The following is a 144,179-nucleotide window of genomic DNA, read 5'->3' as shown; positions in this document are numbered from 1 at the left end:
AGATACAAGATTATTCAGCTTTTTAAGTTTTCAAACAAACCCCGAGGACAGGAAAACTGCTCGTCATGGTGTTTCTGTAAATAAATGGAATTAAGTTTAAAAAATAGTTTTGATTGAATAAATGTGTTTCCTGAAGGCAGGCAGAGTCATAATCCTGGACTCTGATTGGCCAGGAGGCTCCTCCATTTCAAATTAGGTAAACATCTGTGAGGAGACTTCTCTCTTTAAAAAGCTTCCAGCTGGACTGATTGGAGGGATTAAAGATTCAAAGTTTCTGAAACTACCCTTAAAATTTGACTTGACGCTAACATTTTCTTCACTGAGTTCAGACTTGGACATGCAACCAACTCGCCAGAATAAAATCACCAGAATAAATGATTCTGGATTCAAGATTGATTATTGATTGCATGAATAGAAAAGGGGACACTATTTCCAGTCTTTTGCTCCAGTTTACTGTGTGCTGAACCATTAATTGGGCTCCTTAACCTGCTGAAATACAGGTAAAACAGCAATAATTAATGAATTAATGAATCTGAAAGCATGCATGTGTGTATGAGGATCAACAAAGGGGGTGTGCTCTGCTGTGTTATTAATGCTGCAAGTCCAGCAGCGAGAGTTATTTTCTTCACCACAGTTTGTTAACGTGTTGAATGCTGCGGTGTGTGTTTGTTATCATGTTAGTGGTTGTCGGCTGGACTCGTTTGTTACTGCTGACCGCTGCTCTGCTCCATTATCGTTGCATCGTAACGTCTTGTGACGGAATAAAAAGTCCGCAAAAATGGGCCTTCTCAAATGACTTGAGATTTCCATTGACTTGATTTGGTAACTTTCTCAAATGATTCAGGAATTGACAAGACAAATTTATAATTACTTGATACTTGACTTGGACCTTAAGACTTGATTCTGAATATGGTTTGAGACGTATCTTACACATTTCTCAATAAACTTAAGGCTCAACTTCAATTTGTTTTAATGTCTTCAGACTTTACACTTGAGTTTTTTCTCTGACGCGTCTCGAATGACTGAATGGCCCAAAGCATATTTGACGACTTGGGAATGAGAAGAATCACCTTCCCTACCTTTAAATTACCTCAGATTTGATATGGACTTGCTGACATGAAAGTTGACTTGTGCCTGTCTTGAGAGACTTTCTTAAAATGACTTAAGACTTGACTCACCCCAAATTACTTAACTCGCTCTGCTATTAACCTCGTTCTTGCCGTAAAAGAGAAGACAGAGTGCCGCTGAACATATAGCTGAACACAATGACCTGAAAACTGGACGTTAAGTTATTCGTGTACTGCTGAAGGTCTTCGAGTTACATAATTTATGTGAACGTTTGCCTTAAAACTGATTATACTTCACTGAGTTGAATGTCACATTATCTGAACGCTCGCTGAGGCCTTTGAAGGACTGCAGATGGTGCTTCAGGCTCCCACATTCTAATTTATTTTCTTCATAACTTGCAAATTAAATTAAGTTTAATAAGTAGGTTAAAACATTATTATTTCCCAGCTTGCTTCATCATTGTGACTTGATATACTGTATATGGTTTTCTCGGAGAGGGGGAGGAAATTGCCACTAAACTGGTTAGAGAGGCGAGGGAGCATCGAGAACGACTCCGTGGTCAGAGCAGCGGCAAGCTTTTATAAATGTTACAGGGGTTCAGAATAAAAGTCAATATTTCCATCTTCCCTCCAGTTCTATGGGAATATGAGTCCAACAGTGAGTCCACACTGTTTTATTCATCCTACTTTTGTTTTATAACACAAGTGCTGCTGGCAAAACTCGGCAAAATTATATTCTCCTCGTGTCCTTTTAAGGAAAAATGGCAGTAAAAATCATATCTTGCTTTACTTTGTAGCAACATCTCAAGTTTTTATCGGAATTTTGAAGCTTTTTTACGCATCTTAAAACGACGGTTGCTAATAAGTGTCGTAATGAGACTACTGAGGTCGTCGAGGACATTAAATCTGAGCACACCGAATACAGAGACTCGTCGACATTAGTTCGCCATCGTCCTTGTTGTGTTTACACTCACTCACTCACGGTAAACTATTATATTCCTATATGTAGAGTTCAAGTGTAGTAAGAAGCTTAGTGGTGGTGATGTTGAAGTCATGCAACCACATTGTAGTTCCTTTATAGCCTAACGTTAGCTTGTGACTTCTGGCGAAAAAATCCTTAAAGTGGTAATGACACGATTGTACTGTGAAAATACAGCATTTTGATGTAAAAATACAATATGATGGGGTAATCGGCTTTAATTATTGTAAATTCACAACAATTTACAGTAACATTACAGTAATTGACTGTTTCCACAGTAACCCACCCACAACATTATTATTATTATTATTTTATTAATACATTATTGTAGGATGCTTTCCCCTAATCACAGTATTAATTTTTTTTTACTGTATAATACAAATATACAGAATGTACACTACATTAAAATACTGTCATCTTACATATATACTAGTTTTACTGCAACTCATTGGTCAATATTTTTCTATTGGTCTATTCCTAATGTGAATTCACATTAATTACATACATTTGAAGACATTATCTTTAAAACTGTATATAGAAATTAAAAAATGCAATGGAAGACATGCCATGTTTCATATTGTGATATATTTTGAACATGTTATGTTTTGTTGCGTTACATTACAATATGTTCAGAACTGAAAATACATAAGTAACGTAGTAATGGGAATAGTTCCTTTATAGCCTAACATTAGCTTTTGACTTCTGCCGATAGCGTATAAAAAATCATAAAAAGTGGTAATATATAGTGTTTCTGAAGTAACCAGACACACTGTGAAAATACAGTATTATGATTTAAAAATACAATATGATATGGGATAATTATTCTCACAACAACTTACAGTAATATTACAGCAATTCACTGTGCTTTCACAGTCACCCAACCAAACCATTACTGTAACACTACAATATTTTATTGCTAAATTACTGTATGGTGCTGTCCCCTAATCACAGTATTAACATTTTTTTTTACTGTATACTGCAAATTTACTATGTAAAATACTGTCATTTTACATATAAACTAGTGTTACAGCAACACATTTGTCAATATTTCAGTAACAAATCAAATCGAGCATCAGTACATTATTTCATTTCACATTCACAAGTGATTTCAGGCTTTAAATCAGAAACACTGTAAAATGCTAATCAAATTGTGTTTTAAATCTGTTCCAGGGATTTAGACCGACAGCCCTCAGGTTAGTTGAGTCGCTGAGCCATCTTCACATTGTATTTACTCAATATTGTCAAATACAAGGAATTTAGAACAAGCAATTAATTAAATTTACTGACTGAAAAGGAGACGAAGAGAAAATGGATCGGAGATATTGTAAAGACCAAGGAGCGGGAGGAAACGAGAAAGAAGGAAAGGAAGCATTTTTAATCCTGATGTCAGCAACAAATCACACACACACACACACACACCTTTCCCACCTCTGTCTTTTTTTCTTTTTTTTTTTAAAACAATCTGCAAACACCAGCAAAACACACAATAGCCTATTAAATGACCTGGTTTTCCATCCATCCTCCCTTCAGCTTCCTCTACATCCATCGATCTATGCAACATTTTAACTAAGAGGATATTTGCAGTGAAACAATATTTTCCTCCCGTCTGCCACAACAGTAATCAATCATTAATAATAGCTCCTATAGAGTCGTATCCATTCTGTGTAAGTGAAGTTATTGTTGCTGTTGACGCAGTGATCCCTTTTGTCCGGCGGTGAATGGCGTCCTGACGACTTATATTTGTCATCCAATAAACCTCTGAAAGTCGCCGACAGGAAGCGCCTCCACCCCTCCTCCTCCTCCTCAGGCAGCTCATACAATGCTCTTTCTCCTACACACCTCCTTGTGTGTAATTAGATTAGGCTGCACATACTCCATGTGGCCCACATAACGTCTCCAGCGGCTCGGTTTTAATTTTCATTCCTCGCAGCTTTCTGCGGCTCATTAAAGTGGCAATCGTCATGGTTTTAGTTTCACTTTGATTTCTAAGTGCTGCTTTTTACTCGACCACTGGACTCATGTACACACATGAAGCAGTTTCACTTCACCTGAGGATTACAGTTTTACATATTGTTACTTTTACTCCACTACATTTATCCAACAGCTGGAGTAACTAGTTACTTAATTGATGCTCACTCATTACTGTGAATATTGCTGATGATGTGGTCGATATTTTGTACATTACATCGTCTTTGCTTTAAACACTGTGCAGCTCTTTTTCCCCCTCACAGATTTACTCTACAGATAATTTATTGTTAATTTCTTTTTTCCAGTAGTTGTTTATTGTCAGCGTTTTGCACCAAAATACAGACGTATGTTATGCGCTTTGTAGACATTTTTATCAACCAGTACTTTTAATTTTGCTGCTAATACTTTTGGACTTTCACTTGAATTAAATCTTTGACTTTTATTATAGTAGAGTATTTTAACAAAACAGTATGTCCACTTTTACTTAAAGGGATAGTTCGGATTTTTTGACATGAAGTTGTATGACATCCTCACCATCAGTGTCGTGCATCAGCAGTGACTTTTCCCCCACTGCGTCCTGTGAGCCGAGGTCTGTCCCGCTGTTGTTGCTGAAGAAAGTAGTTACGGCTAGTTTGCGGGGTCACTAAGATAAAGCCTTTTGCTTCAAAAAACAATATCTGTTCAAAAGAGTAAAACATTTGCATCACAAAATCGTTTACGACAAAAAAGTCAGACCTCACGATCACCTGGCACTATTTCCCCTCCCTTCGTATCACTGCGCGCTTCCGCCTGTTGACACACGGCACCGCTCCGTCAGCTGTTTCACGGTGTTTGACTTTTTTGTCGTAAACGATTTTGTGATGCAAATGTTTTACTCTTTTGAACGGATATTGTTTTTTGAAGCAAAACGCTTTATCTTCGTGGCCCCGCAAACTAGCCGTAACTACTTTCTTCAGCAACAACAGCGGGACAGACCTCGGCTCACAGGACGCAGTGGGGGAAAAGTCACTGCTGATGCACGACACTGATGGTGAGGATGTCATACAACTTCATGTCAAAAAATCCGAACTATCCCTTTAAGTAACAGATATGAGTACTTCTTTCACCACTGTTGATTTACAGCCCTGTCTATGATGCTGGACGTTCATCAGTGTGGTCTTTTCTGCACCAGAACCCTCACAAGTTTTCGTCTGTGTGCAGGACTGTGGCACATTTTTACTTCAATTTACTGTAAGAGTTTGAGTTTCTTCTATGTGTCCCGAAATGCTACAGCAAATAACAAGTCAACAAAGCTGAAGCTTTCAAAAGAACTCAGAAATGTGGCTTTTCTTTTTTCCCCATTTTGGCAGTCGCACCACCACCAACACTTGGACGTCTCTCTGGACTACACGGTGATCGTGCCAACATGGCAGGACAAAGTCGCACCAGCAGCACTTCATAAAAAATTAAAGCAACTGAAACTTCTTGGGTAAAGTCAGGAAAAGATTGTCTTCTGGGTTAAAAAGAAACTGTAACAAGAAGAGGAACCTAAAACTACTCGCAGCATCAGTGTGAATATAAATAATTTTGGTTGAACAAACAGCTTCTATAGTCGGTGGACCATCTCCTTGATGATGGACACCATCTATCTATCATCCAGCCACATTCACAGCGAGTCAGAGTGGAGCCGACCCGATGTCAGGTTTCTATTTAAAGTCCTGGGTGTCGGACCTTCCCACCGGCACATGAACGCAGCATAACGGCTGCAGAGGAGACTGTGCTGCAAAAATGTTTTTTTGAAGAGGAACATCTGGAAACCGGATTAAAAGTCTTGTGATCATCCGCTGGAGGTGCTGTGGTGCTGTCAGCTGGTAGTTGTTGGATATTTAGCTCTCAAAGTAAATGAACAGATAAAAAAATAAAAAAATTTGCCATCTGGAGCCAGTCCCAGCTGCCAGTGGGCGAGAGGCGGAGTGCTCCCCGGACGGGTCGCCAGTCAGTCTACAGGTAATTGGGCATGTTTTTGGGGAGAGTGGGTGGAAAATTTACTGTCACACAGAAATACTGAAAACATTTAAATCAAGGTTTTCAGGAGCTTTCTTATCGTCAACATTAGCCACTTAAAAAAACATTTAATCTTCGGAGAACGTGAAGAACGTGACGGTCAGCGTGGCTCCTTCACACACCTGCAGGCTTCAGATCAGCTCAGTCAGCTCTGGAGGGGAAAGTGAGATTACAGCGATCGCGATCTCTCTCTCTCTCTCGCTCCCTGCAGGTCACAGAAAGTGTCGAGGTGGGAGGAAAAAAAAAAACTTGGGATATCTATACACCGAAGGGGAGGTGTAACCATGGCAACAGGCATCAAAGATGACGATGGCAGGAGGCGACACACACACACACATATACACACATCAGGGGTATTCAGTTAAAATTCAAAGAGGTCCAGTTGGAGAAAAATGTCCTCAAGTACAATCCTATATTTTCTTCTAGATTTGAAATATTTCAGCAATGTTTTTTCACATTGAACTGGAGGGACTGTAAATAAGTACTGACATAATAAATAAATGTTATTTTCTCATTGCAGGTACAATAAGGGTTGCATTTTTAAGAGAGCTTTTGAAAAACGTGCTTTTTTGTTAACTCCATTTCACATCTTTACGTTCTCAACCAACTGTATCAAAACAATCTCAGCACCTCTTAACAACTGAACAGTCTTTGTTTCCCTCTTGTGCCCTCACTCCCCCACTTTCTCTCGTTCAGTGAGAGAGGTGAGCTTCAGCTTTTTTCCTGCCAGGATTTTAAAAATCTGGGCTGTAAAGGTGTCCGGCCGTGTCCTCATACATGTGCGTAGGCGCTCAATGCGAGCCTGGAACGATATTTTGTTTAAATAATGTTCACAGTGGAGAAAGCTGCCTTTGTTTTTGGCGCCCTTTATTCGGATTTGAGTGGGTATGTTTGCTCAAAGACTTGTGCTTCGTCTCGCCGTGGCTGCTTTTAATAATCGCCACGGTGTCAGATCACATGAGACGAACTGCTCGTGGGAAGAATCAACATGTTAGAGTCCGTTCTCGATTAAAAGCTCTGTTTTCGTTGTCTACTTTTCCCTTTAAGAGTAATGATTTACAGCGCATGCACTTGGGTTCTGTGGGTTTCCGTGGGTCGCTAAACCAGAACTGTAAAGGCTGGAAAAGTGGCACCAGTTAATATCGAAACGCTCCATTAAAATGTAATAATTCTCAATAATTTATCTGTTATACTGCAGGTGCGGGTCTGTTCTCTCGGCAGACTGGAGTACATCTTCCACTTTTCCTCTCGTCTCATCATAAAGAGCTGAAAAAGCTTTTTCGGTGAAATATTTTCTGCTCGGTAGTTCATAACCTTGGTTCCTGTACATTTTTCATATTGCTGCACCGCATCTTCGCATCCCACTGACGGGAAATGACTTCAAACTACGTTGAGTTATGGAGGAATTTATGGGAAGTAAGTGTTTTTAATCAACTACTGTTCTTCAGTACAGTTTTGAGGTACTTGTACTCTATTTTGAAGCCAAATATTGTAGAGATATAAGTCACTAGTTTCTTTACAATTCAGGAAGCAAAAGTAATCAACATTATTGATTATTCATCATTAATGCATCAGTAACAAATAATATAATATATATCATTCTGAAAAGGGCCATACAGCATATTGACTACATTTACCTTTGCTCATACGTTGTTATTAGACAGGAAGTGACGTCAGGACTTCACCTCTCTGACGAGGCCACAGCGTCATCTGTGGACCAATCAGAGGTCTGATATTCTGCAATGAGCACGATGTGACTCGTGTTTTTGTGTGTGTGTGTGTGTGTGTGTGTCTGTGTGTGTGTGTGTCTGTGTGTGTGTGTGTGTGTGTGTGTGTGTTCACTACTTGCTACACAGTGAGGATCGCAGGTTTTTTTTATACCATCAATGTGAGGATATTTTTGGAAAGGGAAGACATTTTGGCATTTCCTCGGCGTGGTTAGCATTCGGATTAGGTTAGGGGTTAGGCATTTAGTTGTCATGGTTACGGTCGTTACATGGGGCTATGGTATGCATTGTGTAGATGAAGGTCCTCAGAAAGATACACAAGTACAAGTGTGTGTGTGTGTGTGTCAGTGTGTTGCAGGCTGTGTATAATTATCTGTAGTTGTGAGTTGTCTCCAGTATAGTCATCTGTCTCCAGCTGTCTGCAGAGGCTTCCTCTTTCTTCTCTCTCACACACACACACACACACACTCTCTCTCTCTCTCTCTCTCTCTCTCTCTCTCTCTCTCTCTCTCCCTCTCTCCCTCTCTCTCTCTCCCTCTCCCTCTCCCTCCTCCGCTCAGTTTCTTGGCAGGAAACTTTTTTTCTTCAGCCAGTTTTCTCTTAAAAGCCCGGCAGAGACACTCAGACCATCAGATCGTCGTTCACACCTGCAGTCACATTTAAAACAGTGAATTTTAGCTCGTTAGCAGTTTTATTATTTAAACTTCTGAGGGGAGAGACGAACAAGAGAAAGAGAAAGGAGGACGGGAACAGTGAAAAAGGTGTGGAAAGAAAAAGAAATCATATACATACATATTATGTTTTATTATATTATGTTTTTTATGTATATATCCTTTTTTCTTTCTATTATTATTGATATTATTATAATTGATATTATTATTCTATATTTATGTATGTATTTATTGTTATATAATATACTATAATGTATGATTTGTTTGTGAGGAGGGTTCACTCTGGACAGATTTGAGGAACTGAACTTTGTAACAAACTAAATTTTTCTATCTTTTGTTATTGGTGAATCACTGAGCGCTGGTATTTGTTGTTTTATGTTTGGTGAATATGTGTTCACCTGCGAAAAACATAGCAGGATAAAATAAAGTCCCCCTGACAATGTAAATAACAGCTTCCAGGACATAAAACCGAAGAGTGTTGATCTTTATAAATCCAGGTGTTGTACTAAACTAAAAGTTTAAATCGAATCGAATCGATCTCGTAATGACGCAGCTAAAACACAAACAGTGCGGTGATTCATCAACGTTTACAGGAAAGCCCTTTAAATGCGTCTCCTCCACTTCACACGAAAAGAAGAAGAAGAGGCGAGAAGTTAATTGAGATGTTGATTTTTTTTTTCTTCCTCGCGGCTCGTCGGTGTAATCAAATCCTCACAGCTGTCAATACATCACTGCTGACAGTAAACACGCACACATCCTGCGCCCCTAATGATCACAGTGACACTGCCAACACACACCTAATGTACACTGACGGCTTCATCTCACACACACACACACACACACACACACACAGGGTGACAGCAGTGTCCTCAGGCTGAGCTTTTATTTTCATTTCCATCTGACGGAGTGATGCAGCAGTGTCTCTCTCCCATCACACAACAGATGAAACTCAACAAGAAAACCTGCCGACACCTACATGAGTCCCTCGTGGTAACCATGACCACCGCTCTGTTCACCTGTTTACCACAGTGAGGTGCGTTCACTGACCTGCTGCTTTACTTCACCCTTTCCGTTTATTCAGGTTTGTTTTAAGCAGGTGAGAATAAAAACACAACAACGGCACTGATGACGTTTTTCAATCACATCTGCCGGCATGGCTCTACTCGGTTTGACTTGGCGAAACGTCTTTTTCTCAGGTTTCCTGCATAGACATGAGTTCATTATCGATTTGAGGGGGAGACGGGTGTTTGTTACGAGTTGGCATAAGTTGCGAGACGTCACCACGGCTTGCTTGGAGGCGGGGCGGCACAGCTTGGCCCTACTCAGGAGCAGGTCCACCGCCGGCTTGGCTCGGCTTGGTAAAACTAGTGCTGGAGGAGTCATCAGCTTTTGAGGACCATGAATGTCGGTTGACCAAGCAGGCTGCCATCCAAATGGTCCGGCTGCTAACAGGGTTTAAAATGCACACGACAGTTACAGCATCACCACAACGTCCATGTAGTCACAACAAAAACACAAATACTGGCCCCCTTTCAGCCCCCACGGAGAGAAATGTTTTCCTAATGCAGGCTGGCAGATTCCTCCTGATAGAAAAAAATAAATAAAAGTAAGCTTTGCTGTTTTCTGCTGTGTGAGGTGAGAAGAAAAAGGTCAGCTCGCGAGGTCTGTATTAAAATATAATTCATTCATTATTCATTCATTAAGTAAGAATGTTCCCCACTACTTCTGCCAGACAGCTGCGGGATAAATGCACGACAGAGCACTTAAAACACGGGTGAATACATGAAGCAGGACCTCAAAGCAAGTGGTTTTCTGAGTGCTGTTTAGTCTGTTAACCACAGCTCCTCTGCCGTCAAACCAGTTTCACAAACTGCTCTGCAAACCACAGCGAAGGAGTCCTCTCTCGTACTGATACACCATGCGGTTTACATGAAAATCCACTTCCTGCCGAACTTATGTCGGCTCGACGTCGGCGCTCTCGCTGCAGAAAACCTCCCCTCTCCGCCCGAGGAGCAGCACTTAGACCATATGACTGTTAATTTCTCCTGAGCTTTAAGTCTCATGTTGCCTGAGGGGATTGTTTCAGTGAGACAGCAGGGATCATGTTGGCTTCATGACACGCAACAGGCTCCGTCAGGCTGGATCCCTGCTGAGAATCAGAGATAATTACTGAGGTTTTGTCGTTAATTGCAAAATTACCCTTTTCTTTCTTCCAAGCAGTGATTTCTTGGATGGATCTTTCCATCCAGGGTTTATTTTAAGTTGATTAAAAATGTTAACGGGCATCGTTTTCAAAATTCTTAGTCATGTTTTATCTCATAAAACAGTAATCCCAATTCAGGAGAGAAATTAACCAAACTTGGTTAAGAAATCTTGCAATTTAAAGTCGGCATACTAGGAGCAGAGACGACATGTTATATGAAACCTTGTTTACAACTTCTTTTTAATTTTTTTTTGTCTTCCGTTAAATTCGGCACTGAAAGTAACGCACAAAGATTTTCATTGATGCATTTCAATGACTTTATCGTCCGTGATGCCTCCTTTTGTAATGGTTACGTGTTTTGGGCTTTTTTTAAAATATATAATATATAAATAAATGTCCACTTAGTTGATTAAAAGGGTAAACAGGCATCACTCTTTAAAAATATTACTCCTCTTTGATGTCATAAAACATTCACAGTTCTTATAAACAGTAATCCTGATTCATTTCTTCCTCGTAGAAGAGAGATGCACCAAACTTAGTTCAAAAATCTTGCATTTTAAAGATCTCATACCAGAAGAAAAGACTACATATCTAATGAAACCTTGTTAACAGCTAATTTTTTATTTGCCTGTGTCTTCTGGGACATTCGGCGCTAAAAGTAACACAAAAATCTTGCTTCCTCCAAAGACACTGATCTTTAAACTTCTGACGTGTCACCCACTGTTGTGTAAAGTGTACCCTAAAACACTTCTGTATTATCTAAGAAGTATAAACACCAGTTGCTGACAACTATGGCTAATTAGCCCTAAAGTACAGTGTGATCTGACATCAATTCCTAAAAGACTCGTTAAGACTCTTTAAGGGTGATTAGGCAGCTGACAGCCGGGAACAACGACTTCAGACTTTAAAGGACTGTTGAGGTTTAATTCTGAATATTTGTACGAACATGTATTAACTATAAATGAAACATATTTTCATTTCTGCGCGTACATATTTACCAAAGTGTGTCTTTCAGGTGCTTATGAGTGTGTGAGAGTGTGTGTGTGTGTTAAACGTCTTTTCCATTGCTCCTTAATGTTTGATAGGTGGGGAGTGGCGGGCGCTGCCTCATGTATTTTTAAAGGAAAAGTTACCCAGGCGTTCTGCGTGCTTTGTTCTGCCTTTTAGCTGGCCTACTTTAAACTTTGCTACAACAGCAGCAGCAGCAGAGAATCAGAAGTCGACGCCAACGACTGAAGTAAACAACATTTTCACACCTTTGAAGCACAAAAGCAGCTTCTTCTATCACACGGTAACAAAAGGTTACGTACAATTACTCCAGTAAACAAAAGGAAAATCTGTGGACTTCTCAGAGAGGCTCAAATGTTCCTCACACACCAGAAAATTCAATTATCAGCGACAGCTTCACCTTCGTTCAATCTTTACCACCGCTGGGGCAACAAATGTGATGTTGGATGAAGATGTCGGAAAGGTCATGTTGTTACGTTGTTGTTTGGAAGACATTTTAAGGACATCTTCACACTGCATTTAGCCCAAAGCTAAGGGAGCGGTTAGCCCAAAGCTAAGGGTGCTGTTAGCCCAAAGCTAAGGGAGCTGTTAGCCCAAAGCTAAGGGAGGTTTAAGCCCAAATCTAAGGGAGCTGTTAGCCCAAATCTAAGGGAGCTGTTAGGCCAAATCTAAGGGAGCTGTTAGCCCAAATCTAAGGGAGCTATTAGCCCAAAGCTAAGGGTGCTGTTAGGCCAAAGCTAAGGGAGTTGTTAGGCCAAAGCTAAGGGAGATATTAGCCCAAAGCTAAGGGAGCTGTTAGCCCAAATCTAAGGGAGCTGTTAGCCCAAATCTAAGGGAGCTGTTAGCCCAAATCTAAGGGAGCTATTAGCCCAAAGCTAAGGGAGTTGTTAGGCCAAAGCTAAGGGAGATATTAGCCCAAAGCTAAGGGAGCTGTTAGCCCAAATCTAAGGGAGATGTTAGCCCAAAGCTCAGGGAGGTTTTAGCCTAAAGCTAAGGGAGCTGTTAGCCCAAATCTAAGGGAGCTGTTAGCCCAAAGCTAAGGGAGATGTTAGGCCAAATCTAAGGGAGCTGTTAGCCCAAAGCTCTGTAGAAAATGATGAGCAATGTTTTTACAGGACTGGAGATGAAAAAATCACACCTTAAAAGTCACAACCTTACCTCCAAGAGCTCAATATTTCAGGATTTAGAGTACAAAACCATGCGGGAGTCTTCCTGAGACGTAACCGAAGGGGTTGTGAGCATGTTTTTTCGCGGTGGAAGAGGAAACGCGGGAATCAGCAGGAATTTCGAGTGTTGAGGTTCAGATATGATACGTGCGCTGTGTCAGTCATCTATAATGCAGGAAGAAACACAGCAGCTTAAACACACACACAAAACATCACAGACACTGCTGGGAGTGTGTGTGTGTGTGTGTGTGTGTGTGTGTGTGTTTGTTTTGACCTGTGTGTGTACTGGCACACCGGTACAGTATGTGAGATTTATTTATGAGTGTTTTTGTAAAGTGTGTGTGTTCACTTTCTCGTGATTAATGTGGATTAAAATCATCCAACCGCACACATGTATATGCATTAATATTTGTGTGTGTGTGTGTGCGTGCGTGCGTGCGTGCGTGCGTGTGTGCATCTGAATGTGTTTGTAACTTTACTGCTATTAACATTGTGCCAGTTTTTTCCACCGCCTATAAACTATTCAAGCACAAACACACATCTATGCTATTGTGTGATTCTGTACAAGTCAGCTTATTTGCATGTATGTGTGTGTGTTCGTGTGTGTGTTCATATGTGTGTGTGTGTGTGTGGTCAGCCGCCCCTCCTATCACTCCTGATTTCCCGCCTCTGCTGTGAATAAACGGCCGATTTGATCCATATAAAACCGTTATGGTTTATTGATCAGCGGTATGAATTATGAACGTCGTGTTTAAAGATTCACAGAGCCGCTGGGACTTCCTCTGACGATGAAATATTAACTCGCAGTACACAATAGAAAAATATGAATGTTTTTGTGTGGTAAAGCCGGTTTTAAATCTACAGTGTGTTTTATTGTCGTGTCAGTAGAAGAGAATAACGTTGCTGAAGGACTTTGGTTGCTCCCTCCTCACCCTCTCTGACTTTAAATGCAAAAATTGAGGTCAAGAAAATGACTTGAATCCTTAAATTCATTCATCAATCTATGTATTTTCTGTCGTTTATCCAGAGGTGGTGTCATGGTGGCAGCAGGTTTCACAAAGTAGTCCTGATATCTCTCTCCTCAGCAACGTTTTCCAGCACCAATCCCGGGCCAGATGAGTAATATAATCCCTCCAGGGTGTTCTGCATCTACCCGGGGGTCTTCTACCAGTTCAACGAAGCCCAGAAAGCCTCCGAAGCAAGATGGTGGGTTGAATAAACCCAATGAGCAAATTGTACGTAATGAGCGTTTGTACAGCATTTCACAACACAGAAAAAACAGCTGGAGACATAAGAACAAAGATCTTCAGATGAAGGTTTCTGTGTAGCCGAACGCCGCTGACATGTGAGCTGCTAACAAACAGCGTTCGGGGCTTTGGATCGGATACTGGGGGGTTCGGATGTGGTCCGAGGGCCGAGTGCAGACGGCAAACTGTGAGTTAGAGTTTCAGCGTCTGTTCAATTTTTAACGATGGCTTCAAGCGCAGCTGGAGGAAAGAAAATCCTCGCAGAGTGTTGTCTTCACTTCTCACTCGAACGTGCGAACGATAATCAAAATCGTCTTTAAAATACAGTTTGAAAATGTTGGTTATCGAGTCTAAGAAAATGAGTTTCAACTGTGGAAAGCGGAGGCATTTTGTTTTCGCTGTTCTTGTAAAGTTCACGTGTTATAAATGACCCGTTTATTTGTAGAGTTTGGGGGAGTTTTGAGCACGACTAATGACGCCAGCTGCTTTCAGAGCACTGTTATTAAGAGCGTAATTAAACCGTTAAATCAGTGAGACATACATGTACAGTAAGCAGTACAGCTGGTTTGATCTTAAACAGGGTTGCATCAGGAAATAAGATGCCCCTACATCCCTGTGAAACTGGTTTTATTATTGCAGCTGAATATTGGACTCACAGGAGCAATATGAGCAGACTGTTTTATTAGCACACAGATCAATGTCTTTCAGGCTATTAAAAACCTTTCAGGATGTGTCGAGCTTCATTATGCACTTCCTGTGTCCGCAAGTGTCGTCTGATCTGTTTTCGGGCCTCAGAGGAGCTGACGAGCGCTGAAAGACGGATCATGTCAGTGACTGCCTTCAGAAATCACCGTAACATTTTGTTTGTATGATGAAGTTTGTCACAGCACAGATGAAGAAAATGAGGCATTTTTAAAGGGTTAAAAAAAATGGTATTTTTAATTGATCCTGTTTTCCTCATCAGGACCCGATCTCTTTGATTTTGGAAGGAAGGAATTTGAGGAAATCAGCTCCAGACTCCCTTAAAAAATCACTGAAGTTTGTGAGTTGTTGACTTCAGGGAACATTTATAAACTTTGTCAAACAATGCCTGCGACAAATCCTTATTTATTTTCCCCCTCTTGTAAATTCGGCATATGTAATACATTAAGTTATTCCTTTCTTTGTATAGAAATATTTAGAAAGACAATTAAAGCAGATTATTATGACTTATATTTATGTTAGTTGTCAGGTGGCGACCTCGTAGCGATTGGAGGAGGTATTACAGCTGTAGAGGAGGAAGTGAAGAGAAGTTGTGTAAAAAAGCGACAAATAACAAGGACGGGACTTTAATTCAGGGGCCAGCTGTTCAGCTGAACAGTACAATACATCGTTAGAAAGCTTAGATTGTTGTGATTTGGTTCATGCAAACCATTTCAAGATAAAACTACATTACCAAGGTACAATCAGCAAACAAACAAAGCTAGCCGAGAAAAAGTGTTTACAAAGTTTTGCCAACTCACCGATGAAGAGACTTTCGTTTCCCAATCTGCAGGATAAATGTTAGTAAGTTACATTTCTGCAAAACCACAGATACGTTGAAACTGAACGTTTCTTTGTGTTGCAACTTTATGTTTGTTTAGTTTGTGCTTATGGTTTGATTAAGTTCAGGCACAAAAACTACTGGTTAGGGTTCGGAAAACATCACGGTTTGGCTTAAAATACCTTTTTAAGCTGTGACGATCACGGATGGAAATATCTCCAAATCTCCTTAAAAAAAACACCTGCTTTTGTTGCAACACAAATGGCTGGTTATGGCCCCTGCTGTCCCTAAAAATTGAACTGCGGTTGGCCGTCAGGCAGCCTTGTTGTCTTGTAACAACCGACACTTCAGTTTGACCAAATATCTGCAAAACTCAAGACGTCCCATCAGCCTTGAATGTATATTGTAGTTAAAACTGGCTCATGCTAAGATGCTAAGCTAAGATGGTGATCGTTACAAATGTTACACACACAACATCAGCATGTTAACATTGCCAATGTGAGCATGTTAGCATGCTGATGTCAGCATCGAGCTCAAATCACCGCTGTGCTTTGGGAAACGCTCAAACACAGACTGGACCCCACATCCCACCACCAATAAATTCTCGAGGTCACTTCCTAAAACTCGTGAGGGTTGAAACAAAGACGGTTTTACAAACCGCCTCTTGTTATTGAGCCGAAATGCAGCGTGGCTGAATATTTCATCACCTTCACCCCCTCCAGAGTCTCAATCCAGCTCCGAGTGTTTGACTCTGCTGCTTAAACAGGCTCGCCCCATCATCATGACAGCTTTGTTTACCTGTCACCTGTGTGTGTGTGTGTGTGTGTGTGTGTGTCAGCAGGTGAAGCAAACCAATTACAGCCTCCCCGCTCTCGCCTGCGTCCATCTCAGCTGTTTCAGAGGGAATGTGCAGTGAAAGCAGCCGTAAATGGGAGCAAAACTCTTCTGATGCAAAGTGTTTTCGCTGATTTCAGCATCTCGGCTCGAAGCACAACAAATTGTGTATTCCCCCCTCCTCCAACCGGTTTCCCTGACACACACTCTTTCTGACTTTCACCTCGATAGAAATGTGTTTATGCGTAATGTAAAGATCTCGGCTGTATGTTCTGGTTTTCATTCACTGTTCAACATCCACAGAAATCAGCAGCAGCTTTGTCTGTTTTTTGAATATTCTGTCGATGCGACGACGACAGTGATCCTCAGCCGGTTTCCCTGAAAGCTTCAACAGTCAGCGATGCGTTTTGAGTTTAGTTTATTTATTATTTCTTAATTTTAGGTTATTTTTAATTGATTAATTTAGCTCAGCCTTTTAGCACGATGTAGCCAAGGACGTTAAATTAAAAACCTGGACACAACTGAGACTTTATCGACTTGAAAAGTGATCTTTTAAATTGGCAAACGTCATATGTGTGATTCATGACACTATTTAAATAGGATCAATAAATTATTTGTAATAAGGTCCCATGGGGCAAACGGGAAGGGGCGTGACTTCGGCTCTGTATTGCGTAAGTATTGACTTCATTGGACTTAAGACAATTTAAGCTAAAGTTTCAAATAAGTGTAAAAATGGTGTAATATACCTTTATAAAACAGCTCTGTGCGACAAAGGTACTCTCTTGATTTTTACCACACTAGTGTTTTAAAAGTCTCATATTATAGTTAAAGCTTTTCCTTTGTTTACTTACTCGTAGTACGACATTTTTTTATTTTAATTGCTACATCCTTAATTATTTTCATTGTCTGTTAAATTGTTTTTCAGACGTCTGTGCTTGTGTTTTTTGTTGTTAACGTGTGGCTGCATGGTTTGTTTACCGTTTTAAAAAATCTGATGTGACTCAGACAGAAATGTTCAAAGATGAGTTAATGTTTAAAGTTTATTCACGTTTTAGTTTTAGTCTCGTACGCAGACTTCCTTCCTCACTCTCTGACTCTCTGATTAAATGAAACACATCGTTACCTTGAATAAAACTGCAGATTTCTCTGGTTTGAACATTGGAAATACTCGGGATAATGTCAGTACGCAACTCTATAAAATACAGAACAAAGGTGTTGTTGTTTTAAGACGTTTTAACGCTGATATCTTTCTTATCATCACTTTAATTTCGAAGTGAAAGAAACTGAGTGAAATTAGTTGTGAGGTGAAGATGAGACACCAGACTTCCTCTGATGTCACGTCTCTTATTCCTTCTTCTGCCTCTTTGTCTGGTTTTTTTAATCCACCCCTCTCTCTCCCTCTTTCTCTCCCCCTCGCCGCCTCTGAGAGACGGTGAGAGGTAAAAAACAAGAAGAGCAGAGGGGGAGGAAGGAGAGGGTAAAAAGAGGAAGAGAGGGGGCGGGAGGAAGAGAAGCCATTTTATAACTGACTGACCTGGAAATGTCAGAGATGAGGAGCGAGTTTCCACACACACACACACACTTACTGTCTCTAACTCACACTAATATGAATTTATACACTCTCACGCACACACAGTTTTCGTGGTGAGACAGCCCTGCAGGTGGTTTCTCCTTCTCTCTTGTAAAAAAGGACTTTGAAGTAAGTGAAGCAAAATCAAAAGGAAGCTACGCAGGAGAAGGTTGTACGACGTCAGCTGTGGGAAATGTTTTGCACGCCGGCGACACCCACACGGCGACGACGGGTAACTGCAGGACAGTTTCATCCGGACATCGCGTCAGTGTCCACGTTGTCGCAGTACTGCCCGTCAAAGAATAATGTAACATGGTACGAAAACATATGATTGACTGTCTGTGGACACATTTCATATGTTCATAGTTTAATTGTCTCCATTTTCTCCATTAGGAATAAAGTTTTGAAAAAGATGTCTCCACCCATGCTAGCGGCTCTGTACTGAGGCAGTGGTGCTTTGAGCTAAATGCTAACATGCTCACAGTGACAATCATAAAGTATAAATGCGAGGCAAGTACTATGTTCACCGTCTGAGTTCAGCATGATAACCAGGGTTATGTTTTTTTCCTGCAGCACTGGGGGAAGCATTTCTAACAACAACACTGTCCAGAACCACGTTTATATATCCAGAATATTTATGAACAGTCCTGTCAAAGGCTTCGTGTTATTATGCCGCCGGCTTGTTGGCTTAATGTGTTAAAAAAAAAAAAATACAAACCCCATCAGGCTGTTCTGGCAAACAAGAACGGAGAGTTTGCCAGCAGAACCTCACAAACAGAATAAACCATGAATCATTTGAAAGCTTTGGCCTGAAAAATAACCACAACTGAACCAACATTTCCTGCCTCGATCAGTCTGTTATGAGCCGCTGGAAGCTTTTGGTGACAGCAGGGATGTTATTCAGAGAACAGCTTGACGACCTGAAGGAACACAAAGACGGCAGCAGAGACAAACAGGTGAAGTCATTTTGGGTTTGATGAGTGTAAACTGCTTAAAAGTTGTATCCCCAGGTGAAACTGAACAGTCTTTCGAGAGTGTCGCAGTAATGAGTCCTAAAACCAAGAAATCAGTTTGCTTTATTGCACATCCGGTTCCCTCGTCTGAGTTTTTACATTTTTTTTTCAGTTAAATGTCTGAAATAAGGTGTGTTGTTACCGCAGGCTGAAGATATTTACACGTTTACTTAAAATACATCATTAAATGTCCTGGAATTGAATTATAAAACGCTTACGTGTGTTAAAAACGGTTAGCGGTTGCTAACAGGTGTCTAAATGAGACCACAGAAGTTGTCGGGGACGTTAAACGTCATCACAGCGAACACGGAGACTCGTCTACTCACTAGTCTGTCTTTACTTTACAACTTGTACATTGATCAGTTTATAGAAAACCTGCATAGTAGTTGTGTAGTAAGACGCTTAGTGGTGGTGACATTTAAGTCATGTGACCGTGACATCGTCTGTTTGTAGCCTAACATTAGCTTTTTACTGCTAGAGATTTAATTCACGCTTCGATAATCATAAACGTGTTGTTCATCTGTGGAGATTATCGTTTAAGTACAGTACTTGAGTAAATGTACTTACACTGAAAAAAATTAAGTGAAATTTACTTTCATTTTCCACAGAAATTAAAGTATAACGAGGGTTATACTCAAGTAAACTCTACTTGCAGTTGTTTCGATCAAAAGTACTGAAGTCACCTTTACGTGCAATTTTCTGTCTTTATCTTAAATTTCACTCACTAATCCAAAGTCTTTTTTACTTTGGATTACTCACTGACTTTCATGAGATCCTTACTCACTTTTCTTAATACTTACTGAACATTTCATCTACTTTTAACACCAGTTACATTCGATCACTGCCCGTAAAAGGTTCTGGTCTCAGTCGAGGACTCGCTGGACCCTGGTCGTAAAATCGAGGAACAATTTAAATACGGTACTCAGAGGAAACAGATGAATAGATGCAGAGTGACGCCTTTAATCAACAGAATTTATCTCTTTTGGCCTCTGTTTGAAAAATAATATCTCAGAGCGATTAAGACCCCCTGAAGGCAGAATGAATAATCACAACACAACGTTCACTCCTTCTGAATAAACACACTCTCACACATGCTTGTGACAGCGTGCCGACTTCAGTTAGACTCCTGTACTTTTTATTTATTCATTCGTGTTTTCCCACATTTCTCCTCAGAATCGAGTCCGGAATAATTTGAGTTTTTTTGTTTCACTCTGGGTCAAATATTTTTGGAAACCCCTCAGGGTATGTGTTTCCCCTCTACGCAAGGGAAGTTACGCCTCAGAGTGACTAATCCATCCATCTATCCGCTCGTTGTTTGTTCGTCCATCCCCGCTATCTGTTAATCTAAGCAGTCTTTCATCCATCCGTCATTTATCCATCCCTCGATTACAGGACGGATAAAGACGGAGAATCAGTTTTTCAAAAAATGGTCTCAGACGTTGCATCAAATCATATCATCACGCCAAATTACCCACGAGTCCCTGCTCATTTGTCTCCCGTTGTGTCCAATCTGTCCGTCTGGCTCCAACGCTCCACTGGGCAGCGCTGTTAGGCCCGACCAGCTTCTCGATCCTCCTCTGATAATTGGGGGGGGGGAAGAAAAAGGGAAATAGATCTGCAGGGGACAGGAAGGAAGTGACACACCGAAAACCGTCTGCTGCTAAATCCCCGTTTGAATCTGTGGCAGTTTACAAACATGGATGAGGAACGCTAAGTATAGCTGGGAGGAGGGAGGAGGAAGTGTGAAGGAACGGGCTGGATAAACTGAATCTAAACACTCTAACTGGGTCACATGGCCGGATGTCCTGAGTTTCTGTTTTGCTAAACAACGTTGATGAAAAACACATTTTTCTGAGTCCTCCCCTCGTAATGGCCCCCTGCAGTGTCCCGACACATCAACTCCAACACCAGTCATGCAGCTGTCACCTCAGAGAAAACTTTACATTACTGTCATCGTGTTCACAAAACTGATGCTTTCAGGCCCCTGACGATGTTATTTTTACATATTTATTTCCATTTTGGCCACTTGGGGGCAGCACAACAAGATGTGAACAATCAAACATCATCAACGTATTATTGACTTTTATCATATATCAGTCATTTGGAGTTGTGTGTATGTCCATCTGATGAATGTCAATCCAATATTCTCCTTCTTTTAGCTCTGTTTTTGGTCTCTGCCACCTCCTGAGGGAAACGTCTGAGTCTTTAGCTGCTGTACGCTCCATCTTACTATGTTCAGCAGCTAATCTTTGAGGGCCCGTGGCAACACAGTGTTTTTTTCAATGGGTAGTGATTTAATACAGCCTCTTTTTCTGAAAATGAAACCATAAGTGTGGTGAAAGTGAACCAAACCTGTAAAGCTGTAATTCAGAGAACCAAAACAATGATTTGATGATTTTAGGAAATACACTCATTTGCTTTTTTCACCACTTTTATGTCTGTAAGCTAAGTGTGAAGCAACAGCCAGAAGCCAGTTTGCTTCTGTCACCGGGTTATTATGTTAGCAGTAAACGTTATAAACATAATAAACGTTAAGTTTGAACTTGTCTGTGGTTTTGCAGAAACGTACTTAGCTAACATTTATTCTTGTGATTGGGTTGTAAGCTTACAACCAGACACAGCACATCTTTTTTTGATCTTTATATTTTATACCTTGTACCTTTTCGAGTATTGTTTGTTTAATCCAACAAGAACAACAATGTGAAAATGAATTATTTGTGACTTGATAGTGGATAGCACACCTTCAGTACTTAAAAAACTAAAGCTGTTATCATTGAAGCACAGTTGTTTGTTTTCCGGGGAATTATTTTGCCTTTATTTGATGGTTGACAAAGTCACAGCCCAGTCGCCAGGATAAAATGTTGGCATGACTTTCATGTCTGGAGGTGAAGGGGATGCTGGTGATGTTACAGTAAGGCCGTCAAGCCAGTGACTACTGTTTGAGACTGTGTTTAAACATTAGGGTTTTTTATAACGAGAAGATGGGACACTTTCCAGCCGTGTTTGTGGCGCCAAAACCAGGTAATTAAAACCAAAACGTGATGTTTTCCAAAACCCTGAGCGAGTGTTTTTTGTGCCTGAACCTAAGCAGAGCATAAGCGCAGTGTGGTCGTAATATAAAGTAGAAAAATTAACCTAAAGAGACTTAAAGGTGAAACATAAATCATATCCTTTGCCAACATTTATTATGATAATTGTGTTGGAAAAACAATTAGTTTGTACAAGCACAAAAATGATACAGATGATTCCTCGAACAACATAAATCACAATAACACACACACAGACACACACACACACACACACACACACACACACACACACACTGCTCTGTATGTCCTCAGGTGGTGCATTTAGATCATCTGGATTAATGAAGCGAGTGCAGCTGGACTCCAACTCTGCTCCTCTTTCATCTTCCTTCGTCTCCACTTCTTTTATTCCTCCGCTCTCTCCTCCTGTCTTTCATCCTCTGCTCCTCCGTCCATCTTTTTCATTTAATCCGTTCCTCCTCTCTCCCCTGAGGTCACATGTGTTCTGCAGTTATTCCAGCCATCGCTTTCTGTTTTACGAACCCTCCACATCTTCATCCTCCTCGTCGCTCCTCGCTGCCCGGGGGCCACGCAGCTGTGAATTAATAAGCTCGCTGACCTCCAGACTCTGATCATTACGAGGGAAACTACCACCAAATACACAAAAAAAACAACAAGCATATATTCAGGAAAGACAAATGGTATCAGTCTAAACAAAGGCACTCAGTGGATTTGAAGTTTAAAAAAAAAAACATTTGTTTTTATGTCCCTCAAATTCAGGAAAACAAACAGAGTGGACCATGTTGAGCTGTCAGGACGAAGTCAGCTCTGAAAGCTGACATGGATATGAGCTTCTACACTGGATCCTCCCACTGGAAATCAGAAAAGTGGGCTGCGTGACGCAAATCTGTACATTTGTTATTTCGGGAAATTCTTAGTTAATGTGACCTTTAGCCTTCTGAAACAAATGTACAGTTATAACGGCCCTATTAAAGGAAACAAACAAGATCGCTCAAGTTCAACGTGATTATTATTATTCGGCTCAAAAATTAAATGTAGGTATGTATTTTTGCTGATCTTTAGTTTGGCATTCATTCATAGTTTCTGTGTTCTGGTCATGTATTTATAGGATATAACCGAATCCTTGTAGAGCTGCTCACTGAGCGCGTCAACACAAAACTAGATGATATTTTACTATATTTACGACAAATTTCTTGACTTGCAAAAATAAATCCAAAATAAGGTATAAAGGCACACCAGACCAGATGTCCCTCTCTATAGCATGCTGTAGAAATTATTCCTAAAACCCAGAAATACGTATACGCATTTTTAAACTTCTGGCTCATCTTGAAGTCAATGGTTTTCAGTTAAAATGTCTGAAACAACATCTGTTGTTATTATAGGCTTAAGGTATTTGCATGTTTTGTTCTAGCAAAATAAAATACATCATTAAATGTCTCATAATTTAATTATAAAATGCTTATGTGTGTTAAAAACGACGGTCGCCAACAAGTGTCTAAAGTGTCTAGACATTAAACGTCATCACAGCAAACTCGGAGACTCATCTACTCACTAGTCCGTCTTTACAGGCCGATTTTAGTCACAAACTAACTTTACAACGTGTACATTGATCAGTTTAGAGAAAACCTGTATAGTAATTGTGTAGTAAGACGCTCAGTGGTGGTGACGTTTAAGTCATGTGACCGTGATGTCGTCTGTTTGTAGCCTAACGTTAGCTTTTTACTGCTAGAGATTTAATTTACGCTTCGGAAATCACAAAAGTGGAGTTCATCTGTGGAGATTATCTTGATGAGCAAAACGTGTCAGTGTCATAAACTTAATATTATTTTACTCGATAATTAAAAATCCAGTTCAGAACTCTGATAGGCTTTTTGTGGAGGGAACCAGCGCGATGCTAACTTCTGGGTTAGCCTACAAAAATACGTCAACGCTACATCGCTGTATACAAAATACTTCAAAATGAACTCAACCAACTACAACAGCAGTAAAATCCTGCTTTTACATTCATGACTGAGTCATAATAATCTAATGATGTTATATATAATAGTCTAGTATTTTTACTTTTAATATTTAAGGTACATTTTCCTTAAATAACACTTTCAATGCAGGATTTTGCTTGAATTAAAGTATTTTTACAGTGTGGTGGTGAATATTTTCTCCACTATCATCTATCTGGTAACAAGGTGGCTAAAAGAAATCTCTCTCTCTCTCTCTCTCTCTCTCCCCGGCAGTCAGTTTGAATTTACTGATTAGCCTTCAGCTAACCTGTGGACGACAGGATCCACCGGCTCACGTCTGTCTGGATTAGAGTCGCCTGTTAATTCACACTGTTGCTTTTGGCAAAATAGCGACTCTGAGGAGAGACGGAGGAAAAACTGCATCCGCATGAAAAATGGCAGCGAGGAAGCGAAGAGAAACGCTGATGTGTGTTTTTGAAACTTTGATCCTGATCTTCAGTCATGTTTGACACTGACGGTGAGGTCAACGTGTGAGACTCACAGCAGTTAAATCTGACTCTGCTGTACACAGACACATAAATGTGTTTTTGAATCAGAATTAACTTTATTGACAACGTTTGTTGACACATACGAGGACTTTCACAGTTTCGCAGTTCTCAGCAGCTTTCAGGACATTAACACACACAGAAACCAGAATAAAACCTGATCCACGGAGGACTAATTTTACCAGGTGACGTCATGTGATTTAAAAATGACCACCTCACGTTTTTGCTTCGTGTTCACGAGATAAACAAAGTCTGTATTTAACCATTTAACCGGACGAATATCATCGCAGCACCTCTTACATTTTTACAAATTACAAACATGGCGGATTCACAGAGGATTAAGATCACAGATGTCCTCCGCAATTATTACAAATTACCAGAGGACAACAGGTAAAGCTAGACTGTGTGAATGGGGCCGCGGTCATGGTTTGGCTTTTCTTCTTTCCTTTTCGGTTACTTTTCCTTGATTTTCCTTAATGTCTTTCCTTCCCTCCCCTTCTTATTTCCTTCTCATTGTTCTCAGTCTTTCTTTCTCTCTACTATCCATTGTTTTACCTTACTTTTTTATTTCATCATTTGTTTCCTTTCCTTTCCTTTCCTGTGTCTTCCCTCTCTTACCCTCTCTAATTATTACCTTTTGTTCCTGTGTTTCCTCTTCCTTCCCTTTGACTTGATTTTTTCCCCCTTTATCATTACTTTCCTTCCTCTTTGTTTACCTGTCCATCCTTTTCCTCTCCTTTCCTTACTTTCCTTCATGTATATCCTTTCCTTCTCTTCTTTTTCCCCCAATCCATTCATCCCTTTCCTTTCCAGCATTTTTTTCTTTTATTTCCTTTCCCTTCTTTTATCCATCCTTTATTTCCTTTCCTATTACCTTTTCTGTCCACTCCCTGCACTTCCTTTCCTCTGCTGTCTTTTACTTTCCCTGAGTATCTCCCGTTCTATCATAACCTTCCTTTTTCATTTCCTTTCCTTTTGTTTCATTTCCCTCTGTCACACATAAAGCCCTCCCTGTTGCTCCTCTCTGTGTTTGCATGATGAGTGACTGTGTTTGAATCTGTTTATATGTTTGTTTATGTGTTAACGTATAGAGTCGGTACACTAAATGTGTGTGTGTTTGGCAGGTAGTGGGCCAGTTATCAGGTCTGTCCAGCTGCTTCATGCTCACTAAGCTCTTTACCAGCCAACGCAACGCACACACACACACATACACACACACACGTCCATCCAGTTAGATAACACATACACACCTGCACCTTGACTTTCCCTCCATTCCTGTTCCTGCTCTCTAAATCTTTTCCTCTAAATCACAGTTTGGAGTTTTGCTTCTCATAAAAACATGACTCGCAGGTAGAGATGTTCTCGATTTAAATCAAAATATTTTTTCTTGTGCTGAAATGCTTAATAAACGAAAGAAGAAATAACTGTGACGTTCGATCATCATCGGGTGACCCAGACGTGGTGTTGGTGGGCATCCACAGTGACTCACTACCTGTGATGAAACGAGCGACTGTGTGACACCAGCTTTTCTTCCAGTCTTTTAATCGCAGAACGTGACATAATAATAGATAATTGTAATGAACTGATGGTCATCAGTTATCAGTGTGTCGAACCGCGTGAACTTGATGAGATGACGGGCCATTTTATTGGAATATAAACAATAAAAAATATTTTCATTGGCTAAAAACAGTCAAAGTAGCTAAAATTATCACAACCCATCCAAAACAAATCTTACCTGCCAAATACCGTAAAAAGTAGTGCCAAAAAATTCCCAGTCGAGCAACACGGCTACAGACTCACAACAAACGCAAACCGCTTACTGCTAACTAAAGCTGCCATTAACTAGCTAGCTCAGTTAGCTGTGCAGCTAGTGATCTGGACTGGAAGTTCAGGGACCAGAGGAGTGTTGGCGTTTACACCAAGGAGCAGGAGCTTTGGACCAACTTCATCCATCCATCCATCCGTCCATCCGTCCATTCATTCATTCATTCATTCATTCATCCATCCAACCATCCATCCATCCATCCAACCAACCAACTGACCAACATCCATCCATCCATCCATCCAACCAACCATCCATTTAACCAACAATCCATCCAACCATCCATTCATCCATCCATCCAACCATCCATTCATTCATTCATCCATCCATCCAACCAATAATCCATCATCCAACTATTCATCCATCCATCAATTTAACCATCCATCCATCCATCCATCCAACTGTTCATTCATTCATTCATTCATTCATTCATCCATCCATTTAACCAAACTGGAACTAATCCAATCTAACACACACACACACACTGAACCCTGTAGGAGGTTAAGCTGTGACTCCAGATGACTTGGGCAGATTTAGGAAATACGAGACAGGTGGTGTGTGTGTGTGTGTGTGTGTGTGTGTGTGTGTGTGTGTGTGTGTGTGTGTGTGTGTGTGTGTGTGTCGAAGCCTCAGAGAAGGTCGGGCTGAATGTGGAGCAGATCGGCGCTGACCAGTGAAACATGTGCATGCTTATCAAACGAACAATATGTCGAGCCTGAAACTGAGCGACGTCTGTCTGTCAGCGTTTTCACCATCGACGCATTTTCAGCCTGAAACAGACCGAAAGCTCGAAAACACCAGCAACTAAAAACAGTAAAAATGTGACTGTGAAATCAGCTAATTAAATCGAAATTTACTGAACTTTGAACTTGCAAATGTATACTGGTGACAGATACGTGTCATCGTGTCATCGATCTGAGCTGACACTTTTATTCAAGTGTCAAACAAGCGTAAACGAGGAGGACAAAAGAGACAAAAGAGGTCGACATGGGTCAAATTGGTGACTATATGACACGTAGCTGCTTCTGTACGATCGTATGCGTCGAGATCTCTGGAGCTTTTCCTTTTCCTTCTCCTTCTTCAATCCAAAGTCAGGTCTGTCAACAAGACGACTCAAGAACAAGCACTGCAACAACCTTCTGCAGCTTCTGTAAGAGGTCACGGGAACGTCGACACTTCACAAAACTTCAAACTAGACGACCCGTCGTTACGACACAAACACAAATGTTTTCTTGGATGTTTTGTTGTCGTGACTGAAGTCCTGGATTTTTTTGCACGAAGCGCCAGGATTCATCGAAAGTGTTGGAGAAGCAGAACGACATCGCCAACCTCAGACTCACCCATGTGGAAAAAAGGTTATTTTTCTTTATTCTGAGTGTGTGTGTGAGTGTGTGAGTGTGTGTGTGTGTGTGTGACCTTCCACAGGGAAATCTTTCAACTTTCCAACACACTGGGTTCCCCTGCCTCACACACACACACACACACACACACTATCCTCCAGTGTGTGTGTTGTGGTGTGTTTTTGGTTCCCAGAGCACATTTGCTTTCCGCATCATTCAACACCCCTCCAACCATCTAACACACACACACACTCACACTCTCTCTCACACGCACACACACACACACAAAGAGGAATATGGGAACAACCTGGTAACTCCATTCATACACAGACACACACACACAAACACACACACACTCATTCAAAGACTTTCTGTCTCTGCTTAAAAAACACCATCATGGTTTATTTCTCAGCGTGGCTCTCAGCTGACCTGAGGTAAACTGGGTCAGTAAGCAGGTGAGTTACAACGCAGAGTTAAGCACAAAGTTTAAATTCACACACTTTCCTCGCAGGTGTGACGGCGAACGTCCACGGGATCTGACTGCCGTACGCTCCGGTTGAAGCGCGGCTCGAACCTCGACAGGAAACGGTTCACGTGCGAGTCGTTCAGGCGCAGATTAAGACGGCGACTGATGCTTTGTGGCTGTTCTCGGTTAAATTAAATTAAAGTTTTAACCCACGGCATCTTTTATCCGTCCTGGAGAGTGTATAAAATGTAATAAATGCATGTTTTTCTCCCTCGGCTGGTGTTCTTCTCACCTCAGTTGGTTTCACCATCTTCCCCCTGCACCTATCAATCATCTCAGTGAGCTGTCATCTCACCTGAGGCTGTGAAACCTGCACAGGTGCAGGAGAAGTTAACTGTAACTTAAAAGGAGGGACGTGTAATTATTTTAATTTCAGGTGTACTCACATATTTAGCTTAAATTGGTTGAATTTCTTTGGGCTGATTCGACTAAATTCTGTGCAGCTGAACGAAGAAGTAATTATCGCCAGGAGAGTTCAGTTAGGTTATACTTAGAGGACGGTGGTGGAGTTAATACAGCCTACACAAGGCTGTCAAACAGACGAGCACACTTTGAGTGACACCGCTGGATATTTTTAAGGACACCTGGAGACATTTCTCTCCTTTTTTTGTGATGTATGGGTGTGATTTAAGGAGAACTGCCGACATTTCCAGCTGTTTTTTTGGGCACGAAACCAAGGAAGTTGGACCGTCTCCATCTGTGTTTGCGGTGACCAAAACAAGCATTTTAAGCCAAACCACGATGATTTCCTAACCCCTAATCAAGTGGTTTTATTCGGGCTAAACCTAAAAAGAAAAAAAAAAGAAAGAAAGAAAATTCAGTTGCAACATAGGGAAAGTTTCAGTTTCAGAGTTATCTGTGGTTTTGCATAAACGTACTTAGCTTACATTTATTCTGGTAGTTGGGTTGGGACAAGGAAGGAGAAGAAGAAAGGAGGCGAAGAGACTAAACGTGAGGTGAGCAGAGAGGATGAGACGAAGGACGACAAGATAAGGATAGAGAGAAAAAAGAGGCGTGAAAGTTAATTTCGAAGGAAGGAAGGGAGGGAGAGAGGGAGGGAAGGAAGGAGGTAGGAGGGAGGGGAGCAGGGAAGGACAGAAAGGAAGGAAGATAGAAATTAAATGAAAGGAAGTAGGAAACAGGTGAGTTTACACACACACACTGCACTATACTGTTGTCCGCGGTCTCAATAGAGACAAATTAAACCTCTGTGCTTATATAAGACGCCTCCACAAGACAAGACGATTTATATAACAGGAGGAGACAAGAGAGGAGGAGAGAGGAGAGGGAAGGAAACATGGAGGAGACAAGAGAGGAGAGGGAAGGAAACATGAGAGGAGACAAGAGAGGAGAGGGAAGGAAAGACGAGAGGAGACAAGACAGGAGGAGAGGGAAGGAAAGGAAACACAAGAGGAGACAAGAGAGGAGAGGGAAGGAAACATGGAGGAGACAAGAGAGGAAAGGAAAGGAAAGGAAAGGAAAGGAAAGGAAAGGAAAGGAAAGGAAAGGAAAGGAAAGGAAAGGAAACACAAGAGGAGACAAGAGAGGAGAGGAAAGGAAACCTGAGGACACAAAAGCAGAGAAGAGGACAGAAAGGACATGAAGACAAGAAAAAAAAACTGACTTCAACTTCCTGTTCTCTCTCTCTCTCTCTCTCTCTCTCTCTCTCTCTCTCTCTCTCTCTCTCCTCTCACACACACACACACACACACACTTTGCCAAAACTCTGTCTCCATGACAACAGCTTCCCCTGCCCTCCCTCCTGTTAATTGGCTGCTCAAAGACGAAGTGAAGATAAAGTAAAGCCTCGGCACCAGTCAAACCGGTCCGAACACAGTTTAATTGATCCAAACTGGGTTAAAACAATCTCCACCGAGTGAAACTGAACATTGCACAAAACACAACAGTATTTGAGGAACGTGAAATGTTGTATTTTCTGAAATGTTTTCGCGTTTTGACCTTCAGGGCCACCGTATTTAGTTTGATAGGCTTATCCACTAAATTGTGACAAACGTTTGCCTCCCTGCAACATCTGGTCAATTCAACAAAGTGTTTTAATAATATGCCAAATTAATCAACATTTAAATCGCTACAAGTCTCCATTAAAATGCTGCCAAAACAGACACAGACATTAGTGTTTCAAATGTGGTTCATTGATACTCAGTGTCTTCTATAATTTGTCATTTTTTTAATCAAATGTCACGAAAAAAGTACTTAACAACACGCCCCAAAACCAGCAAAATGATTGTATCACCGACCTTTTCACTGTTATGCTCCAATTTTAAACGGACAAAAATAACCCTGTCTGGCACATGTGATGTCATCGCCTCACGTTGTCAGTAGGTGTGTGGAAAAAACAAAAATCCCAAGTGGTGCAGTCAGTATGTCAGCCTCTCCGGGGACTCGAAGCCTCTTCTGGACCCAAAGGTTGTGATTAAACCCTGCTGAGGGCAGCACTCAGTAGAGCTGAAGGTGGAAACAAATTTGCAGATGCACACAGGTGATCACAATCTGCTGACTGAGGCTGCAAAACACAGTCCAGCCGATAAGATCCCTCTGCTTCTTTCTGTCATAGCTCCCAAACACTTTGTGCTATTGGAGCCAACTTTGGTGGACGTGTGTGGGTATGATGTCAAAGTAATCAGAACAAATTTGGTGCAATTTGGCCAATAGGTGGTGGTGTACTTATCATCAGAAAACTTTGTTTTCCATAGCCTTAACTTGGAATTTTTATGTAGTTTTGTGTGCTTTGCTCTTTGAAAAGATAATGAACTTTGAGTTTTATGCTCCTGCTCCTCTCATGCAGAGTATTTTCAGGTCACAAAGTGGCATTTTCTTGCCAAGTACTTGAATATTTAATCAGAAAAACCTGTTAAGTGTTCATTCGCAGTAATATTGTACCCACACAAAACAAACTTGGACCATGTAAGACTATATGATAGGACCCACTGTGTTTTCCAGCTAATAGTGGCAGTAAAAGCTCATCTGCAGGCTTATTTTTTAATTTAAAAAATCAGGTGAGAGAAAAAAATATATATTTTGGTGTAATCAAACTCCTTCAAGCTTTCTTCTCTAAAACTATGCCTCGTGCTTGTCGCTTACAGCTACATTTTTGATTTCTTTTGTCTCCCTGCATGTTTTATGTTGGATTGAATCAGTTTTCTTGTGTTTGTGGGTTATTTAGTGACAGGATAAAAGCAAAACAAACCCATGATTTGTGTAACCTGACTAAGAACTTAAAAAGATCCACTGAAAAACGGGACTGAAATTTTAAAAACCAAGAAAAACATCACTGATGTTTGCAACTTTCCAACGAAAAAGACTAAACATGTAACTCTGACAGTCTGTTGGAAGATAGCAACAGGCTAAAAGTTTCCCCCCTGCTTCCAGTCATCGTGCTAAGCTAGACTAAACTCATCTTTCATACATACATTCAGCAAAAACTGATCTACTCTTCGGGCTCTTGGGCAGACGGCTCACAAGCTGATTCCACAAAATGTTGGACTGTGCCTTTAACGCTGCGAGCGCCAGATGAAAGAGTTTCTTGTTTTTTTTTCTTTTTGCCTGAAGTCCAGTTTCAATGACAACAACAAAGCCGATGAATTCAGTTTACAACGGGGGAAAAAAAAAACATCAGCCAACTAGCCATAACCACAGTAACTAGCAGCCTGAGGACACTGAAACACAGATTTAATGAGTCGGACCTTCAGAAGAAAAACATTCGACTCAGCTGTCTTTTTCTTTCTTCGTGCGGTTCCTCTGCGAAATGATCCTCTGATCATTTTAAGGGATGTTGTGGAGATGCTGTGACAGACTCTGACTCCTGACCTCCTTACAGGCTGCTCACCATGTTGCTGATGGAGGAAACGAAGCCGTCTCAAACTCCTTTCATGTCACTATGGATATTAGAAAAGCCTTTTTCTCAGCGGACCAGTATGAGTCGGACCGCTGTGATTTCTCTCCAGAGGTCGTCTGTTTTTAATCTGTCCTGACTGTAGTCTGCAGTACGCTCTGTTCTGGAGGAGAACTTACTTTACTTTCATATTTCCATTCATTCCTCTTTATATATCTACTTCAGTTAATTTCAGAGGGAAACTTTTTGTGAGAAGATTTAAGATTCAGCCCACAAAGCCATGCTGCATCACCGTACATCAAAAACTATCTCACAATATATATAAAAAGATTAAAATAAGCTCCAACAATCAGCTGCAAAAGACATTTTTGACACCAGAGTCTTTAATATGACCTCTCTTCACCTCACCTGTATGTGTGTGTGTGTGTGTGTGTGTGTGTGTGTGTGTGAGTGTGTGTGTGACATCAGGTCAGATAAATATTATATATTTGATGTACAGTACAAACTGACACATAGAAAATTCAACTCCCCGGGCACGACACACTCAGTCCCCAGAGTGCCTCATCTGCACTGACATATGGACACACACACACAACACACAACACACAACACACAGACAGACACACACATCACCTCTCCAGCTGCTCTCCCACTCATTTTCACCCTGATTCATAATCTGCTCAGAGACTCTCCCGTCTCACCGCACAGCTCCGACATAATCCGGTGGGACCAATGTCTGTCACTGCGGCACGTCCAAATATTTAAAAAAAAAAAAAACCTTTATTCGTATCAGAAGCTGCACGGCTCGCTCTGCCTCACCGCTACCTGCACGTAGAGCTCGTGGGATTTAAAGATTCACTCCACCGTGTCTTCATTTCGCTCACATTTACAGGTTCAGATCCTGAGAATTATCTCCAGACGGGAGTGAAAGGCAACATGTGCTTCATCGTCTGATCCCAGTTTATAACAGCAGCCAATCAAAAGCAGGATAAGCCTCCTGAATTTGCATCTTAAAATGCTGTCAACACTTTCATTCATCATTTTCCTCTTTAATTATTGACTCTTGTGGAGGAAAAACATGAGGAATCCTTCAAAAAAAGGACACATTTACTACAAGTACAAAGGTTTTTATCACAAAATGGATTTTATGGTGCAATAAGTAAAAACAGAGAAGGGGCAGCATATCACGAAATAACACAAATTTGTGTTTATTCACTCTGGGCAGTGCGAATGACGTGAACATGCGAAAATTCACACCACCTCCACCGCAGTCGCGCGAGTTGAAAACATTGAAAAACTCAAGTGAGGATTTCTCGTGACGCTGTATCATGAAAGCCTATCAGCGCTGTCATTCACACTGACGTTATGACGTTAACTTCGCTAATGGAGGAGAGGATAATAATCACTAATCGTGAGTTGTTTGAGGACACCCTGAGCTGTACGATAACGCATCTACTCGTACCGAATCAGGACGAAAAAGGAGCTGGCGTGGAGGGAAGTGAGCGAGGAAGTCAGACAACATGGTAAGTCATGGAAATACGTCTCAGCACAGCATAGCTCAGATCGACCCGGACTCCATTCAGGGAACAAGCATTTTAAAAGTTGTTTTCTTGTCGTCTGGCCGACGAACTTGACAAAGCATGAATTAGGGCTTTTTACAAGGCGGCATTATGATGTTGTTATTTCGGCGTCCTTTGGATCCATTCATTGCAGTCAGATCACAGATTGATTTCAACACACCTATTGAGAAACTGCTACCTACCGGAGACAGGTGGTGGTAGCTGATTAGTATGCTAACTTTGGTAGATACCTCGGCAAACACAATACACAGAAATCATAACGTCAAAACTGCTGTTTATCCACATTCTGTTGGTGATCATAAAAAAGTTAGAAATGATTGTGGCAATACTACAATTATAAAAAAAAGTTGATTACAATTTCTTAAAAAGTGGATTTGCAGTGAAAATTGGTTGATAAATTCTTAATAAGATGGATTAAAACTAATTTTAATAGGACTTCAATATGTGATGAAGTAATCGTGGTAACGGTACGCTACTGCTACTTTTATTTAATGACAGGACGTATTTGATCATCACAGACAGAAAGTTTCATCCCCTTCAGATCATCAATATCTGTATAAACATTTATTCAGATGTTTCAGTCTACAGAAAGAGCTCCAGTTACTCTTTTCTTTAGTCAGTAACTCAAGAAACTTGTGACATCTCATTTCTGCTTGCCACCTGCAGTAATACGACAGTGATGTTACACCGCCGGATCTCCTCTTGTCAGCCACTATTTTTATTCTTTATTTTTAGGTCCTTCCGGTGGAGTCGAGGAACGTAACGGAGGGTGACAGCAGGAAATAAAGGAGGAAGAAGAAGAAGTGCAGCAGGTGCCTTAATGTGATTATTTATTTAAAAATCTGTTTCCAACATCTTCTCTGTACTGGATCGACCTCTCAAAATGAGCATAAAAATAAATGTTTCAGTATAAAGAGTGAGTCTGGCTGACAGTCTCACTCCTTGTTATTGGTTTCTGTCTCGCTGCAGTTCATCTCCGTCTCTTCCTGCCGAGGTTTGTCACTTCTGTGTGTGTCTGTGTGTGTGTGTGTGTGTGTTAAACAAGTGTGTGAAGAGGGATAACAAGGGCAGCACTCTGCCAGTCTGAGTGGGCTGACTCACTGTGAGGAGAGAGAGAGGCAGGTATTTACTGTGATTTGGCTTCGCTTTAATACGTTCCCCCCTGTGTTTCCAGGCTTCGGTTGCTCTGCTTTCTGAAGTGAACATCCTGCCTATAAAACAGGATGAATTAAAGCCGGGATGGAGCGAGCGAGCAGGAAGAAAAAGAAAAAAAAACAGAAAACAGAGGAACAAACTCGGTTAAGACTCATAATAAACTGTGAGGAAACACGAGATCCATCACAGAGAAACAAACTGGGTTACGACTGGGAGCGCTGGCAGCTTCGCAGACTGAGAGGGAGGTGATGTGAAATAAAACCAGCAACAATAATAATCAATAACTTCCTGAAGAGACGAAGCTGAAGTGGAAGAAGTATTTCGACCCTGAAATCATACTTAAAATAGTATCGTACTGAAATATTACTTTGGTGAAAGTAAAAGTCACTCATATGAATAATACTCGAGTAAAAGTCTTAAAGTATCTGATATTACATCTACTTAAGTATCAAAAGTACAAGTAAAAGTAAAATATATATGTAATTATATCTGTAAACTGTAGGACGACTGATTATGAGATCTGATATACAGCTTTTTTTTAGTTGTTTGTTAAAGGAATCACTGTTTTTTGTTTTTATCCGATTGCTGAGGAAATAATTTATGTAATCTGCAAAGTAACTAGTAACTTATAGTAAGTTATTAAATAAACATTGTGGAGTAAACGTACAATATTTGCCTCCAAAATGTTGTTGAGTGGAAGTGTAAAGTAGCAGAAAATGGAAATACTCAAGTAAAGTACCTCAAAACTACTACTTAAGTACAGTACTTGAGTAAATGTACTTAGTTAGATTGAAAATGATGCATAAATGTTAAAGCAGCAATTTACTGTTGGAGCTGCTGCAGGTGGAGACAGTTTGAACTACTCAGTGATGGAATGTAACTAAGTACATTTACTCAAGTAATGTACTTAAGTACAATTTTGAGATTTTACATGAGTATTTTCATTTTCTGTTACATTATACTTCCACTTCACTACATTTTGGAGGCAAATCTTGCACTTTTTACTCCACTACATTTATTTGATAACTTCAGTTACTAGTTACTTTACAGATTACATGCTGCATTTGAATTAATTTATTTTTTCAGCATTCAGATAAAAAAAAACATGAAAAAAACAAACAAAAAACTGATTCAGATGATCAGAAAAATGCTGAATATTAGATCTAATAATCGATCAACCCATAGTATACATATAAATACATGTATAATTTACTTGTACTTGCACTTTTGATACATATGATACATTTAATAATAATAATAATAATAATAATAATAATAATAACTTCCTTTATATAGCACTATTAAATACAGAAGTGCTCGACATGCAACTCATCAACAAGGAATCACAAAATCACAGAAAAGCAAGTAATCGCGGTCGTTATCGCAAATATAAACATAAACAGCCGGCAGTGTGACACAGGGAAATGAAATAAGTAAAACCTGGATTAATAAAACAAAGCTAAAATCATCTAAATCAGGTGTTAAAAGCAGCTTTATATAAATGTTTTAATAAGTGATTTAAAGTGAGGCACTGACAGACACAGGTGACCAATGTGAAGATGCTAAAAATAGATGCGTCATGGTCACATTTTTTTTTTTAACCTGTTAAATGTCAAGCTGGGATGTTTGAGAAAGACTTACAGAGTTACAGCAGTCAAGGAGAGATGAAATAATCATTGAATGACAGAAATTACCTGATTTTTGCAAAATTATGTAGCTGATTAAAACACGATTGGACCTTTTTACATGTATCAGATACTGCTAATCTCTCTCTAATAAGTCTCTAAAGCTCTGAGCTGCATTTAAACGTCTCTGGCTCCATCTAGTGACCGCCGAACGGAAACAACTCGTTTATCTGAGAATCAGAATCATGTTTTCTATCAACACCTGTTTAATGTGGTTCGGCCCGGCAGGAGACAAACGAGTCGTGACAGAGAGCACGATGGGAAGACAAAAAGCAAAATCAGCCTAATGAAACGTAATTAGTCTCTTGTAATTATTGCTGATGTTTAAATTGAATCATTTAAATGCACGCTGACTTCATTAACTCAGTCTTAATGTGCAGTATTAGTGATGTAATCAATTATAATGAGGAAGTGAAGTCTGTCATTATTATTATGGGATGGCACGCTGCTGATTCTGTTCATTTAATGTCGGATAGATAAACAAAACAACCTGCAAAATGTTGCAAAATTATAGCACAGTAAGAAGTACAAACAATATGCCCTCTGAGGAAGTAAGGGGGAAAAAATGAAACAAACATTTAATGAAGATTAAAGACGCTTTAATGTGCAGTCGAAAGAAAAGTCCAAACAACAGAACATGATAATTAAATCAAAAACAACCAAGGTGGGAAAATATGCTCCCATCCACTTTTGTAAAAAAAAAAACAAGTATTTGGCCATAAAATGACATTCAGCAGCTTGTTTTTACAAGAACATCCATCTTTTTATGCAAACATCCACAAATCAAGAACAAATCCACCTTTAACTTTGTCACATGAGGCTCAATCATCAAGACTCTACTGAGCTGCTTTTGTAGATGAAGATGTAATTGTACAAAACGCTTCCTACCTAGTTTTTTGATTTGTTATTTAAGGACTGTGGATGTGTGTGTTAGTGTCGAATGTGTGGACGATTTAAGGCAACAAAACAGAAAGAAAATAAGACACGACACATTTATATACCAATGGTAAACTAGCTGAGATATATAGCCAATGATATAACCGACCGTCTTTATTAGATGATGCGATGACTTCTTTTGTTTTACTCGCTGCAGAAACAAAACGTGTATAAATGAGATTACACTGTCAAACCGGAGTAACCGGCTGAATTTATCCTTGTATTACCTCAGTTTAGCTGCGATGAAGAGTTTTCTTTTTTTACAAGCTTCAATAGAACGAAAGAGATCAAGTGGACGTCATCTATAATGTTTAACATTAATGTAAATAATGTGAGTTGGAGAAAACATTTCCATTGAAATCGCTTCCAGAGACAGAAGTAGGAAGTAAAAATCAAATATTTACATTCAGTTGTCAGTTTGTTATTGGCTCCACTCAGCTATAACTAATGCAGTTGAATACAATAACCTTTCAATAACGCATATATAAAAATAAAAAAAAGATGTAAAGAACTATTAATTATAGAGATCAAATCCATTTTTAATGCAAAAATTCAAAACGTGATCCAAAAATGTCAGTTTCTCCGTTTTAACAACCTTTGTGGCCATTCGAGTACATTACAGAGTTTACAAGGTGCGCCTGAATGCACCATGAAGCACTTTTTTTGTAATTACAGGACTGTTTTAATACAAACATTAATCCGTCAGTGTGCGACCAAAGAAGGATCTACCCACATCTTGTGCTTGGCGGGTGAAAAGGGAAATTAACGATCAATCTCAGGATTATATGAATAGATATCAAAATGTTTTTTTTTTAAAACCCAGCCCTATAAATCATCACGAGCACCAATTTCTACAATGAAAACAGGAGTTACGACTTCACTCAATCTCGACTTCGATGTCAACGGCCTTCAGTTCTCGAACAAACACGACGTCCGAGTTATCGTGAAGGTCCGGCTCGCTGAAGTCGTCCTCCGGTTCCTCTTTGATCTGCGGGGACTGCGAGACCTCGAAGGGCAACTCAAACACTTTGTTCAGATAATCCCCCTTTCTGCTGATTTTGTCTGCTATAACGACTGCCTTAGATGCGATGGACCAGGCGAACTCCACCTTCCCGTGTTTCAGAGGGCTCAGATCGAAGTTGTACTCCAGAATCTCGTACAGACTGGGAACGTACCTCTTGGAGTTTTGTTCTACGTACTGGTGGATCTCCAGGAGGGCTCCTCTCGTCAGCAATCGCAAATCGAGTTTCTTTTTGGGTTCTGACTTTCTACTGATCTCAAGGTCCAGTCCAATCTCTTTGCAGATGCAGTAGCTGTTGACTTTTTTCACCTGTTGCATTTTTGCATCCAAAGCCTCTCTGATCGGCTTCACGTCTTCTGTATCCAGATCCTCCGGGTGGTTGTGAGTCGGTGGTTTTGGACCAAGCTTCACATGACCCTTCAGTGGGACAACCGCGTTCAACCACCTGTTTGCTTTTGGTGTTCTGTAGTGATTTTTTATCAAGTATCTCTGTGTTGTGTACCATCTCTGGATCACCTTTGCAGCCTCTGTCGCACCACTTTGAAGATCAACATCAAAATTGTGCTCAAGGATGTCGTTAACTACCTCACGGACTTCTCCACAAAGCTCTCTGACAAAGCTGAATATTTCGAGCGTGGCGCCCGTGGTCAGGGTGTTCAGATCAAGCTTCTGGCTCGCCTGACGTTGTTTTGTCGACCAAAGGTTGAGCCCTAACTTGTTACAGAACTGGTGTGGCTCCATGTCGGTCTGCTGGTTTGTAGCCGAGGCCGGTGATTCCACGCCGGGCTCCTGCTCCGCCACCGTTTGACTCTCGCTTGTCATGTCAACCGTGTTGTAAACTTCGGGGAACCGAACAGGACTGTTGAGAAACTCCATTTTCCATCTATCAGGGCTGCTCTGAAGAATCTTCTCCTTTGTTATCATGTAATATATAAAATTGCGCTGCTGCGTCTCATCTTGGAGGACAAAGTTGAAGCCGACGTCCAGAATTTCTAATAAGAAACTCTGTGCACTTTTTTTCAACAAGTTTGCAAACCTATAAATCTCCCACAACACGTGGTTGGTGAGCAGCTTCAGATCCACGTTCTGTTTGTTCCCTGAACCGACGTTGAAGTCTAAAGCGATCTTCCTGCAGTGGGTAAACAAGTCGTTCACTTTGCTCGACTTCAGGATTTGTTTCGAGCGAGGTGCACGCCTCCTCCACAGCTTCTGTTTCAGATCTTTTACATTTATGTCCTCATTTGTATCTTCAGACATCAGATCTGAGACTGCTCTGAGGGTTGTTGTGGTCTTTGGACGAGGGTTAAATGAACTAGAGTTGTGGCCGTTTGTTAAAGGCTGCACAGGTGAGACAAAAGCTTCCTCCTCCTCCTGCTTTACGTCCATGGACACTGCAGACTTTGCTGGAGAAACAATCATCATTTTTTCTGGTTTTGCTTCTGTTCCTGACTGCATTTCTGTCTCAAAATCAACGGGACACATGTACGAAAGGTCACCATCGTCGTCCCCGTTTGTCAGCGTTCCCCATCTCTCACTGGCTTTTGTTAGTCTTTCCACTTCTTTAGAATTGGTGTCAGGTTTTTTCCTCTTTCTACAATTCTGCTCCGGTTTCTTGGTTGTGACTTTAAAAGGCTCCTTTCTGAAAGCGTCCCTGGCCTCGGCTGTTATGCAGGTATACCGTCGCTCCGTCAGCTTGGACACGCACATACGGAGTACCGTTTTATCCAACTCAAGACCGAAGTTTTGCTTGACTAAGTCACAAACTATCCCAGTGTGAGTTCCACAAAGCACTCTGGAAAAGTCTAACAGCTCCATCATCACAATGTTGGTCACCAGACTTCGGTCCAGTTTCTGTCTCAGTGGATCGTCTGATTGGAAAATCAGAGTCACACCAAGTTCTTTACAGAAAGGGTAAGCATCTCCCGTTAGCTTTGCTCTTCCTCGTCTCTTTATGACGCACGAACTGCTCACAGCTCCGTTACTCGCCGTCATCTGATTTTCTGAAGATTGGCCGTTCTTGCTGCCGTCAGTGAGGACCGACGCATCCACGATTTTGTTCCTTTTAGGGCAGTAGTCTCGTCCTTTCTTTGACTGACTAAGCCTCATTATAGCGTTTTGGTCAGGCAGCAGAAACGTTTCTCTAAATCTTTGAGTTTTGAACTTGATTTGTTCCTTCAAAAGTTTTATTTTACCGTGAATACGTGTTGCGTATTCATAGCACTGCTTGTCATTGTCCATGTCCACGCCGAGGTCAAAGTTGAACTCTAGCATTTCGAATAAGAAGTACTTCTCGGACTTAGTCACCGTTTTGGCAAAGTCACAAATATCCACCATCACGCCATTCGTCAGCAGACTCTCATCTAACTTTTCCTTCCTTTCCAGTGCCGCGTTGAACTCCAGCCCAATTTCAACCGACTGTGGGAACGGGACCGCGCCTTTCTGATACCTGACGCCATGGTGGATGCGGCGCTGCCAGATGTAGTCATCGATGCCATCCATGTCGATATCCAAATATCCCCCAAAGAGTCCTCAGAACAGAGTCCAAGCAACCGCCACTGTTACTGCATCACCACAGCATCTTCTCAGTCTGTGTACAGAAACAACATTGAGCTTGAGTGAGTTAAGTTATTTAACACGGCATTATTATTTATAATCCTAAAACCTTTGAATATGGGAGCTGTGGGATCAACTTGCTAGATTTATGATGCCTCATTCTTTGGATGTGTTGGTATAAACATGTCCATGCTACAATCACTGTCGCCAAAATATGACAGTTAAAAGGAATATCAAATCTGTTTATCGTTGAAGTCGTTTATAAGCAAAAATGTCAATTATTCTCCAGTTCCAGCTTCTGAAGTGCAAGGATATGTTGCTTTTTTATTCAAGTTTAATACCATTTCAAGTTTTTTATCTTTGGCTTTTTGATTGTTGGTCAGAACATATGAAAAACACAAGGTTGCTAAAGATTAAACCTTGACAGAGAGCAGCGTCTGTTTGAGGCCACTCATGTGTTAAGATATCTGTGATTTAAGGAAGTCTAGACAAATTTGTGCCGCAGAGCTTTATTGTTTCTTCTTAATCGTCTCACTATCGCTCAGATGTACTGATATATTTATTATCAATATATAGTAGTTAAAACCTCAAGCATCTACAATATATTCACACACATATAACATATCAATAAATTAGCATTTACAATATTAACGAGCATTTCAAATATAGTGTGTCACCGATACTGGGTTACTGGATCACTTTATATAAAAAAGGTAATTTTATTTGTGACATTTTAAACACATTTTGCTGATAACACTTCTGTACTTTTGCTCAAGTAAAAACCACTACAGCAAAATTGTGCATTTGTAATAGATAGATATTGTTCACAAGTCACAAACCAAACATTAAAAACAATCCTGTCTGTTTCCTACTCTTTGACAATTTGAAGGTGACTCTTTTTGTTATCAATTTAAATAACAATTTCACAGAATTAAACCCATATTTAATTACATGAATCACCTCAGAAACTTTATACCGAGACAACCTATTTGTCTTTGAATAAAAAGGTTGTTAACACTCTCAAGATTAAACAAAACACACATATTGTTTGTATTATTGTATTTCTTCTCAGTCCATTTGTTTACTTTCACTCCATTTGGATTTGGTAACTCATTTTAAATTAATTTCATCTTCAACTATACCTCTTCTGAGTACATTCACCTCTAACACTCTTGCATCGTGTTTTTCTATTAAAAGTATGATTTAAGTTTTAAAAGCGCTTTATTTCCGAGTGTCATTTTTCCCAGCTGGACTTGGATGCAACAAAATGGCCGCCGCATGCAAACACAACTTCTGTTTTAAAGTCCAAAAATACTCAGTTTATATCAAACCTGCGGCTTAATACGTGAAACAGCACCACCGCCCGCTGGTGACCGTGTTGTCTGCTGAGAGCGAACCTGCACACTTGTTTTCCAAACCAAAAAATACACCGAAATCGGCGTTGAAGCTAACATTAGCCCCTCAAAGGAAAGCTAACGTTAGCATGTGGACAGAAGCGGTTCAATTAATCAGTTTAATCAATCATTTGGCAGAGAGTGACAACATACGAGCACTTACCAACGACCGGAGCACACGGCGGTCACCTGGAGGTGGACGAGTTTGGTGAAGTGTGTTGTGTCGATGTGTTTGTGGACAGAAACGTGTGTGAAGCTGCAGCGCTGCAACACGTCCAAACTTCCTCTGAAGGCCGCCTTCAGGGACGCATCGGACACCCCAGCGTTAAAGTCCACCAGCAATGAGCAGTGTAAATGACACATGAAGCTTATTAAGCGCTTTTGCATTGATTTCTTTTGAGGCAATCTTGAGTTACATAATCCATATTCTTCTTCTTCTTCTCTGTGTTTCAAGGTGCAAACATCTATTTACTGTATCGGAGATTATAAATGCTTTTTCAGTCAGTTAAAGCAATTTGACTTCATAATATTGGCTCTATTTATCATTTCACTGATACATCGATAAGTAGCAGATAATCTTATTTCCAAATACAGGACGAAAAATTCGTACATATTTCACATTCCTAATTGTAAACAAATTGGTTTAATTTTGCTTTTGAACATGTTTGCTTTCATTTGGAAATTTTGAAAACCTCTCTGACCACAGAACAGCTGACAGGCTGCTTTATGTGTGTCTACAGGGGCAATGTTAGTGGTTAGGACACTGTATCTGCCTACTGTGCTGCAAATGGCTTGGGCCTATTCTACATCCAGGATATGGTGAAACTACACCTGGTTGTATCCGTGGTTGATGTGTTGTTATATCAGGACAGACTTTTAAAGGTGCTGTTTGTAAGAGCAGTTGATTTTTATGAGTCTCATTGCCAACTCGTCAAAAACTGATGCCTTGGGATCGTAGGACAGAGTGTCATTTTTTCATTATTTGACGAGTTGGGAATGAAACTCAAAAATCCACTTTTCTTACAAACAGCACCTTTAACTTCTGCAACTATTTTCTGAAAGGAGCCCTGTGAAGTTTTGGGGAAGAGACGTCTAAATAAACAAACTCTCTACGTTTTCATGATGGAATAAACTGGATGAACAAACAGACCTTAAAGGACAACACAATTTCATATTGTTTTACTTTGTTTATATGTGGCGGACCCTGCCACTCTTTTAGCATCAAACTGTTTTCTGGGGACACTTTTTTCCTCTGAGAACAGCTTGTTTATTCACGTATTACCTCATTATTATTGTAAATATTAAAATTCAGTGTTTGAATTTCTTCTACGAAACTACATAGCGCCCTTTTAACGCAAATAAACAGCATATTTCTATGACATTTGTGAAACTAATTCAATATGCGTATCGTAAAGTAGCCTTTATTGTCTTGAAGTGTAAATATTTACTTATTATATGTACTAATTATTATTTTTAACAAACTGGTCTTCCTGTCTGAGCTTATTGAAACCTAACAGTGATTTTCACACAGTGTCACAGTCAGAGTTCAGGAGGGTTTCATTTCCGTGCATGCGCAGTGTGGAGCACAACACTCAGCCAATCCCGTGAGAGCGAGGGCACAGCTGTGTTTGCATCAGACACGGAAATATAAAGCGGTCAGCTCGCAGGGTAGGTACTCGTTTTGTGACATACAGAACAAACTCATCATGCCTGATGCACCCAAAGCAGCGAAGAAAGGCTCCAAGAAGGCCGTCTCCAAGGCCGTGAGCAAGTCCGGCAAGAAGAGGCGCAGGACCAGGAAGGAGAGCTACGCCATCTACGTGTACAAGGTGCTGAAGCAGGTGCACCCCGACACCGGCATCTCCTCCAAGGCGATGGGCATCATGAACTCCTTCGTGAGCGACATCTTCGAGCGCATCGCCGGCGAGGCCTCCCGCCTGGCCCACTACAACAAGCGCTCCACCATCACCTCCAGGGAGATCCAGACCGCCGTGCGCCTGCTGCTGCCCGGGGAGCTGGCCAAGCACGCCGTGTCCGAGGGCACCAAGGCCGTGACCAAGTACACCAGCTCCAAGTAGACCCGCTGATACCCGCCAACACAAAGGTCCTTTTCAGGGCCACACACTGCTTCTACCAAGAGCTCGTTCCCTTTATTATAACACTGGTGTTTATAACAAACCCAGGTGGATTTTACTTTAATGTTTAACTGTCACAATTCAACATAATCTCAAGATAATTTATGAATTACTTCTGGGATGAAGTAGAGACTGGCCCAGTTAACAGAACAACGACTGACTCTGGTTTAGGTTTAAATTAATCATTCAGATTCTCGTTTAATAATTCACCGAACATCTTGATCATTTTGGAAGACCAACAGTAGCCAATACTCCCACAATGGGAATATAAAGTTATTTTTCTATTTGCAATATTTACTAGTTTACTCTCTTTGGTTGAGGGGGGCTGTTATTGTTCCAGAAATAAAATAGGTATGGGTGCAATAAATGTGTTGCATAGTTTTTGGTGGCCAAAGAAGATAATTTAGATGTCAAGTGAAACTCTGAAACACCCTTAACCAATGTAATACATTGTGATTTCAGGGGTGTATTATCTGGTGACTATCAGCAGTACCAGTAACATGTTACATCTTTACATTCCCTGCAGAACAAGTTGAATGATTGTAGAGGGATGTTTTCACTTTGCTTACTTTAAGATGCTTAATTAATGAACTACCACAGATTATAAGTGTTTCAACCACATGATAAACATTATAACTCAGGAACCGTCTCTTCAGAGCGGGTGGGTGGCTCTTAAAAGAGCCGTTGGGTTTCGGTATCAGCGGGTCAGGACGAGGTTCAGCCGCCGAAACCGTACAGGGTGCGGCCCTGCCTCTTCAGCGCGTACACCACGTCCATGGCGGTGACGGTCTTCCTCTTGGCGTGCTCGGTGTAGGTGACGGCGTCGCGGATCACGTTCTCCAGGAACACCTTGAGCACCCCGCGGGTCTCCTCGTAGATCAGACCGGAGATACGCTTCACTCCGCCGCGGCGAGCCAGACGGCGGATGGCGGGCTTGGTGATGCCCTGGATGTTGTCGCGGAGGACTTTACGGTGCCGCTTGGCGCCTCCTTTACCGAGTCCTTTGCCTCCCTTTCCTCTTCCGCTCATGTTGTCAGCTTAGTCTTCAACAAAGTCAACTGCCTGCGCGCTGCAGACACTCTGAATTTACAGCCTGTCTGCGGACGTAAAGGAAGACGCGTGTTCGGTTTGGTGGGCGGGGCCAGACTCGACGGTCCTTCCTACATGTTCAGCAGCTGAAAGTGAAAATACCTTTTGAATGTCGTCATTTGAACAGTTGTGATACATTTTGCAAGAGGAGTTGATGTAGGTCACATAAAGCCCACCGTCAATCAGTGTTCTGGGGGTGTAATTTCAGGAGGCGACCGCCATTCCGACATTAGGCCCTAATTGTCGGAATGGCAACACTTAAACCTTTAATTAAACATCCCATCGTTCCGACAATTTTTGCCTCCTAAGGTCGGAATGGTGGTATTTTTTTCTTGTTTAAACGTGTTGCCATGCCGACAAATCTTTTAAAAGGGTTACGGGTTAGGGTTAGCCTTGTCGGAATGGCGGGACATCAGCATGTCGGAATAGTGGTATGTCTGAATAGTACAATGTCGGAATGGCGGTATGTCGGAATGGCGGTATGTCGGAATTGCGGTATGTCGGAATTGCGGTATGTCGGAATTGCGGTATGTCGGAATTGCGGTATGTCGGAATGGCGGTATGTCGGAATGGCGGTATGTAACCGTAATTTCAGAGGTTATGTATCTATAAACCAGCTTTCAGGATACGGTCACACATACACATAAACATCAGTGGCAAGTTCAATTCTAGACAAGCGAATGGACAAAATAAACATTTGCATCCGGTGGCTAAACACAGTGGTGTCTCTGCTTTGCTGACTTCAACATTGGTGAACTTCAACCAGTGAAGTCAATGACACGACCAAAAACATAAAGATGTGTGTTTGACCCCCCCTCAAATTGACTGTAAACCATCAAACTGATTTTTGTGTGCCTCACCGGCAGGTGATGGTCATTTGCTTGATTTCACATATTTGTAACTGGACCCTAAGGTTATTGATAGCAGGATGGAGGCGAGGCAGGATGTCATCTGCACAAAAAGTGAAACACTATGAATGCATTGTTCGTGCGATGCATCAAAAATACAACATGCACCCTGGTGGCACAGCATAGTAGGATATCTAATATTCACCATGATGGTATGGCCTACTACTGTGAGGACGAAGGTTACACATAATATCAGTCCAGCAAGGAACAAAGTACAAAACAGTCCTTCAAATTTAAACATCACACTGGGGTGGGCACGCTAATTTTCGCCCCATTTTGGCTCGGTGATGCGGGTTGAAGATCTGGATGGTGGCACATAAATATCAAGGAGCTTTGCATTTTGTTCTTTACACACTGAGGCAACAATGTGCAACAGCAAGTTCATTCTTCTCCTTGTGCTTTTTACTGCTAGAGATTTAATTTACGCTTCAAAAATCACACCAGTGGTGTTTATCTGTGAAGATTATCCTGCTGAACAAAGCGGGTATCAGAAGTCATGGATATAGGGCACGTAATAAAGTGAAGTCACTAGTAACGTCATTATCCCAGTGTCCCTTACAAATCGAGTAATTTTAAGAGTTGTCGCATCGTGAGGAGAAACTTAACCAACTTTGTGAAACTGCTATGGCACATTTCATATAATTGGCGCCTTCTTGTAAATTCGGCATTAAGTACAAAACATTAAGATTTTTCTTTCCTTGTAAAAAAGTGTCAGTTAATCATTTCCTGTCAGATGGGTCCTTGTAACAGTCGCTGTGTCTGATTGGTTAGTTTGAATGTTTCCCTCCAATAGTTGATCAGCTGCAGCGCGGGAGTCGCTCTGTGCTGACGTCACTCCAGCGGTGTCTTTATAAAGCCGCTGTTGGCCGTCAGTCAGCATCGAGTCCTGATCTGTGACACAGAGAAGACAGCTGAGCTAAGATGGCGAGAACCAAGCAGACCGCCCGTAAGTCCACCGGAGGAAAAGCTCCCAGGAAGCAGCTGGCCACCAAGGCTGCCCGCAAGAGCGCCCCGGCCACCGGCGGAGTCAAGAAGCCCCATCGCTACAGGCCCGGTACCGTGGCCCTCAGAGAGATCCGTCGCTACCAGAAGTCCACCGAGCTGCTCATCCGCAAGCTGCCCTTCCAGCGCCTGGTCCGGGAGATCGCTCAGGACTTCAAGACCGACCTGCGCTTCCAGAGCTCCGCCGTCATGGCGCTGCAGGAGTCCAGCGAGGCTTACCTGGTCGGCCTGTTCGAGGACACCAACCTGTGCGCCATCCACGCCAAGAGGGTCACCATCATGCCCAAAGACATCCAGCTGGCCCGCCGCATCCGCGGAGAGAGAGCTTAGACTCACCCCGCACCTGTTCAACAACACAACGGCTCTTTTAAGAGCCACACACCGACACTATGAGAGTAACATGTCCGAAACAACCACAACAATACTGGTTTAAAACATCAATGAAAATATCAAATACTGAAGTTCCCTCTGGTTTTATTATTCTCCTTCCAGAATACAAACAAAACAAAACTACAGAATATATAGAGATAAGAATAGATTGTAGAAAAAAGTGCATTAAATCTACATTACTCATAATTAGTTAGGGATATGGGTGCATGTGTGTGTTTATGCATTTGTGACCAGAAGTATTCACAAAACACAAAATAAAAAATCAGGTGACAAGCAAAAATAACCCAATAACTAACTCTGAGAAGTGTGTATTAGTGTATTTTCTTATTAATAAAATAATAATATAAATTATATGAACACTACCAGCAAGACATGCAAAGAGATTTGCTTTGTAGCCTACTTACACTTTAACTTCAGCATAGATAATATTGTAATCTGTAATAACTGGCAATAAATGCTACAAACAACAGAATAATGTACAGGAATATTGCAAAAAAACAAACAAAACAAAACTGTGTGAGTGTCCAAGTGGGCAGTAAACAGAGAGCCAAGGCTGGAGGCCTCTTCCTGTTGACCTTATTTCAGAAAAAACTTTGTTTGGTAGTGAATAAAGTGAGACAAATAATTTATTTTTATCTTTTTGTGACTGTGATGTTTTTACAGATTGTTTCCATACTACTGCCTTTTGGCTTGATTTACAAATACCTTTCAGAAATGTCACTGACAAATACTTTACTCACTTCTCCCCAGATGAAATGTACATGATTCATTTATTATTATAGCAAAATATTACATTCATAAAAACTGGCTCGAAAGCAAAAACAATTAGACTACATATTTAAAATGCACTCCTTTTAATTAGCAGACCTCTAAACTGTTTAGTTATTGAATAAAAAAAGGTGCTGTGAGGGAAACCGGAAGGGGCGTTACTCCAGCGCTGAGGGGGACACAATTGATGGTGGCACTCATGTGAAGCAGGAAGTGGGTGTTTGCGGAGTAAAGTGTGATGTTTAGGGACGTTAGAGGATAAAAGTGCCGGGAAATACGATGTATAATGGCGTCTGTAACCTCGGGGACACATTTAAGTTCACTTGTGATAGAAAAAGGCACCTGGATGAACGTTTAATAAAAAAGGAGTGGACCTCCGACGTTGTTTGAAACACATCTGTAAGACACTATATATCGTTTAATTAAGATTTTAGTTGAATGTCACTGCGTTACAATTAAACTAAACACCATCTCACACTAATATAAAGGAAATGTCGTCTTTAGTTTCGGGTGGGGGGCTCTTAAAAGAGCCGTTGTGTTGGTTGAAGCCGGGTTCAGGTCTTCACTTCTTGGAGGGCTTCTCGGTCTTCTTGGGCAGCAGGACGGCCTGGATGTTGGGCAGCACGCCTCCCTGAGCGATGGTCACCTTGCCGAGCAGCTTGTTGAGCTCCTCGTCGTTGCGGACGGCCAGCTGCAGGTGGCGGGGGATGATCCTGGTCTTCTTGTTGTCGCGGGCGGCGTTTCCGGCCAGCTCGAGGATCTCGGCGGTCAGGTACTCCAGCACGGCCGCCAGGTAGACGGGGGCGCCGGCACCGACCCGCTCGGCGTAGTTGCCCTTCCTCAGGAGCCTGTGGACACGACCCACCGGGAACTGGAGTCCGGCCCGGGAGGAGCGAGTCTTCGCCTTGGCTCTGACCTTTGCGCCTTTACCGCCGCGTCCAGACATGTTTGCTCTTTTTGTTTCTGGGGTTTCGTTGAACGAATAATGTCAAACATCGGCGGACTCCACCTTTATATAGCCCCCCTGCTGTTCGCTCATTGGCCCGAGTGCTCGCAGGTATCAGCGTCCAATCAGAGAAAATGTCGTTTTAAGTTTCTGTTTTGATGAAAACGCCCTCCGCTCTGTACAGTACGGACCTTTCAGAATAAAACACGACGACTCAAAAATTTAAATTATAAATGAATGTACCCTTCTAAACCGTACTCTAATCATCTTAAAGACAATAATAATATAATGATAGTTCAGCTTTTTTATATCTCCAAACTCAAGTAGTCTAAAACTTCTTATATCCAGTAAAAAAAAGTCCAAAATAATTGTATTTCGGACACCACAGCTCCTCATGAGAGGCTGCACCTTCTGAAGGCTGCGTTCAGGTACGCATTGAATTCCGCTTTCATCTATTAGGTTGGATGATCTCACAAGAAACCAGTTTTCTTTTTTTCATTTTATTTTGAAAGAGAAAAAAAAAAGAAAGCAATGTTTCCGCCCGGTCTCGAACCGGGGACCTTTCGCGTGTTAGGCGAACGTGATAACCACTACACTACGGAAACCCTGTGGGGCGTTCATGTTCCTATTCCCCCTGGAAAAATGAGATGTAGATGACGAGGGACTGGATTCTTAAACTTTTATAAATTGTTTGTATTTGAAGTTCTCAAATAAAAAAAAAAATCAAAAATTCAATATTAAACATTTAGTCCCTAAGTTATGCTGTTTCCCTGAATGCAACACGGTGTAAAATAAGCAATAATATAATTTAAATCTTTTAAAAAATAAGTAAATAGACTACAAATCTCCATGGATACTGGATATCAACTTCTAGTGGTACAGCACTGCACACATTGTGACAGAAACATGCAGAAAGCTCAGTTAAATGTAATTTAAATAGTCTTTTTATCTTCCTCCTAACAAAGAGAAGTTACTGCTATTATAGAGAACATCATCAAGCTTCTTTTTGAACAAAACAAAGCAGCCAAATGCTTTTGAAAAACCACCAACATTTCTCAAAAAACAAATATCTCTGACACTTTATATACGCTGCACAAAAGCATATGAATATGTAAGTCTGCAGAGATTAAAGTACTGAAATATGAGATCCTTTTAAAAAAGAAGATACACAATATAACAGGTAGATGTGATGCTGTCATACTAGGTGCCTTTTTCCACTTTAAAGCTCCTAAAAATGGGGGAAATAACAGAAAAATCAGGGTTCAGTGGGTCACTTTGTGTCATAAACAGCTAAAAGTTCATGCAATGTGATGCAGTACACAGCCTTCACCACCAGATGTCAGTCAGATACAGTCGGTGGGCTGCACACAGGTACACTCGTACATTTTGTACATTAATGTGCCTTTTTATTAAATATTACTCTTCATGTCCGTAGAGGTGCATGTCTAACGTGTTACCTGAGCGGGGATAAACACCTGGGTGGGTGAAGAGGTCGGTGGTCGTGAAGTTTGAGAGGCTGCAGCGCCTCCACACACAGGTGAGGGGCGCTTTCAGGTACGCATCGGAAATTCCGCTTTTAAATAATTCCAGTAAAAAGCAGTTTACTCGGTCTGTAGCTATGTGTAGACGCTGTATGAGTATTACTCTGCCGTGTTTGGGAAAATAAAGATTGTTTCCGCCCGGTCTCGAACCGGGGACCTTTCGCGTGTTAGGCGAACGTGATAACCACTACACTACGGAAACTGTATGCATGTGGCGTTCAAGTGCATACTAAAACCGGAAATGTCCTGTCGTCTGACAGCCAGTGCTTTATGCCAGAAAGCATAAATGTACTTTGTATACTGCGTGAATATTATTCAGATGTATCGATTATAATCGACCGTGACAGGCGGGGATGATCACCACTGTACAAACAAGGAACGACTACAAAACCTGAAATGCGACAACCGCTTTGTTCACAATGATCAGTACAACGCCCAAGGTGCTTCAGCTAGAGCTGACTATTATTGCAGTACATTCATTTATTGCTTTCGTTTTGTGATAAATTGTTTGATAGAATAGCCGAGAGAGTTCTTACACAGAGATAAACAACAAATCATTTTTTAACCCAACAAACACTTTATTATTACTACTGATTCACAATCATATGAATGTTTTTTGGGGAAAAGTGTTACTATTACATAGTGACATCCCAATGATTATTATACAAAACTACATTCAGGATTTACTGGATTTTGATTCAGGTGACAGGAATATTTCATGTTTTAATTCAGCTCAGACAGGCTTTGATTCAGTCTGTTAAATGTTGACATGGTACACTTCTGCAAACCATGGATACGTTAAGTTTAATTTCAGGCCGACACAGTTGTCATTTTCAAGCCCAGCGCCCACGTTGTTGTGTATATAGCAAAAGTACTGTGCGCCCCCGGGTGTGTTAACATTTCCACGTATGCAGTAATGGTGTATGCAAAACACTAATAGCTGTCGTCAGAAACTTGACAGAGGAAACTTTAAGCTTCGCCAAACTGTTTGACTGCATGATTTTGGACTTTGTGTGTCCTTTTGTTGTGTAGAAGAAAGCACAACATTAATTCACATGAATACTGACTGAACTGACGCACAGCAGCGCTCCTCAGTTGAATATCAGTGTATTTTTCATATGCAGTGGGACGGATAATGGCGGGGCAGAGGGTCCAGCGGGCCGAGGACCATCAAGTGCCGCCGTGTAATATCAACGCTCCAGGTCCTGGCGCACCTGGCTCTTACAGGGAATGACGCTCCGATCGGTTTAATTGATGTTACACCCAAAACACACCCATGACTAATTCAGAGCCTAACTACAACCTTGACTTTGCTGTTGGACAGCTGGACACACCCTTAACGTACGAGTGCTATGCACCGTAGACCAGGCGCCATACATCATTTAAATAGGCCCTATGTGTCTAATTCTGTACATAAAACAGAACTTATAGAAAGGAAACGAGGCGTTAACCGAAACCCGACCATAAGCACAGCGTAACACAACATAACATCGAAAACTGAAGAAGTTTCAACATACCTTTGGTTTCCCACAACGTACATTGCCAACATTAATTCTGGCAGAAGCGATTGATATAATTTAGCGATAGTTAAACTACTAAAGCAAACCACTAGCAAAGTAAATGAACATAAGTGGAGAGTGCAGAAAGCCGACAGCTTAGACCTTCCACACACTGTACTGGCTACTCAGGAAGATGTTTTAGTTGAAGCTCCCTGTCTGTTGTACACAGATCGATTAACTCAATGAAGGGAAAGTCATGTATTTTTTTCCAGTCGGCATCACCAGGAGGGCCTCTCCGTTCTTCGTCTCGTCTGTCACCAGCTCGAGGATGTTCTCTGCTACCTCAGACACACTGGAAACAAAAAGGGGGGAAGTGACTCCAATGACTATACATGTACTTTGTTTGTGTTTGTGAGGCAAAGACTCACGTTATCGTCCCCAGCTTGTCTAACAGTTGTTGGGTTGCATCAACCAGGTGGGAGTGTCGTGCCAGTCGAGCTGGAATTTCAGTGAAGAGATCAGTTTTGACAAAACCCGGACAAAGGGCGTTCACTCGTATGCCGTAGCCAGAGAGGGTCGAGTTAGCCTGGTAAAATATTAAGAAGACGTACCGTCAAGCTTCAGCTGCTCAGAGGGTTCCAGGTTCATAATTTAAATATTTTACATGCACAAGAACCTACTATACATAGCAAACTGAAGGAAATGTCTCCTTTAACACCTTGTTTCTATTTTTCCGCTGCACATTCTTCTACACAGATGTTTGCTTGATCTTCTTGTACTTCATCGTAAGGAAACCTTTCTTACCGCCATGGCTCGAGTGAAGCCGACCACTCCGTGCTTGGTGGCTGTGTAGACGGGACAGCTCGGTAGAGGACCGAAACCTGTAGGACGTGAGTTATATCAGTTAATATGAGGGTTAATTTGAGTTATCAAAACACAACCTCCTTGTTTTTGTTTTCTCCGGCAGATATGTTCATGGCCGGGATAATGTTTTAAAGTTTTACACAAGTGGCGTCAGGTTCCTTCATTATTATCTGACGTATCATCTGATGCTTCCCTGGAAGTTATAGCGACGGGTGACTAAATGAAAAGCACAGTTACAGTCACAGAGCATTTCAATTAGTCTTTACCTGCCATGGATGCTGTGTTGACGATGACCCCTCCCCGACCTCCTTTCAACTTGTTCATGTGCTCAAAAGCCAGGTAAGTCCCCCTGATAACACCCATCTACAACATGAAATAGTTGACATCAGATATCTTGTTTTCTGTCAACGAATACTTACTGGCCGCTCTCTGCGTACCTAGTTGAACACTGCTGAAAAGAAAGAAATGCAAATTGTTTCTGTTAGCGGTCGTGCAAACAGTATTTCATGAAAATAGAAAACATCACATCTTAGTATGTGCACGGCCCAAGACAGGAAGGCTCTGCAGCGGGTGGTTAAAACCGCCCAACAACCATCATTGAAGCATCAGTGATAGCGGTGAAGTCCAAAGGATACAAGAAGATGACACCCACCCCAGCCACAGTGTTCACCCTGTTGCCATCTGACAAAAGATACAGAAGTATCCTCTGCTGTACCACCAGACAGCAGCTTCACTCCTCAGGCCAAATTGTTTTGTGTTTGTTTTTCCGTGATGTTGCATAAAGGGACTCAATCACAGTTTCATTTTCGCAGCCCTGGTGTCATAAATGATCAATTAATTCGCCTTGAACCTTGAATGCTGTGTAATTTCCCTTGTGGGAGTGTTGCAGTCAAGCACAAGTAATTGGCTTAATCCCAACCAGATGCAGTTTGTTGTTTTTCTACTTCTTACCAAGTTTATGGAGACAGTTTGCTCCCACTGACCCTCATTCAAGACGCCAGCATTGTTGCACAGGATGTCTATTCCTCCAAATGTTTCCGTGGTTTTCTTAAAGGCAGCTTGAGAGAAGTTGGGAAAGTTGGGAAACATTGTTTAGTGTGGCATCATTCACCGCAGAGATGTAACCATTTGTCAGTTACTGAATTACTTCATCACCAGAGACTTAATCTGTAACCATTTTGGCAATACATTTTTGTCATTTTCTAAAGGAGACACTTCAGAAATCGTCTGCTTCCAGCTTCTCAACTGTGAATTTGTTCAGTTTGTTCCACTCTTCTGACAGTAAACTGATTATATTTGAATTTCAGACTGTTTGTTAGACAAAACAAGCCATTTGCAGACCTTGGACTGGAACTTGTGATGGGAATTATACTATTTTCAGACATTTTATAGACCAAATATTTTTTATAGAATATAATCGGTAGGCTTATCGATAATAACTGATTACTAACTGTAATCACGTTCTAAAATGTAGATTATGTAAGTACTTTAACCAGTCTCTCAAGGGTTTGTGATCATTTAGTTCAATTTATGTTGAGTTAAGGCTGATAGTTCTTTCTTTATGTCTTTTTTTCAGCAATCAAGCTCAAGCTTTTTGCAATGTCATAATATTGCAATGCTATGCTGACGACGCACAACTATACATACATACCAAACTGTAGTGTAATGCTAGAAAATGAATAACGTCATAACATAATACAAAACACCCTGTACTGAAGCTCATCACGTGCTTTCTGGTAAATGGTAAACATTTGCTGTCTGGCTGCAAAATAAAATCAATACAACTCTGCCCTCTAGATAAGTTTCATGCATTTCTTTCATATACTTTGTTAAGTGTGTGCGTCTGTGTGTGTGTGTGTGTGTGTGTTACCTTTGAGCTGCTCCTCTGATTGAACGTCGCCTTTACAGAACAGAGTTTTCTCCCGTCCGTACTGTTTCTCCAAGGCTTCCATCACAGTCTTTCCTGCACTTTCATTCACGTCCAGGAGGGCGACCTGTACAGAAGGACCATCAGGTGTAAACTCAGCTGCCGGTTTATTAGATACACCTACCTAATGCAGTCAACCACAGCAGTCAGCATCTGTGCCATAGCCAATATGTGTTTCAGCACCAGAGTAACAGCTAACTGCTGCCAAGTGCAGCTGCTGTTAGCTAGATAGCTGAATTAGCCATGCAGCTAGCGGTCCAGACTGGGAGCTCAGAGCACCAGGGAACTGTTGGTGTTGGTGGATGGGCCGGGGCTAGCTGGTTAGCATGCTAAACATGCTTTGCAATATAATAAGTAGACGTCATAACGATTAAACTGTTTGCAAGATGCAGTGGTCGGTACCTCCTCCAAATAATGCTACGTTTTAGGATTTTTTAGCATAATTTTTTGGGGTTTGTTTCTGAAACAATGGACAATTTTGGACTATGAGCATCCGACCTGAGCAGCTGAACCGCCCCAGGGAGGAAGAGAGTAGGTATAGGAGCCATGCTAATCCAGCTCGGTTTAATGCTGCTCCTGGCCGTCTGGTGACAGGAAAAGGAAATGGACAAAATGGGACTAAGACAACAACATGAAAATCAGAAATTAATGATCAAAAAACTCCACCACAACACCACAGCTGTTGCACTCGACGGGTGGACCTTGCTCTGAGTCAACAGAGCGCAGGGCTACAGCAGGACGAGGCAGATGTCCCAGATGTCTAACTTTTGAAGATGCCGACCACATTATCATCACCATCTAGCTGCTGCTGTTTACATTCACCCTGACACGTTTTAAATGACTTCAACCGAAATGTTAACACATTGCACCTCTAACTTCATGAGTAAAATTAGTGAAGTGTCCCTTTAATTAGCATTGTGCCTCTATGACTGAAACTGCAAAGTGATATCTGTTGTCTCACACCATCTCTGAAATACAAGCCTGACATTTTAAATAGACATATTCAACTTTATTTTAATTTCAGTCAATTATTGTTATCGTGTGGAAACTATAAAGAACAAGACGTGCAGAACTACATTATGAAAATCACTGATTTTAAAGAACACTGGCAGATTTTTTTATTTTATTTATTGTACTTTTTATGAGAAATTAAAAAAGTGAGGACTGTGCTTCACTTGACAAGAGAGGACAACATCTGGCAACACAGCTGTAAAATGCGTACATGCAGTGGAGTGAGAAGTGAAGTAAGAAAGTTTAGTGAAGTGAGAGCAGCTTCAAATAAAATTGTGGGTTTTTTTCTTGTGACAAATGTACTTCTTTCCACTGCTGGCACGCACGAACTCGAGCTGATGCCCCAAATATGACACCGACAGCTGGGCAGAACTTTACCTTGGCACCGTTTTGCAGGAGCACCTCCGTGATTGCTCTTCCTATTCCCATCACTGCTCCGGTCACTACTGCGGTTTTTCCACTCAAAGCCATTTCTGCTGTCCCGTCAGACAGATGTTGTCAGCTGCCTGCAAGAAGATTCAAATGATGGATCGAGAGAAGTCTGATTGCTTTGAAAGGACACCGCCCATCAGGGAAGCAGAAGGAGCGTGTCTCAACATGCGGAAAAGGAGGTCAAGTCTCAGAAAACAGGTTTGACTGCATTCAGGTTGGACTTCTGCAGAGGTTCATGAACAGTTTTAATCCTTCTGAAGAATTTGTTGAGGAAATAAAAAAAGTCTTTGTGGTCAAATAAGCAGGAAATGTTTTTCTGCAGCCGGCACGTCACTGTGTCGGGAAATAACCCACCTCTGAACGAAACCAGATGTTTGTGTATCTACAAATAATTTACTGGCAGCCTTGTTCATGTATAACTGAGCCTACAGACCATATACACGCATATGGGCGAACCTATAGAACCACACGTGACTTTGGTTGAGTAGAGACGAGTCAAGGTCCGAGATCACGCGAATGTACGTTCATAAACTTTGCGATTTAATACATTTTCCCTTCGTATTGCTTGTAGGCGTACGTTGTAAAATATCTGAATACGTTTTTTGCTCCACTGAGACACCCTCTTCAATTCGGCATATGCTCCTTTACTCGACTATTTCGTTTAGAATAAAAACAATCACCTCTTTTAACCCACACCAACACTCTCGGTGCAGGCGGTAAACGGGTTTATTGGTGGATTGTATGTAGGCCGAATTTAAGAGTGAATCGTCACATCTCTGAGGGGCACTTGATTTTGATTTGAATACTTAGTATTTCTGTTTTTATACAGATCAGCAGAAAACTGACACATTTTCAAATGGAGTTTGGAATGACGACCGGAAAGACGTGCTGTTTTAGAAGTAGGACTTTCTGACTCTCATAATGGCAAAAGGAAGGAAGACATCTATGTATTGAATTTCTGATTTATTTATTTATTTTATTTTATTTTCCATTCTAAATATTGTATATTATTTGTACTCCATATGTTTTAATTATTTTGCCTAGTTTTAATAGTTTAATTATGTGGTTTTGTTTGTTTTATTTGTATCTTCTTTATTGTGTTTTCTCCTACTCAGCTCATTTTTTTGTTTTTTTACCTTTATTGGTGGCTTGTTGTTTGTAAATATCTTGGTCAATAAAGCTTTTTTTTTTTTTTTTTTAAAGAAGAAGAAGAAGTAGGGTTTACACTGTGGCCACTAGATGGAGGTAAAGTGCTGTGGGACTGGGTCACTTTTTCCAACCCAACTAATTTCTAACTAATTAAACTGAGAACAACATGCAGGCCACAAACTGGTCATTACAAAGTGTTTTTTTATTTTCTGGAGAGTTGAGTTGGACCAGCAGCACCAGCAGCACCAGCAGCTGGTCTCAGGTTTGGCACATGATAGCTGAGCCTTGTTTGACTGCGGGAAAGAGACAGATAATGATGAGAGTTGAGTTTTTGTGACTTGAAATGAGCCAATTAACCAGACGCCATGACACACTTTCAAATACAGCCCCCTCTTTTAAAGAGAGAAAATAATAAATAAACAAATGAAAAATTAATAAATAAAGTCAATAAATAGGGTCAATAATGCAAAGGTAAACAAAAACAGACTGAAACTGTCCAAAAAAAATATTTATTTAATTAATTTATAAATATACGCAGAGAGAGAGAGAAAGAGATAAATAAATAAATAAATTATTCTGTACCCTTTAAGTAAAAGGCGGAAACCCTTTCTAGAAGTAGTGGTGACAACGAACTCATAAACATGTGTATTGTATTTATATATTTTTGTCTGTAATATGTGGAAAATTGTCCTTCTGTTGTGTGTTTGTGTTTGGTCTTTTTCTTTGTTATTAAAATATAAATACAAACAGGAAATAAAAAATAAATAGAGAAATTAATACAAAGATAATGAACAAAGAGGCAAATTATGACAGAAATACCAATTTATGTCACATTTAATACATTAATAAATGCCTTTATTTATTTTTATGTAAATAGATTTGCTCCTAACTAACTAATTATCATGTAGCTCTCCTGTATGTGTGTCAGATATACTGTATGAAACATGAAGTGCTAACAGTGTGTGAGTCACTGTTATAGTGTGTGTGTGTGTGTGTGTGTGTGTGTGTGTGTGTGTGTGTGTGTGTGTGTTCAGGATGCCTCTTGCTTAAAGCGTTTTGATCGGCATACTTGGCGTGACTGTGCATGCGGCTGTTACTGTAAAACTCACAGAGGCAAATACTTTACGTCCGTCACAGCCACGAGAAATGAGCCTCAAACTGTTGCAGCGGAGGCGAAAAGACAGATCAGCGCTCTTTTTGTTTCAAGGTCAGAAACGATGCAGCTCTGCAAGGAAATGTGACTGTTGACAGGAATCACTTTGTTGGTTAAAGATAAATCAATAAAGATGTTTTTGTTGGAAGTTGTAGCTGTTGATTGTGGTTCACATTTCTACATGTCGCATCACGTTCAACATTACATGTTTGTGACCTGTTTTTCATATCGTGAGGAGGAGGGGATGGTGGTAGCGTTACGGGAGGAGGCTGCCAAACCGCTGACCGCAGCTCGAGACTGTGTTTCAACATTTTAAAGTGTGAAACAACAGAAAGAGGTCCTCAGGACGTCTCCAGCTGTGTTCGTGCCGACCAAAACAGCTATTTTAGAGACGAAACATGATCTTTTCCTCAACTTAACCAAGTGTTTTTTGTGCTTAAACCTAACCGGAGCATAAGCACAAAACTGACACGAGATAAAATTGAAAATTGAACCTTAAGAAACTTTAAAGTTGAAACATAAAGAATGTAAAGTTTCGACAGATCTGTGGTTTGCAGAAACGTACTCGCCAATATTTACTCTGGCGATTGGTTTGCATCAAGGAAACAAGACAAGATAAAACAAGCCAAATATAAAAATCAGAAAATAAATTAAACTAAACTGCCAAAATATTGTTCCTGATGTAGAGAAAAGATGGTCTTTGGATATTTGCTACAAAACTGAATTATAAACATATTGTACCTTGGAAACAACTACAAGATGGAGGGTGTACTTTAGGTAAAAAAAGAAAACAATGAATGGTACATGCAACATTATATATTATGAAAGACAGCGATGCCGGTCTCATCATCATTGAGTAAAAGTAAAAAAACAGAATCATTTAAATATATATTTGATACATAAGTTGATAATCTGAAAATACAATGTTTTGTTTGCACAGTGACATCATCATGTCTGGGTACAACATGTAACGGTGGTCAAATCATGTCAAAGAAAAAACAGAACTAATGATCAAGAAAGATTAAAGTACACAATTAAACACATTACTGCTTCTGTTGAACAGGCAGAAACAGTGTTGTGTCTTTACTGCATGTAAAGCAGAAGTAAACCAAAGACAGGCGGAGAGTCTTAATAAAACATCTTTAGCTATAGAAAAAGATTCATTCGTCTCCCTGAAGAGAAAAGATTGTTTTCTTGTGATTGAGGTGAGAAAGATGAATTATTACGTGATGATGTAAGAGCTACACTTTTCTGTAAAATGTCCTTTAGATTTAAAAAGTAAAAAGTATTTAAAGAGCTTTGAACAGAAGACACAGTTCTTGTCATGCAGGCTGTGAACTAGGACACAACAAATTATTCTTCTGTGGCGTCCACCAGAAGTCAGTCTGAAGAAGAACAAATGACTGAAACATGTCTCGTTGTGCTGTGGAGATGTGTGGAGACCTCAGTGTCCATCAGAGCCACCAGGTGGCGTGTCGAGCTGCCACATGGAGGCATATTGCCGTCTCACTGGGTTCATTACATCATAGTTCCTCTGATACAGAAACACATGGACACAGAGACGCTTTTTCCTTCTGACTGTTAATAAAAACCATCATGTGTTTGATTGTTAACTTTTTAAAATCATTCTCGATGATTAGTTGCGTCTTTTTTGTCTTTTTAAAGACACGATGTGACCCCTCCTACATGCTGTACCCGGTGATGATGTCATCATGCAGCAACTGATCTTCTGATTTTCAACTTTTTATTTCAAATGTAAATTTTAAACGACTTTTCTTACTAAATAATGAATAAAGATGTATATTACCATAATCACAATGTGAAGTATTTCCCTAATATATGTGTACATATGATATATTAATCTAAATCTTGACTTGTTTTTAGTTTTTAACATGTTAATTTTTTTGCCACTGATTTCTTCCATCCTTTGTAAACACTCATTAAAGCATGTCATCAACTATGAATAGGATAGGACACATATATCATTAAAAAAGGCCAAATTATTTACATTAACTGGCAGAATAAATATAAAAATATAACATATGGTTGTTAAAGCAAAGCTGACTGAAAGCCTGATGAAAGAAGTACTTTTGGAAATGACTCTAGTCAGCATCTTCTGACCGGTACCATCATAAATCTGGAGGATCTGGGCCGTGACTCACATCCTGAAACTGTTTAACATTCAGCGAGGCAGGTAGTCGGCTCATGTCCAATCATCTTAATTAAAATATATACGTCAGAAACTCATCTACTTGTCTGAGCTTCTCGATTCACCTTTAACCAGCTCTGAAACACGTCTGTGCCTGAGATGAATCACAGATTTAAAGTAAAGTGTCGAATTAAAAATAAACTCCTGCACATTTTTAATGAGATATACTGTGTAACATACATAACTCAGAGGCCTTATGAATCAAACTGATATCAATGGTTATGAAAAAAAAAAAAAAGTCTCTCCTTCCAACTGTGTGCTCTCACAAACCGGGTCCACAAAGGCCCCCCGAGCTCGTCTTGCTTACGGGGCAAATCCACCATTTAACGGCTTTCAACTGTGATTTGCTGACCAGCTGCTGACTTGTGTTTTCATCCCAGTGGCCCATTGCCATTTCACTGGTGATTACACTGCTAAAGAGCTCCAGAGAGCTGGACAATGCCAGAGAGCTTTACATGTCACCAGTGTCATCGCTCGCAATGAATAGGTCGTCGCCATTGAACTAAATATCAGCCTGTTTACAGTGAGGGGCCTCGATGGGCGGGCGGCGTGGGAGGAGGTGGGGGAGCGAGCGTGTCTACATGTCAGTACCTACAGCGGGACTGCGGCTGTGAATGCAGAGGGGTTCGGTGTGTGTATGTACGGAGATTATGTGGTCTGAGGGTGTGTGACAACTTAAAGCAGGGCGTAACACCTCGGCGCTCGCACAGTCGGAGCTGTTTGTGGGAGATTTATTCTCAAAAACAAACTAACCGTGGCGCGAACAAACACGCGAGACTGTGAGTCAAGTAGCAGATGCACAACAGACAATGTGTCGTCTGTCATCGGGCCGCAACCACTATTGTGCTGCTGCAGGGCTTCACACAGAGCGCATTAATGTCTGTGTCAATACAGGTAATAACAGAGGTCACACGAGTCACTTAAGTCTATGATTGGCTGTGTTTTCCTTCTGGAATAAGGCTGCCCACGGCCCAAAGCTGGCCGGCCATAAGCTTTTATTTGTCCCTTCAGACACTGTTCGCCTCACCTTGGATCAGGAACGCATTTTTAATAATGTCACGTTGGTCTTTTGTACCGAAACGTTGTCATCATTAAAAATAAACTCAAGTGATCTCAAGGTAACCAGGAGCGGTTTTGTTTTGATTTTGTCGGCCCTCGGTCTTCTCCCACGCACCTGTTTTGCTCACTGAAAGTTATAAAAGAAATTATAATAATGTTTGTGGTGTTTTATTTTTGTGTGTGTATAAAAATGCTCTTTAAATATGTAATAATCTGAGCCCGGTGGGCCGTAGAGCCCATTAGAGAGTAGCAGAGCTTATGAGTTGATTAGTTAATCAAAACAAAATCAATCACCAGCTGTTTTGAAAATCAATTAATCATTTCAGTCTTTTTTTTCCGGTTTCCAGCTTCTTAATTATGAGGATTTACTGCTTTTCTTTGTCATTTATGAGAGTAAATAAGGAGTGTTTGGGTTTTGGACTGTTGGTTGGACAAAAGAAGCGATTTGAAGACGTCAGTTTTTTGACATTTTACAGACTGAACGATTAATCGATCATTAAAATAATCATTAGTTGCAGCAGGCTGAGAAATACATGGCATAGGAAGTCAGTCAGATAAGGGAACAACATGATAAGTGTTTGGTTTCGGCCTGTGGTCCATCATTACATTTCAGTTTCGGCCTCCAGAGGAAAAAGTTTTGGCACCTTGATTCTAGTGTAAGAGATCGATCATACAGCAAACTTATAAAGTGGTCGTACTGCAGTAAACAACCACATTCACACCGTGTGTTTCACAATATCATCATTCGTCACATAGCTTGTAAATGCAACGCTTCTTCTTTCTTTTGCTTCTCCGATGTCGCACAAGTTTTTAAGTGCCATCTAGAGAGCACCTTCTGTTAGACATATTTAGTTTCTCTCTGATGTGACCTTGTTTACCATCTTCAGATGTTTCTCTAATTTTAAAAACATTATACTGAGATATTTTCCCTCTAAAATCTGTTCACTGGCTGTTGTCATTTGAATTCAAAGGAACAGTTCAGGCGTTTAAGCTTATTTGCTTTCTTGTGGAGCGCTACATGAGAATTTCACTACGACTTTCATATAAGAAGCTTCACCCAGCAGCCAGTGAGCTTAGCTTAGCAGAAAGACTGGAAACAGCTAGCCTGGCTCTGTCTAAAGGTGAGAAATCTGCCTAACAGCACCTCTAAAGCTCGCTAATTAACAGGTTTTTAGTTTAATCTGTACAAAAACTGAAGCGAGAAACAAAACACACTGTGGTTTTACAGGGAGTTTGATTCTCGACTCTCTCAGCAGCTTCCTGGAGTCTCAGCTGGCCGCCTGGCAACCTCACAATGACAACACACGACATATTACACATGAAGAGTTATATGCAAACAATTCCTCAATCAAGCTACAAATTAATCAAACTATATAGGGGAGTTACGTATATGTTGTTAGAATCAGTCAGATTGATCCGTCAATGAGGAAACCAGTGCGGTGTTAGTATGTGTGTGTGTGTGCACGTCTCTAAGCTGTGTGTTGTGTCGATGTTGTTATGCACAGGGCCATACAGGAGCCTGGCAGGGACAAAACAGAGAGACACGTTGACATGGATGCAGAACAGAGGGATTAGGAGGTATTGTTACAGCTCGACTGACACTGATGCGCCGTGACTTGTTGTTCATGTGCTACCAAAAACACACAAACAGCCCGCCGTGACAACACGTTTTCAACAGGTCACTGTCGAAACCTGGCTGCTAAAACTGGAAATAGTTATAGAATAACAATGAAATGATAATATTACATACTTTATACTAAACCACAGTAGTCTTTACACGTTTAAGGCAGGCCCCTGTTGATGCTGCACAATATTGCTGGTCAGTGTTTATTGTTTGGTCTTAATTTATAAAATATTGGAGAGATGCTAAGTGTGAACGATGTCTGAGAAGGACTTCTCCAGATCCTCATGTCCACCCTCTCTGAGCCGGGTGGAAAGGAGTTGGTTTGAGTCCTTCTTCACAGGGCAGTTGTTCAAAGTTGTATGATAACAAGAGGTGTTAAAGCCTACGTTCCTGTTCACTGGGATGCCTCAAGGATCTGTGCGTGGTCCCCTTCTCTTCTCAGTAAACACCACCTCCCTAAGTCGAGTTATCAGCTCACAATCTTTTCTCGTTTAATCGCTATGCTGATGATACACAACTCTACTCATGGATTCACCTGAGTCCCAGGTTTCAAGTCGTATAAAAGTAGAAAACCTGACAAATTGTTGTCATATTATCGCCTCCTGATCGATCACCAACTAAAATAGCAATGGATAGTGAAAATCCAGAGAGACATAGGGCCATATTTCAAGGTAAAACAATATGTTTGGTTAGCTTCCGTTAGACAACAGCTAACATTAGCATTCAACCACTTCCTAGCTAACATTACTCGTTGATGTTGTTACACTATATGATATGAATGGCATGAATTAACTCACACACACATCTTGGACACATTTATTTAAACCTGGAAGTGAAACACACTCACTGTAATCGAACATTTATGTTAGCTAGGAAGTGGATGAATGCTAACTTTAGCTAATGGGTTATCGAATATGTAGTGTTTTAGAATTAATTTACTCCTTTTCTATTGTTTCGTGTAACGTGTATCAAACTGTGATGTTAGCTAGGAATCTGTCGAAAGCTAACGTTAGCTGTTTACTGACGGAAGGTTTTCTCCAGATTTTCACGATCCATCATCTTTTCAGTTGCTGATCACTTGGGAAGTGGTAGATTGATAGCAATTTGTCAGATTCTCTACCTTGCAACGAAACCTGGAACGCAGCAGCATGACATTATCCCACCATTCAAGCTTCACCCCCGAGCCTGATGTCAGAGGATAATGGCCGCTGTGTGACTATGGTCTATGACATTACTGTTGGATGAGGTTGAAGGTGCTACAAAGCGCTCTTCTCTAACCATACAGGTGAAACAGACTTCCTATATCTGCTGCTGTTACCTTGTTTTTTCTTTACCAGATACAAAACTTAATGAACATGTTCAAGATAAAGGCTGAAGTCTACCAACATCTATGTGGCACTGATCTCCACACCCAAACTTTCTGTTTTGTTTCATTGTGTCCAGGCAGGAAAAACATTTGACTCTTTGCTTTTCTCACCTGGAGGAGGGAAGGTCATGTGACTAAAATGTGAGTAACAGCCAGAGGAGGGCTGCAGGTTCGGTCATGTTTAACACACCCCATTCAGTGGTGGGGGTTTTAATTCCTTCATGTGGGATCTTGGTGTTTATAATGATATAATCTTGTTGCATTACATTTTATTTGATTATTTACTTTTTTACACATTTTGATGATTTGCAGATGAAAAAAATAAAACGATTTCAGGTGAAAAATGTAATTCTGAACAAATTCTCTTATTCAGGTTTTAAAGTTTTTATTGTGACTAGAAGGTTAAAGCATTTAATCACAAGTGTCTCTGTTGATGTGGCCACCCTTTCAGTCAGTTTAATAATAGCATTTCATTTTTATAGACATCAGTTGTACAGGCAGAGTGCCAGTAGTAAACACAGCTGGTCTTATTTCTTATTGCGCTCAAGAGACAGTCCCGCCCACTAGAGTAGCACAGGTATGAGGATAAAGGTTGCACAGGGTGTGTGTGAGTATGTGGTGGTTGTGATCCCATGAGGAGTCCTCTACGCCCCTCGACACGCCCGCCATTCAAACACCGAGGAATACCAGCTAATGCTGCACCCTTCGCGATAATGCAACCATTTACAGCGTGCAGTGGGACGCTTGGGACGCGACACGGTCAGTACTGCCTGATGGCATGTTTCAGGCTTTAGTCATAAAACACTCGAGGAATCCTGCAGGCTGTGTTCATAAACTCTGACTGCAGAGAAGCTCCTGTGCTATTTGTCCAGACTCTTCAGGTCACAAGTTGTGTGTTTTTCACATGTCAGACTTTATATTTGAGTCAGGATAGTGACACGATGTTTACTTTTTAGTACTCACAGGTTCCTGTTCCTGTATTTACATGTTTTTACACTGTTTACTAATCGTATAATTCAGTTGAAAAGCACTCATTCAGACCAAATCCTTGTGGGTGTTGCAGCGAAAACACAAGTCCTCCCATTCTCGAATACCGAGCTCTCGTCACTAAAAATATCCAGTAGACATATTTTTAAGTAGGCCTACCAACGCCTGGTCTAAATATAGCCGTACATTGTTGTTATATTTGTGCCTTGATGTTTAGTGAAACAATACTTATTAGATGATATATCATAACATTAATGTTGCTAACACAAGCTAACTTTAACATCACTAACGCTTATGGAGTTTCTGTCCTGATTGGATAAAGTCGGCAGGGATACCAAAAAATGTAGTTTCTCTTTCCCATCATGAGCAGCGGGGGAAGAGACACGTGTTACTGACTAATCAACAGTGATTATTGATGGACTAAAGAACTATTTAACACTTATTTTAGTTTTAAAAATCACTTACAGCAGCTTTAACATCCACAGACAGTTTTGAAAAGCCGCCCTGAGGCCACGCCAGCTCTTCTAGTATCCGCTCACCCAATCAGCACTTGTCAAACACCAGTAAGAAGAATTTACTGAGCGTGTACAAACACGATCTCTCCGTTTTTTTTTTTACATGAATTAAAAATGATTAGGGTGAAGAGGGTTTTTAAAACTACATACCAATCAATACAGCAACCAAATTAAACAGATGAATGAACATATTAAAAGAAACAACTGATATGAAAAGTTTTATCCTGAAACAGGCTGGTCTCATCCGACAGGAGCGTAAATGACGGCCTGTGTTCATACATGCAGCACAAATCCTGTAACTGTACATGTCATGCTAACGTGATGAATGACTGTAGAGGCTTAAAACCTGCTCTGTGGACATCATTTATTATAGTTTATACAGTTTGTATCGTAGTTACATTTACACAACTGTCATGAAATTTCAGTGACAATAAACCTGCTTCGTATTTACCGTATTTTCACTGTTGGTAGGCCTAAAAGTATGATTTTGACTTTGACAGCCAGACTTTTACTTAAAAAAAGTGTTTTTTTTACACTGTGGTATTTCCAGTGATGGAATGTAACTGAGTACATTTACTCAAGTACTGCACTTAAGGTACTTTAAGCGAGTATTTCCATTTTCTGCTACTTTATACTTCAAAATATTGTACTTTTACTCCACTAAACTTGTTTGATAACTTTATTTACTAGTTACTTGCTGCATCAGAGCCAAATTAGCTCATTTATGCATTTTTTTTATTTTATAAGCAATCTGATAAAAAAAAACACTGATAATAATAATAAATAATCACAAAAATGCTGCACATCAGATTTTATAATCAACCGAGTCGATAATTGGGTGACCCATCGTACTTGTTGATACTTGAGTACAGTTAATATTAGACACTTTAAGACACGATATCTTTACTTTTACTCGAGTATGACTTTGAGCACTTTATACAACACTGTAGTATTTCTACTTGTACTTAAGTAAACAACCCGAGTACTTCTGGCACCGCTGACAAAAACAAACCGAGGTTGAAAAGGCGACGTGGGAACTTTACGCTTCATTAGCTTTTCATTCAACAGGAACCGACTTTCATTTCTTTTCACCATCAACACACTTTCATTCTCACACACACACACACACACACACACACACACACACACACACTAGTCTCTTTAACAGCACACTTGTAAGTCCAAGTTTTATGGCTCGTATTATATAATCAAATGCACTAAAAAGGCCATTTAATGTTGGATGTTCCTGCAAACACAACACACACACACACACACACACACACACACACACACACACACACACACACACACACACACACACACACACACACATTCCCAGTCTGTCACGGTGAAGTTATAAAGCTTCAGAAAAAAAAAAAAAAAAAAAAAGATCAAATTCCCTGAAAAACAACTCAGAGCGTGAACGCACACGTGCAGCTCCGTGTGTGGACACGTGTAGGATCAGCGAGGACGCGTTCAGGTGCTTTTTTTTTTTTCTTTTTTTTTGTGTTACCACTTTCTCTGACAGACTTGTACAAAAACACACGCGGACATTAAAAACTCGCGAGTGAGACACAAAACACGTCGAAACGCCGACACGAGGTGTGACGAGCTGCCACGTTCAGCTCAGATGTTGCGTTTGTGGACGTTTAACGAGTTAACGGTGACGTGAGAGGGCGAGACGACGTCATCCAGGGCTCCGCGCTGCGTTCAGGGTTATCGGAAAAATCTTATTTTTCAGTGAAAGTACATTATTTGAACAAGTAAGAAGTCTAAGTGAGGAAGTGCGTTTGTGAATAACATTGGTGTTTAATATGTTACATGCATCGCACCTGAAAAAATACATGAATTGTATAAATATTGATTTTAATTACATTTAATCCTAAAAAATGTGGTGTTCTGGCTTCAAAAACTATATTAAATTAAACAGGTCGCACACTTTTTGTGATGTTTTCTGTGTGACTGGTGAAACTTACTGTACATACTGGTAAGTACAATTTTAAGGTGCTTGTACTTTACTTGTAGCTTTTATATTTCCATTTTATGATACTTTATACTTCAACTAGTTACCTTTCACATTTATATCAAATAAACAAACAAACCTTTAGATATCATGCATCGTTATAGATTAAACTACACTACTACTACTACTACTACTACTAATAATAATAATAATAATAATAATAATAATAATAATAATATATGCCAAATAATAAAACAAGCTCCACGTCAACTAGCTACAACATTGAGTTACTGTTTACTTCTCAGTGCATCCATATTGATAAGCAAGTAGCAACTTTTGATGCATGGATTATATTTTGGTGTTAACACTTTTGTGCATTTCCTGAAGTAAGATTTTAAAATCATGACTTTTACTTTTAAGGAAGTATTTTTACATTTTTACTTCAGTAAAGGTTCAGAAAACTTCCTCAACCGTTGGTGACTTCTGTAACATTAAATGTAACATACATACTTTAGAAAACAGACATCAAATATGAGGAATGTGTAACGAACTAGCTATTTTGATATCCTGACAGATTAACAGTCTCTCTTGTCATGTGTTACCGTGATGGGCTGACGGCCGTGATATGTAAACCTCTGTGTGTTTGATCAGCTATAGAAATTAATCAAGATAAGATGTAATCTAATCAAATCACACATTAAAGACGTGATAAACGTCATCGTAGCTTGTAGAGTTTTTGGTTATCTGAAGATAGAGGACAAAGAGAAACATCTTCAGTTAGGATTATACTCTGTTATATAGTCTTTAAGATGATGGGGGTATTGAGTGGTGATGAATTTTAATGTCTTCTTTAGCCACTTGTTTATAATTAAATTGTGGGACATTTAATGATGTATTTTCTGTCTTGTAAATATTTTAAGCCTGTGGTAACCACAGACCTTATTTCAGACATGTAAACAAAAACCCATTCAAAAATACCTCAGAGGCTTTGAGACGAGGGAACCGGATGTGCAAAAACGCTAACTGATTTCTGTGTTTTAGGACTACAAAGTACACCGCTCTACTGCAGTTTATATCAGGGCAGTTAGTTTATGACAAAATGTGGCATTAAAAACATTCTGCAGCACAATTTGTTGATTTATTTCTCTTTTAAACACTAAATTAAACATTGAAATCTTTATTTTGAACATGAAAACATGCATTTCTAAAGACCTCTCCGTTAATCTTTAGCTATTAATTCGGCATTGGCTTCCTTATTTAACCATCCAGAACCACTGTTCTGCACCTCATCTGTTCACTGCACCTTATACTTTATGTTGCACTACCATTAATACTACTTGTGTATACACCAACACTGCTCATTTATACATTTTTATACATATTTTCTGTATATATACATTTTTATATTACACTTTATATTGTTATGTTAATATGTCTAGGTTGTTCTATTTTTTTTTTACATTTTTTATACTGCTATGTTAATATGTATAGGATATTCTCTTTATTTCACTGTGTTGTCATTCGTCTCTGTGTGTAATGCTGCTGCTACACCTCAATTTCCCAGCTTGGGATCAATAAAGTATATCTATTCTATTCTATTCATTATTTAAGAATAAATAAATAAATAGGTAATACATATACACACATATCATTATTATAGAAATTACAGAAAAACACAATCTATCCCTGATGCATCTCAAGCACTTGAACGCACCCTTACAAAGTGCCACTTTATCACTTCCGAAATTGGAAATGGAAAAAAAAAAGGCTCGACGACGAGGACGGCACTTGAACGCAGCATCTCGACCTGACCCAAGAGAAGGCGCGCTCCCGGGGCCCCGTACGTGGCTACTCCCCCCCCCCCCCCCCCTTCTCTACGGCTGTACGTGCGCGCACCCCCGTATCGCGTGGTGGGGATCATCCATATTGCTGCTAGTGGTGGAGTTAAGGTTGTAATCCTGAGAGGCCCCTCGGACACGTTTCTTTATTTTTATACATGTTTTAACTCGGCGCCGACCCTCCGCGTCTCACACGGAAGCTCTTGCGGTCCAGGAGCGGCAGAGGAGCGGCAGACTCCGCGGAACAACTTCACATTTTTTCTTTAAATTGAAGGCGAATCCGGGCCAGGCGGGGGGGAAGGAAGGAGGAGGAGGACTGGTTAATCCTGAGGGGGGAAGAAAGACGGTGGTGGTGGGGAAATGGCCACTCAGGTGGAGACTCTCCTGCCCGGCAACCCGCTCGCCAAGGCGGAGGAGCACGGTGAAGTCATCCGCGGTGAGCCGGAGGAGCAGCGGCAGGGCGGCCGGGGGGGCGACGGGGCCAAGCGGCAGACGGGTGTCGCCGACCAGGGGAGCAGCAGCGGCGGCAGCAGCCCCGGGCAGGGAGGGACCCCCGGCGCCGAGGAGCGGACCTCCAAAGCGGGCAGCGACGGCGAGGACAAGCCGAGCGAGGAGGGCGAGAAGGGCTGCGACAGAAAGGAGTTTACGGAGGCTCCCCCGCCCAAGGTGAACCCGTGGACTAGGAAAATGAACGCGGTGACCGTGGTCAGCGTGAATGGACAAGCACACCACGGTCTGTACCCTCCCTTGCATGTTGATTTTTATTTATGTATTTATTTATTTATTTTAAACTGGCTGTCAAGTGTTGTTGGTGTGTGTTGTCTGTCTCGTCCAGGTGTGTTCACGCAGGTCGACCGAGCAGCTGTCACAAGGCTTCACATGTCACGTATTGAAGCATTTTAGAGGAGATAAACAGGCTGTCTGTGGCCGTGGTCGCCCTCTTGTTGCTCCCTTTGCAAGCTCGGTTATATTTGGAGTAAAACCCCCCCCCCAACTCCTCCTCCTCCTCTTCCTCCTCTTCATCTTCATCCTGCTTGTGGAGGCTATTCTTGGAGATCAGGGTGGCTGATTGCACAAGGAATCACACCCTTTAAAAAAAAAAAAAAAGTTATATCTCCTCCAGATCCCAGGACAGGACAGATTAAGCTACATTAACCCCACTTGTGAGTCTATTTATGGTGAATTTCTGACGTGTCTGCAGAGTTTCAGGTGTTTTTTTTGTGCAGACTGGCTGTTTTCATGTTTTGGTGTAATTTTTTCTGGTATTTTAAAGGAGCATCTTGATTTTAACAAGTGTCACTTTGCACGCTTCAACCTGCAAAAAGCCAGCAGAGGACAAGTACCAGTCATGGTGGCTCTGATGTCCTTATGTACAGGCTGCTGCTGCTGCTGCTTCATCATCATCATCACCCAGCTCTTCCTCCCTTGTGTGCCACTCAAACATTAGCTGACACATGCACACACACATGCACACACACACACTCTCTTGCGCCTGCCAGATATTTAAACCTGGTGCTTTACTACTGTTTACACGCCTGTTTTTGGGGTGCAGCCACCAGATTAACGAGACATCCGCCCCATGTCTCGCATTGCATCAATTAAAAGCACAACCACGAGCCCTGGCCAGGCTGTGTAGCTGCTGCTGCTGCTGCTCACTTAGCCGGCTAACAATAGCACACACACACACACACACACACACACACACACACACACACACACACACACACACACACACACACACACACACACGGACTCTCCCTTTCGGCCTAGCGCGTCGTCGAGCCCGAGCCCTTCCCACTCAGATGTTAGCTTAGCATCCCAGCTCGCTACTCTCTCCCCTTTCGTCTCACACCGTCCGAAACAGCTTTTTTAAATCGTCCCGACACCGAAACGCGACCCCGCGTGAAGCGGTCGGTCGTTTAAAGCGCTTAAAAAAGCGGCAGGTTTGTTATGAGACGTCACGTGTTCACTCCACGTGTTCCCCGAGAGAAAGGCATGGGCGCTGCTAGCTAGGTAGCAAGCTAGCTAGCGAGCGAGTTAGCCGGCTAGCTGCGTCCGATCACACACCGCAAATCCTTTAATAATGTCTCTATATTAAGGTTATCTGGATGTTTCGTGGTTTGTAAACGTGTTGTCACGTCGTGTGTGTGTTGTCAGGGCGAAGTCAGCCTCCTGTCCTGCTTGCCCACCCTGCTAGTCATCGTTAGCATGGAAGCTAACAGGCAGGCTGGTGTGAGAGTCATCATGGCTTCTGCATGATCTCACAGCGGGCAGATTTGAATGATTACACTATGAACTGTCAATTTAAGCACTCAAACCCCAACATTAATCGATTATGTGGATTGATTAGTGGTTACACACATGGAGGCAGCTCCCTCCTCTGCTCCATGTCAGAGCAACGTGGTGTCCTGCCTCAGCCATGTGTGCTGTTTTTTTACCCCCCTCCTTCCTCTTGGACAGTGACACTGGCTGTGTTTTGCAGTCATACAGTTGGGTCATCATATTTCTGACCCCACAGCCTGTCAGAGATGTGTGTTGTCTTTATGTCTATTGTATTTTTTTTTTTTTTTTAATGCCAGCTGGTTTTGAAGCATGTGCAGCTAATGTAGACCTCAGAGTACAGCCTGTACCCTGGATCTCTGGATGGATGTTCTCCAAAAGCTGTCACATCAGCAAGTAAACCTGGCCGAGGGCCAGAGGTTGAGCTGCCCAGGCAGTCGTGCCCCTGTTTTATGTTGCATTCAAAGACCAAAAAGCCGGGTTGTCGATTGTGTGTTACGAGAGGGTGGTTTCCAAACCTCGTTGCCCCCTGTGACCCCCTAAATACAACGCTGTTTCGACTTAGAAGTTGTCGACACAGGTTGCGCGTTTGTGACTGGATTAATAAATCTATATATCTGTGAAGTGAGGAGGTAAAACCATACAGTATTTCAGAAGGGACACACGCGTTTGTGTGACTGCATCATGAGGAGAGCTTCTCGATATTTTAGTGTGATAGTAGCCTAAGATGTAGCAACACACACAAGTTTTCCTGTTTTTATTTTAAAGTTATTTTCTGAAGATGGTGGCGTCCGCAGTAAAGTTCTCATCCGAGGGCAAAATGTTTGTTCACGAACTAAAACAACTAAGAAGTTGTCTTTCCAACAGGTAGAGGACTTTCAGTGTCCTTGAACAAGATCCTGTACCGACTGTTTTTGGATCAGAACGCCAGCTGAGAGGCTGAACATGTATTTCCACGGCCCGGGCAGTTTGTTTTAGGATCACACTGGAAGCACGTTACTGTATGTGACTTAAATTTGTGGCAAGACGGGAGGCTGGACTTGGATTCAGAATAAGCAGCACATTTTCACAATCTCCTCAGGCGTGCCACCGCTGACTGGGTCCACTGTTGATTGTTGGACATATTTTAGCTTTGAGCACGTCACCAGCTCGCTGTTCTTTGTCACTGCAGAGTGTGCTGAACTTTGACCTTTTTTTTAACTTTATTTCCCCCAAAGAGACATTTGTCCTGCAACCAATCCAGACCTGGACTGACTTAAAACATAGTAAAGTACGTAGAAAATACAGTATTAATGTATGTATGACATGGGCTAAAAGTTAAAAAGTCATCACCGTTGGAGCTGCAACAAACGGTCGATCATTAGTCGATTGAAAAGAAAATTATTAAGCCCGCAAATTTGATGCTGCCTCATGTTTGCTGGTTGTCGTTTCTTAAGTGTAAGGATTTGCTGCTTTTCTTTGTCACTTCTGACGATAAATGAAGGGTTTTCGGCTGCTGGTTTGACAAAAGAAGCCATTTGAAGACGTCGTTTGGGACTCTGGGTAATTTCACAGTTTTTTTGAAATATCATAGACTAAACAAATCTGGAAAATAATCGGCAGACAGTCGTGGGCGGTAGTCGAATCATCATTACCACCCACCACTTGTTTTATAGAAGACTGATAGTCAGCTGCCTCATCATTAGCATTTTAACACTTTGATTGTATGAGAGGTGAAATAAATTTCCTCCTAATCAGACGTTGGATGCTGAATCTCCAAACTGTCCCTACGGTCATCGGTCATTATCCGAAATTATTTTACCCTCTGACACACTCTTGTGCTCTCTTGGTGGAAAAAAATGTGAGACAGGAAGTTTCAAACCAGTGATCTTTAAAGCCTTTTAAACTATGTGATGCTGCACGATCCTATAACCTGTCAAAATAGTCGCTTTAGCTTCACAGAGACGGCTCGGTAATGTTTGGCTGTTGGTGATATCAGCAGCGAACGTGAGTGTGGTTGTCTCGTCTTCAGGGTGTGTGGCTGCATTCTGGTCACCGTCACTAAAAACCAAGATTAAGACTGATATGCAACAAACACGGCTGGTCTGTAGAAGGAAACTGCCCTATGGAGGTTTGTTTGAATGTGAACTAATAGTTATGGTCACATTCAGGGTGTTAATCAAACATTTTTTTAGAAATAAAAAAGGCAATTGACTCCTTTCCCAAATGCCAGGAGATGCGTTAACCTTTCAGTTTTTTGTTTCTTCTTTTGTCATAGCGAATGAGCCGGAAGGACTAGACCGTAGAAAGCAGCAGATCATATTATACCTCATCAGACTACATCCAGAAGACATTAAAGCTTGTTTTTAAAGTCTTATTCAGTAACATCCTGAATCTGAAGGGCACTCAGAGTTATACCTCCACCAACAATCCCCTTTTGTACGCACTCATAGATACCAACGACCTAAATGCATCTAATTTTTTCCCCCCCATCGACATCTATGCTCGATCCACACTGAAAGTTAAAGGGGCTTATCTACGGAGACGCATCCTCCATCCAGGTTTCATGAAAATCCGTTGTGTATTTTTTCTGTAATCCTGCTGACAAACCGACACGGGTGAAAACAACAGAGTGAGACATCTCGATTCGTCCTAATCTCTGTTTGATAGTTGCACATGCACGGTACCGATCAGGTAATGACATGACAGCCATTGACGATGTAACGGTGGTTAATTTTTAAATATCTTTTACTTCAGTATCTTTCAAACTTGAAGACAGATGTACTAACAAAAGGCAGCGTGCTTATTTTCAACATCATGTCATCGTGTTGAAAGCCAGATGTTGGTGGATGTTGTGGTTTTTTTTGTCCTGTGTGAAAGGTGTATGTGCATTGTTTACAATCATGTTTTCACGGTAGCCGTCTTCGTCACTGTCAGCAATGTGAAAATGGCTGCAGAAATGTGCATCGACGCATCTGTGTGCAAAGAAAGTAGTACCCGCTTGTAGAAACATTACTCCATATCCCAGATTTCGCTCCTCGTTCATCACTATGAGGAAACGCGGCGAGACGTGTTAGATTCGGGTTGCGAGTCGACCTGCCTGCGTGACCGAACATCTGGGAATAATGATCGTTTATATCCTTGTTTACATGTCTGCATTGGCTAAATAATACAAGAAGCAGAACAGGAGGGGCTGCTCGAGGGGCGGCAGTGACAGTAAAGTGTTTGATAAGGAGCTGCTCACGACCCTGCCCAAGCTGCCTGTGGCCGTGCCATGTGATTAAGTTTCATCAGGTGGAATCCGGTCTGACCACGGCGTCACTGAAGCGGCTGGACTGTGGCGCTGAAGCTGGTCTGACATTCACATTTCTGGCATTTAGCTGAATCACTATTGGGTTCGTAACGGGTCATGTGACACTGTCTGTATTGTGTTTACTGCGTCTGTGTAATGTCGTTTGGTGCGTTTTCCTGAAATGTTGGAAGTCATTTGCCTGTGGTGACATTTTTATAACAAACAAAATGCCAGTAGGGAAAACATGAACAAATGTATCACTTGCCTTGGACGTGCGTCAGAGTAAAATTGAAAGCCGGTTCAGCACAACGTCAAAGTATTTTTTTTAAAGGTTTACAGCCCAGTTTTCCCAAAGAAGAAGGTTCAGATCCACTGAACAGTTTAATGTCTTTTCTCTTCTGTGTATTTTGGCCCCTGAGGGAGCTCATGGTGAATTAGAGATAAATGTTAGCAGCGGTGGTGCTTCTTCTGACGGGTCATAACAGAACAAGAGCACCAGTGTATTTTTTTATAAGCAGACCCTTTCTTCTATCCCAAACTTTATTTTTATTTATTCAGTTTAATGATACAATGTCCTGGCTGCAGAGAAAAGCGATGCCAGCGTCGGTTTGCAGCTCATTCCCACAGCAGTTTGTGCGGTAGCAAAATTTAATTTACTGCAAACGAGAACATGCTACAGTTGATCAGTCTGGTCCAGTCCAGTCCAGTCCGGAGCACAAAATTAACTCTTAACTGCCAGCAAAATGCAGCCACTTTGGTTAAGCAGGTTAGCAGCTGTCCTGCTGCGGCACCTGTTGCTGCTAAGTTCTGTTTGGACTGAAAATAACAAGACGTCCACGGGCAAGCGCGGGTGTGTTGCCGCAGGTAATAAAGACAGAAGATGAAACATGAACCAGGAAGTTTGAAAGCTTCTCACACGCCAAGACAAAATGTAAACAGTAGAATGACATAATGATTTTTGGACCGGGTGGTGCCAGAAGTAGAGCCAGGATCAACTTGTTTTGCATGACTTTTTTTATTTTGAGTCCGGCTGCATCAAAACACTAATCTGTTGTGTTACAGACTACGATGAGTAAGGTGCAATTGTATGTTTTCTTTATTAAACGTCCAGTGAATTCTGGCCCGGTTTAAGTAGGGCTGCAAGATAATTGGATCATGGTAGTGTTGTATAATAATCAGACTTCAAAATGAGCTATTAGTTTTGGGACTGATTTAATAATTAGGCCCAATTATGACTCTCATGATACTCGGCGATACATTAGTTAATTACAGTGGCATAAATGGGAATAAGTTCTGCATTGACTTAAGATTGAGACCCAAACTCAGCCTGTACCCGAGTCTGTAAGAAGTAGAACCCGACCAATACTTGAATTTTGGGCTGATACCGATACTAGGAAGAAAAAAAAAATAAGATATTGATATATCGGCTTCAAATGTGGTTGACAAAGGCAAGTTTATCAATAAACTTTATAGTCTAAAATGACATCAGTGCACTGAAACAGACATTTAATATTTATAATTACTCCGAGCATCTTTTCTGCATTATGTTCTGTACAAACAAAAAGGAAAACCCAGAAGAAAACGCTGTTTATATCAGCTGACCGATATATCAGTCTGGATCTAGTCTGTCAGAACCAGCCCAACTTGTGTGACACTGCCAAGTTTGAGGCCCAAACCCAACCTGAGATCCAAACCTAGGCTGTATTTTTTCTTTGTTTAATACATTACTGAGCATTAGCTTTCCCTCTAATCACTGTTTACAACATTTAACACACATGACCTGATTGTCAAGTCTGACAGTTGGACCTGTAAGCTTCAGGTAGCAGAATTAGCAAAACAATGCTGCAAAATCTAGGATTAATCGTCTTTAACACCAAAATAAACTGGCATGTAAGGATGTAGCGGATGTTTCGTGGAGCTGCTTCTTGTTTTGTGAATGTTCAGCACGCAGCCTTCCAGATTGTTGACGTTTGTTTGACTTTACGGTGAAGCGTGGCGAACGAGTGCATGTGGCGTTTCCTTCCCGCAGGAGTAGTGTTGCTCTCGAGCTGTAATGTGTAACGTAGCTCCTGTGAGCTGTGCAGAAGACACACAAACACACCGAGCACAGATCTTCATAGTTGGGAGAACATAACCATTTTTATTAACTCAGTGTTCTTGCCAGATATAGATATTTGCGGCCGACACTTGACAGCTGGAAGGTAAACGTCTCTGGTATCGACTAACCTAACCTTGGGAAGTGTAGAAAGCGATGTGGGCGTGAGGTGGTAAAAGTATTAAACAACTCAGTATTTTGGCTTCATTTCGTGGGGATACGTTGACAGATGATGTAGAGAAATGTTTTCAAGATATGAACTCATTTTCAATCGTTTAAGTTGACAGCCAGTCCAAGTACAGCCTCATTCAAAGTCCATTGTCTTTGTGCTGTTGTGAAGAATGCAGGCCGACATGTAACGCTGTCCCGCCGGTAAACCGAGGTGTGACTCCCGTGGCCAAGGAGTCGGGACCGACGGCGTTCGGCTCACTGCATTAGCATTCCTTTAGCATGTGCAGCAGCCTTGATTAACACTTGCAAATGAAGCTCTTTCTCTTGGAAAGTTTGGCGAGAAGAAGGGACTGTCGACTGAAACCTTTACGCAACATGACGCTGAGCTAGTTTGCAAATTAACAACGGCTTTTGGTCCGTGAAGGGTCTTCACAATATGATGCTCGGACAGGAAGTTGTTTCCACATATACTCAGCGTTAATAAGCGGGATGAAAACACGGTTTATAACACATTGTAATGTACTTAAAAGCAGATTGTAACAACAGTGACTCCTTCTGTGGGCACCAATAAGTAGAAGCAGGTCTAAACAGATGACAATGTAGTGAAATCTTAATCATATGAGAAGTTGTAATTCTTGACAAATGCTGTACACTTAAAAATAACCATATAGCTGTGCATATATGAGGGATTAAAGTAAAGTGTTACCATGGTTTCCTACAATGCGAGTGTATTTCTGTGACGGCTCCAAATGAAGTTGTGAGGATGAAAGTGTGTGGTGTTTCAAAGCTGCTCGGCATTCCTGCAGCCGGCATCGCAGGGTTGCTGTTTCAAAATTAGCACGGACGCCTCACTTGTCTCCCACAAGTGTCCCCGCTCCTCTTTGTTGTGGACCCCCCACCTGCCGTCATCAGACACCTCGGGGGTTGTTCGTAGCTGGGCTTTATGAGGTGACGGGACCCGGCTGGGGTCACGAACCTGGAAGGAGTGCTGACACGTGGAGGGTTAAAGTGGAGCTACTGTTGCTGCTGTGTTTCTGAGTGGGGGTTGTTACAGTGCTGATGCGAGCTCAGCTGATTGGTCAGCGTGTGGAGATGATGTTGTGCCTTCATGTTTGCAGTTTAAGGTGAAAGACGATGTCGCTGTTGTACCCACATCTAAACTGTCTTTATGGGTTAGGTGGAGTTGTTTGTTTTTGCTACTTTTACAAACAGTTTGAACAAACATGTCTGCAGGTTTCTGCACATCTCGGGCAGCATTACAAACCAAAGACTTGGATATTACAAATTATAGACATAATGATTACTCAAAATAGACACATTAATTGATAATAAAACAATTATTGTCAATTACAGCCTGAGATATTATATAATCATTAAGAAAATGTATCTAAATCATAATGGACGTATTGATTAGGGTCACCGGTCAGAAGCTGAAGCACGTGTTAGTTGTTACAGCAGTCGTGCTCGACTTGAACTTGTAAGTGGTGAACTAGGTAGCGGCCTGGTGTCTATTGTGCCCAGTCGACTCCACCTCTACTGTCGCCCAACTCGAGCTGCTTTATCTGTCTCAGAGTTGTGTCTGGACTCAATGATAGCGGCACATCCCTCCTGTGGAGGCTCGGCGTTGCACTCACAGCTCAGGGTGTGGACTGTTTACATCAGGCTTGTGTCTCGAAAAAAAAACATTAAAAAGTTTGACAAGGATCCCAAAGCCAAAGCTCTTGAGTCATGAGTCTGGTGGGAGTTTGTCTTGAACTTGAGCAGGTTGGACCATGAGGGAGAAAAACACATGTTACCAATTATAGTGTAATAAATGTCGACTACTACAACTTGAAATAAACTATTCTGGCCTTGTGTTGGTTTAATGACTTTCACACTAATTTAAGTAGCGAAGGAGTCTGTGTCAATCAGAAATAAAGTATCTGCAGCTTGTAAAAGAGAAGATCCAAGAATGAAATGAGTTTAGGATTGTAGGAAAGAAAACACGCCACATGAGGTTGAGGAAGCCAGACAGGATAAATACATAAACTTTGTCCTTTTGTGCTCGTGAGCTGCATTCACTCCAAACCAGTCGTGCCTGCCGTGATGTTTTATTTAATCGGTGTGACCAGCAAAAAGCTGCAGTGTCGACTTTGACCCTTTCTTTCAAGGATGAAGGTGTAGTTGGCTGTCATCGCACCTAGCTGTTTCAAGGGTGAACACCCTCCGCAGCGGTCATCCACATCCACCTGCGTGGTCGTGGTCCTGTGTTGTAGCTCCTCGCTCAAAGCCGTTGAGAGAAAGTTGTTGCGCTTTAGATGGTAACTGAATCTGTTTTGGAGTTGAGTTTCACACCCGCGCTCCGGTTTGCACTCTCCTGGATCGACTTTAACTTTCTCCCAGAAAGGCTGTTATTGTGAATAATCTACAGACATGTCATGTTTCTCAGCAGATCTTTGTTAGCTCTGCTGTTGTTCGATAACAATGGGTCTACAAAAGAAGATATAGGAATATTCTGCGTTATTATGTTGGTGTGTACAGTCAGGTAAACAGCGTTGTTTACCTCCCTATGCTGTCCTGTGGATAAACATTGCACAATGCTGCCGCGGCTCAAAGGGTCGCAGTTGCTTACTGCCTCGCTCCTCTAAGAATAAAACATGTTTTGGAAATGTATATCCTGAGAAATTTACTTTTTCAAGCTGTATATGTCAGTTATGGTGAGCAGTTTAAAATGTCGAGCCTTTAATATCAGACAGTTGTCATGATGTTTTAGCTTCAAGCAGAAAAGAAGCAGCTGTTCAGTTAAAACTTTCACTTGAGCTGAAATGTGCTTAAAACAACCTGCTAAACAAAATATCCCTGAATATGTTGGGATTCATCCAGGAATTTGGTTGAGAAGTTGAAGGGTTTGAGGTCAGTGGAGGTGATCTCGGGTGAGATTTGTCGCTGTCTTGTTGCTCGACCTGGACTTAACATGTGTGTCTTTTCCTCCCGGCCCTCTGCTGTCTAAGCTTTTGAGAGATTATGTCACCGCTAATCATGTGACGCCGGGGATAGTCTTTGACGTGTGTGTGTGTGCGTGCATGTGTGGCAGGCCGGCGGTCTCCCGGCGTACACTCTGCAAGAACCAAATATGGAGGAAACGACGGTCAGACAGGCTTCCCTCCTCTGTCGTCACTCTGCTCCTGCTCAGCTGTTAATGTGCGACCATCTGACTGCGAGCAGCCTGTAGACAAAACTGGGAGTTTCACTGATTAAACAATACTTTAGATTTTGAGCCTGAGACATTTAATATAAGTTGATTATCTCACCATCTCGTCCAGTTTTCTGGAGCCCTTGCAAAATCTTGGTTGTCTCCACTGTCTCAAATTGAATTCAGACATGTCTTGCATGTGTTTCTCCTTTTTTAAATATTCAATAGAGGAATTCAAATGTGTCTTTAAAATTCAAAAGTGTGTGTTTATGTTAAGTGTTTTCTCCATTAGACCCTGGCTCTCAACCCTTCAAATCATTCACTTTCAATATGACCTCAAAATGATGATACAATACATGTGGGAGCAGAAATAAAAAAAACCCCGCTCATCATAGCCAACAAAAAAAATCCCAGCATCTGTCTGAGGCCTGGGCCGGTTTCCCAACACCACCACTGTGTTTATCTAAGACTGCAGAGCCGACGTGGCACAAGGTTTATTTATAGGATCCGACAGCGATACCCTGCGGGCTTTAACGCAGGTATTGTCACTGGTGTGTGCTGCTGTAGCACCTGTGGGAATTTGTCTTCGGACTCCACCTGAGTGTTTTGTGAGAAACGGAGGGAGGGGGGGAGGACTGTGACTCTGCAGGGCGGTGAAATTGGAGATACTTCATGGAGGTGAAAAAAAAAGAGGAAATTTAATGTAGAACTGCTGTTTTAGTCTTACTCAAGAGGAAGCAGCAAATCACAATGAGCATGCAAAATGATAAAGTGTAGCATTCAAAAGAGACCTGATGAGACGGAGGGAGAGGTAGTGGTTAATGTGAAGTGGCGGGGGCTGGTTGTGGCTAATGTTAATGGTAGCCTCTGGCAGTCAGGCGTGCACAGCAGGATTCAACTACCGGCTCTTGAGTGCTGTGAAGAAAGACGCAGTGAATGAACACAGCAGACGGTGAAATGAGAGTGAATTGTAAGAGGAGGGTAGGAGCTGACAGAGGAGAGGGTTATGATGGACTGAGGGGTAAGACGAGTCACTGTGTACTAATGTGTGTTGATTGGGTGAAAAGCGGTTAAAAGGTTGAACGCATTGTTTTTCGCTCTCAGCCGAAGCTCCTCTCAGACATTCATATCACTCTGTAAACGTGATGTCTGAGGGAGCTCCTGAGTCTTTTTTTCTGTAGTTCAAGACTGCAAACAACCACAATAATCATCAGATTTGCAGTCTATCGGCCTGTATTTCAAATTTGTACTTCTGCCAACCGCATGGTGGAAATTTATTGACATGTGAGAAAATACGTAAGTCCCGTTGGTAAGGGGGAACACCCATGGGCGAATCCACCTTTTTGTTTTTGCCGGGAAAACCCCAGCCCGATGTAAGATGGAATAGCATAGTGAAAGCGAGGTTTATTCATAACCAGTCTATTTGCAGATGGTGTCATTTTTCTAAAGCCAGTACACTGTGCAATCAGTTATTACTTCAGAGTGATAAGTTAAAGCAAAAAAGTTGTTTATTGCCTGTTTTAAGTCTTCTTCTAGTTTTTTCTTCGACTCGTCGTCGTCTTCTAGTGGTCATGTTGATGAAGGTTCTCAGTCATCCAGGTCATGGTAAATCTAGGTGCTGTATCGTAGTCAACTGGACGTGTTTCAGTTTCTTGAAGACGTTTCACCTCTCATCCAAGAGGCTTCTTCAGCTCTAACTAACTGGAGGGGAGTCGCAGGCTTTTAAACTCGGTGTGGGAGTGTCCTTACAGAGTCGTTAAGGACACGTGTGAGCTCTGAGTTTCAGAGTTGTTCAAGTGGTCGTCGTCTTCTTCGTCTTTGTTGATTTGGTGCCGCTCAATCCAACGATTCAGTGCGTGTAGATGTTGTGTTCGTTTAGTCAGTGAAAGTAATTTGGCTTCATGTTATCGTCTCTATTTAATTTACATTTAATCAGCCAATGCTGATATGAATTTCTCTATCGGGCCAATATATATCGTGCATCCCTAGGTTCAAGCTCCTCAACGCAGCCAAGTTACAGACGTGTGGAGACGAAGACCCTTTAAACTCTACAGAGGCAGTTTTTTTGGCTGGGTGAGCTCAGTGGGTCAGAGGGGATGGTGAGAAACGGTCACAGTCAACAGAAATTTTGAGTTACAGCGATGTGGACTTAGTGGGTGCTGCCTTTTTGGAGTGTTTGTATGCTGCTGTTGTGTCTGAGTCGTGTCTTCATCCTGCTGTTTGTTTTGTTTCAGTCAAAACTGCACTTGAATATTACTGTTACGGGTCAAACAAGATAGTCACATTTGTTCGTTATTGGCAAACAGCATGTGTGGGGGGAGGTTATGTATATATTTGTCTTTGTTTGAAAGCTGCTCTGAAATGGAGACCTTTTTACTTCAGTGTTCAGGAAGTGAGAATCATTTTTGTCTCGTAGTTATGACTTTGTCTTGCAGTTCGTTGAGGCGCGAGGGAAACTGTTTTGTTTTCTGGTTAATGTTCTTGTTACGAATGTTACTGCAAGTTTAAGCCTTTTAAAATGTCATCATCTGGTATTCAGTTGCTGAAATGGAAAGAAAAACAAACAAGCACTGTGTTTTTGTTGTAACACAATCCCTTCCTTGATTCGGACTGCTGTTCTCGTTTGCTGATGCTCACACACCTGACATGTCCTTGGGTTTTAGAGAATATAACACTCTTATCAGTCTCTTGTACAGTTGAGCACATACTGCTTTGATAACACTTGACAAGCCGTCACTTTTACCTGTTGAGTGGACTGTTCTCAAGGTGCTTTCACACTTATAGCACTGTTTTGAGCAACTAGTCCCCTTGAAACTACGAACACTACAAACTAGAGATCAGCAGCAACAAATTCGGGACTAAAAGTTAATTATGGAGCATTTATTGTCTTGTGTGTGTTATCTAATCAAGTTTTGACAAATTAGACCGATAATTTAGGTTGAGACGTAATTTACTTGGAAGATATTAATGTGCTATTGTGATATTTTACTTTGATACACAAACATGTATCTCAAAATTGGTAGCAAGTAAAGTTACATTACAGTTTATTGTCATAAGTAAAAGTAATGCAGGAAATTCCCAATTCAAGTCCTAATATTGATTATTAGAAATGATGCACACAGGTTGTGGTAACCTTGACAATTTGCGTTTGAGGAGTCATGTTCTCAGCATTTCCTGTAAGGAAGTTGAACCCTGAGAGCAGAGACTTTATTGGCAGCGGTCTATGTTACCTTGTTAGTAGTGCTTTTGGTATAGTACCCTTTGAACTCATATATAGCCTGTCATTAATGCACCTAAACTATAGTCTGACTGATCTATCAGTTAGCTGACACTTGTGGTCTTTATTGGCCTATCACCGATATGTCAGTATTGCGTATGTGTTGTCCGATAAGCACTGAATTTTTGAAAAAAGATTATAATGCAGAAAAAGATGCTGAAGATGATTTAAAATTATTAAATTTTCAGTGATGTTGATGCTTCAGTGCACTGATATCATTTTAAACAATTGAGTACATGTTAAACTGTAACATATTTTGCCTACGTTGTACATATTTTGGCCACAGGGGTTTGATTTGGGCGATCAATACAAACAAATTTTGTATATGTCCGTATCAGAATTGTTGTATCTGTGTATGTGCCAAAAATCTGTCAGGCTCTAACCCAAACCTTGGATCTGTTTTGCGTTTCCACCGCAGACAGTAGTCTTATAAAATGTAGGCGGGGTTGTGACTCCCTGAGCTTCAGAGGGTGTAAACCCTTTCACTTGTCCAGTAGTTGTCCAGCGTTGTCTTGAATCCTGAGAAGCTGATGCATTTATCACCTGACACACTGTACATCACTGGTAACCTTCACCTTCCCTTTTCTGCCACTCTTACTTTCTCTCTTGCTCAAGCGCACATTTCCCTCCACACAGTCAGCAAGGCAACAAGACAAAACACAGATCGAAACAGAGTTTGGGGAAATCCTACATCAGAGTGCAGATGACGAGGCAACTCGGGTTGATCCGACTGACCGATCAGTGCTCTGCAGTGGTTTAACTCCACCTTTTAGGATCGGGTAAGTGTGGGAGGTACCTCTGCAGAAGGACAGGGCGGCGTGAAGAGGTTCTTTTGGTACCGTTCCAAAACTTTTGACAATGGAGACGCAAATAACCATCCTGATGTGTGACAGACTGAACCGGACTGCTTGGTGGAAATGCAGATTATGTCACAGGAATCATATCTGGAACTGGACTCCTGTGGTTTAAATACATGCAGAGTATCTTTAGGCTAGAGTATTAAGTGTGAAATGGAGATCCGTAATGGAAGCACTAAAGATTAGACGGGTGAAGGGTTATTGGCTACAGCAAAGGCAAATGTTAGAGGCCTAAAGAAGCAAACTTCTAGAAGAGTGTCTGGTCTGAGTGCACTGCTGACTGTGTGACAGCCCGAGGAGCTGCAGCTAATACTGTAGTTTGGCAGATGTCATGGCTCTGGGAGACTGTCCTCTGACCTTAAACTATCATCTGATATCATCTGATATGCACCGAACACTGGCTGCATGCCCTGAGTGGAGGAATCGTAGGGCACGGCTCAGCTGATCAGCAGAATGTGACGGAGCTCGACAAACCTGCTGTTTGTCCACTAATTGCAGCGGTTGAAGGGCTAAAAACATTCAACTACGAGTCTGATCGAGCTGTGGGACGCAGAAACCAGTCGAGTTTGATTCATGGCCGGTGGTGTTTTGCGTCTGTTCCTCAGAAGTGGTTTCAAAGGATATGAAGCCATTGATTATATGAGCCAACAAGGCTTTAACTACTTTCCTGTGAAAAATGATCACGTGGTGTGCAAAATGTCAGTGTCACCCTCGCGGCTCATGTGCATCAAAAGCACTGATAACACTTGGGGTTGCACAATATATCGTTTTCAGCATCGACATCGAAATGTGCGCCTGCGCAATAGTTACATCTCAGGACATGAAATGTCAAATAAGGCAAATTAAATCAGGACTTCCACATTTTTTTTTGTTCTTTATAGTTACCATCATTAATAAATGGAAAATATATAGTTAACTAAACAATGACATGCTTTATAAGTAGTTATCAAGCAATTGTTAAGTTGCAAGGTGGTGTTTGTTACTTTTTAAATTGTTAATAAATGCTTTGTAGTTCATCTTTAAACATTTGGATGGCGATGGAAAAAGTTGCAAGAAACATTTCATTTCATGCATTTCATTGTTTAACAATTAACTGTTAAAACTTTTAACTAAAGTTTAATTAACAATACATTTACCTTTTTATTAATGAGTGATACCTAAGTACTTCATTTACTGACCTGCCATTCATTAATTTATTTAACTGGCACGGTTGGAAGAGGTGTGCTTTGGCAGTATCTCATGCACGAGCACGAGTAGGGTGCCCGTGATTATACGCCGCCTTGCATAATCATGAAATCCAGGAATGTGAGAGGGCTGTCTTTGACCAAAACGACACAAAACAGTCAGTAAGGTGTCATGTGCTGTGTTGTTCTCCAATGTGCTGCAACCACGCTGCGACATGATGACGTATGTACAGGAGGTAACTGTGCTCGGGCCCGGTTGCGGCACGGTACATAGCAACTGGGCCGAGTGCGAGTGTGCCCTTAGAGAGCCTGAGTCCTGTGTCATGATGACGAGGCAGAAAGACTCCAGAGTAGCTGTCCGGTCATTAGGTGTCCCATTTCCTGTGATTTGTATTCAAAACCGGTTTCACAGGATATCATCATCAGAGAGGACGTTGGTGCATTTCAATGGTTTGCTCTAATAAACTGGAGATCACACTGTAACCCCTCACACACTGTGTGTATGTTTGTTAAATATGCTTTGTCATGCACTGTAAGCAGCAGTGTGCTTTTCATTTTTGAACCTTTCACACTACTGTTGTTCACACTTTTTGTTTTTTCAAACTAAGCAGATAAGAGCGGATAAATACTTGAGGAATTCATTCAGATTCCTCGACTTAAACTTCTTTCTGTGTCAGGCTGCTGAGACCAGGAGGCTTTGTTGCTCTGTGAAATATGTGTTAAATGGCCCAGATGTGACTGTGCATTCATGCTAATGTTGTTGTCGTTGTACTCAGAGCGAATGCTCAATCAGCTTTTACCTGTGATCCTTGGTGACGAGTCAAGAAGTTGAAAATTATTTGATTTATCTGATATTTAGCTCTGCAAAAGAGGAATGTTTGTATGTTTGTTTGTTGAGACCTGGTCACACCCGAAAGTGACTTTAAAATATTTAGTTTTAAGAGCCTCTATAGCCAGTAAGCTCACTGCTAGCCTGGTTAGCTTAGCTTCGCTAACCAGACAGGGCATGCTAGTGCTAGTCAGTCACAAGCTCACTGAGCTTTAATTTTGTCTTTATTGTGTTTACTCCTTCCTTCTTTTGTTCCCTGGATTGTGCGTCGTTTCATAACAGTATGTTTGTAGCTAATGGGACCGTAGGTTTACACACAGTTTATACAAAAGACGAATTTGTACTATCGACTCTTGTCTCATAGCTCGCTGTAATCCATTCGTCTTTAGTGGAGCAGCTAGCACTGGTAGGTTAATGTCGGAGTCAGCCATGTTGGACAGTGTTGGCTGTGTGTTAAGTATTGGTCAAAGTTGAACTTGCGATACAAGTGAAGATGACTTTATCTACAAGAACAACTCATATTGCAGCGTTTCTACTGTTTTTTTTAGTTTTTTTTTTAGAGCACTCATGCAATTTTTTTGGCAAACTGCTGCATTTATTTTGATAAAGATCGCTGGCGTATCTGATGTTTCTCCATCATTGTGTGAATTTTGAGCCACAAATGGAAATTAAAGCAGTAGCAGTCACCTAACAGTTTCATGGTTTATCTTAATCCAGCTGGTGAAATAGTCACATGAACAAGTGATGTCTTTAATCTACCAGCCACTAGAAACGCGCCTCAACCCTGGTTGTGGTCGGAGGTCAAGGCCAGCTAATGCTCAAGGGTTACTGTTTGTAAAATCCAGTCATTAGTGATTTTCCTTTTGTTTTTGGCTGAATGGTAGGTTCACGTGGTGTCATCAGCCATGATTAGACTAAGCAACAGGCTGTTGAAGCAACATTATGCCTGCCGAGTGTGAGATGTTGAGTTTAACCACAGGAAACGGCACCGAGTTATAAGAAGCTTTGATTTAACAATAAAATGTCGACAGGTTAAGAAGTTAAGCCGTCAGCTTCACAAAGCAAATATTTCAGTCTTAATTTAGTTCACACCGCCTCTGATAAAACAATTATTGAGATCAAATTAAAAGAAACCAAGAGAGCTGCGGCTGCAAGAAGATACAAATATGCAAAATTGTGGAATCCAAAGATCGTTCAACAAAAGACACTTCAGACACATCTCATTTAAAATAAATGGGATGCTGACAGTGTTGATTAGTGTAATTTATGAATAAAATCCAGCAGGAAGCCAAATCTGCACTCATTACTCAGTTGTTATTGGAGAAAATCTGCAAAAAGTCCTTATTTGAAGGCAGGACACATTACAACTGTGACTTTCTGTCCCTGAACCTTTGAACCCTAGGTGTCCACTAATATGACGTTATGATTCTTGACGGCTTCTGTTGAAAATCCCTGGCAGAGAAATGACTGTGAAACAGTTGAGCAAACGAAATGAAGCAAAGGTCAAAACTGCAATGTCAGGAAGCTCCAGTTAATTCTCTGTTAATCCATTTCTCAACACCATGACTCAAAAGTTAAGTTCAGAGGGCACGTAAGGTGATGTTTCACATTTCTGAGATGCCAAAGAAGATGTGTAGACACGGCAGGCACACGATTCAGCTTTGCAGTGTAGCGTTCGGTCTGAAGAAGTGGGTCTGAGTTGGAGCCTGTAATAAATTTAAAAGGGAACTTAACAATTGTTTACAGGTCCTGGAGAAAGCTACTGCACAAGAGTTGTATATAGTGTTTCTGGTTCCAGTGGGAGCGATGTGAAGTTGCCTTCAGCGATGTCACTTAAGTCAGTGTTGTTGGGGATGAAGACTACAACTACAAAGAAGTGAGCTTGCCAAACGTCTGTAGCCTGCACCTCATGTCTCGGTGTGGCTAATGGCTAGAGGCTACATTAGCTGCTACTAGCGTAACACAATCTCTGACCTGAACATTCATTGTCGTTGCATTGTGGGTAATGTAGGTGTCACGTTTTGACAAGGAAGAAGACTGTGTGGTATTAAAACAACGATATCCCTGCTTCTGTTGCATTGATTGTAAAAACTGTCCATCAGGAGCCCGGCATTGTAGCTTGGGTGCTTCCCAAAAGAGAAAGTCGATACTAGAAATGCGATGATTAATCGGATCAAACAACTCAATGTTGTGACGGCTAGACTGTCACGCCACTCATACACGCCCACTCCTCCACAATCCATTCACAAAACCGCACGTTACGAGGTGCAATATGTAGGAAAAATAACTAATATGATCAACACAATGTGAAGAAGTAACAGTTTTTACGTTATGATGTCTATGTATCTAAAAAAAGTAATCTGAAGTTAGCATGCTAACACGTCCGAACTCTCCTGGTCCCCGAGCTCCCAGTCCGTACCGCTAGCTGCACGGCTAACTGACCTAACCAGCTAACGGCAGCTACAGTTAGCAGTTACTCTGGTGAAATTCTGCCCCTTGTTTGTTTGACAGTGAAAATAATCCATATAACGTTAATTTCAGCCCTTGTAGATACAAAATTAATGACGGCAAAAACAATGTTGTAACAATTTCCTTGGCATGTTTGATATCCTCCTTTCTTTTCCAAACTGAGACTCAAGAGGCCCCCGGGCTGATTATCAGAATCAATAAACCCTGCAGCTCTCTGTTTGTAGATCTTCAGGAGATAGTTTTGTGACGTGTTACGTTGTGATTGGTTCCTCTGTGTACATACGTTTCCATCTAGTGACTAACTGCTACCTTCGGGAGTCTTATTTTCTTCTGCACACAGTGCTTCTTTCTGCCTAACCGGCCTCTCAGTGTGGTTGTACAGTCATGCTCTCTGCAAACGTGACCTCCAGTTGGTCACAGTTTTCACCCGAAGGATTGTATGTAAGAAAACGTACAGTATAAATGCTCTTTCACTGATCCACCTCACTGGGCCCCCTGCGCTCTTTCACTGAGACTCCTCAACAGGAATGAATAATGAAGGCAGCGATTTCTTTTTGGCCGGACTAGTTAAAGACTCACTTCTTCTTTACTTCTTGTGTTGCTGAATTAACTTTTTACTTGTGTTGTTAATATTTTGCTGGGTTTTTCTTCAAAGATTTCAACGTAATTGCCAGTTATCACAGCAATCTTTACCATCTTTCTCTTGGTTTTTAGTCTCAAGAATGTGAAGAATTGTTGTATCCCAGCATGAGATGTGTTGCTTTTCCTTTTCTTACACTATCGTAAGCTTAGTTTCTGACTTTTGGTCAAGCAAAACAAGACATCTGACGACGTCACGTCAGACTGAGAGGAATTAAATTTGTATCTCTGGATGGCGTTTGTAGCTTTTCTCAGTTTGATTCTACGTGCTTCAGGTTTTTGTTTTTAAAATGTTATTTTCCGGCTGTGTGTGTAATGAAACCCAGGTTCTCTGCCGCTCTCGGTGCTGTTGGTGATGCAGCCTGCCAAAGGATTTTATTCCCCTCTCTCCTTTTTCTTTCTGGCCTTGTCCCTGGATGTGATCGTCCTTAAGAAGCTTACTGAGATTTGCTCTCTGGTGTAAACGGCTCTGAGAAGTCCCTGTGAGCTGCTTTCACTCCCTCGTAGTCAGACTGTGGTGATACTTCAGCCAGAGACAACAGGAGGCTCTGACTTCAGATCTGCTCTGTCGGTTTGTTTCTGTTAAGATTCATGACCAGGTACGACTAGGGTCGGTCAGTTAGCCAAATATATCAAACAGTCGACATTAATGCATGTTTCCATGAGGGGAATGATGTTTTTTTGAATCTTTTCAGCTTTATTGTGTCAAACTATCCATGTTGGTAGATGATAATTAGTCATCTGTTGCCTAAAAGTTAAACAGAGTGTTACGTACAGGGCTTCTGTGGATCTGAACAAGTTACAAAACAGTATTAGAGAATCAGTAAGAGCTTACGCTGGAGAAACAAATGCAGATGTACGTAAAGCCAGGTTAGGTGAGGTCAAGTTTTATGAATTGTTGTGTACTTGTCTGCTTTTTGACAATTGTCTGTGCGTGTTTGGAGAACTATGTCTGGATTTTGGGTCATTTGTTCTCATTTATTGATATTATTGATGGTTTTGTTGTTAATAATTTGTTGTTGGATCTGCAGTTTCTTTATTATATATGTTGGCTTGGAGACGTTAAAAGATTTTATCGCTGATTGCAGTTCAAACACACTAAGTTGATCACAGGGAATTTTCATTATCCTGATAATTGAAGTGAATATCCTCACATGAATGACTTCAAAAAGCTTTCTAGCTTTCTGATGTGTAATCGTATATTGGTTTTCTGATTTATTTTGACCTGCTTGACCCAGACACGATGGCTGAGGGCATCTTGCGCATTGTATCGCCCACAAAAGCAAGTTAAATCATAGGTTTAAACTAAATATATCCTGTATTTGTGCAGGAATACCTTATGATAGTAAAAATAATATAAATACAAAGACTGTTTCCTAACAAAATGTAAGGTTAAAGTGATTCCAGTATATTAAAGTGCAATTTTAGCTTTTATTTTAAAGTTTTAAGAATATTTTGATGATTATCAGAATACTGATGTGGATTGCAATTATCTTGACCAGGCTAAATTATATATATAAACATAAAGAAGTGATGGCAGCAGGCAGGAAGAATAATCTAGTTTACTGGATCCTTTTAGTACTGAAATGATGAGTCTAGTAACCAATTTGTTGAAGTCACAGAAAGTTAATCAACAACAATTTGGCCAACAGTTTCCTACATTTTCTTTAAAGGAAATGGATGAAACGTTTCCTGTTTCCAGCGTCTGTAATGTTTGTCTTCCTCTTTTTTATTTTTATTTGCACATCTTTTGAGTTTTGCATGTTGATTAAACAAAACCGCTGATTTTAAGATGTCACTTTGGCCTCTGTGAAACTGTCACAGTGTCTCTTCTGTAATTGTTTTGCAGCAGTGGTGGCAGGGTGTAAAATTTTGGTAATGGTTCCGCGTCCATCACTGTTAGTTTTGGTTAGTTTGTTATTTGATCATGATTAAAAGGCTTCTTCTATGCACTGGGTCTTATTTTTGTTTGTGTTTATGATATTCAGTTTCTTATCTTATCCAGCTGTGGTGGAGATGATTGTACTCTGGCGCTCCACCACTCTTTGAATAAAGTGAGAGGAAACTCTGCGTGTTGTGATTTCTAACGTTTTATAGACGCAATGATCCATAAATCACTTTAAACATTCTTGAATTGAATTACACAAAGTGCCTGCTTGAATTATTGTTTTGATCCACCAGACTTTCCTTCCTCTTGCTGACTGTAACTTTCACTGATGTGTTTCTGTGGTCTATGGACATTTTCTCTCCCCACATTGAGTCAAAGTGCCTCCCCTCTAACCATCTTACGGTTGTTTGTCTGTTGAAATGAGCGGCCGTTGTCGTCGATCTTACTGGCTGCAGTAATGACGGGGCAGAGAAAGCTTATCTGAAAATGATGCTGCAAGTGAAGCAAAGGAGACTTAAAGTAAAAGCCAAATAAAGGCAGATCATTAATCAAGAGCCTACCTGCACAGGTAGATAAGAAATGGAAAAGATAATGAAAACAAATGAATTAAACTGAGACGAGCAGGTCGGCACATGTGGGCTGAACTGAGACAGAAGGTCTCGTGCTTCTTTTGTCTGTTCAGCTGATTTTTATCACAATCATTACACCAAACTCCAACTAATTTGGGAATCTGTTGTTTCTCCTCATTTTAAAGAGGATCTGTGTTTGTGTATGCAGAGCTGGTTGTAATGTCGACCGTCTTCATGTGTTTCCACAGAGTCTACCGGCCCGGCCAAGGTGGTGAGAGCAGGCAACCCCCCCAAAGCCAGACGTGGAGGAAAGGTAATATTGTCTGTGTGTTATGGTTATTAAAGGATTCATAAGACGGACTTAATGGCACCAACATGGCTCCTCTTTGTATAGAGACAGAGAGGGGTTAAAAACTGAAGACAGAATAAACTAGAAAGGGAAAAATAATGCAGCGAGATTTAACATCAGTCCAATTTCAAGCATCACAAAGCTCACGTAGCTCATAATGTCGTCTCTTCAGAGTCAAATTTGGTGCTTTTAAAACAATCGGTGATCAAAATATTAAAATTTGTTCCGTAGAATGTAGTTGGTAGTTTTTAAAAGTCGTTCTTGAACCTATCCTCCTACTTACAGTATTTTGTTTTTCATTTCATTGGCAAAATTAACCAGAGATCAGCAGTTTCACTGAAGCTGTTTGGTGCTTTTATGAGGTTTTTTGTTCACAGAGGATTAACTTGTAGTAATGAAATCAAAGGTCCAAGTAAAAAATAAAATAAAAAGAAACCGTGACTGCTAATTTGTGCATCCTTTATCAGTCTGAACTCTAATTTTAATGTTATTTGTCAGTGTTTTAGGAGAAAAGCTGCAGATTTATGGATTTATCTGCAAAAGGCGACATTTTGAATAACACTGTGTATTTACAATGTAATAATAATAATAAAGTTCACTTATAAAGCACCTTTTATTAAGTGCTTTGAGAGACAAGTAGGAAACTATTATAAAATAAACACTCAATAGTAAAGTGAAGTTAAACCAAGAAGGCAAAACACAAAATGTCAACATGAGTAAAATGAATAAAAGTGATAAAACGGGCAAAATCACAGAAAAAAAGCGATGCAGATGAAGAGAGAAATAAAAGAATAACATCAAAAAAGGATGATAAGACTAAATCACATCAGAGGAATCAAAAACAGATTAATAGATAAAGAACAGTAAAAGGAATAAAAAGATCCTTCGTCCTTCACGTGTTTACTTGCGGATGAGAAAGTAATCGCTTCCTTTCTGTTGGTTTTAAAACAACAAACAGCTTCAGAAGTTCAGTTTTTTCCAGTTACTCGGCTGATAAACATTCATTTTATTTATGTACTGTGACAGTATGTACAGTCACACTGCTGATATCTATCTGTCGTGCCTGAAGCTGTGTATCAGCCTCCCTTCACACTTCCTGGAATGCAAATGTTAGTTCCTGGTGAGCCAATGGCCGGTTAGATAAAAACAGAGAAACTCTTCCCCTCCAGCGTGCCATTCACAACTTCCTACCGTTGTTGGGAGACACTCTGCAGTTGTACTCCTCGGTTTGTTAACCACACCTTGACCGCAGACTTTTATGACACCTTTGGGTCGTAACGACGGACACAAACGGACAAAATCACAGGCAATTCACGGCTTAAGATAATAAGGGTTGGCAGCGGGTAAGTTAGAAAAACAATGAAGATGAGAAAGTGTCGTAATGTAGATTTCTGCACAGGATGAGACACGGGGTTGACTTATTCAGTTGACTGTTTGAATGTGCAGAAGGGCCAGCAGCCTTTTTCGCCAAGATGAGCTTTTGTTTACACTCTTTCATATCTTTCTGCTGTAGTTTTAGGTTTAGTATGCAGTAAAGCTGTAAAATCCACACTGTGACAGTGTTTGATATAAGCTGTCCTCATAGATAACCTGTTGTAACAGTTTCTGTGACACTCCCTTTTTTTAATTCAGCTTTGTTTTTAATTTGTTGCTCAGGTTGGAGACTTTGCCGACGCCAACAGCTGGCCGACCCCAGGGGAGATCGCTACTAAAGACATGCAGGTTTGTGGTGTCTGTTTTTGAGAAGTGTTGAGTCACAGGCTGATGGACGTGCAGCGGACACACTGATGAAATGAAAGGTTGTGTCTGTCGTCAAAAGACTCTGTTACAGTTCAAGACTATTGAGCTGTTTCACGGTTCCTGCAGTGGAGCTAACGAGTTCACCATACATGCACTCACATGTTCAATCAGCTGTGAAAGTGTGGAAATCGTTTGTAGGATGAACATTTTGTTCCACATGTGCTCAGACTTCTGTCAGCGTCTTTGCAGCAGCAGTTTTCACTGTACAACAGTAGATTTTAGCTGCAGAGGGATGACACACCGATGTCATCCAAACCGGACACCTTTCTATGTCTGTTTGACTCAATGCTTTGACAGGAATAGTTGCATTTAGAGGCTACACAACATCCTTTTCTTGCAGAGAACACATAAGAGGGGATATACTTTTTTAAATTTAAATCCGTAAGAGCGATCTGCGTTAGTAGTGCCTCTGGACCTGGTTGGGATTCATTGTATTGCTTGTAATCAAGGTGTATAAGGCGGACTGTGTGTGATTTTATAAGTTGAGCTCAGCATTATGACTTTATGAGTAAAAATGATTCTCACGGTCAGAGTGAAGCAGAAGTCGGAGCGTCTTCATCCTCTTAAATAATATCTTTGAGATTTGGTTGGATCCTCAGAAGCTGGTGTGACTTAGCTGAGAAACTGAGCTGTAGAGGACGTTTCCATCCCTCACCTGTGCAGCCGACCAGCTGACATACGTAGCTTTGCTAGCTACCACAACCCTCAAGCTAACAGTCAAGTACAGTTATTTATGATCGTTGACAGTCGCTCAAATCACATTTGACTGGACAGATTTGTTTGAATAGAAGCAAAAGTAACAGATTTTAATATAAATGTTTTTTAACACATATAAGGAAGACGCATCATTAGATACTGGAATATTTTTTTTTTTTGTCCTGCTGCAGGGATAACCCTTACCCCAGTTCAAACATTTTATTTTTACCTCTGAAGAACAATGGCAGGGCTCTGCAGCCTGGCCAAGTGCTGGAAAAAGAGCCAAGAAAAATAACTAACTTCACTGTTCGAGTCAAAAACCGGAACGAAAATTCATCAACAGCAGTAGGGATGAATTTTACTGGGTGCTTTATGAGGACGGGGTTAATATTCTGAGGCGACAGACAATTGGTCTGTCACGTAAGTGAGGTTAGCTAACCAGCGTTAGCAGCTCTGTTATTCACTACATAACGTTAGCTGGGTGCCAACCTTGATAATTGCGACCTGCTCTCATTGAAGCAGTCGCATTGACCTAAAAATACATTGAGATTAGCTACAAACTTGGCCAAGTTTGACCTTTTAATTAAACACAGCTGATCTGTCGTTCAGATTATTAGTTCTCAAGCTTTGTGCCTTGGGACAGATGCATGAAACTAGGTTCGCATTTAAAACTGTTTACATATCAATACTTTGATTGTGATTCGTGTGATAGGACTTAGAAACTACTGTCACCGTTTTGTCTGCAGGAGATTGTACAGTACTGGATGTGTGACTCGCTGCTTTCGTACAGAATTAAGTGTAAACAAGCGGCAAAAAATCCTTAATATTGACAGCGAGCAGGTAGAGACAGAAAAAGAAAGGAAAGACCTCCGTTGTTCAGGTTATAACAGTCAGAAACAAGATTTAAAAGACTAATTCAACACGGCCGACAACAGAGAGTGAGAAACAGACGCTGGTGTTTGTACAAAGAGCATCTTAGTAGTTTCAAGTCACAAATTATAATCATCACCAACCAACCAGAAGGAGCAGCTCAGCTTGTCCTGCTCCGCTTTGCTGTTGTGGATGTGTTTAGTTTCCTACAATAGGTATTTTAGTGGTTGTGGCTGTAATTACACAGCAGCTAAACAGCAAGTCCAGACAGAGCAGTCTGCTGCTGCTGCTGCTGCTGCTGCTGGCCGACCGTGTCCTCTGGACTGCATGTTTCTTTATTTAAAGGATAGAGTTAGTCCAGGCTCACCACTATGGCAGGACCTCTCCGCCAGTTTGGAGACAATACAAAGATGGCCGACCTCAATGCAGTGATCAGGGAAAATGTTTCAACTCAGTTATCTTAGAGAAGAACTGTAGAAACTATGTTAGAAATCCTTCCTGTTAAATGGATATAAATGTCTCACTTACTGCTGGTATACTCAACCTGTCAGCTGCGTTGACACGTTATCAAATCCATTGAGTAAATACTCAGATGTTGGGTAAGTTATCCAATCAGTAGCTCACAGAGATGAGTTCAGTTGTTGAATGAAGCACTCTGAATAATCACACACACAATGGCAATCAGGTATTCTTCTTTTCAACCATCAAACTATCAACAGATTGGAAAAGGAGAAGAAGATAACAGGAGTTAAAAAAGTGGCATTATTCAGCTTAAATCTTAGTTTTAAGAGGTTTAAGCTGTAAATAAAGGCAAACGTTTCACTGTTCATCATAAATATGACTTGGGGAGTTTTTTTAAATGCATTGGTCTGTAGTCTTATCCATTAACATCTAGATCTTTCCGAGCTCAGTTCCAGTTTTGACTTCAGATAATTTGTCCCTTGAACCGCAAATGTAACCGTTGAGATGATTAATGGATTGACAGAAACAAATTAACAGAAAATGTTTTTATAGGCGTTTAAGATATTTATAAAGTGAATATTTTCTGGTTCCGGCTTAGCAGAATTTTTAAGAGTTGACAGTTTTCCTATATTAAGTTTCATTGTTGATGAGTATCTTTGTTGGACTGTGTTTGAAAATGTCTTCGTGGGCTCTGGTAAAGTGTGCTGGACATTTTCATTTCTTATCTGAAAGGATTAGATGATCAAGTTTCACTTTTCAAGCAACAAAACATTCCTCTCCTGAAGGATGTGACCAATAAGGATTTTATTATTGATTAATCTGCTGATTATTTTCACAATTACTATACATATTGTTTAGTATAAAATGTCAAAAATTGTGATAAATGCTCAAAGTGAAGTCTTCAGATTGCTTCTTTTGTCCGGCCAACAGTGCAAAACCCAAAGTGTCTTCATTTACTGTCATAAATGACGAAGAAAAAGAGTAAATTCTCACATTTAATGAAGCTTGGACCAGCACACGTTTGACATTTTTGCTTGAAAATGGACTTTTAACGATCATGAAACTAGTTTGAATTCAATTGTCTTCGATTAACTGTTGTAGATCTAATCAAAATAAACATCTTCAGCTTTGTTGGTCGAACAAAAGAACATTTCAAGATGTCGTGTTGGACTTTTTCACATTCTTTAGACATTGTGTTGATCATGTGGTTAACCAGTTACTGACAAAAAAACAACCATCTGATTAATCGATAAAGAATAATCCTTATTTGCAGCCTGTTAAATAACCGTTTGCTCTTTGAGGCGAATGGACAGAAAGTTCTGGACCGTTTGGGTTCAGGGAGAAATCAAAAGAAGGTCTCGGCCTTTAACACCTGTCACATACGAGCTGAGCTCTACTTCCAGTCCAGACCCGCTCAGTTCAGGTGTCCATAGCACCCGTCCACCCTACATCCAACATACTGACCCCCTCCCCTATATCCCTCGTCCCCCCCCCCCTACAGCTGTCGGTCCGACGGGGGATGCATCTAATTTGTGTCGCCTTACAGTAGCAACAGCATTTAATCACCCCTCGGTGACCTTTTCTATTCCTGATCTCTGGGTGATAGTGTGTCACCGGGAGAGCGACCCGTCTAACCTCCCCTATTTTAGGCAGCCAGGTCTGAGAGTACATGCGGGAGAGAGCGTATCCCCGAGCAGGAAAATGTGGGTCACATCATCAGAGCCAGGAATAACCGGCGGGTCAGGTGGCAGAAAATCGTAGGTGGGGAGGGGGGTGGAGTCTGTGGACGCTGGCCAAGGCCTGGGAAGGGATGTCCTTTTAGGGATCCCCGTCATTAAACCACTCATGGATCGGTGCTGCTGCTATTCTTAGGGGGGCTGGAGTTCACGGTCCATCACGTAACATTTAAAGCTGTAAATCAATCGCTGAATTCCTCAGATTATACACGCCGGGAAATAGACACCGAAGTTTGATAAAGGAGGGGTTTTTGATTGCAGGGTTTTGTGCTTTAGAGTTTGGTGCTGTGGTTGAAGCCAAACCTTAGATTTCATGCAATAAAATACCCAGTAGTCTACCATTTACAGTTTAAAATGAGTCCATTGAGAGTATATTTATCTGGATGATGATTCTGTTACTTGAATAAGTTAGGTGAGCGCGGATACAAACATTTTAAAGCATAAAACGCGTTCGAGAGGCATGTTGGTGTGACAGCTGTGTCTATAAATCATCTCCTGTTGTGTCGAGTTGGCAGCAGAGAAGAAAGATGCATTGTAGTGCAGTTCATCTCAACACCAGCACACATGAAGCGTAGATAATCTGCTCCTGTAGACTTATTAATCAACAGAAGTTGGGTTCAGCTTCGGGTTGATTTGCTTTGTTTTATATTATTGTAAACTGTGAACAAGTTTGAATTTGGAAAAAGAAGTCTTACCATAATCATCTCGGGCTCTGGGAATCTATCGTTTTCATTTTTCAGTATTTTGACACGGTTAAATTAGAGCTGCAACAGTTATTAGCCTGTTAGTTGATGAATCATCAATCATTTGCTGGTTTCAGCTTCTCACCTGTGAGAATTTGATGCTTTTCTGTCATTTGATTGTAGATTTTAGACTGTTGATTGAACAAAATTAGACATTTGAAAGTTAATAATATTTGTCACTGTTTAATAGACAAAACAAGTAGCAGATTAATTGAGTAAATAGATTAATAGATCAAACGATGATGAAAATGTTTGTTAGTTGCAGCCCGAGACTGAGTAATCAATTAATTAAATTAAATTAAAATATCAAAGAGGCAACTCGAACATTAGTTTTTAAGTATGAAATTCCCTCTCGGTGACGCGTCACATTCACCTCAGCTTTACTTAAAAATGAATTTTTGCAAGAAACGAATACTGTGCAGAAATTCATTCATTGCACGTGGCATTAAGTTAGATTTAGCAATCCGAACCTGACTTTCTCCTCGTTATGTCGGCACGATTTCTGTCTTTACAGTCAAACATTTGCCTTCTCCACCAGCTGGCTTTGTCGAACAATAAGTGGCAGCAGGTTTGTGTTCGTGCAAAGACGCGTGTCCGCCCTTATTTACTGCACGCAGGCGTTAAAAACAGGTTTTGTGAAGAGTCCTTGAAATGTCTTAAATCCTGTTTAAGAAATTTTAAAAAGCCCTTAAAAGTCATTAGTCTTATATATTGATGTATGAGGTTTTACTTTCCACAGATAGTTTATCTAACTTCAGTTGGTATATTATCTAAATGAGACGAGCTCTTCTCTGTGAAAATCCACATTTCTGATGTTACAAATCTTTAAACCTTTAAACACCGTCTGTGTTCTCCATTCTTGCACTTACTTCACCATCTTCCCTCCTAAAACCTGCCTCTCCAGGGGGCCATATATATACTTTATACCTTTAAACTCGCCTGCAGTGCTTGAAATAAAAAAGAGGTTAAAGGATTAGTAATAAATTATCCTGAAAATGTCCTTATAAAGCATTAATTTTAAGTGATGCCTGTAGAAACCTTGAGGGGGAAGGACACCATAACATGTCTGCGTTCAGTTCATTGCAGTGCTGCAGGATAGACTCGTGTGTTTGTAGCTGGTAACAAAAGCTATTTGTCTTTTTTGTCTCGTCAGTTACCGCCTCATTTTGTTGTCTGCTTTGTGTCCGGAGTGAAAAGATAATCCATGTAGTTTAGACCGCCTCAGTTGGTCGGTAGTTCATTCTGTACCTGCAGCCGTGTTCAGGATCATTTAATTTCCGGTTGTGAAAGTGTAACCGAAGCTTCATCATTACCTTCCTGTGGTGGGAGAATGAATCAGCATCCCTCTGATCTCAACATCTCTGTCGACATTTTCTTCAGCCGTTACGCCACATCGCCTCATCGATTCAGGAAACGCACTCCACCTCTCACACCTGAGCTTTAAACACAGTCGTCTGCTTTAACGGTTCACTTCTGTCATTTCACACCCTCAAAACAATCGGCTCTTATTCTCATCCGTGCAGAATCGAAAGCAAAATAATAAGAATGTTTGTCTGTGCAGATGTAATGACACAATATTAGCCATGTAACCATTGAGATGATACAGAATGTACTTAATAAAGCCCAGAGGGAGCTCAGTGGACGCAGCAGATGCTTCTTATTATCCACAGCTTGTGCAGCATCCACTTTCCTGTGTTTGACGGCAAAAGGAAGAAGTGTAATGCCCTCAGAGGAGCTTTTAAAGAGGCAATAATTAGGTTTTTATTCACTCTATCATAACTAAAAATAGCCAGATTATAACTGCATGGACAGACTCCCTGATAACTTCTGAATTCACTTCAGGGCCTGAAAAAGTCCCCAAACTCTGAAGTATAAAACTCCCTCCTCAAAACCATTTTAAGCTGCTTAGGCAGTTGAGCCTCTTCATTCATGCTTAGTATGTGTACATGTCCTACATACTGTGTGTGTGTGTGTGTGTGTTCATCATGGTCCATCTCATTGTCTTCTCTAAACTGCTCTTCCCTCCCTCTGTTCAGATGGAGGCAGTGACACGGACCGTGTCCTGCCCGCCGACTGTCAGGCAGGTCAAAGACTCATGGAGATTCACTGTAAGTTCAACCTGCAGCCTATGAAACCTGCAGCCTGCCTGCCTACAAATGATTCCTCTAACCTCTAAAAACTCAACACCTACACAAAGAAAAGAAACATTATAGTCAGTTGATCTGAAAACTAGATTCTCCTCAGTTCTTTGGGAGGAAACCACAAACTTCCTGTCCTTTTTTACAACAAACGGGAGGACGTGTCGTGTTAATGAGGTTTTTTTTTTTTCCAGAAAGAATGCAGGAAGTGGAAGCCAGTTAGCCTAGCTTGCAAATGTTAGCACTGCTTAGTCATCTCAATGCTGCGTTCATCGCACATTATTCAGAGGAGTGATTCGACACACAAACTGGAGAGAAGGGAAACCGGGTGACACATCAACAAAATTTAAAGGATTACTCAATAGTCCAAAAGTTCAAAACTTGTTTCCACTGTGGTCCTTTTATTTAACAGCAGCTGTCCATTTGCAAGACACCACCATCAAAATCAAGAATACAGTAACAATAAATGTTTTTTACAATGAAAACATGTCATTATGACCCATTTTATCAGCCTTAACGCCGCAAGCAACCAAAAGTAAGAAGGGCAATGATCAGAAGCATTGCTGCTAGGGTTGGGTACTGAACTCTGTCCTACCAAGTACCAATTCACAATAAATCAAACGGTGCCAAATTTCAACACCTCGTATCGCATCTTTAACGTATAGAAAGGAAGAGAAAGAGCGACCCATGCAACAAGTCTGAACAGCTCCCTCGGCTGATGTTAGTCTGCCTGCAGCCGGCGCCGGGCTCGTTAAACCTTTTTATGAATGGCAAAACCTTAAGTGAGGCATCTGCAACTTCATCCACATCTTGATGTAATTAATTAGCTAGTTGTATAAGTTGTTGCTGAAGATAGCTGGGCTTTTTCACTGTCTTCATTGACATTAGCTTAATTTACTAGCGTCCTAAATTCTTCACCGACACGCTGTTTTAGATGTTCGAAACCTCGGTTCAGATGTCAACATATTTAACCCTAATTACTGCCTACGATCAAAACAGATGCATACTTCAGTTAGATTTCATACATGCTCCTTCAGCTTCCTAAAATCATCTCTCCACCAGCCTCATCGCATCATTTTGAAACTCTAAAGGTCTGAAAGTGTAACAGAATTGCTTGTGCCTCCTCTTTTTGTTTGACACTCACTGTTAATATCTTGTTAAAAGCCACAGTGCATGTTTGAAGTGGGACATTTTGTGATGAGATTAGTTTGCGATATGATTCCTCAAAGGCTGGCTGATCGCGTCAAGGTTTGTGGCTGTGTGTATGTGGGCAGAATGGTTTGGGGCTTGAAGTGTGTCGTACAACTGGTAACTCGAGTCAGACGCTTTGCATGACTCGTATGCAAACCCCCTCAGGAGTGTCAAACTTTGCTGATAATGTGTGTTGCTGATAGCTGAGCCGCCGTAGCAGGGATGAGCGGCTGAATTCTGTTTGATTTGAATGAAGTCAGATATCAGCTCTGCGAGCAGAAAGATAACCAGCGAAGGCAATTCGTGTTCAACCCTGTGCTCGTTAGGCTCGACTGGAGGAGAGTGCTTGTACTCGTGTTGCTCTGCTGCACTCAAACATTATAATGAGACTGAACAAAAGTCGGGACAATGAATATTATAAACCACATGCAAAGTCCACTTTGTCCCGGTCAGTTTTATTGTAGCCCTGAGGAGGTTTGTGCTCACACGTTCAACTTGAATTGATAAAATGCTCTCGAATGGTTTGATTGATGTGAACATAAAACATCTAGTTATGAATGTCAGAATATATTTATATACTCATTCTACATATTCTACAAACTAGACTGTTGGGTATGGTGTAGATTTATTTAATTTTACACTTTTATCATAGATTATGAATGCTACATTTACTGTTATGAGTGTCAGTTGTTTCCTACTAAAATATATAAACGCTAGCAGTCACTGTTGTAAAATGTTATATTAAGTCCTATATATGCTCTGATCAGGAGCACAGCGATGTTCCCAGCGCCCTATGTTCCCCAGGGTCACATGTTCCCAAATATACTATGTTCCCAAAAATCCTATGTTCTTAGGGTCCTATATTCCCGTTGACAAACACGAACCCTCCTGTTTTTGTCCAGCTCATAACTCTAACCTTAGTAACATAGGACCTTGGGAATTTAGCACCCTGGGAACGTGGGACCTTGGGAACGTAGGAGTGACTCAGCTTTAATCAAGTACACAGCCACAGTCGACTGTTCGCTAAGGTCCTTGATTTCCCTGAGGAAGACAGAAGAAGCTTCTAATTTCTAGCTGGATGAAATCACCACTATGGTTAGCAACTTATAACTAATCAGCCATAGCCAGCTAGCTACTTAAGCTAACATGAAGTCTGAGTTGGCTGATAACATATTCTCCGGCTGACTCGCTTCAAAAGGACCAACAAAAGTCTTGAATATGCATTTACTGGCTTCATACTGTACACGATATCATGCTGAATGACTTGGACCGACGCTAAATGTCACAGGCAAAAAGTTTATGGTTTTGGACAAGCTTAAATATAAAGCAGCACCTTTAAAACTCTTTGGATACCAAGTAGCTTCATGCCCACCACTTTAGCATGCTACGAAATCCAAAGCTTGACATGACTAGCATAACTCCACAGTGCCTGCGAGCTACATCGCTAAGCTAAAATCGGATAACTTTTTTTTAGTTTAAAGCAATAAAATCATAACTTTGCTGACATTGCTGCAGACGTGATGAGCTCTTCATGTCTCTTCTCTGACTAAACATCAATGAAGAGGACTTACACAACTCTGATCTCAGCATGAAGCCAAAAAATCCCACAAAAACGCCTAAAGTCACTTGGAAACTCGCATTGGGCTGAGCAGCTGTAGACTGAATTAAACCCCAAATTGGTCGACTACTTTTAGAGTTGGGATCTCAGGCTTTCACTTGACGTTCAAAGCCCCATCAGTAACATAAACGATCAACAACAACAGCCAAAAAAAAAGGATTTGAGATCAGATTGCACTCAGAAAATAACGTATGAATATGTGAGCATGTAAAATTGTATCTGTGGCACTAGTTTTAGCCAGTTTCAGGTTTCCTGTGAAAATGTCACCCAGAGAAGTTTTCTTGTGAAATCTCCTTTGATTCTTCCCTTTTTTTGAACAGCTCTTAAAGTCTTCTTTGATGGACCTGACCTAAATCTTATCTTTTTCAACCTGTTTTGTCCTCCAGGGTCCAAAGAAGACAACAACAATGACCAAGAAGGAGTCGAAGGAGAAGAGGGAGATCATCGAGGAGAGCAAGGAGAACCTGAAGGCCAAGTCGGACGACTCCGGAGAGGAGAAGAATGGCGACGACGACTCCCAGAAGAACGGGCCGAGGAAAAAAGGTGAATGTCGCTGCCAAACTTCAGCTTGTAAACAACACAATTTAAGACTGAAGTACACTTAAGATTGGACCTAGTTAGAGCTTTTAATAAATGTCAGCCATTCAGAGGATTTCTGACTAAAGGAAACACACATGTGTGAGCAAAAACAGCCTGGACCACATCTGCATTTTTTTAATTTAATTTTACTTTTTGCCTCTTCAAGCATTTTGTAGTACGTGCTAAAGGGGCATTTATTATTGTTGGCTCCTCAAACACTTCTGAAAATAGGATGAAAACAGTCCAGTCATGACTTTGGTTGGTTTCTGTGGTATTGTCTCACTTCATCATCTGTCTGTTGTATTTATTTATTTATTTTTTTGGGTCACAAAAAGGTCCCAATTAGTTGATAATGTTATGGCTAACTTTATCCTGGAAAAAATAATTTATAGTTCCTGGAAACTGTGAAATAAAGGATACAGTGACGCATGGACTCAATTAGCTTTAGCACTCTTGTGAAACATACTGTGCTGACCTTTTAAAGCATCATCAATAACAGAGAGAGCGGACATCCGTTTCTGAGCCACATTTAACCAAATAGTTTATGTAAAATGGAGATTTAGTCAAATACTGTACATTTATAATAGAGATACATGTTCTCCAGGCTGTAATGTGCGTGCAAGATATCCCAGTTAAGGTGTTTTTTTCCTTAAATCCTTATGCGTTTAGTTTAAGTCAGTGAAATCATTTCTTTCTCACGTTGACTGGAGTTGTATTCAGATTTAACCTGCAGACGGGCTGTAGAAGTGATGAGCACTTCATGTCTCTTCTCTGACTAATCATCAATGGAGAGAACATTTTCACAACTCTGATCTCAGCATGAAGCCAAAACAAACAAAAATTGCTTGTAAACTTGTGAGATAAAGACCTTAAACCTGTCATCGAAGCTTCCTTAACTACACAAATGATCAACGGTGTGACTTTGGACTGCTGCTGGAAGGATTTTGAGCAGGTCTGAAGTTTTTTGGACGGCCATCTTGCTGTTTGAGTGATTCCACAATGCGATTCTCCACATTGCTGCTGTCAAAAATATCTGTTACTGCGGTGCTTTCCTCTCTTTATCCGCTCCCTCCTTCTCTCACCTACTCAGTCTGCAGATAGACACAGGGCCACGTCACTTAAAACTGGCTGTCATTTCCCTCTCTCCCGTTTGCATGTGGTATCTGTCACACACTCACCCACACAATCACACAACACCCCTTCAACCAGCTGTTATTTTCAACAGCGGATCACTGATGCACCCTGCTGGTTGGCAGAGGTACTGCAGGAGACTCTGTGCCGTTACACAAGTTTTAGACTTTGCAGTAATGATCCCAATTTTTCTGAACTGATGTTGCACATTTGACACATTAATGGTGTGAAAATCAGCTGCCATGTAGCTCATTAAGTTGCTGCTGTATCCCTCTAAAAACCATCTGGCTGGTAAAATGTTGAAAGTGGACAACTGGGAATTTACCAGTCACTGTATCCTGAAGGCAACGTGGCTTCCTTTCTCTGTGTTTAAGACGAGATTAGAAAGGTCTGGCATTTTTATTTTCAGTATTTATTCCTTTCTAGCCAAACAATCACCCAGTAGGCGTTTGATTCCTCGTTAGATTGGGAAAAAGAGAATAATAATAATAATAATAATGAATGTTTTCCTCAAAGTAACAAGCCAACCTTTCCCTTCACATTGTCAATACAAAGGTCCACAGTACACAGCACTGGTTAGTTTTTTTACTTAAAAGCCATAAAGATTTTTGTTTGTTTTGTTGACCCTGAGATTGTTGCCCAGAAAAATGCCTTAATGTATAAAGTTTAAAGGCATTTAAGGCAGAAAATAAACTACATTATTGCCAAAGGTTCACCTTACCATGCTAATATCTTTCCAATACAAATTTTGCCTTTAAGGGAGCAAAAAAAGTGAAAGAAATGAAAAGTTTAGAGGCGATTCCTGCAGCCTACTTTCAGGATCCAAAACTGGATTAAGCTGTTTAAGCAGAAACGGACACATTTTTCAAATTCCTCCTGCTAGCCTTTCCCTGTGGTATTAATGTTGGCGCTGCTGTCGCACAGACGGCGTTAGCAACATGGCTGCGACTAACAGCCTGGCTACTGTTAAAAGCAAGAATCCTAATTTGACCGAGAAAGCCCGACGTTGGGTCTATGAAAAGGCAGAGTTGTGTTTTTATTACAGATCTAGTAAGAATAATGTCGGTTTTAACCGTCTCGAGTGCCACATATCAGCGGGGCATCACACTTTGACACAACACCAGCGCTCTCCATTGAGTGAATTCCCGTCCGTTCACTCTTGTTTTACCTCGGTTTCTGTCTTCTCCTTCTTTGCCTCCTCCTAACAGTTATTCCAGTCGTTCCGCTGTTACCTGGGGATAGTGACTGGGTGAAACAATGCCTCTTCCTGTTTTGGTTGTGTAATGGCTTCCTTTGCCATTACACTGTGCAATCAGCAGGCCTTTCTTTTACTTCAGAATGACAAGTTAAAGCAAAAGAAGTCTTCTGTATCTACTTTAATGACTAAATGAATCCTTGTGCATCCACAAACAGGAAACAAGCAGAAGTGGGTCCCCCTGATGATCGAGGTGAAGTCCGAGGGTCCCAGGGAGCGCTCGGCCTCCAGGAACAACAGCAGACAGAACGAAAACCCCCGCCTGCCTCCCAACGCCAGGAACGACCTCAGAGGTCAGTCTGTGATGTCATCACTGTGCGTTGGCATCACAGTGATGCAGCACGTGTTCAGGTTTCTTACTGCAGGTGGCGGCTTTAAATGCCAGGATGTTTTTCAAAGCTTGTTCCGTTTGATTTGTGTTAACATGTGACAGCAGGTTTGAATTTGCACTTCTGGATGTGTCAGTGTTGCTGCATGTGTAGCTGTTAACCTATTGGTACACATCGGTTGAGACAGCATGCATGACTCAGCAGCAGGATGTGGAGAGAAGTGTATGTGCTCCTGCTAACCTGCTACTTCTGCTTTGATAGCTCGGCTCTTTCAAATGTACAGAGTATAAATAACTCTTTCTTCACTGAGGAACCGAAATGTGTTCTGCATCTCATGTCTGATCTGTTGAGGTGCATACGATTATGAGTTTAAAATAACGTCCTTCGGCAGAACGGGATTATCTCCAGTTACTGACGGTTCCCTTTTCCTTTCACAACTTTTGTTTGCATCAAAACTCCTGTTTATATTAGTTGTTTTTGTTCTGACGGAGAGGTTGTGTGTTTCCCTGCAGACTGGCACAGTCAAAAGTACGAGCGCGAGTGGCGTGACGACCACGACGAGGTGTCCAGCGTGAAGAGCGAGGGAGCGCCGTTCCGCGGAGGGTTCAGAGGTCGCGGACGTGGGAGAGGAAGAGGCCGGGGACGAGGCAGAGGTGGTGCAAGAGGTATGTGGACGGACAGAAAACCTGTGGTTACGTTGTATTTTTAGTCTTTTGCATTCACTTCTGTCTCAAGAAATGGTTTAAAAAAAAACAGAACTTTTTTTTTTGTCTGTGTTATGTGGTCGTCAGCCTCGTTTCCTGAAGCGATACTGTTGCTTGTGCATCTGTCACCAATTGAACCTTATAGTACCAGTTCAGTTTTTGCCAGTACAACAGATCTGCAAGAAAGGATCTCTCAGTAACATTTAGCCCGTGAGCTCTAACCTGCAGACGTGCTGTAGAAGTGATGAGCTCTTCATGTCTCTTCTCTGACTAAACATCAATGAAGCGAACTTACACGTCTCTGATCTCAGCATTGAAGCTAAAGATTCAACAAAAAAAACTTAAAATCACTCAAACTTGTGTTCAGGGGGTCAGGCTAGGGGTTTTCATATTCCCCAAAATGTCAAACTTACTCTTTAAAATACTCTCTAACCTAAAAGTTTTATACCGCGCCTGACTAAACCAAGCAGGTTTGACAAAATAGTTTCCATCCACTATGAACAACTGTCCAGTTTTGTGAAGTTTTGGCTGTCGTTTAGCTGACTCTCAATCTGGGTGGTTGGTGTCCCTGAAATCCGGCCCCACAGAGTCTACAGTGAAAACAGTAAAAGTGCAATAACAACCAGAGAGTGTTGGAATGAGGGGAAGGCCTTGGATTCAGCAGGAGAAGCAGGTTTCCCCGAAGGCGTGTTGGTTTTGGCAGGATTCTCCCTCTCTCCTCCCTGTTGTTCACTCTCTTCCTGCATATTGTCTTCCCTTACCGCCCCCACCTCCTCTCACTCAACTCTCTCTGTTCGCTGCCTCCTCCCTCCTCACCCGTCTCACCAGACTGAGGTAGAGAAGTCACTTTTGAGAAAAGCAAACAAGGATTACAAACAAACTTGGAGGAAGAAATAAGAGTGAATCGTCCAGTTTTGTCTCCATGAGGACACGTTGTTGACTCTCAGCAGCGCTGAAGTAACAATCACGTGACGCTGAGCAGATTAACTTTGTTTCTCGTGCGCTCCTACACAGTGACACACACACATGCTGTATTTTTCAGTGACTGCATTCATTCTTTAAGACTGAAACCACAAGCACAGGAGCTACAGGAACTATAGTTTAGTTTACTTTTTATGTTCTTGTTAAGAGAATAAGTTGATAGCTTTCCCACAACCGTTCCTCAAATTTGAATTCAAACAAATTTTGCCGTAATTAGCTCTGTTTTTGGCAGCAATGGTTCGACCTGAAGCTTAATAATGTGGGTGATTTAGCTACGTGTAGCTCATGTTTACTTGGCTCATACTTACTAGTGAAGAAAGAGATGTGAAAACTGGAGCTGCCGTGATAAGTGGATTGAAAGAAAATCAATCGCCATCTATTTTTGATAATCCGTTAATTGTTTCAAGCAAAAATATCAAATATTTGCTGGTTCCAGCTTCTAAAATCGAAGGATTTGATGCTTTTCTTTGTCATTTATGAAAGTAAATGCAGAGTCTTTTGGATTTGGACTGTTGGTTGGACCAAAGAAGCAAATTTGATAGACTAAACCATTAATTAATTAACAAAAATGAAAATAATCATTAGTTAAAGGCCTAATGAGTAGCTGGGTGACAAGCATCAGAAAAAAAAGATAACCACTGTATCGTCTGTCCATCTAACTGACTGTTTCTGTCCCGTCAAGGCCAATATGACTACAACTACGGCTACAAGTCCTACGATATGAAAGACGGACCATACGGACAGAAGTTCAGCAACACGGTGACCTACTACTACGACAACATGAGCAGCAACGACCTTTTCTCCGTCGATCAGGACCTGCTGAAGGACTACATCAAGAGGCAGATGTAAGGATAACAAACTTCCAAGTCGGATTCAACATGTAGTCGTGCTGTAGAAGTGATGAGCTCTTCATGTCTCTTCTCTGACTAAACATCAATGGAGAGAACATTTTCACAACTCTGATCTCGGCATTGAAACATAACATATAAAACACTTGAAGCTTTATTCATTCAGGTATTAACTTGGTCAGCGCTTCCTCTTGAGAAGCTATAATTAAAGGAACTGTTCACCAAAAATATGAAAATACAGCCATTATCTACTCACCTACATGCTGATGAAGAGTCAGGTGACGTTTCGTAGACCACAAAACATTTCTGGAGCTTCACAGCAAAAGAGCGTTGCAGTATTCTCCTAAACAACTGAAGAAGATGGGGACTTGTTGTAAAACATAATAATACAACTGGAAAAGCAAACAAACATAAAATGGCTCCATACAGCTCATCCGCCACAATCCAATTCTCAATCCCCAGTTGATTTTAACGCACAGCTGAGCTTGTGCTCCAGCTTCAGAAGTGTGCCAACGCTTTTAGCTTAGCCGCTAAATAATGAGATGTTTAGAGAATCTTATTGACTTAAAATGTAAAATAAATGCAAATATACTCTTTCTCTTGCTACATTTAACAGTTTGATTGATAAATAATCCCAGTTGCACAGAGTTTGACATCTCAAGCTTGTTCACACAACAGAATAAGTGGGTGACAGTAGTGCGTTACATGAAATCACTTCTTTACTTCCAATTCATGATCGCAATTTACATGCAACGTGAATCACAATGTTAGAAACAAGAATATAGCTCTCCCCTACATTTTGCCTCTCCACCCGTCAGTGTTGCAGTCAGTGTTGCAGATAAAGACACGTTGTGTTGACACGGTAGGTTTTTTTTGGCACCTAACTGAAGAAGCTTAACAGCTTCCTCGTGTGCACTCGGTGCCCCCTTCAGTTTAAATCTGTATCAAGTTACTCCAAGACTTTGAAATCCCGTCAAATATTCTGCTCTTGATTAGTGGTTCCTTTTCTGAAGGTATTTGGTTACATGTGAAACACTCCAAGTGGGTTTGCAGTGTTTTTCTATCATATTAATGCAGCCCTGTGCTTCTCACTTCACTTAATCGTCTTTTTATGTTTCGCTCACTTGTGTCTTGTTCTTGAGTTCGCATCAGATGAAGGTAGAAGTGAGAAAAAGCCCCAGCAAACAGCAGATTTGTCAGAATATTCTGGATGATGTTGACCATGTGTTTCGCTGTCTCTCTGCCACCTGTAGTGAGTACTACTTCAGCCTGGACAACCTGGAGCGGGACTTCTTCCTTCGCAGGAAGATGGATCAGGAGGGCTTCCTGCCCGTCGGACTCGTCGCCAGTTTCCACAGAGTGCAGGCCCTCACCACCGACGTCAACATCATTCTGGAAGTAAGCACATTTCTTTCACTCCCTGATTCATCTTACGTATTTCTGTAATTGCACCGACTTAACCGACTCACCATCATCTGTCCTGTCAGGCTTTGAAGGACAGTAAGGAAGTGGAAGTGATCGACATGAAGATCCGTCGTAAGGTGGACCCAGAGAAGTGGCCTCTGCCGGGTCTGAACCTGCCGAACCAGACCCACACTGACTTCTCTCAGCTCATCAACTGCCCCGAGTTTGTCCCGAGACAGCTGACTGAGGAGCCCAGAGGTGAATCTTCCTCGATTCTACCTTAATGATCCACCTGACTTGTCGCCTTTCTGCATCATAATTTTGTGTTTTCACATCTCACAAGAAAAAAAACTAAATATTTGCTTTAAGTCATCTTATAAAATGTGTCTGCAGGGTCTCCCAGAGCCTCCACACCAGTAAAGCATAAGACCAAGACTGATACAGACATCTCCAACCTCAAGACGATGCCCAAGGGCCTCTCCGCCAGCCTCCCCGACCTGGACTCTGAGTCCTGGATCGAGGTCAAGAAGAGACCCAGACCTTCCCCGGCCAGACCAAAGGTCAGCGCAGAGAAGGTGACATTCAGGACAACACACGCACATTTTCAGTGTTTCATCCAGTGCCTTCACATGGACAACGATGCCATGAGGCCACTTGGAAGATGAAACGTTTTGCTGTAAAGTCATAGACAAGTGGATTAATTCTTGTTGACTTTATTTTAAAATGATAAAAAAACAAAATAGATTCTAAAAAAATCAGCTTAAATCAAAGTATCTTCCTGATAATGACGTCAAGGTTATTCCTGAAACTTCTGATCTATAAATCGTTTAAGTACGATGTGTTTATATCAGGATAACAAATACAGGATTTGCTTCCGGTCAGATTCAACGTGTAGTCGTGCTGTAGAAGTGATGAGCTCTTCATGTCTCTTCTCTGACTAAACATCAATGGAGAGAACATTTTCACAACTCTGATCTCGGCAATGAAACACTTGAAGCTTTATTGGTGAAGTTTCATAGACCACAAAACATTTCTGGAGCTTCACAGCAAAACAGTGTTGCAGTATTCTCCTTAAACAACTGAAGGAGACAGAGACTTGTTGTAAAACATAAAAATACAACCGGAAAAACAAACAAAAACATAAAATGTCAAATCAGTTGGGGATTGAGAATCATATTGGACGAGCTGTATGGAGCCACACAGCTGAGTTTGTGCTCCAGCTTCAGATGGGATGTGTGCTAACGCTTTTAGCTTAGCAGCTACAGTGAAGATTCACCTTTTTAAATAACGTCTTTTCATAAAAATCTGAGATCTCAAGGCATCCGGAGAGACAAATTGATGAGTTATTTTATATTTTAGTACTTTGATATTACAGCACAGTGAATTTAATCTTTGCAGCCACGTGCACCTTTCTGTTTCTTCAGTGTCGAACTAAATTTAAATAAGTTTACCTCTTCCTCATCTTATTCTAAACCTTTCATGTCGTTGCATCTCCTCCTACCCCTCCTCACCTCTTTGCTCCCCTTCCTCCTCCTCCTCCTCCTCTTCCTTCTCCTCCTCCACCTGTGTGGTTGGTGTTGATTGACCGATGTAGGCCCCCTCGTTGGAGCAGCGGAAGGACAAAGATGACTCGGCTCGCTCCCCGCTGCCCCTGCCTGGCTCCTCGACCTCCCCTGCGACCACAGGAAATAAGGTGAGCAAGAAATTGTGTTCAACCGTTTCATCAATCAAGAAAAAACCTTTGGAGCTGAAGTATTTTTGTTTTCTTTTTAGATATGCAACTTTGGATTAGTCCTTTAGTCTAGTAGTGTACAATATAAAATGAAGGATAGCAGCAAATCCTCTAGATCTAAATGATATTTGCCATTTCATCTTTCACGTATGCAGCTGTCTTGTTTGTCTTTTAAACTATTCTCAATAGTTTTCCCAATTCAGTAACTGCAACTAAGCAAACGGTGAACACATACAATCAGTTAACACTTTCCAATAATTTATGTTTCAGGACAGAGCGGAGCAGGACGAACCGGAGGAGCTCGACTTCATGTTCGACGAGGAGATGGAGCAGATGGACGGGCGGCGTAACACCTTCACCGACTGGTCGGACGAGGAAACGGACGGCGAGATCGACGACCAGGACGTCAACAAGATCTTGATCGTGACGCAGACGCCGCCCTACCTGAGGAAGCACCCGGGCGGCGACCGCACGGGACACCACACGTCGCGCTCCAAGCTGTCCAGCGAGCTGGTCAAGGTGATCAACGACGGGCTCTTCTACTACGAGCAGGACCTGTGGGACGACACGTACGAGCCCGAGTACGCCACCATCAAGGTGAGGTCATGTTTTAATGAGGGATTATTTACAATCGAGGTGAAAGTGCTCTGTGTGAAACGACCATCGCTGCTGAGAGACTCAGTTTAAGCCTTAAACACTCACTAATGACACAGTTAAAGTTCCCATGAAGTCGATATCATGTGTCTTGCTCCATATCTCAGCTTTATGCCACTACCAGGCCAAAAAAAGTCATTTTGTAGGTATTTTTAATGGTATTTCAGAGTTCTTAACTTCCTGGAAACTCATCAAAAATGTTGATGACTCAACCTGCACTTGGGGGCTAATATTAATTTCTGGTCTAATAAATGTTGTCTTCATTTTATGGATGTATAAAAAGAGGAACGCTGCCAGAGTGTTGCTCGGGGTGTGTGGAGTTTCCTGGCAGACGGGCACTGGTAGCTTTGTTTGCGCTAACTGCTGGTTCTGTAACATTAGCTGCCGTTAGCTGGTTAGCTGACTTAGGACTGTCCGAAGCCAAACCTGGCAAGAAAACCACCTCAGCGCTGTATTTCCTTCGTCTCCTCTGAGGCTGCGTTCTGTCCCGGTCTGGCCGTGTTCACTGGAAGCTGCCAGTCGGGGGCCTGACCTACATTCTGCGCTATTGGCTGCTGCCTGTTTTTACAGGAAACACGTAACTATGTTACAAAATCTGATTTTATAAGGATGTTTGTCCTTCATGCAGCTTGTATTTGAATCCTTAAGAATTTATCAGCTCTCAGTTTGGAAATCTTTTGTAATCCTAAAGTAATCGGTGACAGCTGAGCGAGCCCAGTCAGCAAAAAGCAAGACAAACAACTTGAGGAGCCTCAATTTTATTATTATTATTGTTATTATGGCCTTTTTCATGGCTTTGTGTTGATGGTACAGCTGAAGACAGGAGATGGGATCAGAAATAGGGGGGATGGCACACAGCAAAGGGCCACAGGTTGAATTCTGGGGCGCCCAAAGTCTTTTTGTGTCGCACCGTGAAAATGATAACGTGACACCAGTAATATGGAGTAGTACAGATAACAGCTTCTGGTAATTGATATTGATTTTACACAGAAAAACAGATAAATGCTACAAACCACAAACTAAATGTAGTTGTTGAATTAAAGGGGGAAAATAAAACAGTGTGAGAGCTATTTATACAAAACATTTTCTCTTCATGACCAGAAGTCATCCAAATACCCAGACAGAACAAAAGCAGAGAGTTTTTCTGCGTCACAACTCGACGCCGGCTCTTCTGACAGCTTCCACGTTACATGACTGTCAGATTGGAGCTGTTTCTGTCCAAGACCAGACGATGAGTCGATTTACTCCCTTCGGTTTGGAGCTGTTTCTGGACATGGAAACCCGACACAGAACAGAAAGTTTGCTTTGTTTTGTTGTCATCGCTGCCCATTGTAGCATTGTTGTGCTCATTGTGGGAGCTTCACGTGCCCGCCAGCACACGTCCAGCTGCGTGTGGAACAGAGGACGCTTGTTTATAAATAAACCCCCACATACAAGGCCTCGGCCTGAGGGGGGTCGAGCTGCAAGGGGGGAGGCAAAGATGGACGGCCGAGGATGCGAGGATACTTGGTGGAGGGACAGGACGAGCGTGAGTCGCACATTTCCTGGGACTCGTTCACGAGTATTGTTGTGTGTTTCACAGAAAGATTTTAAAACAGGAGAGCGGCAGTTACCGTTTTGTTATCAGGAGGTGTTCACAGTGGAAAGTTCAGGGTTTGTGTGGTGACGTAAAGCAGCAGGTTGGCGTCGGATCAGTAAGAGACGTGAACATGAGGGTGAAAAGAGTGTTTTTGGCAGCCATGTTTTGTTGCTACATCTCGATCTCCAGATTGATGCAGATCAGGTCTGTGATGAATCAAGTGTTAACAGTTTCTTTGAGTTTTGGTACAGCGTGCTGTTATGTTTTTTTTATTTTCTTATTTTTGTTTATTTAAAGAGCTGAAATTCTGTTAAATGACTCTTAATTCATGTCCTGTATGTACGTGCTTATTGATATCTTTAAAAGGCAAAAATGATCCATCATTAAGCCACAATAAACTAAAAACCGACAGATAGTTTCCCTCCAGAGTTGTCGTCATATCAATGCCTAATGTTTCATTCTTTTCATTTTTACAGCAAGAGGTGGAGAACTTCAAGAAGGTCCACCTGATCAGCCGCGAAGAGTTCGACTGCCTGACACCTGAACCTCCCGTCGACCCCAACCAGGAAGTCCCTCCAGGACCCCCAAAACCCCAGCAGAGTAAGGACACGAAAACACACAAAATCACATGAAACAGAAAGACACAAAACGAACAAATTGTGTTATAGAGCACCAGTTCCCAAACCTGCAGGTCTGAACCCCTCCACAGGACATTGAGACAAACTGAGGGGTCATAAAATGGCTCACAGGACTGGAAAGACGACAATAGATGCTCAAAATAAAGAAAATGTCTGACTTTTCTTTAATCTTTGCTAGTTTCCTGTAAAAATGAATAAATAAATATAACAAAACTGGAGACTTTTGCCTCCAAAAATTGATCAAAAGCACATTTTCAGAGAGAAATCAAGGTTTTAAAAAAAAAAAAAGGAAACTACTACTGAAGGTGCTTCTCAGTTTTAAGAAGGTTGTCCTCATATTTCTCTTTCCCATTGCACATTTTCTTCTCCATATTACCTCTCACACAATTAATGTAAAATGAGACCTACTGAATAAAATTGGATTACATAAAATGCATTAATATAAGTAAAAAACAATATCTGCATGTGTCTGATCTCTTCCCTCGTGTCCTCAGTCCCCACAGACGCTCTGGCGAACAAACTGTTCGGTGCCCCTGAACCCTCCTCAATAGCTCGCTCGCTCCCCACTACCGTGCCTGACTCGCCCAACTACCGCAGTGCCAGGACGCCCCGCACGCCTCGCACACCTCATAGGAAGGACCAGACCATGACGCCGCGCTTCTACCCGGTGGTGAAGGAAAGTCGACCCGTAGATGCCAAGGTAAAGATGGCTGCCCTGTGAGGACGGAAACGTGTCCTTGAGAGGATTAAAAAACACACTGAGTAAACATGTGTAGCTGGTTACTGCCCCACTAAACATTTAAATGTTCTCTGTAACCCTTCAGACGCCCAGGAAGAGGAAGACCCGACACAGCTCCAACCCGCCCATGGAGTGTCACGTCGGCTGGGTGATGGACTCCAGAGAGCATCGCTCCCGTACCGCGTCCGTCAGGTGAGACTCGCCGCTCTGAACTCTTCCTAAACCCCTCCTTAACTTGGTCATTTTTGTTGAAAACTCTGACAAATCAAAGAAAGAAAAATATCTGCAGGACATATTTTGTTTATTTTTGGATGGCAAAAATATGTTACCTGTGCAAAACTTCAGACGTTTTTCAAAAGGGGATATGATGGAGCAGGATTGCAGCTGAATATGTGATGAAAATAAAGAAAATGCTGCCTTGTGTTTGTAATTTAGCATTAGCTTTAAAGCTAAGCAATAATTGCCTTATTGTCCCAATACATCATTATCTAATTTCAGTTATCTCTTCGTTGCTTAGTTTGTTTATGAATGTAAAGTTACGCTGCAGAAAACAACCTCAAGCTCAGGAAAAAACATATTTGATTTATTTGTGGTTGTCTCACTCTCTGTTCTCCACCTTCCTCCCTCTCAGCTCTAACGCCAGCCCGTCAGAGGGCACCCCTGTCCTGGGTAACATCGGCTGCACGCCTCAGTCCCTCCCCAAGTTCCAGCACCCATCGCACGAGCTGCTCAAGGAGAACGGCTTCACGCAACACGTTTACCACAAGTACCGCCGGCGCTGCCTAAACGGTACAAACAAATGTCTTCCTCTTCCTTGTGTGATCATTTATTTTAAATATGAATAAATACTTTCTCTGTTCATCTTTTTTACTTGTAAGTAAACTCAATCTTTCTCCTCTCGACCAATCACAGAGCGGAAGCGGCTGGGAATCGGTCAATCCCAGGAGATGAACACACTCTTCCGCTTCTGGTCATTTTTCCTGCGAGATCATTTCAACAGGAAGATGTACGAGGAGTTCAGACAGCTGGTGGTCGAGGACGGGAAGGAAGGATACAGGTAAGAGCCTCCACCGGCGATGGCAGGTGTTTACGCAGCCACGTGTTGGTTTGTATCTCAGCCAGCTTCAAATCCATTTCCTCTGTTCACTTTTTGTTTTCCGGTGTTCAGTTCTCACTAATGGTTTCCCCCAATATATTTGTTTGTGTCACAGGTACGGTTTAGAGTGCCTGTTCAGGTACTACAGCTACGGTCTGGAGAGGAAGTTCAGGCCAGACATCTTCAAGGACTTCCAGGAGGAGACCACAAAAGACTACGAGGCTGGTGAGAAGTCCTGAGAAACACATTGTGCACAGATCAGAGGAGACAAACTAACACAAACATCATCACAGCTGGAAGGTACCAGCGTCAGGCTTGTCTAAAACACTTGGGTCCAACTTTGCTCTTTCCTGTCTCGCATCCTCAGGTCAGCTTTACGGACTGGAGAAGTTCTGGGCCTTCCTCAAATACTCCAAAGCCAAGACCCTGGAGATCGACCCCAAGCTGCAGGAGTACCTGCGCAAGTTCAAACGTCTGGAGGACTTCAGAATCGATGTGAGTAGAAGACTGTGTGGAGGCTCGTTCGCCTTCGTCTCTTGGCTTTAGTTCAGCAGTGGTTATTTTTATGATCCGAGTCATTTCTCTCAATAATTAAATGTCATTCCAGAACGAGTTTTCACTTTTCGGATAAGAAAAGGGACACCTACTTTATTTGTGAAGATAGATGATGCTCTATACAGCGCTTAAATATACGTCACAGTTAGACATGCCTTTAAATGCTCAGGTCATGAGAGTTTTGAGTCCTGAAAATGAGTCGCAAAACAAGTATGCATTAACAACCAATTTCTGATGTTTAATTGAAAGTTTAAACTCAGAAAACACTCAGAAACAGTCAAAATAGACACAATGTAATCTACAAGGTTAAATCTGAAAAGCATATTTGGTGTTTGAAACACTTCTTGCGCTGCTCACTAAATAAAAGTTAAGAGATTATTTATTAAACATTATTCATGTATTTACAAGCGAACAGGTTCAAGAACTCGACCTAATTTGGTGCAAAAGGGTCAAGATTGTGTTTTTGTTTCTTAAAAGTTGTGCTTTAATAAGAAACGGGCCACCATCTTAATCTCCACCCTGGTTATCTTTGTTTCCAGCCACCTATGGAGGAAGGAGGCCGCAGAAGACACTCATCCAGCGGGGACGGTCGCCGCCGGCACCCCTCTCTGCCCTCCAGTCGGCCCCACAGCCAGGCGAGCTCCGGCCCCAGCCCCGCCCCCGCCGCCCAGGGCCTCGCAGCCAAGGATGATGCCAAACCCACCAACCAGAGAGCCCCCGCCGCTGACCCCGCACCGGATGCCAAGACACTGAAATAACTCCACCAAACGCGTCGGCCAACACGGATCAACTCAACCACGTCTGCAAGTCGCTGGTTCTCTCTGCGCCACAGGAGGGGGGAGGGGGGCGTCCAGCTCGTCATTCAAGCATGAGAATATTTTTTTTTTCCCCCCCCAACGACAAATTTCGATTGAGAAGTAAAGAAGACAATTAGTACGGCTTATCAATTAGTAAAAATTATATATATATTTTTTTTTTTTTGTCTTAATGAGGCAAGAAACTGATGAGGTGTCAAACACTTTATTTTTTCTTTTACAAATCATTTCCAGTCCACACGGTGGATGGATTAGTGATGATTTACTACCCTGGAAATGTTTTTTTTTTTTTTTTTTTTTAACACTTCACGTCGACCCCCCTCTCTGTCACTGGGACCCCTCTTTGATCGTCACTGTCCTGCTGGCTGGAAGATATTTGATTCCTCGCCCAGAGCTCAGATTTATGATTATTATTTCTTCGGCATGTGGTGAGATTGCAGACTTGGAAATAGTTTGAACAACACTGAGCATCTGAAAGAGGAGGCCGTGCTGCTCCCGACATCCAACCGGACCAAAGTGGTTTGAACCGAGCGACTGACACTTCCATCCGCAGAGCCCCCAGTGCTCTCAGTCAAAATATTTGATTTACTTCACGGCTGGACATCGAGGGGGAAAATATCAAAGAACCAAATGATAAAAATAGAGGAAAAAAAAGACTTGTATGAATCCCTCAGTGTGGACACGATCATTGAAAGTTGCCTTATTTTAATGGTTTTACTGCTTCTAACTTGTGCCCGCCACCTTATTGTCGATTGTACAGCATTGAATTCACCCATATATCCGGTCACCGCTTCCAGCAGAGGCCACAAGGTGGCGCTCTGTCTGCCAAACTGTTCTCCCCCTCCTTCACTCCCCTCCGTCACCTTTTCTGAACTGTCTTCCAAGTGTCACTCGGTCTGTTACAAGTCCTGTAATTCTTCCCTGTGTTTGCAAGTCGTGGCTTTTTGTGCTGAAACACGTCAACCTGGTGGAAGGTTCTCCTCCTCCTCCTCCTCCTCCTCCTCCTCCTCCTCCTCCTCCAAAAAAATATAAAGATATAAACACTTCAGCGGGATGGAGAGTTGGGAAGGGAGATGATCTACCCTCTGGGTGCTTCCTGACTTTCTCTCCCCCTCCCTCGCGCCGCATCCATCCGTTCATCCATCCGTTTCGACATCCATCCATCAGTTGACGATAGCGACGATCAGGACTGGAATCATCAAATCTGGATTACTTGAAGAAGAAGCGATGGTTACGAGGAGGGCCGTCGTGCTCTGTCGCAGGTGCTCTGGGTGGAGACGAGGCTCAGACATTTTTGGGACTTCACCGCTAACACTGAAGTCCGCTCGGCCTCGGGCGCTCGCCACCTCTTCCCCTTTCCCACACACACACACACACACACACAGACATCAGTCACAGGCATGGACACTGACACAGGTACAGATGTAGCGGCGTGAACAAGCTGAAAAAAACACAAGGAAAACACACTCAAAGCTCGAAGTCTTCGCCTCGCTGTGGGGAGAAGTTATATTCAGTCGTCACACTTCCTACAGACAACGGTGTCGAGTACTGATGATATCAAACAGTGATTCTTTCTTCCTCCACTAATGTAAATGTGAATTTGACAGATGAAGAGAAGTGATTACAGCTCCCTGCTACTTGTTTTGTTTATAGAGCAGATGATATATTTGCCTTACACGTGTATGTACTCTTTAACTTTTTTTTTTTTTTTTTTTTTTAATGTTCTCATGATTATCTTTTAATGCTTTTTAATTTTTTGCAGTGTTTCTAGCGTCGTCGTCGTCGTCGTTGTTATGATGGAGGTTTGTGTCAGGCTGTTAAAAAAAACATCTGTGGATTTACAGAGAACGGGGACAGGATTCACAACACAAAAGGGAAAGTTGGCATCAGGTATTCAGTGCGAAGACTAAATCTGTTAAGCTCGGATTTCATGTTGAAATCACAGTTAATTTGCTCTTTTTTCTCTTTTATGAAGATGTTTTTTTTTTTGCCAAGATGACAAAGCAGCTTTTGTTAACAATGACTCGGATTGATTGTTAAATCTTCAGCCTTCCTCGATTTAAAAACACCGCCTGCAAAAAAATATGCAGAGAAATGATTTGATTTTTGGGTTCAGATTGGACAAGAAGTTCCTAAAAATTCTGGAAAAAAGTCTTAATACACGTGTGGATATCCAGATGTTTTAATGAAATGACCCACTTTCCGTTATCATACCGCAGTGTTTGTTGCAAAGTTTTTGATCCCGAGGAATCAAAGAGAAATAAGTTTGGAAGAAGCCTGACAAATTCTCTATAAAACTGTTACGTCTGTATTTTTTTTGTTCACGTCTCGGTCCTGCAGAGGTGGATTTCACATTTGTCCCGTCAGTGTTTCTGCTCTTTCAGTTTTCTTCCTCTAAAAATCCACACTTTTTTGGAAACATGAAAATGCAAAGCAAAGCTGTACTTGTTTTTTTTATTTTATTTTATTTTATTTTATTTCCTGTTTTGTTGGTTTATCTTCAGGGAGATTTGGATCAGAGGCTTCACAGTTGATGCATCAAAGTGTTTACTGGAGGTTTAAAGACAAGAAAAATAAGAGCTACAAAGTATTCAGACAAGAAGAAAAAAAAACTCTCGCATTTCCCAAAAACCAGCGAAGCCTTTGATCGGGGAGAGCTGGTGTGTGTGGCTGCAGACATGACAGACTGCCACTAGGGGGCCTTCTACCTGGGGGACAGTCGCATTGATCCCTCCCCTCTAATGTGATCATCACCTGTCACCGGACATTTGGGTGGATTTCAGGTGTTTTTTGGGAGTTTTCAGCCTTTCGTCTATCAGCATGGAACTGCTGCTAGCTGTCCAAACAAACTGTAGGGGGCGCCGCAGCCTCCGCTCGTCAGTTTTACACGGACTGGGCCAGCTGTGGCCGGACACTGGAGAGATGAGTGATGGACGTGGAAATGGAGGAAGGAGCAGGAAAGAAGGAAAGAGAAAAGATCCCAGCTGGGGTTTGTGATGTCGCTCAGAGGATTATGGCTGGTTATGATGTCTGGAGACTGAATTTAAAAAAAAAAAAAAGGACAAAATTCCATAAAGCCATATGAATAAGATATAACTGTGTATGAACCATTAAAATAGTTCATTACATTACAATATCCTAGGCTTGTCATGAGGAAAAAAAGATGAAAATAAGGAAAAAAGGAACAAAAAAAATATATAAAATGGAAAAATGTAAAATACTTGAATGAGATCTTGTATGATAACATTTAATATTCATAATATCTGCTTTGTAGGCTGATGTGATTCGCTATTAGTGTTATTTGTAATTTGTAGTAATTATGCTTTTCCTTAATAAAGAAAAAAAAACACAAAACGGACAAAAAAACCTCAAACAACGTCTTCTGGCTGATTATTTCCATCGTGTGTGTGTGTGTGTGTGTGTGTGTGAGAGAATGAAGTTTGAAAGGAAAACAGACTTCAGATCAGTTTTAATCTCCAGTATGACCTGACTCTGACATAGAAATGATCTTATCTGTAAGCAAGATTCAGACTTCAGTGTTTTTCCTGCTGGTGAAGGTGTTGTAGGGAGTTTTTCAACTATGTGCAGCAGCGACACTCTCTGTGTTTGTCTGTTTTTTCACCCTCTACTTAGTCCACTGAATAAAACATGTTCCCTGGTTTCAATCTCCTTTATCGTCGCCGTGATCCCGTCTTCTGAAAGGTTTGATTTCCTCTTTTCATCCATGGCTACTTCTGACTAAACCCTGATTTGTGCCGGCATTATACCAGGAAATCACGACAGGCGCCTTCAAGTTGACCTGATTTGAGATTTAGCTTGCAACACTTTACAACGCTAGCGCAGGAGCTTCAGACCTGTAGCTTGTTGGCATGCTAACTCCAGTAGATATCTTTGTAACAAAATACGTAACGTAAAAACTGTTCCTTCTTCACATTCTGCTGATTTTATATTGTAAAATTCTTAAATATTGTCTCTTTCCAATCAGTGAGATTTTTCATGCTCAGCTTCTTTTATGAAGCGAATGTAAGCTCACACATGAAGTTCAGGTACAAATCTAAGAACGTTTTTATGAACACAGCCACTGATCTCTAGTTTGTTTAGCTTCATATGAAGACATATCTGTATATCTGATGGAGTTTTTGTTTTAAAGGTTTTTTTCCGACAGATGCGTGATCGATCTTTTTCAGCTGATGCCGATAACAAGATATTTCCTGCTTCTCATGGCTGATACCAATAAGATAACCTGAAACACTTTCTCCCTTTAACTCCAAAAGTTCACACCTCCACCACCTGTGTGTGTGTGTGTGTGTGTGTGTGTGTGTGTGTGTGTGTGTGTGTGTGTGTGTGTGCTGTGTGTGAATGCTGCAGTTGTTTGTCACTGAAACCAATTTGGCTTTTGTATTATTGGCTTAATCAGCAAAATACAGAAGTCCTGAGGAGCAAGTGAAGACATTTGTTTTTTAAAGTCTGATCGAAATTGTTTTCTTTCCAGTGTGTGGTTTGAGAACTGATGGAAAACGTTTTTCCAGTATAATTGAAATGTGAAACCTCAAAAAAAATCTGGATTTTTTTGTTGATATTAAATATGTGAAACAAAAAGTTTTGACAGGAGAAAACATTTAGTCCATTAGAACATCAGGTAGTGGTGCTCTTCAGCCTCTTGTGGTTTAAATGAGTATTACAAAAATCAATCGCTTAGAAAAATGAGCCTTACAAAATAAATTGTTTTCATCCTGCCAAATCTTTTATTCTACTCGGTTTCACGCAAGCAAAAACATATTTTCTCCTGGGGACAAACAAAATCTCCTGGAAAATGTTTTTTTTCACTTGGTTTCTTCAGGGCGAAAAATAAACTAAAAAGTTTTGAGAAAACATGAATAGTTTTAGTTCAGTTTAGAGCAGAGGACAGCGGCCTCTTGTGGTCAAAACGAATATTACAGCACATTCACTGTTTTTCAAACATGCAAAAAAAAAAATCTCCTTAAATGTATTTTGTTTTTTCTCCCCGGTTCACACATTAAATTTTAGAAAAAGTTTTGTCAGGAGAAAAAAAAAATTGTAAGCCAATTTTTTTAAAAACTCACCAGGAAGAAAACATTTTAAAACTCAGTTTCACACATGCAAAAAAAGAAACATTTCTCTGAAGAAAAAAAAATAAAATTCACTCAGTTTCACAAATGAAAAACTTGTTTTTCCTCTGAAAAAAGTCACGTTTTTACAGATGGGAAAAAAAATTAAAGATGAAAAAAAATTTCCAGGAGAATTGTTTGTTTTTATTGTATTTTTTGTAAGGCTTTTAGTCCTATTTAGAAGAGAGGATAGTGGTGCATTTCAGCCTCTTGTGGTCAAAATGAGCATTATAATGTTTTATTTTTCCTGCCAAAATTTCTTGTCACATGCAAAAAAAAAGACAAAAATTCTCCTGAAAAATATAAACAAACACATTAGGTACTTCTCAATTCACCTAAATTGTTTCCACATTTCCTTGGCAGGAGAGAGGAGACGAGGAAACCACGGGAGGAGAGAGGACTGAGGAAATGTGTTGTAAGACAAATGAGACGTCCTCTCCTGTGCAGCAGACGTCCATTTCTGATGACGAATGCAGCTGATCACAGCTGGATCAGCTGTCAGTTGGATTCAACAGCTGTAGAGACATCAGATGAATTGATGCCAAAAATGCCATCATCTACATAAATTTAAATTATAACACAGAACTAAAACTTGTTGTCCTAAAGTTAAATTGATGTGTGTAATTGCGCACAGCTCTGTTAACAGAGAGACTCACTTGTATCATTTCTTATAGTGCAGGTGATGTGATGTTTTCCTCTTTAATGAGATGTTTTATTTCACCCACCAGCAGCTCATCTGATATTAATCACAATGTTTAGTTTTTGGATCATGGATAAACCTGTGACTGTGCATCACTCAAGTGCTAAAATCAAACATGTGTCTGTAGTTTAAAATGTACAGTTCAGACATTTACATGATTCAAGTTATAGTGAATTTAGTTCAGACCTTTTTTATACCTTTATAAATATCTTTGAAGAGACGACAAACAGTTTTGTTGGATGATCACTTTATTTTTTCAAAGGCTGATCTCTGGAGAAACTCTAACAGCTGGATCTGCAGCTGCTTCGCTGTCTGGTTTTGTGGTTTGAGTTCAGTTCCTGTTTCATTCAGACAGTTTTAACTCATTGGACTTGTCATTGGGATGTGATGCTCCTGCTGATGTCCTGATTATTGATTCTCATGCAAACAAAACTTCTGTTAAACACATTGAACTTCTTAAACCTTAAAGTTCAAACTGGCTGTGATTTTCTGTTTGTTACCTGTTTAATAAACTGATGTGCATGAAGAACAACCTGCAGTCTATATTCATACTGTGTACTGTGTATTTATACAGTGTATTTATACACAGGATCCATTTCACCAAGCAAAATGTGTTTATATATTGCTTCATTATATTTCATTGGTATTCTGATAGTGAAATCAACTCAGAATGTGATTATGTTATGTTCTGGACACTGGAAGCTATTTTAGGCTAACCGTTTGAGGGAAAACTGAAATGATGTAACTTATGAAAGCTGACGCTGAGGAATGATCAGCCTCATGTTTAAAACACCATGAAAAGAAAAATGTTTATAATAAACTAGGAGACAACAAATAAGAGAAATGAGAGCAGCAATTAACTTTTTTTCTTTCTTCGTCCTGGGAAAAAAAAAATCTTCTGATAAAAGATTTTTTCACTCGGTTTCACAAATGAAAAACTTTTGTCTTTGAAAAAAAGATACACGTGTCAAACGGACTATTACAAAAACAAACACTTGGAAAAACAAGCCTCACAAAAAAAAGAAAAATCCTGCCAATTTTGTTTTCACTCTTTTTCACACATGGAAAAACAACAACAACGAAAATGTTTTGCAAATGGAGGAAGAAAATAAAAATTGGTTTCACTTTTTTTGTAGGGCTTTTAGTCCTATTTAAGAACATGAGATATTGGTGCACTTCAGCCTGATATGGTCAAAGGAAGCATTAGGAAAAAAATAAATTGCATGTGTGAAACTGAGTGAAAAAAAGTTTTGGCAGGAAGAAAATTATTAGAAAATTATTTTGTAAGGCTCATTTTTTCCAATTCCAAAAAAATTAAAATTCTTCAGAAATGTTTTTTTGTTTTTCTTCCAGTTTCACATATTCATTTTTCATATTTTTCCTCCAAGGAAAAAACTCTTCAGAAACATTTTTTTCACCAAGTTTCACAAATAAAAACTTTTGTTTTTCCTCTCGAAAAAAATAAAAATTTTCATGAAATATATGTTTTTCACTTCACGTGAAGAAATATTTTTTTCACTCAGTTTCACAAAATGTTTTCTTCCTCTGGAAAAAAAGGAAACACCACATTTTCACAGATGGAAACAAAAGTTTAGGATAAGAAAAAAATACAAATTCCAAGAGAATTTTTTTTCACTTGGTTCCACAAGTAAAAAGCTTTTGTTTTTTTCTCTAAAAAAAAAGGTCAAATTTTTAAACATGGAAAAAAAATTCAGGTCTTCTGTTGAAGAAATCGGCCGATGTTTTTTTTTCTATGAAAAATGTTGTTTTTTCTTTAAAATATTCATGAAAAATACAGATTCCACTAAAACCCAAGAAAGAATGGTGATTCTCATTCCATCAGCATAGGACTACATTTGTAGTCAAATTCGAGTCAATCGGTCAAAACACGACCCTAACCCTAACCCTGACCCTAGCCACATAACCCTAACCCTAACCCTAACCCTAACCCCAGCCTTAAGCCAGTCTCCTGAAACATTGTCCCTTTTCACTAAAATATTCGCCAAAAATACAAATTCCACCCGAATCCAATGGGAACTGCTGTGTCTCGTTCAGCCAGTATAGGACCACATTTGGGAGCGATTTCGAGTCAATTGGTCCAAAGACCTGGAAGCTATTGAAAAAATGGGCCGAGGTTTTCATGAAAAATGGCCACTTTTTCCTTTAAAATATTCATCAAAAATACAAATTCCACCGGAATCCAATGGGAACTTCTGACTCTCGTTCAGCCAGTATAGGACCACATTTGGGAGCGATTTCGAGTCAATCGGTCCAAAGACCTGGACGTTATCGAAAAAATGGGCCGAGGTTTTCATGAAAAATGGCCACTTTTTCCTTTAAAATATTCACCAAAAATACAAATTCCACCGGAATCCAATGGGAACTTCTGACTCTCGTTCAGCCTGTAGAGGACCACATTTGTGACGAATTTCGAGTCAATCGGTCAAAAGACGGCCGTAACCCTAACCCTAACCCTAACCCTAACCCTAACCCTAACTCCAGCCTTAAGCCAGTCTCATGAAACATTGTCCCTTTTCACTAAAATATTCACCAAAAATACAAATTCCACCGGAATCCGATGGGGACTGCTGTATCTCGTTCAGCCAGTATAGGAGCACATTTGGGAGCGATTTCGAGTCAATCGGTCCAAAGACCTGGAAGCTATTGAAAAAATGGGCCACTTTTTTCTTTAAAATATTCACCAAAAATACAAATTTCACCGGAATCCAATGGGAACTGCTGTGTCTCGTTCAGCCAGTATAGGACCACATTTGGGAGCGATTTCGAGTCAATCGGTCCAAAGACCTGGACGTTATCGAAAAAATGGGCCGAGGTTTTCATGAAAAATGGCCACTTTTTCCTTTAAAATATTCACCAAAAATACAAATTCCACCGGAATCCAATGGGAACTGCTGTGTCTCGTTCAGCCAGTAGAGGACCACATTTGTGACGAATTTCGAGTCAATCGGTCAAAAGACGACCGTAACCCTAACCCTAGCCCCATAACCCTAACCCTAACCCTAACCCTAACCCTAACCCTAACCCTAACTCCAGCCTTAAGCCAGTCTCATGAAACATTGTCCCTTTTCACTAAAATATTCACCAAAAATACAAATTCCACCGGAATCCGATGGGGACTGCTGTGTCTCGTTCAGCCAGTATAGGACCACATTTGGGAGCGATTTCGAGTCAATCGGTCCAAAGACGACCGTAACCCTAACCCTAGCCCCATAACCCTAACCCTAACCCTAACCCTAACCCTAACCCTAACTCCAGCCTTAAGCCAGTCTCATGAAACATTGTCCCTTTTCACTAAAATATTCACCAAAAATACAAATTTCACCGGAATCCAATGGGAACTGCTGTCCCTCGTTCAGCCAGTAGAGGACCACATTCGTGCCGAATTTCGAGTCAATCGGTCAAAAGACGACCGTAACCCTAACCCTAGCCCCATAACCCTAACCCTAACCCTAACCCTAACCCTAACTCCAGCCTTAAGCCAGTCTCATGAAACATTGTCCCTTTTCACTAAAATATTCACCAAAAATATAAATTTCACCGGAATCCAATGGGAACTGCTGTCCCTCGTTCAGCCAGTAGAGGACCACATTCGTGCCGAATTTCGAGTCAATCGGTCAAAAGACGACCGTAACCCTAACCCTAGCCCCATAACCCTAACCCTAACCCTAACCCTAACCCTAACTCCAGCCTTAAGCCAGTCTCATGAAACATTGTCCCTTTTTCACTAAAATATTCACCAAAAATACAAATTCCACCGGAATCTGATGCGGACTGCTGTGTCTCGTTCAGCCAGTATAGGAGCACATTTGGGAGCGATTTCGAGTCAATCGGTCCAAAGACCTGGAAGCTATTGAAAAAATGGGCCACTTTTTTCTTTAAAATATTCACCAAAAATACAAATTTCACCGGAATCCAATGGGAACTGCTGTCCCTCGTTCAGCCAGTAGAGGACCACATTCGTGCCGAATTTCGAGTCAATCGGTCAAAAGACGACCGTAACCCTAACCCTAGCCCCATAACCCTAACCCTAACCCTAACCCTAACCCTAACCCTAACTCCAGCCTTAAGCCAGTCTCATGAAACATTGTCCCTTTTCACTAAAATATTCACCAAAAATACAAATTCCACCGGAATCTGATGGGGACTGCTGTGTCTCGTTCAGCCAGTATAGGAGCACATTTGGGAGTGATTTCGAGTCAATCGGTCCAAAGACCTGGAAGCTATTGAAAAAATGGGCCACTTTTTTCACTAAAATATTCACCAAAAATACAAATTCCACCGGAATCTGATGGGGACTGCTGTGTCTCGTTCAGCCAGTATAGGAGCACATTTGGGAGCGATTTCGAGTCAATCGGTCCAAAGACCTGGAAGCTATTGAAAAAATGGGCCACTTTTTTCTTTAAAATATTCACCAAAAATACAAATTTCACCGGAATCCAATGGGAACTGCTGTCCCTCGTTCAGCCAGGAGAGGACCACATTCGTGCCGAATTTCGAGTCAATCGGTCAAAAGACGACCGTAACCCTAACCCTAGCCCCATAACCCTAACCCTAACCCTAACCCTAACCCTAACTCCAGCCTTAAGCCAGTCTCATGAAACATTGTCCCTTTTCACTAAAATATTCACCAAAAATACAAATTCCACCGGAATCTGATGGGGACTGCTGTGTCTCGTTCAGCCAGTATAGGAGCACATTTGGGAGCGATTTCGAGTCAATCGGTCCAAAGACCTGGAAGCTATTGAAAAAATGGGCCACTTTTTTCTTTAAAATATTCACCAAAAATACAAATTTCACCGGAATCCAATGGGAACTGCTGTCCCTCGTTCAGCCAGTAGAGGACCACATTCGTGCCGAATTTCGAGTCAATCGGTCAAAAGACGACCGTAACCCTAACCCTAGCCCCATAACCCTAACCCTAACCCTAACTCCAGCCTTAAGCCAGTCTCATGAAACATTGTCCCTTTTCACTAAAATATTCACCAAAAATACAAATTTCACCGGAATCCAATGGGAACTGCTGTCCCTCGTTCAGCCAGTAGAGGACCACATTCGTGCCGAATTTCGAGTCAATCGGTCAAAAGACGACCGTAACCCTAACCCTAGCCCCCTAACCCTAACCCTAACCCTAACTCCAGCCTTAAGCCAGTCTCATGAAACATTGTCCCTTTTCACTAAAATATTCACCAAAAATACAAATTCCACCGGAATCTGATGGGGACTGCTGTGTCTCGTTCAGCCAGTATAGGAGCACATTTGGGAGTGATTTCGAGTCAATCGGTCCAAAGACCTGGAAGCTATTGAAAAAATGGGCCACTTTTTTCACTAAAATATTCACCAAAAATACAAATTCCACCGGAATCCAATGGGGACTGCTGTGTCTCGTTCAGCCAGTATAGGAGCACATTTGGGAGCGATTTCGAGTCAATCGGTCCAAAGACCTGGAAGCTATTGAAAAAATGGGCCACTTTTTTCTTTAAAATATTCACCAAAAATACAAATTTCACCGGAATCCAATGGGAACTGCTGTCCCTCGTTCAGCCAGTAGAGGACCACATTCGTGCCGAATTTCGAGTCAATCGGTCAAAAGACGACCGTAACCCTAACCCTAGCCCCATAACCCTAACCCTAACCCTAACCCTAACTCCAGCCTTAAGCCAGTCTCATGAAACATTGTCCCTTTTCACTAAAATATTCACCAAAAATACAAATTCCACCGGAATCTGATGGGGACTGCTGTGTCTCGTTCAGCCAGTATAGGAGCACATTTGGGAGTGATTTCGAGTCAATCGGTCCAAAGACCTGGAAGCTATTGAAAAAATGGGCCACTTTTTTCACTAAAATATTCACCAAAAATACAAATTCCACCGGAATCCAATGCGGACTGCTGTGTCTCGTTCAGCCAGTATAGGAGCACATTTGGGAGCGATTTCGAGTCAATCGGTCCAAAGACCTGGAAGCTATTGAAAAAATGGGCCACTTTTTTCTTTAAAATATTCACCAAAAATACAAATTTCACCGGAATCCAATGGGAACTGCTGTCCCTCGTTCAGCCAGTAGAGGACCACATTCGTGCCGAATTTCGAGTCAATCGGTCAAAAGACGACCGTAACCCTAACCCTAGCCCCATAACCCTAACCCTAACCCTAACCCTAACCCTAACCCTAACCCTAACTCCAGCCTTAAGCCAGTCTCATTAAACATTGTCCCTTTTCACTAAAATATTCACCAAAAATACAAATTTCACCGGAATCCAATGGGAACTGCTGTCCCTCGTTCAGCCAGTAGAGGACCACATTCGTGCCGAATTTCGAGTCAATCGGTCAAAAGACGACCGTAACCCTAACCCTAGCCCCATAACCCTAACCCTAACCCTAACCCTAACCCTAACTCCAGCCTTAAGCCAGTATCAAGAAAAATTGTCCCTTTTCACTAAAATATTCACCAAAAATACAAATTTCACCGGAATCCAATGGGAACTGCTGTCCCTCGTTCAGCCAGTAGAGGACCACATTCGTGCTGAATTTCGAGTCAATCGGTCAAAAGACGACCGTAACCCTAACCCTAGCCCCATAACCCTAACCCTAACCCTAACCCTAACCCTAACTCCAGCCTTAAGCCAGTCTCATGAAACATTGTCCCTTTTCACTAAAATATTCACCAAAAATACAAATTTCACCGGAATCCAATGGGAACTGCTGTCCCTCGTTCAGCCAGTAGAGGACCACATTCGTGCTGAATTTCGAGTCAATCGGTCAAAAGACGACCGTAACCCTAACCCTAGCCCCATAACCCTAACCCTAACCCTAACCCTAACCCTAACTCCAGCCTTAAGCCAGTCTCATGAAACATTGTCCCTTTTCACTAAAATATTCACCAAAAATACAAATTTCACCGGAATCCAATGGGAACTGCTGTCCCTCGTTCAGCCAGTAGAGGACCACATTCGTGCCGAATTTCGAATCAATCGGTCAAAAGACGACCGTAACCCTAACCCTAGCCCCATAACCCTAACCCTAACCCTAACCCTAACCCTAACTCCAGCCTTAAGCCAGTCTCATGAAACATTGTCCCTTTTCACTAAAATATTCACCAAAAATACAAATTCCACCGGAATCTGATGGGGACTGCTGTGTCTCGTTCAGCCAGTATAGGAGCACATTTGGGAGTGATTTTGAGTCAATCGGTCCAAAGACCTGGAAGCTATTGAAAAAATGGGCCACTTTTTTCTTTAAAATATTCACCAAAAATACAAATTTCACCGGAATCCAATGGGAACTGCTGTCCCTCGTTCAGCCAGGAGAGGACCACATTCGTGCCGAATTTCGAGTCAATCGGTCAAAAGACGACCGTAACCCTAACCCTAGCCCCATAACCCTAACCCTAACCCTAACCCTAACCCTAACTCCAGCCTTAAGCCAGTCTCATGAAACATTGTCCCTTTTCACTAAAATATTCACCAAAAATACAAATTTCACCGGAATCCAATGGGAACTGCTGTCCCTCGTTCAGCCAGTAGAGGACCACATTCGTGCCGAATTTCGAGTCAATCGGTCAAAAGACGACCGTAACCCTAACCCTAGCCCCATAACCCTAACCCTAACCCTAACCCTAACCCTAACTCCAGCCTTAAGCCAGTCTCATGAAACATTGTCCCTTTTCACTAAAATATTCACCAAAAATACAAATTCCACCGGAATCTGATGCGGACTGCTGTGTCTCGTTCAACCAGTATAGGAGCACATTTGGGAGCGATTTCGAGTCAATCGGTCCAAAGACCTGGAAGCTATTGAAAAAATGGGCCACTTTTTTCTTTAAAATATTCACCAAAAATACAAATTTCACCGGAATCCAATGGGAACTGCTGTCCCTCGTTCAGCCAGTAGAGGACCACATTCGTGCCGAATTTCGAGTCAATCGGTCAAAAGACGACCGTAACCCTAACCCTAGCCCCATAACCCTAACCCTAACCCTAACCCTAACTCCAGCCTTAAGCCAGTCTCATGAAACATTGTCCCTTTTCACTAAAATATTCACCAAAAATACAAATTTCACCGGAATCCAATGGGAACTGCTGTCCCTCGTTCAGCCAGTAGAGGACCACATTCGTGCCGAATTTCGAGTCAATCGGTCAAAAGACGACCGTAACCCTAACCCTAGCCCCATAACCCTAACCCTAACCCTAACCCTAACCCTAACCCTAACTCCAGCCTTAAGCCAGTCTCATGAAACATTGTCCCTTTTCACTAAAATATTCACCAAAAATACAAATTTCACCGGAATCCAATGGGAACTGCTGTCCCTCGTTCAGCCAGTAGAGGACCACATTCGTGCTGAATTTCGAGTCAATCGGTCAAAAGACGACCGTAACCCTAACCCTAGCCCCATAACCCTAACCCTAACCCTAACCCTAACTCCAGCCTTAAGCCAGTCTCATGAAACATTGTCCCTTTTCACTAAAATATTCACCAAAAATACAAATTTCACCGGAATCCAATGGGAACTGCTGTCCCTCGTTCAGCCAGTAGAGGACCACATTCGTGCCGAATTTCGAATCAATCGGTCAAAAGACGACCGTAACCCTAACCCTAGCCCCATAACCCTAACCCTAACCCTAACCCTAACCCTAACTCCAGCCTTAAGCCAGTCTCATGAAACATTGTCCCTTTTCACTAAAATATTCACCAAAAATACAAATTCCACCGGAATCTGATGGGGACTGCTGTGTCTCGTTCAGCCAGTATAGGAGCACATTTGGGAGTGATTTTGAGTCAATCGGTCCAAAGACCTGGAAGCTATTGAAAAAATGGGCCACTTTTTTCTTTAAAATATTCACCAAAAATACAAATTTCACCGGAATCCAATGGGAACTGCTGTCCCTCGTTCAGCCAGGAGAGGACCACATTCGTGCCGAATTTCGAGTCAATCGGTCAAAAGACGACCGTAACCCTAACCCTAGCCCCATAACCCTAACCCTAACCCTAACCCTAACCCTAACTCCAGCCTTAAGCCAGTCTCATGAAACATTGTCCCTTTTCACTAAAATATTCACCAAAAATACAAATTTCACCGGAATCCAATGGGAACTGCTGTCCCTCGTTCAGCCAGTAGAGGACCACATTCGTGCCGAATTTCGAGTCAATCGGTCAAAAGACGACCGTAACCCTAACCCTAGCCCCATAACCCTAACCCTAACCCTAACGCGCTGCGAGGGCGCCGGATGATCTCCGCTTACCGCCGCAAAAAAAATTTAAAGGACATTTTAATCCACACGGCTTTTAACAACAAAATACACAGAACTGAGGAGGCGCTTCGAGCAACTGATATAGGTTTTGTCCGTCTCCCCCACGTTTTTAACACACTAGCGAAAACGGGAACGAATTTGGGGCAGGCCTTGAAACCCACAACTAAGAACGCGGTATATGCGATTAGGTGCAAGGCTTGCCATATCCTATATGTGGGGGAGACGGGTAGCCAAATCAACACACGTATTAAACAACATATTTACAAAATGAACAGTGGAAATGGCACGAGTGTTTTATATACACATTTTAAACTCCATGGCCCGCACAATATACAAAGCTTGGGCTTGGAGAGTGACAGGACATGGACGAGAACAAAACGACAGGCAGCGGAGAGAAAGTGGATTCATAGATTAAAGACCATAGAACCGAACGGATTGAACGAAAAATATTAAAATAACTCCCACGCTTTTTAAACCTTTCTCCTTATTTGGGCCCTGGGGCCGTTTGTGGTGTCTTCCTTACAGGTTTACCCTCCCTATAGCACGGCGACTTTTAATATACACCTGGGCTTTTTTAATTTTGCAGGTCTCCCTCCATTTTTAATTTATTTCACCGACGTGTAAATAAACGATTCTTATGTTTTACTAACAAAGTATGTGTTTTGTTCTTATTAACCTTTTATTGAAGTTTGATTTTAATACATACTTATTGATCAATTTACCTATTTATTTATCCATCTATTTAATTAATTATTTATTCTCTAACAATGGTCCCACCAATGAATTTCAAACGGGACCATTGAAACGAAATTCGTTTGTTTTGCATGTTTTATGAACTTTTAATGTTTGTTTGAATATACAGGAGAGGAGCCTGCAAGTTTTTAAGGCTTTAAAACGAAAAACGCCGTCCAAACTTCTATGACCTTCACAGTTTTAAATAACGAAAATGGGTAAGGGGTGTGCCCCCTATCAGGTGGTTTTTAAACTAATTTATGGAAGGGTAGACCCAAAAATATCAGCATTAATGTGTATGTGGAGATTTAGATTTTAAATTACATTTTATTTTTTTAGAATGTTTTTGATCTGAACTTTCTATATGCACATTCATGCTTGCACACACACGAATGATCCTTCCTTCCCCCCCGCACTTTTTTTACTAACCTTTTATGCACTTATTGTTGAGCACTTATTTTCATGTGTATTTTGGCATGTTTTATAATTATTTTAATCCATTTTATGATTATTATCATTATTAACCCTTTGTTTTTATCCTATTATGCCTGTATAATATATTATATGTTTAGGTGGGATCGTGAACGTGTGTGTGCTCACAGACATATACCACAGGGGCATACCCCACCCAATAACAACCGAGGAAGACACTGCATCGACCAGACGCCTTTTTATGACAGGGGAACTCCCGCTGCCTCCCTCTATCGTCCAAGTCTGCCTGTCCTTTTACTTATTGTGTTCATTTTATTTATCTTATTCTATTCCTTTTATTTATTTTTATCATTTCCGACTGAAGATCATTTTTAACCACACCTCTTTTGGTTTTAACAGATATATAAAGTTTTAATAACATTTAGGTTTCCTTGTGCCAGAGCCCCCGCAGCACTCCCCGGAGTACTTCGCTTTTAACCCAAACCTAACCCTAACTCCAGCCTTAAGCCAGTCTCATGAAACATTGTCCCTTTTCACTAAAATATTCACCAAAAATATAAATTTCACCGGAATCCAATGGGAACTGCTGTCCCTCGTTCAGCCAGTAGAGGACCACATTCGTGCCGAATTTCGAGTCAATCGGTCAAAAGACGACCGTAACCCTAACCCTAGCCCCATAACCCTAACCCTAACCCTAACCCTAACCCTAACTCCAGCCTTAAGCCAGTCTCATGAAACATTGTCCCTTTTCACTAAAATATTCACCAAAAATACAAATTCCACCGGAATCTGATGCGGACTGCTGTGTCTCGTTCAGCCAGTATAGGAGCACATTTGGGAGCGATTTCGAGTCAATCGGTCCAAAGACCTGGAAGCTATTGAAAAAATGGGCCACTTTTTTCTTTAAAATATTCACCAAAAATACAAATTTCACCGGAATCCAATGGGAACTGCTGTCCCTCGTTCAGCCAGTAGAGGACCACATTCGTGCCGAATTTCGAGTCAATCGGTCAAAAGACGACCGTAACCCTAACCCTAGCCCCATAACCCTAACCCTAACCCTAACCCTAACCCTAACTCCAGCCTTAAGCCAGTCTCATGAAACATTGTCCCTTTTCACTAAAATATTCACCAAAAATACAAATTCCACCGGAATCTGATGGGGACTGCTGTGTCTCGTTCAGCCAGTATAGGAGCACATTTGGGAGTGATTTCGAGTCAATCGGTCCAAAGACCTGGAAGCTATTGAAAAAATGGGCCACTTTTTTCACTAAAATATTCACCAAAAATACAAATTCCACCGGAATCTGATGGGGACTGCTGTGTCTCGTTCAGCCAGTATAGGAGCACATTTGGGAGCGATTTCGAGTCAATCGGTCCAAAGACCTGGAAGCTATTGAAAAAATGGGCCACTTTTTTCTTTAAAATATTCACCAAAAATACAAATTTCACCGGAATCCAATGGGAACTGCTGTCCCTCGTTCAGCCAGGAGAGGACCACATTCGTGCCGAATTTCGAGTCAATCGGTCAAAAGACGACCGTAACCCTAACCCTAGCCCCATAACCCTAACCCTAACCCTAACCCTAACGCTAACTCCAGCCTTAAGCCAGTCTCATGAAACATTGTCCCTTTTCACTAAAATATTCACCAAAAATACAAATTCCACCGGAATCTGATGGGGACTGCTGTGTCTCGTTCAGCCAGTATAGGAGCACATTTGGGAGCGATTTCGAGTCAATCGGTCCAAAGACCTGGAAGCTATTGAAAAAATGGGCCACTTTTTTCACTAAAATATTCACCAAAAATACAAATTCCACCGGAATCCGATGGGGACTGCTGTGTCTCGTTCAGCCAGTATAGGAGCACATTTGGGAGCGATTTCGAGTCAATCGTTCCAAAGACCTGGAAGCTATTGAAAAAATGGGCCACTTTTTTCTTTAAAATATTCACCAAAAATACAAATTTCACCGGAATCCAATGGGAACTGCTGTCCCTCATTCAGCCAGTAGAGGACCACATTCGTGCCGAATTTCGAGTCAATCGGTCAAAAGACGACCGTAACCCTAACCCTAGCCCCATAACCCTAACGCTAACCCTAACCCTAACCCTAACCCTAACCCTAACCCTAACTCCAGCCTTAAGCCAGTCTCATGAAACATTGTCCCTTTTCACTAAAATATTCACCAAAAATACAAATTTCACCGGAATCCAATGGGAACTGCTGTCCCTCGTTCAGCCAGTAGAGGACCACATTCGTGCCGAATTTCGAGTCAATCGGTCAAAAGACGACCGTAACCCTAACCCTAGCCCCATAACCCTAACCCTAACCCTAACCCTAACCCTAACTCCAGCCTTAAGCCAGTCTCATGAAACATTGTCCCTTTTCACTAAAATATTCACCAAAAATACAAATTCCACCGGAATCTGATGGGGACTGCTGTGTCTCGTTCAGCCAGTATAGGAGCACATTTGGGAGCGATTTCGAGTCAATCGGTCCAAAGACCTGGAAGCTATTGAAAAAATGGGCCACTTTTTTCACTAAAATATTCACCAAAAATACAAATTCCACCGGAATCCAATGGGGACTGCTGTGTCTCGTTCAGCCAGTATAGGAGCACATTTGGGAGCGATTTCGAGTCAATCGGTCCAAAGACCTGGAAGCTATTGAAAAAATGGGCCACTTTTTTCTTTAAAATATTCACCAAAAATACAAATTTCACCGGAATCCAATGGGAACTGCTGTCCCTCGTTCAGCCAGGAGAGGACCACATTCGTGCCGAATTTCGAGTCAATCGGTCAAAAGACGACCGTAACCCTAACCCTAGCCCCATAACCCTAACCCTAACCCTAACCCTAACCCTAACTCCAGCCTTAAGCCAGTCTCATGAAACATTGTCCCTTTTCACTAAAATATTCACCAAAAATACAAATTTCACCGGAATCCAATGGGAACTGCTGTCCCTCGTTCAGCCAGTAGAGGACCACATTCGTGCCGAATTTCGAGTCAATCGGTCAAAAGACGACCGTAACCCTAACCCTAGCCCCATAACCCTAACCCTAACCCTAACCCTAACCCTAACTCCAGCCTTAAGCCAGTCTCATGAAACATTGTCCCTTTTCACTAAAATATTCACCAAAAATATAAATTTCACCGGAATCCAATGGGAACTGCTGTCCCTCGTTCAGCCAGTAGAGGACCACATTCGTGCCGAATTTCGAGTCAATCGGTCAAAAGACGACCGTAACCCTAACCCTAGCCCCATAACCCTAACCCTAACCCTAACCCTAACCCTAACTCCAGCCTTAAGCCAGTCTCATGAAACATTGTCCCTTTTCACTAAAATATTCACCAAAAATACAAATTCCACCGGAATCTGATGCGGACTGCTGTGTCTCGTTCAGCCAGTATAGGAGCACATTTGGGAGCGATTTCGAGTCAATCGGTCCAAAGACCTGGAAGCTATTGAAAAAATGGGCCACTTTTTTCACTAAAATATTCACCAAAAATACAAATTCCACCGGAATCCAATGGGGACTGCTGTGTCTCGTTCAGCCAGTATGGGAGCACATTTGGGAGCGATTTCGAGTCAATCGGTCCAAAGACCTGGAAGCTATTGAAAAAATGGGCCACTTTTTTCTTTAAAATATTCACCAAAAATACAAATTTCACCGGAATCCAATGGGAACTGCTGTCCCTCGTTCAGCCAGTAGAGGACCACATTCGTGCTGAATTTCGAGTCAATCGGTCAAAAGACGACCGTAACCCTAACCCTAGCCCCATAACCCTAACCATAACCCTAACCCTAACTCCAGCCTTAAGCCAGTCTCATGAAACATTGTCCCTTTTCACTAAAATATTCACCAAAAATACAAATTCCACCGGAATCTGATGGGGACTGCTGTGTCTCGTTCAGCCAGTATAGGAGAACATTTGGGAGTGATTTCGAGTCAATCGGTCCAAAGACCTGGAAGCTATTGAAAAAATGGGCCACTTTTTTCACTAAAATATTCACCAAAAATACAAATTCCACCGGAATCTGATGGGGACTGCTGTGTCTCGTTCAGCCAGTATAGGAGCACATTTGGGAGCGATTTCGAGTCAATCGGTCCAAAGACCTGGAAGCTATTGAAAAAATGGGCCACTTTTTTCACTAAAATATTCACCAAAAATACAAATTCCACCGGAATCCGATGGGGACTGCTGTGTCTCGTTCAGCCAGTATAGGAGCACATTTGGGAGCGATTTCGAGTCAATCGGTCCAAAGACCTGGAAGCTATTGAAAAAATGGGCCACTTTTTTCTTTAAAATATTCACCAAAAATACAAATTTCACCGGAATCCAATGGGAACTGCTGTCCCTCGTTCAGCCAGTAGAGGACCACATTCGTACCGAATTTCGAGTCAATCGGTCAAAAGACGACCGTAACCCTAACCCTAGCCCCATAACCCTAACCCTAACCCTAACCCTAACCCTAACTCCAGCCTTAAGCCAGTCTCATGAAACATTGTCCCTTTTCACTAAAATATTCACCAAAAATACAAATTCCACCGGAATCTGATGGGGACTGCTGTGTCTCGTTCAGCCAGTATAGGAGCACATTTGGGAGTGATTTCGAGTCAATCGGTCCAAAGACCTGGAAGCTATTGAAAAAATGGGCCACTTTTTTCACTAAAATATTCACCAAAAATACAAATTCCACCGAAATCTGATGGGGACTGCTGTGTCTCGTTCAGCCAGTATAGGAGCACATTTGGGAGCGATTTCGAGTCAATCGGTCCAAAGACCTGGAAGCTATTGAAAAAATGGGCCACTTTTTTCTTTAAAATATTCACCAAAAATACAAATTTCACCGGAATCCAATGGGAACTGCTGTCCCATGTTCAGCCAGGAGAGGACCACATTCGTGCCGAATTTCGAGTCAATCGGTCAAAAGACGACCGTAACCCTAACCCTAGCCCCATAACCCTAACCCTAACCCTAACCCTAACCCTAAGCCTAACTCCAGCCTTAAGCCAGTCTCATGAAACATTGTCCCTTTTCACTAAAATATTCACCAAAAATACAAATTTCACCGGAATCCAATGGGAACTGCTGTCCCTCGTTCAGCCAGTAGAGGACCACATTCGTGCCGAATTTCGAGTCAATCAGTCAAAAGACGACCGTAACCCTAACCCTAGCCCCATAACCCTAACCCTAACCCTAACCCTAACCCTAACTCCAGCCTTAAGCCAGTCTCATGAAACATTGTCCCTTTTCACTAAAATATTCACCAAAAATACAAATTCCACCGGAATCTGATGGGGACTGCTGTGTCTCGTTCAGCCAGTATAGGAGCACATTTGGGAGCGATTTCGAGTCAATCGGTCCAAAGACCTGGAAGCTATTGAAAAAATGGGCCACTTTTTTCACTAAAATATTCACCAAAAATACAAATTCCACCGGAATCCAATGGGGACTGCTGTGTCTCGTTCAGCCAGTATAGGAGCACATTTGGGAGCGATTTCGAGTCAATCGGTCCAAAGACCTGGAAGCTATTGAAAAAATGGGCCACTTTTTTCTTTAAAATATTCACCAAAAATACAAATTTCACCGGAATCCAATGGGAACTGCTGTCCCTCGTTCAGCCAGGAGAGGACCACATTCGTGCCGAATTTCGAGTCAATCGGTCAAAAGACGACCGTAACCCTAACCCTAGCCCCATAACCCTAACCCTAACCCTAACTCCAGCCTTAAGCCAGTCTCATGAAACATTGTCCCTTTTCACTAAAATATTCACCAAAAATACAAATTCCACCGGAATCTGATGGGGACTGCTGTGTCTCGTTCAGCCAGTATAGGAGCACATTTGGGAGCGATTTCGAGTCAATCGGTCCAAAGACCTGGAAGCTATTGAAAAAATGGGCCACTTTTTTCACTAAAATATTCACCAAAAATACAAATTCCACCGGAATCCGATGGGGACTGCTGTGTCTCGTTGAGCCAGTATAGGAGCACATTTGGGAGCGATTTCGAGTCAATCGGTCCAAAGACCTGGAAGCTATTGAAAAAATGGGCCACTTTTTTCTTTAAAATATTCACCAAAAATACAAATTTCACCGGAATCCAATGGGAACTGCTGTCCCTCGTTCAGCCAGTAGAGGACCACATTCGTGCCGAATTTCGAGTCAATCGGTCAAAAGACGACCGTAACCCTAACCCTAGCCCCATAACCCTAACCCTAACCCTAACCCTAACCCTAACTCCAGCCTTAAGCCAGTCTCATGAAACATTGTCCCTTTTCACTAAAATATTCACCAAAAATATAAATTTCACCGGAATCCAATGGGAACTGCTGTCCCTCGTTCAGCCAGTAGAGGACCACATTCGTGCCGAATTTCGAGTCAATCGGTCAAAAGACGACCGTAACCCTAACCCTAGCCCCATAACCCTAACCCTAACCCTAACCCTAACCCTAACTCCAGCCTTAAGCCAGTCTCATGAAACATTGTCCCTTTTCACTAAAATATTCACCAAAAATACAAATTCCACCGGAATCTGATGCGGACTGCTGTGTCTCGTTCAGCCAGTATAGGAGCACATTTGGGAGCGATTTCGAGTCAATCGGTCCAAAGACCTGGAAGCTATTGAAAAAATGGGCCACTTTTTTCACTAAAATATTCACCAAAAATACAAATTCCACCGGAATCCAATGGGGACTGCTGTGTCTCGTTCAGCCAGTATAGGAGCACATTTGGGAGCGATTTCGAGTCAATCGGTCCAAAGACCTGGAAGCTATTGAAAAAATGGGCCACTTTTTTCTTTAAAATATTCACCAAAAATACAAATTTCACCGGAATCCAATGGGAACTGCTGTCCCTCGTTCAGCCAGTAGAGGACCACATTCGTGCTGAATTTCGAGTCAATCGGTCAAAAGACGACCGTAACCCTAACCCTAGCCCCATAACCCTAACCATAACCCTAACCCTAACTCCAGCCTTAAGCCAGTCTCATGAAACATTGTCCCTTTTCACTAAAATATTCACCAAAAATATAAATTTCACCGGAATCCAATGGGAACTGCTGTCCCTCGTTCAGCCAGTAGAGGACCACATTCGTGCCGAATTTCGAGTCAATCGGTCAAAAGACGACCGTAACCCTAACCCTAGCCCCATAACCCTAACCCTAACCCTAACCCTAACCCTAACTCCAGCCTTAAGCCAGTCTCATGAAACATTGTCCCTTTTCACTAAAATATTCACCAAAAATACAAATTCCACCGGAATCTGATGCGGACTGCTGTGTCTCGTTCAGCCAGTATAGGAGCACATTTGGGAGCGATTTCGAGTCAATCGGTCCAAAGACCTGGAAGCTATTGAAAAAATGGGCCACTTTTTTCACTAAAATATTCACCAAAAATACAAATTCCACCAGAATCCAATGGGGACTGCTGTGTCTCGTTCAGCCAGTATAGGAGCACATTTGGGAGCGATTTCGAGTCAATCGGTCCAAAGACCTGGAAGCTATTGAAAAAATGGGCCACTTTTTTCTTTAAAATATTCACCAAAAATACAAATTTCACCGGAATCCAATGGGAACTGCTGTCCCTCGTTCAGCCAGTAGAGGACCACATTCGTGCTGAATTTCGAGTCAATCGGTCAAAAGACGACCGTAACCCTAACCCTAGCCCCATAACCCTAACCATAACCCTAACCCTAACTCCAGCCTTAAGCCAGTCTCATGAAACATTGTCCCTTTTCACTAAAATATTCACCAAAAATACAAATTCCA

At 41.4% G+C, this 144,179-nt stretch overlaps 7 protein-coding genes across 9 annotated transcripts; 3 read left to right on the top strand and 4 right to left on the bottom strand.

Annotated features, from left to right (window-relative positions):
* Positions 1–37,106: 37,106 nt before the first annotated feature.
* On the bottom strand, positions 37,107–42,730 carry LOC141006551 (uncharacterized). The gene is made up of 2 exons (XM_073478754.1): positions 42,597–42,730; positions 37,107–41,073 (listed from the first exon to the last, which is right to left on the bottom strand). Exon 2 carries the CDS (start codon positions 40,983–40,985, stop codon positions 38,343–38,345), a length of 2,643 nt encoding a protein of 880 aa, XP_073334855.1. The 5' UTR covers positions 40,986–41,073; positions 42,597–42,730; the 3' UTR covers positions 37,107–38,342.
* Positions 42,731–44,139: 1,409 nt separating this feature from the next.
* Positions 44,140–44,935, top strand: LOC141006609 (histone H2B 1/2-like). Its single transcript, XM_073478830.1, has one exon. The coding sequence runs from the start codon at positions 44,140–44,142 to the stop codon at positions 44,509–44,511; it is 372 nt and encodes a 123-aa protein (XP_073334931.1). The 3' UTR covers positions 44,512–44,935.
* A 47-nt stretch (positions 44,936–44,982) lies between these two features.
* LOC141006611 (histone H4) lies at positions 44,983–45,680 on the bottom strand. The gene has a single exon (XM_073478832.1). The coding sequence runs from the start codon at positions 45,595–45,597 to the stop codon at positions 45,286–45,288; it is 312 nt and encodes a 103-aa protein (XP_073334933.1). The 5' UTR covers positions 45,598–45,680; the 3' UTR covers positions 44,983–45,285.
* A 1,332-nt stretch (positions 45,681–47,012) lies between these two features.
* Positions 47,013–48,026, top strand: LOC141006605 (histone H3). Its single transcript, XM_073478826.1, has one exon. The coding sequence runs from the start codon at positions 47,487–47,489 to the stop codon at positions 47,895–47,897; it is 411 nt and encodes a 136-aa protein (XP_073334927.1). The 5' UTR covers positions 47,013–47,486; the 3' UTR covers positions 47,898–48,026.
* A 539-nt stretch (positions 48,027–48,565) lies between these two features.
* Positions 48,566–49,700, bottom strand: LOC141006607 (histone H2A.J-like). The gene has a single exon (XM_073478828.1). It carries the CDS (start codon positions 49,669–49,671, stop codon positions 49,288–49,290), a length of 384 nt encoding a protein of 127 aa, XP_073334929.1. The 5' UTR covers positions 49,672–49,700; the 3' UTR covers positions 48,566–49,287.
* Positions 49,701–51,770: 2,070 nt separating this feature from the next.
* LOC141007675 (15-hydroxyprostaglandin dehydrogenase [NAD(+)]) lies at positions 51,771–57,065 on the bottom strand. The gene is made up of 7 exons (XM_073480059.1): positions 56,892–57,065; positions 55,446–55,569; positions 54,527–54,633; positions 53,842–53,938; positions 53,516–53,592; positions 53,140–53,297; positions 51,771–53,063 (listed from the first exon to the last, which is right to left on the bottom strand). The coding sequence occupies exons 1-7, from the start codon at positions 56,982–56,984 to the stop codon at positions 52,946–52,948; spliced, it is 774 nt and encodes a 257-aa protein (XP_073336160.1). The 5' UTR covers positions 56,985–57,065; the 3' UTR covers positions 51,771–52,945.
* Positions 57,066–71,168: 14,103 nt separating this feature from the next.
* Positions 71,169–123,527, top strand: larp1 (La ribonucleoprotein 1, translational regulator). 3 transcript variants are annotated; one of them, XM_073479132.1, is made up of 21 exons: positions 71,169–71,541; positions 93,758–93,822; positions 95,515–95,580; positions 102,202–102,273; positions 105,499–105,655; positions 108,236–108,370; positions 108,919–109,071; positions 110,774–110,936; positions 112,193–112,337; positions 112,427–112,601; positions 112,737–112,903; positions 113,938–114,036; positions 114,346–114,672; positions 116,785–116,908; positions 117,441–117,646; positions 117,771–117,877; positions 118,317–118,474; positions 118,598–118,742; positions 118,897–119,006; positions 119,149–119,276; positions 119,876–123,527. In XM_073479132.1, the coding sequence occupies exons 1-21, from the start codon at positions 71,169–71,171 to the stop codon at positions 120,092–120,094; spliced, it is 3,294 nt and encodes a 1,097-aa protein (XP_073335233.1). In that variant the 3' UTR covers positions 120,095–123,527. The 3 variants fall into 3 exon arrangements, with proteins under 3 accessions (XP_073335233.1, XP_073335232.1, XP_073335234.1); XM_073479131.1 differs by having other exon boundaries at positions 112,737–112,918; XM_073479133.1 differs by lacking the exon at positions 102,202–102,273 and having other exon boundaries at positions 112,737–112,918.
* Positions 123,528–144,179: the final 20,652 nt, after the last annotated feature.

This window comes from Pagrus major, chromosome 13 (genome assembly GCF_040436345.1).
Source record: "Pagrus major chromosome 13, Pma_NU_1.0".
In the NCBI taxonomy this organism is placed as follows: domain Eukaryota; kingdom Metazoa; phylum Chordata; class Actinopteri; order Spariformes; family Sparidae; genus Pagrus; species Pagrus major.
Note: the sequence above shows the minus strand (reverse complement) of the source record. Positions and strands in the feature narration are given on the sequence as shown.

Excerpts from the sequence above, each read along its gene's own strand:
- LOC141006605 (XM_073478826.1), top strand. The coding sequence starts at position 47,487 with ATGGCGAGAACCAAGCAGACCGCCCGTAAGTCCACCGGAGGAAAAGCT.
- larp1 (XM_073479131.1), top strand. The coding sequence starts at position 71,169 with ATGGCCACTCAGGTGGAGACTCTCCTGCCCGGCAACCCGCTCGCCAAG. Across the intron at positions 112,919-113,937 it reads CAAAGGTCAGCGCAGAGAAG|GCCCCCTCGTTGGAGCAGCG; the intron begins GTGACATTCAGG and ends TGACCGATGTAG. Across the intron at positions 114,673-116,784 it reads CCGAGTACGCCACCATCAAG|CAAGAGGTGGAGAACTTCAA; the intron begins GTGAGGTCATGT and ends TCATTTTTACAG.
- LOC141006551 (XM_073478754.1), bottom strand. The coding sequence starts at position 40,985 with ATGGATGGCATCGATGACTACATCTGGCAGCGCCGCATCCACCATGGC.
- LOC141006607 (XM_073478828.1), bottom strand. The coding sequence starts at position 49,671 with ATGTCTGGACGCGGCGGTAAAGGCGCAAAGGTCAGAGCCAAGGCGAAG.
- LOC141007675 (XM_073480059.1), bottom strand. The coding sequence starts at position 56,984 with ATGGCTTTGAGTGGAAAAACCGCAGTAGTGACCGGAGCAGTGATGGGA. Across the intron at positions 54,634-55,445 it reads ATCAGAGGAGCAGCTCAAAG|CTGCCTTTAAGAAAACCACG; the intron begins GTAACACACACA and ends ACTTCTCTCAAG. Across the intron at positions 53,939-54,526 it reads AAACTGTCTCCATAAACTTG|ATGGGTGTTATCAGGGGGAC; the intron begins GTAAGAAGTAGA and ends TTCATGTTGTAG.
- LOC141006609 (XM_073478830.1), top strand. The coding sequence starts at position 44,140 with ATGCCTGATGCACCCAAAGCAGCGAAGAAAGGCTCCAAGAAGGCCGTC.
- LOC141006611 (XM_073478832.1), bottom strand. The coding sequence starts at position 45,597 with ATGAGCGGAAGAGGAAAGGGAGGCAAAGGACTCGGTAAAGGAGGCGCC.